Source organism: Oncorhynchus masou, chromosome 6 (genome assembly GCF_036934945.1).
Source record: "Oncorhynchus masou masou isolate Uvic2021 chromosome 6, UVic_Omas_1.1, whole genome shotgun sequence".
Classification (NCBI taxonomy): Eukaryota; Metazoa; Chordata; class Actinopteri; order Salmoniformes; family Salmonidae; genus Oncorhynchus; species Oncorhynchus masou.
This window is the reverse complement of record NC_088217.1, coordinates 57,730,949-57,875,127: the sequence shown is the minus strand read 5'-3', so window position 1 is coordinate 57,875,127 and position 144,179 is coordinate 57,730,949. Positions and strand designations below refer to the sequence as shown.

The window sequence follows — 144,179 nt, the reverse complement described above, 5'->3', positions numbered from 1 at the left end:
AATGAATGTTAAGATCCTTACAAAATCCCAAAATACTGGCTCTCGATGATGATAATGCTCATGTGCCTTAACGCTTTCGGACATTGCACCGAATGTTGATCTATTGTTCTGCTGCTGACATTTTCAAACGATTCTACATGTAAAATCGGTGCGCACTCAGTTCACAAATTACAGCCGGCACTCTATTCAGAGGTGCTAAGTATTCTCGGCCAGCAAACGCTATTGGTGTGTCTGAGCCTTTGTAATGGTTTGGCTATATGCAAGATTAGGATATCATGCCTGGTTTGGGTGGCAGGTAGATTAGCAGTTAAGAGCATTGGTCCAGTAACCAAAAGGTTGCTGGTTTGAATCCCCGAGCTGATTAGGGGTAAGTAGGAAATTACCCCAAATAAACAAAATACCAATGTAACCCTTTAAATATATGAATCTGGGACCGATGCCTATTGGTGAATCTTTACATCCCTAATAGCCACGTAGGCTAATGGATTAATCTATCAGTAAATGTAGGCTAATGTCCTACAACAGCCTACTTCGGTTGTAAAGTGATGCCATGAGCTCAATATTAAGAGGTGAAAAATCTATGATATAGAAAGTATTCAGACTTATTAATTTTTCCCACATTTTGTTATGCTACAGCCTTATTCTAAAATGGATTAAATACATGTTTTCCCTCATAAATACACACACACACACACACCACACACAACCCCATAACAACAAAGCAAAAACAGGGTTTTAGAAATGTTTGTAAATGTATTAAAAATATAAAAGAGAAATGTTTAATGGACATTGGAGTGCCAACAGAAGAAGATCTTCAAAGGGTAAGACATTAATTATATCGTTATTTCGGATTTTTGTGTAGCACCTGCCTGGTTGAAAACTGATTTTCATGTGTTGGTATGCTGGGCGCTGTCCTCAGATAATCTCATGGCCTGCGTTCGCCGTAAAGCCTTTTTGAAATCTGACACTGTGGCTGGATTAACAAGAAGTTAATATTTAAACCGATGTAGAACACTTCTATGTTTTATGAATTCTTATGAGGGTTTTTGGTTTTGAATTTGGCGCGCTGCAATTTCACTGGGTGTTGTCAAATCGCTCCCACGAAAGGGATTGGCACGCGAAGGGATCCATAAGAAGTTAAGGCCTCAGCAAGATTCAGTTCGGCTGGCGCCTAGCCGAACTCGGCTAGCTGAACGAGTGTGCTCTCATACTCCCTTAAAAGACGTTCACTTGAAAAAAAGCTGCAATTGTAGTGTTTGTCCATTTTGAGATGGCGTACCCAGAAGATACCTCGTTAAAATAGTTAGTTTATCTAAGCTCAAGAAATCTGTCATTAATTTTGCTAAACAGATCCTAGTCGCGCAAATTTACATTAAGAGATTTGGTGCAATATCTTTCAATTAACAAAATGTGTATTAAAACAAGCTGCCTCTCGTTGAATGACAACAAAGACTATTGAAGAATCACTGCTGTTGACCAATCACCGGCAAAGTGGCTTAAAGGCTCCGAACGTCAGCTTTCCTCCAGAAGAAATGTGTGGCCGAACAGCTGAAAAAACCCTCACCAAAGTCCAAAACTACACAAAATGTCATAATATATGCACAAACTCTACCGAACTGTTTCGGCTGGGAAGCAGGCAAAAACCTTTACACTTGTTTTGTCATGGGATGTTAATGCAATCCTTGGCCTATCCAGATAGATGGTCCATCCAAGATACTTTGGCCAACATGTTTTGTCATATTGAGATGGTAATGTAATTATTGGCCTGTCCAGACAGATCTATTTGAACAAAAGGACAGGTAGACTAATTTCCCCTCCAGGATAGTTTGGTTGACTTGGGGAAAGTGAGGGGTTTCTTTGGGGGATAGTGCTCCCTTTCATGTGTGCTCAGAGGCACCCTTTTCTAGTGTGGGGCCTGACTATATCCACTAAATCAGGGATGGGCAAAAGTGTGACACCATTCAGGACCCCGAGGACTACAGTTGCCCATCCCTGCACTACAATAATATTATCAACTGCATCCAACCTAAGTGCAATATAGCATACCAAGAACTGTCCCATATTACATTTTTATATACATGTCAACATCCTTTTGCTCTTCTTCTCTTTCTCAAAGACACGCCACGATTAAACATTGTCTACCCAAAACAATGAAAACAGTGGATTGCACGGCCAATATATCAGCCCACCACTGATATAGTGGTTCATTCAGGAATTACCTAATGGAGCACAGACTTCGCTCCATTTAAAGGGATATCAACCAGATACCTTTCCCTATGGCTTCCACATCGTGTGAACAGTCTTTAGACATAGTTTCAGGCTTTTATTCTGAAAAATGAGCGAGAACGATCACATCACGTCAGTGGATGGCTGGGTGCCAGCAGAGTTTTGCATGCGCAACAGCTTCGAGCAGACATTTTCTCTCTCTCCTATTGAAAAAAATCTACAGTCCGGTTTAAATATTAGCAATTATTTATTGTAAAAACAACCTGAGGATTGATTCTAAAAACGTCTGACATGTTTCTACGAATTTTATGGATACTATTTGGAATTTTTGTCTGCCCGTCATGACCTGCACGAGCCTGTGGATTTCTGAACAAAAACACGGCAACCAAATGGAGGTTTTTGGATATAAAAATAATCTTTACCGAACAAAAGTAACATTTATTGTGTAACTGGGAGTCTCGTGAGTGCAAACATCCGAAGATCATCAAAGGTAAGCGATTCATTTCATTGCTTTCCTGACTTTCGTGACCAATCTACTTTGCTGCTAGCAGTTTGTAATGTTTTGTCTGCTGAGAGAGATGTCTTAACATAAACACTTGGATAGCTTTTGCTGTAAAGCTTTCTTGAAATTGACACCAGGTGGATTAACAACAAGCTAAGCTGTGTTTTGCTATATTGCACTTGTGATTTCATGAAAATTAAATATTTTTAGTAATTTAATTTGAATTTGGCGCTCTGAAATTCAGTGGATGTTGACAAAAATTATCCCGCTAAAGGGTTGGGTGCGCCAAGAAATTAAACAGCTTGAAAAATTCCAGAAAATTATGTCATGGCTTTAGGAGCTTCTGAAAAGCTAATTGACATAATTTGAGTTAATTTGAGGTGTACCTGTGGACGCATTTCAAGGCCTACCTTCAAACTCAGTGCCTCTTTACTTGACATGATGGGAAAAACAAAAGAAATCAGCCAAGACCTCAGAAAAAAGTCTGGATCAATCCCTGAACAACTGCAAAGGACCTTGTGCAGATGTTGGAGGAAACAAAAGTATCTATATCCACAGTAAAACGAGTCCTATATTGACATAACCTGAAAGGCCGCTCAGCAAGGAAGAAGCCACTGCTCCAAAACTGCCATAAAAAAGTCAGACTACGGTTTGCAACTGCACATGAGGATCGTACTATTTGGAGAAATGTCCTCTGGTCTGATGAAACAAAAATAGAACTGTTGGCCATAATGACCATCGATATGTTTCGAGGGAAAAGGGGGATGCTGGCAAGCCGAAGAACATCATCCCAACCATGAAGCACGGGGGTGGCAGCATCATGTTGTGGAGGTGCTTTGCTGCAGGAGGGACTGGTGCACTTCATAAAATAGATGGCTCATGAGGAGTAAAATTAAGTAGATATATTGAAGCAACATTTCAAGACATCAGTCAGGAAGTTAAAGCTTGGTTGCAAATGGGTCTTCCAAATGGACAACGACCCTAAGCATACTTCCAAAGATGTGGCAAAATGGCTTAAGGACAGCAAAGTCAAGGTTTTGGAGTCGCCATCACAAAGCCCTAACCTCAATCCTATAGAACATTTGTGGGCAGAACTGAAAAAGTGTGTGCAAGCAAGGAGACCTACAAACCTGACCCAGTTACACTAGCTCTGTCAAGAGGAATGGGCCAGAATTCACCCAATTTATTGTGGGAAGAATGTGGAAGGCTACCCAAAACATTTGACCCAAGTTAAACAATTTAAAGGCAATGCTACCAAATACTAATTGAGTGCATGTAAACTTCTGACCCACTGGGAATGTGATGAAATACATAAAAGCTGAAATAAATCAATCACTCTCTACTATGATTCTGACATTTCACATTCTTTAAATAAGTGGTGATCATAACTGACCCAAGACAGGTACATTTTACTAGGATTAAATATCACACAAGTACCTGTCAAAACCTACTCATTTTGGGGATTTTCTTTATTTTCTACATTGTAAAATAATAGTGAAGACATCACAACTATGAAATAAAACATTTGGAATCATGCAGTAACCAAAAAAAGTATTGAACAAATGAAAATATATTTTATATTTGAGATTCTTCAAATAGCCACCCTTTGCCTTGATGACAGCTTTGCACATTCTTGGCATCCTCTCAACCAGCTTCACCTGGAATGCAGCTAAATGTTATCCCTCAGCTGTTCTAGCACACATTCATCCATTGGTGCAACTTAAGCTAACAGCATGGCCACTCTCTGTACCTGTTCTGCTTCCTAGTGAGTTAACCACAATAATTTCAAAAAGCAGACTGCCCACAGACTAAGTCTGTAGCGACATCATGGCCAGTGTTTCCCAACCATCTCCTCGAGGACTACCAGCCGTCAGATATTTGTTGTAGCCCTGATCTTCCACATCAAATTCAACTAGTTAATGGCTTGATGTCTTTGGTGGACTAGTTGAATGAAGTATATCAGGGCTGCAACAAACATTTTAAAAGGCCAGTGGTCTTGGAAGAGAAGGTTGATATAGGCCTACACATGTTACCTTGCCTGAACTTTTATTGCAAAAGCCCTCTCTTGAACCACATGGTCCCTTAAAAATAGTCTAGATATTCTGTCTCCCTCATATGCAATGTGGAAAACACCAAAGTCCACTGTGACGTCTTAACCGTCAGACATTAACGTATTGAAGCCACGCAAACAAAATCAAGGCAATACAGGAAAAAATAGTTTGTATGACAGGTCTATATTTAGATCCAGTGCAAATTAGTCTAGCTTCATCTAGCCTATAGTAAAGACCCCAGTCATCATGACACTTCAAAGAACGACCAAGCTGGACTGATCAAACCAAAATGCTGCATATCGCATCCTCCTCTCCAAGTCTAATTTGCAGCTACTGACCCAATTCTGTTGAGTTTTGAAACAAATGTGATGTTTGTATTGTCCAATTGAAGATATTGCCGCTGCTCGTGCTGCCAGTGTAAGTGACTTCTGGAGTCACTAGACAGTTGTCTGTCAGTCTGTTTTAACATAACAAAACGAGAACAAGAAATACGTCTAGCGTGACACGGCAAGAGAGCAAAACCACTGACTCAAGGATGCCACAACAGGTCTCATCTTTTCACTGCTGAGATGTTCCATACCCATCATCTGTGTGGCCAGCGCACTTAAACTAAACAGAATGTGTAGGCAAGGGATGGAGTTGTAAAAAATAAGATTTACCCTGCACTACATCCTTGGTGTAGGCTTAATCCAACTGTTGATGCTAAACATTGTACCTTATATTTTTGTTTTAAGTCATGGGATTCAATAAGTGAACTCATTGGGCAGCTTCCCAGAATGATTAAGCCTAGTACTGGAATAAAAAAGCATTTAAGGAAATTCTCAGCTGAGCATGTTTTCAGTCCAGGAATAGGCTTAATCTGTGTCTGAGAAACCAGCCAATAGGGTTTATCCTAATTCTAGCTCATCAGGGGATTTAGTTAATTGGAAGAAATGTCAACACTTAGTTGACCGTTAAGCACGCCATGACTTGCATGAATCCATCACGTTGTAGTTAATTTTGAGGTACTGAGCCGTACTGAGTAGGTTAAAACAATGACAGTTCTATAGGAAGTAGAAGAATGGCTTACTAGAGGCATCGGCATCATGTCACTTAACTTACCACCTCTAGGTCCCCCTCCGCAGGCAGTTTGCGGTTGTCAGCGTTGTGTCCTGGGTCTTCTCCACTGTCGTCGTGACAGTTGGCCTCCTTCTCTTTCTGCTCAAAGTACTCCAGGAAGGACGGCTTGGCGGGCTGCATGGTCTCATCTCTCCCTAGACATGCACCGAAACAATAAGGCCGTTGAAGAAGACCGTTCACGTTCATATTTCATACAGTTTCATAAGGGAGAATTCTATAGATATAACGGGCTGTTTTCATGAAACCAAACATAATATTTGCATTGAAATGGTTTGAATCCCCATGGGCCTGTATTGATGAAAGGGAAGATATTTGTGATCAAAGAGACATTTTGAAGAGAGGAAAGTATTGAGTAAGATGGTGTTACTCACTCCTATAGGAATCATTGTAGTGACCATTAAAACCCCCAGGACTACAATCACACGAACCAGCTTACAGAAGAAAAATACCTTTAACTAAATGCTATGCCTAGTGTTAAGAAATGGTCTTTATCTATATGGCCATATGATGCCTGTACCCCGCTTCCACTGGCGTATCATTAATTCAGTCATATCCCTGGTCTCTTACAATAGTAGATTTGGTCCATTTGTACAGGAAGAAGAGACAAGCTCCCCACCGTAGCGAAACGTTTTGCAACAAAAAGCTAAAACAAAGCATTTCTTATTGGACAGGTTTAAGCTGGCCAAAACAGGAAGGGACTGTTTTCTTCACCCTGCGTTTTCTGCCTTTTCTTGCCTACTGAACATAACACAGCACACTACATCCAGATCCCTCTCAAACCTCAGTAAAAGCTTTACGTACTCGTGTTCAGTAGGCACAAAACAGAATAACAAAAATAAAATAAAAATGGAGCGGAATTAGGCTACCTGGCCTAGAGCAATAAAAAAAATGCTCATACCCTAATCATGAATACCACCCTGATGCAGCTTACTCTGGTGCTCCCTTTCCTTAAAGTAACATGAAAGATGTGCCTTCCCCAACTGACACTTAAGCACATTTGAACTTTACGGAAATAACATGAAGGTCACACCCGACTTTGAACCATTTTAAGACAATATGCGTAAATTTGACCCAAATTCAAAGTCAGATGATTCCACAAAGCACTCTCGGCCAACCAAGTTGAGAGACCACCCCAGAATTGACTTAACTCAGAAGTGCTACCGGTTACAAGTTATAACACCTACTCATTCAAGGGTATTTAAAAAAAATATATAAATACTATTTTCTACATTGTAAAATAATAGTGAAGACATCACAACTATGATATTAAACATTTGGAACCATGCAGTAATCAAATCAAAATATACTTTATATTTGAGATTCTTCAAATAGCCACCCTTTGTCTTGATGACAGCTTTGCACATTCTTGGCATACTCTCAACCAGCTTCATGAGGTAGTCACCTGGAATGCATTTCAATTAACAGATGTGCCTTGTTAAAAGTCAATTTGTGGAATTTCTTTCCTTCTTAATGCATTTGAGCCAATCAGTTGTGTTGTGACAAGGTAGGGGTGGTATACAGAAGATAGTCCTATTTGGTAAAAGACCAAGTCCATATTATGGCAAGAACAGCTCAAATAAGCAAAGAGAAATGACAGTCCATCATTACCTGAAGACATAAAGGTCAGTCAAAATGGAAAATTTCAAGAATTTCAAAAATGCAGTCGCAAAAAACATCAAGAGCTATATTGAAACTGGCTCTCATGAGGACCGCCACAGGAATGGAAGACCCCGAGTTACCTCTGCTGCAGAGGGTAGGTTCATTAACTTCTTTGGGATAGGTGGCAGCATTTTCACTTTTGGATGAATAGCGTGCCCACTAGATGTCAACCGTCTTTAGAACATTGTTTCAGGATTCTACTGTGATGTGGGATTGGATGGGAGCTCTTTGAGTCAGTGGTTTGCCTACAGCCTCGTTCTCAGTCACGCGCTTTCACTTGAGAGGTAGCTGTCGTTCCATTGCTTTTCTACAGACAATGGAATTCTCTGCTTGAAACATTATTTTACTTTTATGATAAAAACAACCTAAAGATTCATTCTATACTTAGTTTGACAAGTTTCTTCGACCTGTAATATAACTTTTTGAACGTTTCGTCCGAATGGACCAGATCGCGCATTTGGATTTGTTTACCAAACGCCCTGACAAAAGAAGCTATTGGACATAAATGGACATAAATGGACATTATCGAACAAAACAAGCATTTATTGTGGAACTGCGATTCCTGGGAGTGCATTGTGATGAAGATCATCAAAGGTAAGTGAATATTTATAATGCTATTTATGACTAATGTTGACTACCCAACATGGCGGATATTTCTCTGGCTGGTTTGGGCTCTGAGCTCCTTTCTCAGATTGTTTTTATTTTTTTAAATCTGACACAGCGGTTGCATTAAGGAGAAGTATCTAAATTTCCATGCATAACACTTGAATTTTCATCAACATTTATAAATGAGTATTTCTGTGAATTCATGTGGCTCTCTGCAATATCACTGCATGTTTTGGAACTACTGAATGTTACACGCAAATGTAAAATAAGATCTTTGGATATAAATATGAACTTTACCCAACAAAACATACATGTATTGTGTAACATGAAGTCCTATGAGTGTCATCTGATGAAGATCATCCAAAGGTTAGTGATTGATTTATTTTATCTCTATTTGTGCTTTTTGTGACTCCTCTCTTTGGCTGGAAAAATGTCTGGGTTTTCTGTGAGTTGGTGGTGACCTAACAATCGTTTGTGGAGCTTTCGCTGTAAAATATTTTTGAAATCAGACACTGTGGCAGGATTAACGAGAATTTGTATCTTTAACCTGTTGAGTGTAGGGGACAGTATTTTGATGTTTGGATGAAAAACGTACCCAAATGACACTGCCCATTTCTCAGGCCCAGAATCGAAAATATGCATTTAAATTGTCAGATTAGGATAGAAAACACTCCAAAGTTTCCAAAACTGTCAAAATATTGTCTGAGCATAACAACTGATATTGCAGGCGAAAACCTGAGGAAAATCCAACCCGGAAGTGCTTTTTTTCCTGAAAGCGCTCTGTTCCATAGCCTGCCTTCCATTTAAAGAGATATCAACCAGATTCCTATGACTTCCACATGGTGTGAAGTCTTTAGACATAGTTTCAGGCTTTTATTTTGAAAAATGAGTGAGAAAGATCACATCGCGTCATTGGATGGCTGGGTGCCAGCAGTGTTGCATGTGCAACAGCTTGGAGCAGACATTTTCGCTCTCTCTCCTATTGAAGAAGCTACGGTCCCGGTTGAAATATTATCGATTATATATTGTAAAAACAACCTGAGGATTGATTATAAAAAACTTTTGACATGTTTCTACTAACTTTACGGACACTATTTGGAATTTTCGTCTGCCCAGTCTTGACCGCTCGAGCCTGTGGATTTCTGAACATAACGCGCCAACCAAATGGAGGTATTTTGGATAAAAAAATACCTGGGAGTCTCATGAGTGTAAACATCCTAAGATAAGCAATAAACTGAATCGCTCACCTTTGATTTTCTGACTTTCGTGACCAATCTACTTGGCTGCTAGCTGTTTGTAATATTTTGTCTACTGAGAGAGATGTCCTTACATAAACGCTTGGTATGCTTTCGCTGAAAAGCTTTTTTGAAAGCTGACACGCCAGGTGGATTAACAATAAGCTAAGCTGTTTTGCTATATTGCACTTGTAATTTCATGAAAATGTTATATTTTTAGTAATTTAATTTGAATTTGGCGCTCTGCAATTCAGCGGATGTTGACGAAAATGATTCCGGTAATTGGATGGTGCCTAATACTTGTATGTTTGAGAAATTTGATTTCTGTTGATTTGTATTTGGCGCCCTGCAATTTCAGTCCTAGACAGGTTAAAGTTACTAGTCTCAGAAATTGCAGCCCAAATAAATGCTTCAGAGTTTAAGTAAGAGACACATCTCAACATCAACTGTTCAGAGGAGACTGTGGAATCAGGCATTCATGGTCAAATTGCAGGAAAGAAACCACTACTAAAAGGTCACCAATAAGAAGATACCTGCTTGGGCCAAGAAACATGAGCAATGGACATTAGACCAGTGGAAATTTGTCCTTTGGTCTGGAGTCCAAATTTAAGATTTTTGGTTTTAACCGGCATGTCTTTGTGAGACGTGGTGTGGGTGAACGGATGTTCTCTGCATGTGTATTTCCCACTGTAAAGCATGGAAGAGGTGGTGTTATGGCGTGGGAGTGCTTTGCTGGTGACACTGTCAGTAATTTATTTAGAATTCAAGGCACACTTAACCAGCCTGGCTACCACAGCATTCTGCAGCGACACACCATAACATCTGATTTGGGCTTATTGGGACTATCATTTGTTTTTCAACAGGACAATGACCCAACACACCTCCAGGCTGTGTAAGGGCTATTTTACCAAGAAGGAAAATGATGGAGTGTTGCATCAGATGACCTGGCCTCCACAATCTCCCAACCTCAACAAAATTGAGATGGCTTGCAATGAGTTGGACTGCAGAGTGAAAGAAAAGCAGCCAACAAGTGATCAGAATATGTGGGAACTCCTTCAAGACTGTTGGAAAAGCATTACAGGTGAAGCTGGTTGAGAGAATGGCAAGAGTGTGCAAAGCTGTCATCAAGTCGGCAGGTAGGCTAATGGTTAGAGCGTTGGACTAGTAAATCGAAAGGTTGCAAGATCGAATTTCCAAGCTGACAAGGTAAAAATCTGACGTTCTGCCCCTGAACAAGGCAGTTAACCCATTATTCCTAGGCAGTCATTGAAAATAAGAATTTGTTCTTAACTGACTTGCCTAGTTAAATAAAGGTAAAATACATAAATAAATAAAGGCAAAGGGTGGATATTTGAAGAATCTCAAATATAAAATATATTGTTATTTGTTTAACACTTTTCTGGTTACTACAAATTCCATATGTGTTATTTCATAGTTTGTCTTCACTATTAATTCAACAATGTAGATAATAGTAAAAAGAAAAACACTTGAATAAGTAGGTGTTCTAAAACTTTTGACCGGAGTGTTGATATCAGGCACCACTTAAGTCCAGCAGTGGGACATCTTCACTGGGGATAATATAAATTATTTAACCCATCTTAAGATAAAACAGGGAGAACTCATCCCTGGGATTTGATTCCTGGCACACAGCATCAGAGGGTCTTCTGCTGAGCATCGTGGGGGAGAGAGGGAGAGCAGATGAGTGGTGAAAATGACAGACTGTTCAGATTCCAGCATCTAAGCCAACATTGCTTATTGTTCCCCATGCACAGAAATTATATCCTACATGCGCACACTTATCACTACTTGAGAAGAAACATACTGGAAGTGTCATTTTGGATTAATGTATTCATCAGTAATCATAGCCAATCTATTAAAAATGTGTGTCACTGAAGAACTTTTAAAAAAGTATTGGAAAGTTCTGAGATGAAGCAATACGAAATTAATTGATTTAACTCACCAAAATGTTTCAATGTAATTATTGAGTGGGAGAAAGTAGTTACTCAAACAATTACTCATATTTGACGAGTGATTTTGAATTTTGTTTGCGGCTTAATTTATAGCTTGCGAGTCCATCGCAGGACCATGACGGTGTAAAAGGAATAGCCTTCTCATTCCTACAGCCCCATTACGGAAAATCAATAGTCCTAACTTATTCTGGGCAGCTGACTCCAAGACCAAAGACTTACATGGGGTAAGAGATCTGGATTGGAGAGGGACTTCCATTTTGGTGGATAAAGGTCATTCTTACACGTTAATTTGTTAATGTCGCTTTAACAGCTCTGAGGAGAAATCTATACAAACTGGATTCCTTTCCATTAGGGAAGAGAAGGAGAATGTGAGCAGGCCCAGGATTAGTGGATTGATCGCTTAGCTGAAACCAGAGATGCCATCTGCACAGGGCATTAGGTCCTGATCTCTTTTTTTTTTTTTGGGGGGGGGGGGCAAAACTTACCGACATTCAGAACCAGTCCAAATTTTGAGGACCACCAGCAGTCAGATATTTGTTGTAGCCCTGATCTTCCACATTAGATTCAACTAGTTAATGGCTTGATTTCTTTGGTGGACTAGATGAATGAAGTATATCAGGGCTAGAGGTCGACCGATTATGATTTTTCAAAGCCGATACCGATTATTGGAGGACCAAAACAGCCGATACCGATTAAATCGGCCGATTTTTTTAAAAATATTTTTTATTTGTAATAATGACAATTACAACAATACTGAATGAACACTTATTTTAACTTAATATAATACATCAATAAAATCAATTTAGCCTCAAGTAAATAATGAAACATGTTTAAATAATGCAAAAACAAAGTGTTGGAGAAGAAAGTAAAACTGCAATATGTGCTATGTAAGAAAGCTAACGTTTCAGTTCCTTGCTCAAAACATGAGAACATATGAAAGCTGGTGGTTCCTTTTAACATGAGTCTTCAATATTCCCAGGTAAGAAGTTTTAGGTTGTAGTTATTATAGGAATTATAGGACTATTTCCCTCGATACCATTTGTATTTCATTAACCTTCGACTATTAGGTGTTCTTATAGGCACTTTAGTATTGCCAGTGTAACAGTATAGCTCCGTCCCTCTCCTCGCTCCTCCCTGGGCTCGAACCAGCAACACCACGACAACAGCCACCATCGAAGCAGCGTTACCCATGCAGAGCAAGGGGAACAACTACTAGGAGGCTCAGAGCGAGTGACGTTTGAAACACTATTAGCACGCGCTAACTAGCTAGCCATTTCACTTTGTTTGCACTAGCCTCATCTCGGGAGTTGATAGGCTTGAAGTCAAACAGCCCCATGCTTGACGCACAACGAAGAGCTGCTGGCAAAACGCACAAAAGTGCTGTGAATGAATGTTTACGCGCCTGCTTCTGCCTACCACCACTCAGTCAGATACTTGTATGCTCAGTCAGATTATATGCAAAACAGGACACGCTAGATAATATCTAGTAATATCATCAACCATTTTTTAATTTTTTTATTTTCACCTTTATTTAACCAGGTAGGCAAGTTGAGAACAAGTTCTCATTTACAATTGCGACCTGGCCAAGATAAAGCAAAGCAGTTCGACACATACAACGACACAGAGTTACACATGGAGCAAAACAAACATAGTCAATAATACAGTATAAACAAGTCTATATACGATGTGAGCAAATGAGGTGAGATAAGGGAGGTAAAGGCAAACAAAGGCCATGGTGGCAAAGTAAATACAATATAGCAAGTAAAACACTGGAATGGTAGATTTGCAATGGAAGAATGTGCAAAGTAGAAATAAAAATAATGGGGTGCAAAGGAGCAAAATTTTTATTTTATTTTTTTATTTCACCTTTATTTAACCAGGTAGGCTAGTTGAGAACAAGTTCTCATTTGCAACTGCGACCTGGCCAAGATAAAGCTTAGCAGTGTGAGCAGACAACACAGAGTTACACATGGAGTAAACAATTAACAAGTCAATAACACAGTACAAAAAAGGCGAGTCTATATACATTGTGTGCAAAAGGCATGAGGAGGTAGGCGAATAATTACAACCTTGCAGATTAGCACTGGAGTGATAAATGATCAGATGGTCATGTACAGGTAGAGATACTGGTGTGCAAAAGAGCAGAAAAGTAAATAAATAAAAACAGTGTGGGGATGAGGTAGGTGAAAATGGGTGGGTTATTTACCAATAGACTATATACAGCTGCAGCGATCGGTTAGCTGCTCAGATAGCACATGTTTGAAGTTGGTGAGGGAGATAAAAGTCTCCAACTTCAGGGATTTTTGCAATTCGTTCCAGTCACAGGCAGCAGAGTACTGGAACGAAAGGCGGCCAAATGAGGTGTTGGCTTTTAGGGATGATCAGTGAGATACACCTGCTGGAGCGCGTGCTACGGATGGGTGTTGCCATCGTGACCAGTGAACTGAGATAAGGCGGAGCTTTACCTAGCATGGACTTGTAGATGACCTGGAGCCAGTGGGTCTGGCGACGAATATGTAGCGAGGGCCAGCCAACTAGAGCATACAAGTCGCAGTGGTGTGTGGTATAAGGTGCTTTAGTGACAAAACTTATGGCACTGTGATAAACTGCATCCAGTTTGCTGAGTAGAGTGTTGGAGGCAATTTTGTAGATGACATCGCCGAAGTCGAGGATCGGTAGGATAGTCAGTTTTACTAGGGTAAGTTTGGCGGCGTGAGTGAAGGAGGCTTTGTTGCGGAATAGAAAGCCGACTCTTGATTTGATTTCGATTGGAGATGTTTGATATGAGTCTGGAAGGAGAGTTTACAGTCTAGCCAGACACCTAGGTACTTATAGGTGTCCACATATTCAAGGTCGGAACCATCCAGGGTGGTGATGCTCGTCGGGCATGCGGGTGCAGGCAGCGATCGGTGGCGGTTATGATATCGTTTAGTACCTTGAGTGTGGCTGAGGTGCACCCGTGACCGGCTCGGAAACCAGATTGCACAGCGGAGAAGGTACGGTGGGATTCGAGATGGTCAGTGACCTGTTTGTTGACTTGGCTTTCGAAGACCTTAGATAGGCAGGGCAGGATGGATATAGGTCTGTAACAGTTTGGGTCCAGGGTGTCTCCCCCTTTGAAGAGGGGGATGACTGCGGCAGCTTTCCAATCCTTGGGGATCTCAGACGATATGAAAGAGAGGTTGAACAGGCTGGTAATAGGGGTTGCGGCAATGGCGGCGGATAGTTTCAGAAATAGAGGGTCCAGATTGTCAAGCCCAGCTGATTTGTACCGGTCCAGGTTTTGCAGCTCTTTCAGAACATCTGCTATCTGGATTTGGGTAAAGGAGAACCTGGAAGGGCTTGGGCGAGAAGCTGCGGTGGGGGCGGAGCTGTTGGCCGATGTTGGAGTAGCCAGGCGGAAGGCATGGCCAGCCGTTGAGAAATGCTTGTTGAAGTTTCATAAATAAATTAAATACAGTAGGGAAAGAGGTAGTTGTTTGGGCTAAAATATAGGTGGGCTATGTACAGGTGCAGTAATCTGTGAGCTGCTCTGACAGTTGGTGCTTAAAGCTATTGAGGGAGATAAGTGTTTCCAGTTTCAGTGCTTTTTGTAGTTCGTTCCAGTCATTGGCAGCAGAGAACTGGAAGGAGAGGCGGCCAAAGAATGAATTGGTTTTGGGGGTGACTAGAGAGATATACCTGCTGGAGCGTGTGCTACAGGTGGGAGATGCTATGGTGACCAGTGAGCTGAGATAAGGCGGGGCTTTACCTAGCAGGGACTTGTAGATGACCTGGAGCCAGTGGGTTTGGCGAACGAGTATGAAGCGAGATCATACAGGTCGCAGTTACTTGAACTTTGTGAAGCATTTGTTTGAGTTGCAATCTAAGGTGCAGTCTAATTAAATAATCCTCTGCAGCAGAGGTAACTGGGTCTTCCTTCCCTGTGGTCATTCTCATGTGAGCCAGTTTCATCATAGCGCTTGATGGTTTTTGAGACTGCACTTGAAGAAACTTCCAAAGTTTTTGAAATTTTCCAGATTGACTGACATTAATGTGTTAAAGTAATTATGGACTGTCGTTTGTCTTTGATAATTTCAGCTGTTCTTGCCATAATATGGACTTGGTCTTTTACCAAATAGGGCCATCTTCTGTATACCACCCCTACCTTGTCACAACACAACTGATTGGCTCAAACGCATTAAGAAGGAAATAAATTAGACAAGTTAACTTTTTACAAGGCACACCTGTTAACTGAAATGCATTCCAGGTGACAACCTCATGAAGCTAGTTGAGAGAATGCCAAGACTATGCAAAGCTGTCATCAAAGCAAAGGGTGGCTACTTTGAAGAATCTCAAATATAAAATATATATTTTTTTTTATTTAACACCTTTTTGGTTACTACATGATTCCATATGTATTATTTCATAGTTTTGATGTCTTCACTATTATTATACTCTGTAGAAAATAGTAAAAATAAAGAAAAACCCTTAAATTAGTAGGTGTGTCCAAACTTTTGGCTGGCACTGCATCTGCCAATATACAGTTTTACAGCAGGGACAAAGTGTAATTTTTCCACACTGAAATCTCTTGCCATCCAAAACAGTAACTGTCCAATAACTTTGCTTCAAATGTTGAATTCATATACTTTGCCATCAGAATTTTTTACAAATTAATAAAAATACAAAGCTGCAATGTCTTCAGTCAATAAGTATTCAACCCCTTTGTTATGGCAAGGGTAAATAAATTAAGGAGTAAGCATTTGCTTAACAAGTCACATAATAAGTTGCATGGACTCACTGTGTGCAATAATTGTGTTTAACATGATTTTTGAATGACTACCTCATCTGTACCCCACGCATACAATTATTGGTATGGTCCCTGGTATGGAAACAGTTCGGGGATTTCACCATGAGGCAAATGGTGACATTAAAACTCCTACAGAGTTGAATGACTGTGATAGGAGAAAACTGAGGACGGATCAACAACATTGTTGCGACACTAACCTAAATGACAGAGTGAAAAGAATGAAGCCTGTATAGAATAGAAATATTCCAAAACATGCATCCTGTTTGCAATAAGGCACTATAGCAAAACATGTGGCTTTAAAAAAAAATACTTTACGTCCTGAATACAACGTGATACGTTTAGGGCAAATCCAACTCTTCAAAATGTCAAGCATGGTGGTGGCTGCATCATGGTGTGTTTTGTCGGATAAAAACACAAGGCCAAATATACAATGGGGTTTCTTACCAAGACGGCTTTGAATGTTCTTGAGTGGTCTAGTTGCTGTTCTGACTTAAAATCGGCATGAAAATCTTGAAAAATGCCCGCCACATGTGGCAGGGGCTACAGTACATTACGGATTACAAAGAAAGACCCAACCATGATCTGCCCAACGATGACACTACCAGACGAACTCAATCCATTTTATGCACACTTTGAGAACATTGTGACGGGTGTGAGGACCATCACCGACCCAGAGGATTGGGTGATCTCGCTCTCAGAATGGTAATTTTCAACATCTCATTGTCCCAGTCTGTAATCCCCACATGTTTTAAGATGACCACCATCATTCCTGTCCAAGAACTCTAAGGCTTCATGCCACAATGACTACCCCCTGTAGCACTCACTTCTGCAATCGTGAAGTGCTTTGAGAGGCTGGTTATGGCACACATTAACTCCACCATCCCAGACCCACTCCAATTTGCATACCCCCCCAACAGATCCATAGATGGCACTCTCTCACCCACCTAGACAAGATGAACACCTATGTGAGAATACTGTTCATTGACTACAGCTCAGCGTTCAACACCATTGTCCCCTCCAAGCTCGTCACTAAGCTTAGGACTCTGGGTCTGAACACCTCCCTCTGCAATTAGATCCTGACGGGCCGACAACATCACCTCCACCACACTGACCCTCAACACAGGGGCACCCACAGGGGTGTGTGCTTAGTTCCCTCCTGTACTTCCTGTTCACCCACGAATGCGTGGCCACGCACAACTCCAATACCAAGTATGCTGACGACACGACGGTGGTAGGCCTGATCACCGGTGACGATGAGTCAACCTACAGGGAGGTGGTCCCTCAACGTCAGTAAGACCAAGGAGCTGATCGTGGACTACATGAAACGGGGGGGGGGCGAGCATTTCAACATCTCCAAGTTCCTCAGTGTACAAATCATTAGACTTAAAGTGCAACAAACACACGCACACAGTCATGAAGGTGGTGCGACATGGTATGGTATGGCAATAGCACCGTCATTGATCTCATGGTGCAACTGAGGGTGTTGCGGACAGCCCAGTAAATCACTGGGGTCGACCTCCCTGCCATCCAGGACATCTCTATCAGGCGGTGTGGTTGGAACGCCCTGAAAATTGTTAAAGACGCCAACCAACTAAGCTATAGACAATTCCCTCTGATTCTGCACGTCAAGTGCATCAAGTCTGGCACAGACAGGCTCTTAAACAAATCTCCTATCACCAAGTAATAAGACTGACAAATAGCTTACAAAATAGCTACACAGCCTCTCTTTATTGACCTTTTATTTACCCCTATACATATCTATCTCCGTCACTCCAGTATCACTGCACATTGTAAATAGGTTATTGGAACTGACCCTGTATATCGTATGCTTACTTATTGTGATCTTCATATTCCTTGTGGATTTTTTTCTAGTATTACATTGTTATTGATTATTGAATTGTTAGATTTTGAGTTTGCAAGAAAGGCATTTCACTGTACCTATGCATGTGACATTAAAACTAGAAACTATAGAAAGTTACTGAGTACCACCATAATACATTGACATTTAGAAGACATAGACAAACAAATAGGCAACACCCAAAGGCAAATAGTCCCTTCCTCTCCAATACCTTTTTCTGCCTGAGCCCCATAGAAAAAGCCGGGGATTTTGGCCCCTGGTGACGGGAGCTGAGCCCCGTCTCTGCCACTTTCTTGTCTGTGCGCCTCTACTTGTGGCTACTTCCCTCTCCACCTTCCCACTGCTCTTTCAATAAAAATAAAATACTTTAGTTAGAATACAACTCTGATCTCTTACACCATTAATCTGAAACATAATATAATTAACTTAAAATGATCATGTTACATGTCTGTGCATAACTAACGTGTGTGGTAGAATGTAATGGCACAGTAGTGATTTAGTTATTTAAGTCCCCACACACTTCAACCAGTCTTTTTACCCAAGGGGAAAGCTGACAGGAAGGTTAAAAGATAGTCGTCTGTTAAACACATCCAAAGAGTCACGTACAATATGTATCTTTGATTGGCATCAGGAGTAGGATTGAAAAATAACATCACTCAGAGAACTCACCATTGTCCAATCACCAGACATCGATTTTGGACAAAAACATATTTTACATATTATAACCCATGAGATGTTTTCTTTGGGAACTCTACATTTCCATTCATTCACCCCCAACTCCACCCGCTTGGCATTCTCCAGATGAGGGTAATATGGGTCATATCTGGGTAATATGGTCATATCTCAAATTTTGTTCAATTTTTTCCTCTCTAAATAAGAGTTGTACAGTTAAAGGTCACAAGCATTTCGCTACACTCTCATTAACATCTGCTAACAAATCAAATTTGATTTGATTTAATGAACATTCCACAATAATTGTATTAATTCAGTGCTTACAAAATAATACGTAGGCTAAATAAGCCTTCCACAACCATAACAACCACAAAAAAATGACATTTGATGAAAATAGTTTAACCTATTTTGCAATAATCACTGATCTGACTTAAGTCTACGAAAATGCCCCCTTTGTTACAAATATAACAAGAACCATGCACAACTGCACACCCACTAATAATTACTTCTTGTAGCAGGTGAATGCATTATAGCAAAAAAGGCTAGCTAGCAGGTGAGGTAGAACAGTTAAACAGTTATGAACACATCCTCCTGTCTGTCTCCACCTGTTTTAAGAGCATGGAGCCTTATTTCTCAGAATGAGAACGAGTTGCCAATTCCTTATGAATTAGTAATTGTATTAAAAAAACAGACTAGCCACAGTTTGATATATGCTAGCTGTCTAAAATGCTGCTAACGGTACATGGTACGGCAATGCTATGTACTGAAACTGAGGATTTGCCCAGGATTAACATTCATTGATACTACCGTTTTAGTAAGGTCTGCTGTGAGGTCAATTTTAGGTGCTTTCGTAGAAAGATTAAATTCACCTCTGTTACAGTAAAATATTGTCTCACTGTGTTTTGGTGTCCACGTGACTGATTATGTTGGACCAAACTTAAAATACAAATAGCGAGTTGGTACTGCTTACTGTCAGAGAGGAAGAAGCGATTTCTAATCTTTGTCGTCGTGAGTGACGGGGAGGGCTCAGTGTGTGAGTGGGAAAGTGCTGCACAGCAGTCAGAAGGAGCGAGTGAGACGAGACAAAAAGGCAACATTAGAACAAGTAGACAAATGCTCATAAGAAAAGAAATACTGCGATACAGGCATTTTCAATTCCGCGCATTCTTTTTTTATTTGAATGAACTCGATATATCACCCAGCTCTACAGTAAACCCTCTTGATTCTCTGGAACGTCACACCTCTGGTATTAGTCTGAGCAGCCATCAGCACTATGCAGCAAGGGAAACAATCTACCCTTCAGCCCAGTGAAATACCCATGCCATCTAGTGGGCCTTGGAGAGAAATCAGCTAAAGCTGTCAGTCCTATATACCATGGGCAGCCACTCTAGGGTCACACGGTCCACTGGTTCAATGTGTGTCTCCAAGCCTAATGAAGTAACCACAATCTCACTGTATGCATTAGTGGTTTTAAAATGGAAGCATCTTTTTGTGTAATACTTTGACAACTCATTATCTTTTGACACCAAAAGTCTCCAGTGATCACGTAACGGCTAGAAATGACATTCACAGTAACTCCAACAGGGAATTATAAATCTACAATGACATTGTGGCGTCTGTCGCTTACGTTTCATGGTGCCGGCCTCCTCGTCATCGTCATCGTCTGAGTTGATCACCATGGTGCCCAGCTGAGACTTCATGGTGCCCATGTCGCTCTGCTCGATCATGGTCCTCGCCGTGCCCCCCAGCGAACCGGCCTCCCGGATGGTGCCCATGTCGCTAGTGCCCGCCCTCACCATCGTTCCCTGGTCTACCTCGTCCTCATCCTGATTGAACAAAACATCTCAAGTCAAGACTGTTCCTAGGCCGACATTGAAAATAAGAATTTGTTCTGCAACTGAACCACACAGTCACTCAAACAAAGTTACATGGAAATACATTTGACACAGTGATTTTGAAAAATCTTGTGACATCATCCAGTTGGTAAGGTTTTTTTGTAAAGAGGCAGTTCGATGTTTCAAGTGTATAATATCAGGGCAGAGCAATAGCAGTATGCCAACGAAGCACAAGCTACAACTTTCTGCCGGTCATTTCAATCACTAGCCATGTTTCCATTAACTTGTCCAGAGAATTTTGGCTGAAATTTAGAAAGTTTGCAAAGAAAATATATTTATATTTACTAAATAAACTAAAGTAAAAAAATTAAAAGTAACAATAACGAGCCAATATACAGGGTGTACCGGTACCAAGTCAATGTGCGGGGGTACAGGTTAGTCGAGGTAATTTGTACATGTAGGTAGGGGTAAAGTGACTATGCATAGATAATAAACAGCGAGTAGCAGCAGTGTAAAATCAAAGGGGGCGGGGGCCGTCAATGTAAATAGTCGGGGTGGCCATTTGATCAATTGTTCAGCAGTCTTACGGATTGGGGGTAGAAGCTGTTAAGGAGCCTTTTGGACCTAGACTTGCCGCTCCGGGAACCGCTTGCCGTGCGGTAGCAGAGAGAACCGTCTATGAATTGGGTGACAAATTTTTGGGCCTTCCTCTGACACCGCCTAGTATATAGGTCCTGGATGGCAGGAAGCTTGGCCCCAGTGATGTACTGGGCCGTACGCACTACCCTCTGCTAGTTGGAGACTTATCTCCCTCACCAACTTCAAACATCTGCTATCTGAGCAGCTAACCGATCGCTGCAGCTGTACATAGTCTATCGGTAAATAGCCCACCCAATTTTTCCAACCTCTTCCCCATACTGTTTATATTTATTTACTTTTCTGCTCTTTTGCACACCAATATCTCTACCTGTACATGACCATCTGATAATTTATCACTCCAGTGTTAATCTGCAAAATTGTAATTATTCGCCTAACTCCTCATGCCTTTTGCACACAATGTATATAGACTCTCTTTTTTTTCCTACTGTGTTATTGACTTATTAATTGTTTACACCATGTGTAACTCTGTTGTTGTCTGTTCACACTGCTATGCTTTATCTTGGCTAGGTCGCAGTTGCAAATGAGAACTTGTTCTCAACTAGCCTACCTGGTTAAATAAAGGTGAAATAAAAATAAATAAAGTAGCGTTACTTAGCAAAGTTTTAAATGGGCATCCTATTAGAGCTCACGTGAAACTCACCATCTAATAAAATAAATAAAGTCACATACTCTGTGATGCTAGCTCGATATTTCATGCACTGGCTAAACTCAGGACTGAATCACATTGTCATTTGGATCACATTGTGGACAGTCAAGAATTAATAATCAATCAACACCTCCAATCTGAACTGATAATAAAGCTAGAATGAATCATCTTAATAAACTCCTGTTCATGCCGAAACTATTATGTGTATGAAGTTACAAATTTAGTCAGTCACAGTCACTGAATAAAATGTAGTTCCAAGGGAACATCGCAGCAAAGCATTGGAGAGAAAATGAGTCACTTGCTTTTCAGCACATGCAACAAGTGATGGGATATGCCAATGAACGCAAAGAGCAAGTGGTGTGCATTGAAGATCCATGTCTGGCAGCAAGCCTTGATAGCATTTTAGACAAAACAGCAATGCTAAACTGACCCCCCCCCCCCCCACAACACCCCCTCAAGGAAGCTCTCACAGCCAAAAACCCTGACATTAAAGTGCAGGATGGACTGTATGTAGTGCACCCAAAGGAGCCCAGAGGTTACAAGTACAGATGGCCATGTATTGCCCGGGGCTGCATTCAGCCAAACTTGTTATTTGGGCAAAATCAGAGCACATTGAATTGGAGGTTCCATTTGACAAGGTCTTTTGCTAAATGACTTAAATGTAAATGTCTTTGTCAACACCCACATCAGGAGGCTCAGAAGCCTCTAAACTCAGCAAAAAAAGAAATGTCCCTTTTTCAGGACCTTGTCTATCAAGGATAAATGGTAAAAATCCAAATAACTACACTGTAAAGGGTTTAAACAGTTTCCCATGCATGTTCAATGAACCATAAACAATGAATGAACATGCACCTGTGGAAGGGTCGTTAAGACACTAACAGTTTACAGACGGTAGGCAATTAAGGTCATAGCTATGAAAACTTAGGACACAAGAGGCCTTTCTACTGACTCTGAAAAACACCAAAAGAAAGATGCCCAGGGTCCCTGCTCATCTGAGTGAATGTGCCTTAGGCATGCTGCAAGGAGGCATGAGGACTGCAGATGTGGTCAGGGCAATAAATTGCAATGTCCATACTGTGAGACACCTAAGACAGCGCTACAGGGAGACAGGAGGTTCAGGATGGCAAAAAACAACTGCCTGAGTTACACCAGGAACGCACAATCCCTCCATCAGTGCTCAGACTGTGCTCCAATATGCTCAGAGAGGCTGGACTGAAGGCTTGTAGGCCTGTTGTAAGGCAGGTCCTCAACAGACATCACCGGCAACAACGTCGCCTGTGGGCACAAACCCACCGTCGCTGGACCAGACGGGACTGGCAAAAAGTGCTCTTCACTGACGAGCAGCGGTTTTGTCTCACTTGGGGTGATGGTCAGATTCACGTTTATTGCCGAAGGAATGAGCGTTACACCAAGGGTCTGTACTCTGGAGCGGGATTGATTTGTAGGTGGAGGGTCCGTCATGGTCTGGGGTGGTGTGTCACAGAATCATCGGACTAAGCTTGTTGTCATTGCAGGCAATCTCAATGCTGTGCGTTACAGGGAAGACATCCTCCTCCCTCATGTGGTACCCTTCCTGCAGTCTCATCCTGACATGACCCTCCAGCATGACAATGCCACCAGCCATACTGTTCGTTCTGTGCGTGATTTCCTGCAAGACAGGAATGTCCGTGTTCTGCCATGGCCAGCGAAGAGACTGGATCTCAATCCCATTGAGCACATCTGGGACCTGTTGGATTGGCGGAAGGGTGAGGGCTAGGGCTAGGGCCAATCCTCCAAGACGTCCGGGAACTTGCAGGTGCCTTGGTGGAAGAGTGGGGTAACATCTCACAGCAAGAACTGGCAAATCTGGTCCAGTCCAAGAGGAGATGCACTGCAGTACTTAATGTAGCTGGTGGCCACACCAGAAACCGACTGTTACTTAAAAAATATATATATATATTTTACCCCCTTTTCTCCTCAATTTCGTAGTATCCAATTGTTAGTAGTTACTATATTGTCTCATCGCTACAACTCCCGTACGGGCTCGGGAGAGACGAAGGTCGAAAGCCATGCGTCCTCCAACCCAACCAAGCCACACTGCTTCTTAACACAGCGCGCACTGTGCACCTGGTGACTTGGTTAGCGTGCACTGCGCCCGGCCCGCCACAGGAGTCGCAGGTGCGCGATGAGACAAGGATATCCCTACCGGCCAAACCCTCCTTAACCCAGACGATGCTAGGCCAAATGGGCCTCCTGGTCACGGCCAGCTGTAACAGAGCCTGGGCTCGAATCAAGAGACTCTGGTGGCACAGCTAGCACTGTGATGCAGTGCCTTAGACCACAGCGCCACCCGGGAGGCCCCTGACTGTTACTTTTGACCACCCCTTTGTTCAGGGACACATTATTCCATTTCTGTCACATGCCTGTGGAACTTGTTCAGTTTATGTCTCAGTTGTTGATTAATATTTACATTCTCCCTCCCTCTCTCTCAGCATGGGCACATGAGCCCATGCTGTTGTAAGGTATGTCACAAGGGTAAAAAAAAAAAAACTGACATAGAGAAGACTGGCGTAGAATCTGGTGGCATCTTCATTGTTCAAAACATGTTCTGATTGCAATCTTTTTAGCTTCTTCTTGTACATTTCTTTTGAGCACCATCAGTGGTGTGGTGATGGCTCACCTAAAAACAGAATAATGAAAGAATAAACATCTTTGAATATGCCTAACTCCAAAAAGTTGTAGTCATCCCAAATTGCAGATGAATTCAAACCTCTCGTCTTTACTTTGTGGATCTGCCAGATTCCTCATTATCTAGGACGTAAAAATTGATAGTGCAAGTTCCTACATGCATTTCATATACATTGAATCTACAGATAGCTGCTGTACACTGTTATTTGCCAAATATTTTAATCTAAACAAACAATGAACACAAACATTACACATAGTAATGGCAGTTTTCATCCTAAACCATCTTTGGTAATGGGGTAAAATAGGTTAAGTGCTTCATATACGAAACCCTGCTTAGTTACTACAAGTTAGTTAATCTAGCTAACTAATGTTGGATGCTAAAAACGTTAGCTTGTCTAGCTAAGTTATCTAGCAAGCTAGCAAACTGTATTGAATAGATTTGTCGTATTTCAGACGTTGCTAATAATGCTCGTCTTTCAAGCTAGGTATATTATAAATTAATTGTGTACTAGTGAGCTTACCTGAAATGAAGTGAGTGCTGCAGACCTGCTATGATTTTTTGACTCCCAAGCCTCCATTCAGACTGCAGTGACCCAAGCTCATCGCGATCCTCGTTTTTGGGAAATCTGAACATTTGAATCTTTGATAAGGCATTTTAGCCTGACATCACATCACAACACAACTAACAGAACAGCAACTACCAAAGTTGGTCTGATCATTTTACTTGTTTGGTTGTGATGGATACTGAGTTATAAACTTGAAATATCCTTAAATCAAGTCACTAAGCAAGAGGGAAGAATGCAGAACATTTACATTCTGTCAGAACATGTTATTGTTAGACATCGGGTATCCTATGGAAAGGAGAAGGGCCACAGTCTGGTACAAGTCAACAAGTCAGAAGTGAGAAAGAACAGACATCACTAAAGTCCTGTCTAGCAACAGATGTATTGGCTGTTCAGATGTGTATGAATGAGATTCCACATAGGAGGAAGGTTTGAATACCAGTGCTTGTGTGAATATGTTTTTGTCTCTTCAGTTGTTTGACCCATTGGGCGAATAAACTTGTTTTATTACAATAAACCTAGTTGTCCATTTGTTTATTTAGAACCCGAGTAAAAACGAACAGTTGGAAGAGAGGCAGGCTAGTAATAGGAAGAACAACAAGTTTCCGGAGAGGAAGTCATCAGGGGTCCCACAATTATTTAGAACATAAGTGTGCATTTTTATTATAACAGTATATAGCTGCCGTTTCCATTACACGTCGCAATGTGTTTTTTTGCGACATTGCGTTTGTTGAATAAACCTGAGTGAGTGGAAACCTGCCTGATGATAATTAATTGCATTTGTTATTGAATATAAGTTATATGTGCCTTATGAGCTTAATCCCGTATCTAAGGCTGTGTTACTCCATTGTGTATATTTTTGTTGTAATTTGTAAACAAATGTAAGGCTCCAAAATATGATGTACAGTGGGGAGAACAAGTATTTGATACACTGCCGATTTTGAGTTTTCCTACATACAAAGCATGTAGAGATCTATAATTTTTTATCATAGGTACATTTCAACTGTGAGAGACAAGAGTCTAAAGATCCAGAAAATCACATTGTATGATTTTTAAGTAATTAATTTGCATTTTATTGCATGACATAAGTATTTGATCACCTACCAACTAGTAAGAATTCCAGCTCTCACAGACCTGTTAGTTTTTCTTTAAGAAGCCCTCCTGTTCTCCACTCATTACCTGTATTCACTGCAACTATTTGAACTCGTTACTTCTATAAAAAGACACCTGTCCACACACTCAATCAAACAGACTCCAACCTCTCCACAATGGCCAAGACCAGAGAGCTGTGTAAGGACATCAGGGATAAAATTGTAGACCTGCACAAGGCTGGGATGCGCTACAGGACAATAGGCAAGCAACTTGGTGAGAAGGCATCAACTGTTGGGGCAATTATTAGAAAATGGAAGAAGTTCAAGATGACGGTCAATCACCCTCGGTCTGGGGCGCCATGCAAGATCTCACCTCGTGGGGCATCAATGATCATGAGGAAGGTGAGGGATCAGCCCAGAACTACAGGGCAGGACCTGGTCAATGACCTGAAGAGAGCTGGGACCACAGTCTCAAAGAAAACCATTAGTAACACACTGCGCCGTCATGGATTAAAATCCTGCAGGTCCCCCTGCTCACTCCACTCGCCGTGCTTGGAGGAAGAAGAAGGATGAGTACAACCCCAAGAACACCATTCCAACCTTGAAGCATGGAGGTGGAAACATCATTCATTGGGGATGCTTTTCTGCAAAGGGGACAGGACGACTGCCCCGTATTGAGGGGAGGACGGATGGGGCCATGTATCGCGAGATCTTGGCCAACAACCTCCTTCCCTCAGTAAGAGCATTGAAGATGGGTCGTGACTGGGTCTTCCAGCATGACAACGACCCGAAAACACACAAGACAGGGCTACTAAGGAGTGGCTCCGTAAGAAGCATCTCAAGGTCCTGGAGTGGCCTAGCCAGTCTCCAGATCTGAACCCAATAGAAAATCTTTGGAAGGAGCTGAAAGTCCGTATTGCCCAGCAACAGCCCCGAAACCTGAAGGATCTGGAGAAGGTCTGTATGGAGGAGTGGGCCAAAATCCCTGCTGCAGTGTGTGCAAACCTGGTCAAGAACTACAGGAAACGTATGATCTCTGTAATTGCAAGCAAAGGTTTCTGTACCAAATATTAAGTTCTGCTTTTCTGATGTATCAAATACTTATGTCATGCAATAAAATGCAAATTAATTACTTAAAAATCATACAATGTGATTTTCTGTATTTTTGTTTTAGATTCCGTCTCTCACAGTTGAAGTGTACCTATGATAAAAATTACAGACCTCTACATGCTTCGTAAGTAGGAAAACCTGCAAAATCGGCAGTGTATCAAATACTTGTTCTCCCCACTGTATGTCGATCTCATTGATTTTCAGTCCTGCATCCATAGCCCCATCTATGAATAGATCTACAGTATTTGTGAGTGGTTACATTTCCCCAGCCCCATTATTCAGCTTACAAAATAAAGTGGTAGAGTAATGCTGTTCATAGTCTGCTGTCCGTTGTGACGTAGGCATGCGTGTTGATAAAAAAAATTCAATGAGGCTCATAAATAGCTGATAAATGGGCCAGTGGACTGTCATGGCCATGCAGCCTAAGCTTTAGTGGGGTTTGTGCGTGTGGGTCTGTGTGTGTTTACCGAGTTGTCTTCGTCCTCTTGGTCCTGTTCTCTCTGCTCGGCCTCCACTTTCTTCAGTTTAATTTCCATGGCATCTGTGATCAAAGCTCTGAGGATGCTGCTGGGCTTAGCAGCCTTAATGAATGGATGCTGCAGGAGGACAAACACACAATGTACAAACACACAATTGAGCCAACATCCAGTGTTTACCCCAAAAGTTTTGCATTGTCGGTAGTGAAGTGCGCAGCAACGAGTCTTTGAATTAATCTCGCCCTGAAATCAACTAGAAAAAATAAATAATAACAAATCGATACCATCCAGGTGATCTATCGTAACAAACACGTGTTTAGAAGAACAGGGGCAAGAATGTTGCTCTTGCAAAAAAAAACAGTTTGGGGGAGCAAACTAGCCATTACATTTTTCAAAACAGTGATTTGTTTCATTTTTTTTTTCCGATGTCCATGGAAAAGAGGCATTTATAATCTTTTTAACCCGAGTTTAAAGCAATGCAACCGCGAGTTGCAGTTTTACTCAGTAATGGCCTCAGATAATGTGCTATCCCATGTAAAATATTAATGGTTAGTTGCAAAATTTAATCCAGAGAGAAATTATGGTAGGACAAATAGGAAATTAACAGACAGAAAGCGAGAAAAAGAGGAAGAGAGAGAGAGAAGGGAGAGACTGACGTAGTAGGCTGAGTAAGGTAGTTTTGGTATGGGTGCCAGAGGGGACAGTGGCTTCGCCCCATATGGCATCCTATTCTCTACATTGTGCACTACTTTTGGCTGTCAAAAGTAGTGCACTATATAGGGAAAAGGGAGGCATTTGAGATGCAGACAGTGTCGGTGAAATGGGGTCTTCTACCTGTAGAAGCTGTGTGGCAGTGGCTCTGTTCTCTGGGTTCTTCACCAGACACTGGGAGACAAATTCTTGGAACAGCTCCGACCACAAGTCTGGGTTTCGGAACGTCGGTGGAGGATTGGTAGGAATCATAAATATGGCCTATAAACGAAGCAATGTAACAGACAGAACAGAAACAAAGTCACATACGGGGACAATTTAACAACACAAAATCACATTTCAAGTCGTCTCTGTTTTCACCACTATACTCAGATTGGTTTTAGAGGGGCTGAAGCCTGAGACTGAGAAGTCTTTGACAAGTTCAATCACTAACAAAATCAGATCTGTACACATTAACAAGAGACTCACCCTCATAGGGTGGATGTCTGCATAGGGAGGCTTTCCCTCTGCCATTTCTATGGCTGTGATGCCCAGGGACCAAATGTCTGCCACACAGTTATAACCAATCTCCTGGATCACCTCAGGGGCCATCCAGAATGGAGTGCCAATCACTGTGTTCCGCTTGGCCATGGTATCCTGAAAAACAGACAAGTAGTAGGCATGATTTACTAATTATATTTGCACATGATATACAGAGAACATTATGAAAAATATACACCTCATGGCATCCTGGTCAGTCCTGGATTGCTTGAGCACGATTTATCTATCCACAAACAATTTAGCTATATTAACTAAAATGCAGGATGTTAAAAAGGGACTACAGTATGGAAGACCAAAACTCCCATTTTAAAGGTAAATAAAAAAAGGGAAGTATCTTTTGGTTGGGCCCAGTCCAGATCAAAAAGACTTCAACTGATGAGACTACTAGACAAGACTTGCCAGCTTTCAGCACGTTCAAGCAAGAAAACTATTTCCATTGGTTGAGCAGATACGTCTTGTTTCTGAACCTCTTCCCAAGATTTTACATAGTGAATCTTGGGAGACAAAAACAGTCAATGTTGCAGATGTAATTTGATAGTTCAGATCAATCAAACCAAGGAATTAAATCAACATTCTTGATCAGTGGTATCAAACATAATTCCTGGAGAGCCCTAGGTCTGCTGGTTTTTTGATTTCCTTTTAATTAACCTACAATTAAGACCTAGACAACCAGGTGAAGGGAGTTCCTACCTAATTAATGAACTTAATTGATCAATCAAGTACAAGGGAGGAGCAAAATCCAGACACTCAGCCCTCCAGGAATTGAGTTTGACACCCCTGTCCTAGTTCAAACATTCATCTCATTAACGTATGACTCAATGGCTGCGTTTAGACATACTGGCACAAGTTCTGATATTTTTTTCACTAATTGGTGTTTTAACCAATCAGATCAGTTCTGAAAAAGATGTGATTGGTCAAAACACCACAGTGGAAAAAAGATCGGAATTGGGTTGCTTGTGTAAACGCAGCCCATGATCTGCACTATCTTCTGATGAATTCCTTACGGTCAGCTGTCCCGCCACCCCAAAGTCAGCCAGCTTGGCCTGGCCCTCTGCATTTAGCAGGATATTCCCTGCCTTGATGTCTCTGTGGATCTTCCTCATAAAGTGCAGGTACTCCAGTCCCTTCAGTGTGGACTGCACTATGGTGGCGATCTCATCCTCTGTTAGCTACAACAGACACGTGAGGAAAGAGACACTATAAGACATAATTCTACTTATATTAGGGCAACGATTTCTACTCCTGATTGCATATGCCCAGCACTCAAAATAAATATTTAAAAAATGTACAGCAAGCAGAAATTAAATCAAAAACAATTAATACATTTTTGTAATGTTAACTTAAAATCTGTATAAATAATGTTGACATTGTTAAAATAGTCAGGTCTAAAATAATTGGCACCATCAATAAAGACTACACCATTTTTTTTGCAAAAACAGAGATATATCGACCCTTAATATTCAGTCAGATTGGACATGATGGATGTAGCATACCGTTTTGTTGCGCAGGCGAATGATGTCGGAGACAGAGCCAGCTCCGCAGTACTCCATTACGATCCACAGGTCACTGTTCTTAAAGTAACTTCCGTAGTACCTCACAACATGGGGACTGAGGATGTAAAAGAGCCTAATGAGTTTACCTATTTCTGGTACCTTGTCTATATTACACTATTCATATAAACCATGTTCCACTCTTCTTCTGTTCACAAATAATGTTACCAACACAGCAACAGATTATTCGATCTGACGACACAGAGGCAAGTCAGGCAAGCAGAGGAGGTAGAGTGGAGGGTGCCTCACCTGTTACACTGCTGCATGATGGAAATCTCTTTGATGATCTCCTGCAGGTCAGACTCCACAGGGACCTGCTTGATGGCCACAATCTCCCCAGTCTCTTTATAGTTGGCCTTAAATACACTGCCATAGGACCTGCATATAAAACAGGTATGAAAACATTATTTAATATTTTTTATCTTGGCTACTACTGAATGAGTCAACTCGTGACATGCTCCTCAAATAGTATACCTTCAGCGAGAAGGCTGTGTGGTCATAGGGCCGACATGGTAAGTGGTTTGTTTGAGAGGTAAATAGATGAATGAATGTGGTCTTATTCTAGCACAGTGGGTTCATTTTATAAATTCTTGATATAGGCACATCAGTGTTGGGTTCTGAGAATATGAAATATACTTATTCATGTCACTGAGGGAGGTCTTAGGTATAGAGGGTCTACACCATAAGTTATCTGTAGGAGGAAGGTATATAGTGGGTGCAATTAAGCTTGGAATGTGCTGAGCGCAGGGACGCGATCAAATGCGGCAGGCATTGATAAGGGCAGAGAGCCATGGATTAGTGATGAAGGAGGTCGAGGCCTGGTCACGTTAAGGGAGAAAGAAAAGTTTATAGCCGTATTACTTATTTTCATGCCTAGCAGTAAAGATAATGTTTGTTCAGATGGGTAGGAGGAGACTCAGCCTAGGAGAAAGGGTTAAATATCAGTGCTTGTGTGAAAATGTTTGTCTAATGCAGCTGTATTGATCATCTTGGAAGAATAAACTTGGGTGAGCTTTCACAGTGTCCGTAGAGTTTTTATTCTGAAAATTAGAACCTAACAGTTGGCGCTACGAGCAGGGTTCACCACGAGTTGTTGTCAAACCAGAGAGTCCTGATCAGTGGAGCTGGCAACAAACAAGGTAGACAGTTCCTACACCTGTTTCCACTCATTTTGACATCTTGGGGAGATGAGAATCGTAGGCTGGACAATTATAGGATATGGACCTAGAAAGAGTTTATTCAGTAGGCCAATTGTGTAAAGACCGGTCGTAAATATCTGGTGCAGGGTAGGTTCCATAAGGCTAGGTCCCGAGTGGAGGTTTCCTCTGTAAGATCCCGGTAAAAATCAGGTGTAGGGTGTGTTCCTTTAAGGAGGAAAAATAAGATACTCGAACACTGTTTGAGTTACGTGTAGTAGCAATACGGAGAGAGGTTGGTTTATGCCCTATGGGGAGGGGGAACCACGAAAGATTGTGTGGATAATAGGAAGACAAGTGTGAATAATTTTGGTAATGTGGGTTAACAACAACAGTGATATTTGAAGTAATCCGTATTCTCCAGTAATACATTTGCAGACGCTATAGTATTGGTTATAATACAAGGTATTAAGTGCCGTGACCAATTAATAGGCACAAATACCATAACTACTCTCCGGGGATGTGGGTAGCGCTACCTTGAAAAATAGTTAATAGAAGGTGTTTTATAGACGGGAGTGAAGAAATCTAAAACACCCTGGACACAGTCAGGAGAGGTTAGGGAGTAATTACTATTGATATGGCGACAGACGGCCACAATTTGCCCTGTAAAGAGAGCTAGAGGATTTGAATAAAGCCATGGAGGCGCTGAAAGAAGCGCACAAGTATTCTACCAATTCTACCAACATGGGAAAAATTTAGCTAACTGGATAAGATTGGTCAGCATTTCCCGACTGACGGAAAATTTCAAGCTGATAGAAAATTCAGGGAGGCAATTACGACTTGGCATAATAACATAAAAACAGAATCAAAAGCTCAATATACCAGCGTTTTGACGTCAGCATTTTATCAACAAAAAACACAAACCAATAAACACGGAATAAGGAGAAGTACTCAGCCACAGAAAGACTGGGTATGTGAGTACGTTGATTGAAACCTGTGATCAAAACGGCTTTTGCGGGGGTTGTGGATGAAATAGAGCAAGATGCTTTGAGAGTGGAGTATAACTCCGCTCACTTCGCAGACGTGCGAGGGGTTAATACGGGCACAGGGAAAGTCACAAACTATAGTTTCAATGGCCAAGGTAAGACAAAGAAACGTAGCGGGATGTGGGAGACAGTTCTGTTTAAGGTGTACATACTCAGTTGGTCTTTGGAAAAGGGAGTGTAAAGTGGGAATGGAGCCTGCTGCATTTGGGGGAAATGCTGCCATGCAAGTGTTTGGATCTTTTTCAAAAGAGCAACAACGAATTCTCCAGAAAGTAGCAGTAAACTTTAGTGTATGTAGTGTACCATAGTGTATGGCTCGGTTCGATCGATAGTGGTTCATAGAGATTCCAGTTTCTATGTAAAGATGTCAGGGAACAAATATTGCAGATTCCTTAGGATGACAAATTGGCTAAATTTGTCACGGGAAAAATTATTTTGGTTTGAAGAATCTAGGCAAAATGCCAGGGGAATGGATTCTAAAGAGGTAACAAATGTATCATAAATGTAAGAGTTCTAAACTTCCTTAATAAGCAAGTCTTGAGTCAAAGCCAAATTGGATTTATACCAAAACATCGCACAACTGATCATATTCACACCCTACACAGCCTGATAGGTAAACATGTCTACCAAAATAATATCAAAATATACTCTTGCTTTATCGACCTCCAAAAAGCATTTGATTATATTTGGCATACAGGACTGTTCTACAAAGTTATTGAAAGTGGTGTATGGGGTATGTGAGTACATATGGCATAATTAAATCAAATGTATACTGGCAATACGTGCAGCATTAAAATTGGCAAGAACATAACTGAATTCTTTAAACAGGAGCGGGGCCTTCATCAGGGTTGCAATCTGAGCCATGCATTCTTCAATATTTACATCAACGAATTGGCCACTATTCTAGAAAAATCCTCAGCCCCTGGTGTTAGTCTCCACAATTCAGAAGTTAAATGCCTACAACTCAGAAGTTAAATTTGTAAGAGCGTCTGCTAAATGACTTAAATGTAAATGCCTACTCTTTGCAGATGACCTATGCCTGCTGTCACCCACAGCACATGACCAGCTAGAGCAGGACTGCCAGACCTGGACCCTGGCAGTAAACCCCCAAAAATACTAAAATAATGATTTTCCAGAGAAGATCCAGATCAGGGAATTAGACCAAAGTTCTCAATTGGTACAAAATATATAGAGTACTGCACACACTACAATTACTTAGGTTTAAAAATAAGCTCAACTGGACACCTTAATGATGCAGTGAATGAACAGAGAAAGCACACAGGGCATTCTATGCCATTAAAAAGCAAATTCAAATTGAAATACCTATTAAAATTTGGCTAAAACTAATTGAATGTCATTGAACCAAAACCACTTGCACTTTATGGCAGCGAGGTGTGGGTTCCACCTGCAAAACAAGATTTCATCAAATGGTACAAACACCCCATTGAAACCCTGCTGCATGCAGAGTTCTGTAAGATTCTCCGACATGTCCAGCGGAAAACTACAAACAATGCATGCACGGCAGAATTAGTCCAATATCCACTAATAATAAAAACTCAAGATAGAACAATTAAGTTTGGAAACATCTAAAATACAGTGACCCTCTCTCATATCATTACCAAGCCCTGCAATGCCAAGAGCTGAGCAAAGAAAAGAGTACCCTCATCCAGCTGGTCCTGGGGCTGAGTTCACAAAGCTGTTCTACTAACACACTGAAGCCTCAGGACCTGAACATCCAATCAATCAGAATAAACCAAATAACAACACAGTCAAAACAAAACTACATTGTTTATTGGGAAACACAAGCATGAAGCAAAATGCAGTGCTATCTGGCCCTAAATCTACAGTACACCGTGGCTAAATATTTGACCATGGGTACTGATCAAAACCTTAGAAAAACCTTGACAAAGTACAGGCTCAGTAAGCACAGCCTGCCATTAAGAAGGGTAGACACAGGGAAACCTGGCTCCCTGTAGTGGAAAGGCTGTGCAACCACTACACAACAGCAGAACCGGAGACGGAAAACGGAACAATCCTACAATGTGAAAATTACAGGCCTCTCTCATCTCTCTCTCAACAGCTGGTGCATGAAATCTAAGGAAGTCTCTAGATTTTGCTCACCTGAAGAAGAGTATCTTTATCTTATGATAAACTGCAGACCCCCCACCCCAAAAAAGTATTTAGTCAGCCACCAATTGTGCAAGTTCTCCCATTTAAAAAGATGAGGCCTATAATTTTCATCATAGGTACACTTCAACTATGACAGACAAAATGAGAAAAAAAATCCAGAAAATCACATTGTAGGATTTTTAATGAATTCATTTGCAAAATATGGTGGAAAATAAGTATTTGGTCAAAAACAAAAGTTTCTCAATACATTGTTATGTACCCTATGTTGGCAATGACAGAGGTCAAACGTTTTCTGTAAGTCTTCAGACACTGTTGCTGGTATTTTGGCCCATTCCTCCATGCAGATCTCCTCTAGAGCAGTGATGTTTTGGGGCTGTTGCTGGGCAACACGGACTTTCAACTCCCTCCAAAGATTTTCTATGGGGTTGAGATCTGGAGACTGGCTAGGCCACTCCAGGACCTTGAAATGCTTCTTACGAAGACACTCCTTCGTTGCCCGGGCGGTGTGTTTGGGATCATTGTCATGCTGAAAGACCCAGCCACGTTTCATCTTCAATGCCCTTGCTGATGGAAGGAGGTTTTCACTCAAAATCTCAGGATGCATGGCCCCATTCATTCTTTCCTTTACACGGATCAGTCGTCCTAGTCCCTTTGCAGAAAAACAGTCCCAAAGCATGATGTTTCCACCCCCATGCTTCACAGTAGGTATGGTGTTCTTTGGATGCAACTCAGCATTCTTTGTCTTCCAAACACGACGAGTTGAGTTTTTACCAAAAAGTTCTATTTTGGTTTCATCTGACCATATGACATTCTTCCAATCTTCTTCCGGATCATCCAAATGCTCTCTAGCAAACTTCAGACGGGCCTGGGCATGTACTGGCTTAAGCAGGGGGACACGTCTGGCACTGCAGGATTTGAGTCCCTGGCGGCGTAGTGTGTTACTGGCTTTGTTACTCCCACCGTTGATTTCTTCAAACCAAGCTGCTTACCTATTGCAGATTCAGTCTTCCCAGCCTGGTGCAGGTCTACAATTTTGTTTCTGGTGTCCTTTGACAGCTCTTTGGTCTTGGCCATAGTGGAGTTTGGAGTGTGACTGTTTGAGGTTGTGGACAGGTGTCTTTTATACTGATAACAAGTTCAAACAGGTGCCATTAATACAGGAAACGAGTGGAGGACAGAGGAGCCTCTTAAAGAAGAAGTTACAGGTCTGTGAGAGCCAGAAATCTTGCTTGTTTGTAGGTGACCAAATACGTATTTTCCACCATAATTTGAAAATAAATTCAATTAAAATCCTACAATGTGATTTTCTGGATTTTTTTCTCATTTTGTCTGTCATAGTTGAAGTGTACCTATGATGAAAATTACAGGCCTTTCTCATATTTTTAAGTGGGAGAACTTGCACAATTGATGGCTGACTAAATACTTTTTTGCCCCACTGTAAGTGGCTCGGGGAACAAAACATCAATATTTTGGGTCCATGGCCAGGAAACTCCCCAGACCTCAATCTTATTGAGAACTTGTGGTCAATCCTCAAGAGGCCAGTGGACAAACAAAAACCCACAAATTCTGACAAACTCCAAGTATTGATTATGCAAGAATGGACTGCCATCAGTCAGGATGCGGCCCAGAAGTTAATTGACCACATGCCAGGCCGGATTTCATAGGTTGAAAAAGAAGGGTCAACACTGCAAATATTGACTTTTTGCATCAACTTCTTGTAATTGTCAATGAAAGCATTTGACACTTATGAAATGCTTGTAATTATACTTCAGCATTCCATAGTAACATCTGACAAAAATATCTAAAGACACTGAAGCAGCAAACTTTGTGGAAATTAATATATGTCATTCTCAAAACTTTTGGTCACGACTGTACAACTGTTGTATTTGGCGCACGTGACAACTTTGATTTGATACCGAAAATGAACTTTAATTTTTTTTGTTAGTTCATGAACATTGTGGTGCAGTGTTTATGGAGAATAGTACATGCATAATAAAGGATACATAGACGATGGGGAGATTAAAACAAACGTTTGATGATTGTAGTAAGGAAAGTGGATTTACCGTTATCATGTTTGGTTTGTAATTAATACTTGTGGATTGCTAATTAAAATGTAGCATAGGGAATGTTAACGAAATGTACACTTTCTTTTCCAGGAGAGGGGGTTTCATTATCGCTCGTTGGAATATTCCCGGAGACTGTGGTCTAGGGGAGAGCAGTTAGTGATTTTTGGCAGTTTTAAGTATGAAAGTATCTGGATTAGACCATAAACGGAGTTCCCAGATTGGTAAAGCTTGTTCATGTGTTTTTGACCTTCGGTTTACCACACACACACACAAATACAACTTACCGGTTGTGAATATGCGTTAAGTGGTGTTGATAACGTGGGATATACACTGCTCAAAAAAAATAAAGGGAACACTTAAACAACACAATGTAACTCCAAGTCAATCGCACTTCTGTGAAATGAAAGCAACACTGATTGACAATACATTTCACAAGCTGTTGTGCAAATGGATTAGACAACAGGTGGAAATTATAGGTAATTAGCAAGACACCCCCAAAAAAGGAGTGGTTCTGCAGGTGGTAACCACAGACCACTTCTCAGTTCCTATGCTTCCTGGCTGATGTTTTGGTCACTTTTGAATGCTGGCGGTGCTTTCACTCTAGTGGTAGCATGAGACGGAGTCTACAACCCACACAAGTGGCTCAGGTAGTGCAGCTCATCCAGGATGGCACATCAATGCGAGCTGTGGCAAGAAGGTTTGGTGTGTCAGTCAGCGTAGTGTCCAGAGCATGGAGGCGCTACCAGGAGACAGGCCAGTACATCAGGAGACGTGGAGGAGGCCGTAGGAGGGCAACAACCCAGCAGCAGGACCGCTACCTCCGCCTTGCAAGGAGGAGCAGGAGGAGCACTGCCAGAGCCCTGCAAAATGTCCTCCAGCAGGCCACAAATGTGCATGTGTCTGCTCAAACGGTCAGAAACAGATGATGGTATGAGGGCCCGACGTCCACAGGTGGGGGTTGTTTACAGCCCAACACCGTGCAGGACGTTTGGCATTTGCCAGCGAACACCAAGATTGGCAAATTCGCCACTGGTGCCCTGTGCTCTTCACAGATGAAAGCAGGTTCACACTGAGCACGTGACAGAGTCTGGAGACGCCGTGGAGAACGTTCTGCTGCCTGCAACATCCTCCAGCATGACCGGTTTGGTGGTGGGTCAGTCATGATGTGGGGTGGCATTTCTTTGGTGGGCCGCACAGCCCTCCATGTGCTCGCCAGAGGTAGCCTGACTGCCATTAGGTACCGAGAGGAGATCCTCAGACCCCTTGTGAGACCATATGCTGGTGCGGTTGGCCATGGGTTCATCCTAATGCAAGACAATGTTAGACCTCATGTGGCTGGAGTGTGTCAGCAGTTCCTGTAAGAGGAAGGCATTGATGCTATGGACTGGCCCGCCCGTTCCCCATACCTGAATCCAATTGAGCACATCTGGGACATCATGTCTCGCTCCATGTCTCGCTCCATCCACCAACGCCACACCACAGACTGTCCAGGAGTTGGCGGATGCTTTAGTCCAGGTCTGGGAGGAGATCCCCCAGGAGACCATCCGCCACCTCATCAGGAGCATGCCCAGGTGTTTTAGGGAGGTCATACAGACACGTGGAGGCCACACACACTACTGAGCCTCATTTTGACTTGTTTTAAGGACATTACATCAAATTTGGATCAGCCTATAGTGTGGTTTTCCACTTTAATTTTGAGTGTCACTCCAAATCCAGACCTCCATGGGTTGATAAATTTGATTTCCATTGATAATTTATGTGTGATTTTGTTGTCAGCACATTCAACTATGTAAAGAAAAAAAGTATTTAATAAGAATATTTCATTTATTCAGATCTAGGGTGTGTTATTTTAGTGTTCCCTTTATTTTTTTGAGCAGTGTATTTAGTGGGGTCTTTTCAATTTGGTTTTAAAATTGGGTATGCAGAAGGATGGAAATGTTTGAAATGTTTAAAGGGTTTCTGAAGGACAGGGAAAGAAAAGGGAGAGGAAATATTTAATGGTGTCAAATGCTTTCTGGTGAGGCCTGATCAATCTCAATTGAAATTATTGAAACAGGTGGGATATAATTATAAAATGAATGAGAAACACCAGTCTCTATTCTACCATTACTTAATGAGACAACTCCATAAGGAAATATTAGTTTATTTTTGATTCATGATGTGAATCATGGGTTCAAAGGGGAAATTACCAGTTACCAGGGCCCTGGTAAATATACAAATATAATTTGTTCCGTCTGCATATAGAAGGAAAAATATATGTTAATAAGGGATGACAGTTACTCCAAATGGATTGTGATATGTGTATTGCTGATTTCATTTTTGTCTTTTTTCGATACAAACTTCACCAGATTGGGTCTACTGGAGTGTGTGACTCCCCGATGGGTTAGGGTGCTAACTTCCTGATCTGGTAACTCTTCCGAGAGGTCGCCAGTAAAATACGGGAGTATGACCTAATTTTGAAAGTGGTTTCAAACAGTAACAGTATGTTATGCTCTTTGATGTTTGTCGCAGAGATAATGTTATTAAGAAATTGGGAATGTAATAATTTGTCATATAGTCAATGCTTGTCTGGATTTCCTGAAACAGAAATTAATTTAACTTAAGTGTTGTTTTCATCATGGAAGGTGACGTCAGATGGTGTCAATGCATGTAGGAATAATTTGGCCACAAACAGTGTGTGTTTGTGGCCAACGTGTGACAAAGGCGTTCAATGCGACAGTGATTTTTAACACTGAGTCCGAGCCATTAACCTGGGTACCGGCAGCAGGAGTGCAGCAGAGTCCTGAGACCACGCATGTTGAGTAAGCGTGGAGGGAAATATCATACACATTTCTCTATTGTTCCTGGGTGCTGGTGGGAGAAATGGACCAGAGAGGATGGTGATAGCGGCTCAGATGAGAGACTCGTGTACGTGGGAAAAACGGATGTATCTATTTGGATATTGAAATCGGGACAGTATCAAAGGCCATCAAATGTGACAGGCAAGAGTTACATGTGCCGTTGGGAAGATGAACTGTGACGCTATCTGAAGAAAACTGGCTAGAATGATAAGTGAGGGAGAAGGGGGGGTCTACACACTGCAAACAATTTAGACTAAGTATGCACTGAGATACCGATCTTTCATTAACAGTGTTGGATTCGGGGTAAACTTTGAACATTGAGATATTAAAGACATGATAGATCAGACGCATAGTATATAAAGGAGTGAGAAGTTAATGGTTCTCTGTAGTAAGACAGAGTGGCTGTAGAATGTGCTGGGTGGACGGGAGGAAGTCATGGGAATGCGATAGGTGATTCGAGAGGCCATCTGTGGATTCGGCGAAGGAGGGGTTGAGGTAAGGAGGTCAGGTCAGATCCCCTGAAGGGGGATTTATTATCCCGTTACCCTCTTCCTGTTGAACCATAAGATACAAGGTTTGGAGAGGAGGGGTGTTGAAAGTGGAGTATATATACACTTGTGATGATGGGAACATGTCTTAGTCTGAATTACAGCAGTAACGACCCTTTGGGAAGAATTAAACTTGGTTAAGCTTCTCTAGTGTCCTTGAGTTATTTACTCTGAAACATTAGAACCTAACTCCAGGCCACTTGCGACAGGAAAACAGGGGAGCTGTAATGAGAAGAGTTCTTACTGGGCAAAAAAAGGTACTGTTTATAAATGTACATTCCAACAGAGATGATGTGTGCTAAGTTGAGGAGCTTGAAAATCGAGTCATAAAGTCAAAGTAAGCACTAAGGACTGTCATTCAGAATTTGGGTTGGATAATTTATAAAATATTTTTGTTATAATTTGGATACATCAAGAGAGTTGCTTTCAAATGGTGAGGGGTGGGGGCATTGCTCAAATTTATTAGGCCTAGGGAGGATCTAGAAACCATATCTTTAAGTATCCTCTGGCAGGGAGGTTATTAGAGAATTTACTGGATGATAGCTTGGGTCAACCATGAAGGTTTTTTCATTTTCTTTTGTTTTCCCATGTCATCATAATTTTAATGTTAAATAACATCAATACATATAGATTGCTGGATGATATGGTTCATGGCTCATAGTCTGTTTGCGATAACACCCAAGGATGAAAATGAAGGAGAGGGTATGGAGACCAGCATCACATGGGCATAGAACGTAACGGATGGACGGTTCTTTCCCTAGTTTTAGTAACATCAAGAGAGGGGGGAGTTATTAAACATACTTTTTCCCCCCTCTTTCCTTTTTAATGTTTTTAGGTTTCGTGGAACATAAGAGTGATCATTGTTCTAGAGGAGGGACTGATGTATATTGACTAATTATTTGAGAATGTTTTAGTATGTTTATAACTTTATAAGTACATTAGGAGTAGTGACCATTGTGTTACGGGTTAGGTAGAATAGTATCTGAGGTAGAAGGCGAGGTACACATGAGGCCTGTGGTTGAGACAAAATGTTTACATAGGGCAGTTAAGATGGGATGGAATGTGTTTGTGGTGATCTGTTGGGGCTCATAAATTAAGGTTGTGGTGATAGAGGGGTATCATTCCCAGAGACTATGTATATTGTTACAGGAAATAGCTCATAGGAGGGAGGACAGCTAACTGTGCAATATTGGGACTATGAAGTTAAATTGAAAGTTACACATACCCAGATCATGGTGAGAGTAGAAGAGATAGTGTTGGCATTTCAGACACCATAGTAAACTTTCAAGAAACCTGTGACTCAAGAGTTTTGTTAGATTGCATATACTTCCAACTCATTAAAATCGCTTTCCCAATTTCGAACAGCCGGCAAACACTTGACAGATTACATGCATCAGGTATTCTCACGGCAGTCACTGTAGGGACAGTAATTGAAAGAGGCTATAGTCATGGGCCATGTTAGTAGTAGTAGGGGTTACTTTTGTTGGGTTCTGAGAATATGAAATACACTTTTGTCAGAGGGAGTGCTGAAGTTTAGGGGGTCTTCACCAGAAGTTAAGGGTTATAGGAGGAAGGTATATAGTGGGTGCAACTAAGCTTGGAATGTGTTGAGTGCAAGGAAGTGATTACACGTGGCAGGCATTGAGAAGGGGAGAGAGCCGGGGATTGAGGTCAGTTCGCCTTAAGGGAGAAATAAAAACATTTATGGTCTGTATCACTTAGTGTTCTACCTAGCAGTAAAGAACAATGTACAGATGTGTAGGAGGATACTCAGCCTATGAGAAATGGTTAAATATCAGCGCTTGTGTGAAAATGTCTTTGTCTGATGCAGCCGTATTGAATAAACTTGGTTAAGCTTTCATAGTGTCCGTAGAAGAACACTTTAGTAGCATTGTTGGGATATCAGTTTATGAGGACTCATGCCACATGGAATTGGTAGCTGGTAATTGGGAGACCGATGAGTAATTTGGCCATAAGGGGGGAGTCTATGTATGTTGTCAGGACGTAACCCATGCATCGCAGTGTGTATATCCTCAGGTGAAAGCAGCACATGAGGAACAGGAGATAACCGAGGGCACGGACTGAATTCTGGAGATTGATTGTACATCAAGATACACCAGGTGGGGGTGTTGGGACAGCGTTGGTCTGGTCCACACACAGTACTCCTTATAGCACCTGCAGCGGTGAAGATCGTCATGTCTCTCCTCAGTGGATGCATAGTTCTCACGAGATGTAAGGTTCAGCTGAATAATGGGTGAGCTTGAAAACGCCATGACAGAGGAAGCGGAGCTAAAGAGAGAGAGACTAGAGACTAGCTACTTTAAACATCGTAGTTGGGTTAGCTGCTGTATTGGTTAATGCATCACATGAAAAGCATAGATGTTGGGGTAATCGTATTCTAAACAACATTTTGAAGGCATAGATGTGAAAGTCGGCAGGGTAGCCTAGTGGTTAGCGCATTGGACTAGTAACCGAAAGGTTGCAAGTTCGAATCCCAGAGCTGACAAGGTACAAATCTGTTGTTCTGCCCCTGAACAGGCAGTTAACCCACTGTTCCTAGGCAGTTATTGAAAATAAGAATTTGTTCTTAACTGACCTGCCTAATTAAATAAAGGTAAAATAAAAAAAAGTCTATACAGTGCTGAGTTACCTGAAGTGGATGTAGCGTTGATTAGAGTTAAGCACTTGTCTCAGGTAATGTGCCTATCAGGTGTCAAAGGAGAGGTGGGGAGCAAAGTGAGAATAACTTGGCTTGGGAACACCTCTTGGATCCAGTGGTCTAACGGGGAAGACTGGGCCAAAGCATAAGGTGGCTTTTTAGGGCTTTCATTTTTGTCGAACTCAGCAGAAAAGTATTCTGAAGGCATAGTCAGGTGAATAGAGAATGAGAATTGTCATGTTATTAAACTTTGGGTTTGCATGCATATATAATTATGCATAGCTTACCACATTGTTAATACCGTTATGTTTTGTGTTTCTCGTTGCGTTGCAAGTCTTGTGCTATAACTCTCTTAGGAACCAGAAGGAGAATGTTGAACTGGGAGAAGTCAACGGATCCAGTGGACACGTTATTATCAGTGTTCTATGAGAGATGGAAATAAGATTGTGTGATCATAGAACAGAGGCCATAAGTCTCTGAGAATGTAAACCTCACTGTGAATGCTATGTTAATTTTGTGTTCATGTTTTATTATCATTGTTTGTCCATTTACAAGTAATTTACAAGTTTATTTGCAGTTTTAGTCAGAAGTTTACATACACCTTAGCCAAATACATTTAAACTATTTGGCTAAGTTTAAATGTAAGTCTTTCACAATTCCTGACATTTAAAATATCAGAATAATAGTAGAGAGAATTATTTATTTCAGCTTTTATTTATTTCACCACATTCCCTGTGGGTCAGAAGTTTACATACACTCAATTAGTATTTGGTAGCATTGCCTTTAAACTGTTTAACTTGGGTCAAACGTTTTGGGTAGCCTTCCACAAGCTTCCCACAATAAGTTGGGTGAATTTTGGCCCATTCCTCCTGACAGAGCTGGTGAAACTGAGTCAGGTTTGTAGGCCTTCTTGCTCGCACAAGCTTTTTCAGTTCTGCGCACAAATGTTCTATAGGATTGAGGTCTGGGCTTTGTGATGGCCACTCCAATACCTTGACTTTGTTGTCCTTAAGCTATTTTGCCAAAAATTTGAAAGTATGCTTGGGGTCATTGTCCATTTGGAAGACCCATTCGCAACCAAGTTTTAACTTCCTGACTGTTGTCTTGAGATGTTGCTTATATATCCACAATTTTACTCCCTCATGACGCCATCTATTTTGTGAAGTGCACCAGTCCCTCCTGCAGCAATGCACCCCCACACCATGACGCTACCACTCCCGTACTTCGGTTGGGATGGTGTTCTTTGGCTTGCAAGCCTCCCCCTTTTTCCTTCCAAACATAACAATGGCCAAACAGTTCCATTTTAGTTTCATCACACCCGAGGACATTTCTCAAAAAAGTATGATCTTTGTCCCCATGTGCAGTTGCAAACCGTAGTCTGGCTTGTTTTGGAGCAGTGGCTTCTTCCTTGCTGAGCAGCCTTTCAGGTTACATCAATATAGGACTCGTTTTACTGTGGATATAGATACTATTGTACCCGTTTCCTCCAGCATCTTCACAAGGTTCTTTTCTGTTGTTCTGGGATTGATGATTTGTACTATTTGCAACAAAGAACACATCTCCTTCCTGAGCGGTATGACGGCTGTGTGGTCCCATGGTGTTTATATTTGCGTACTATTGTTTGTACAGATGAACATACCTTCATCTGGTACCTTCAGGCATTTGGAAATTGCTCCCAAGGAAGAACCAGACTTGTGGAAGTCTACAATGTTTTTTCTGAGGTCTTGGCTGATTTCTTTTAATTTTCCAATGATGTCAAGCAAAGAGGCACTGAGTTTCAAGGTAGGCCTTGAAATACATCCACAGGTACACCTCCAATTGACTCACAATCATGTCAATTAGCCTTTTAGAAGCTTCTAAAGCCATGACATCATTTTATGGAATTTTCCAACCTGTTTAAAGGCACAGTCAACTTAGTGTATGTAAACTTCTGACCCACTGGAATTGTGATACAGTGAATTATAAGTGAAATAATCTGTCTGTAAACAATTGTTGGAAAAATTACTTGTGTCATGCACAAAGTAGATGTACTAACAGACTTGCCAAAACTATAGTTTGTTAACAAGAAGTTTGTGGAGTGGTTGAAAAACGAATTTTAATAACTCTAACCTAAGTGTATGTAAACTTCCGACTTCAACTGTAAATTGAACAGTAGGAAGGTATTGTTCAGGAGGGACTGTTGGGTTCTGAGAATATGAAATATACGTATTCATGTCACTGAGGGAGAGCTTAGGTTTAGAGGGTCGACACCAGAAGTTAATGGTTATCTGTAGGAGGAAGGTATATAGTGTGTGAAATTAAACTTGGAATGTGCAGGGAAGCGATCACGTGGCAGGCATTAATAAGGGCAGAGAGCCATGGATTAGTGATGAAGGGGATCGAGGCCAGGTCACGTTAAGGGAGAAAGAAAAGTTTATGTCCGTATTACTTAGTTTCATGCCTAGCAGTAAAGATACCATGTTTGTTCAGATGGGCAGGAGGAGACTCAGCCTAGGAGAAAGGGTTAAAAAATATCAATTTTGTGTGAAAATGTTTGTCTAATGCAGGTGTTTTGATCCTATTGGAAGAATAAACTTGGTTGTGCTTTGACAGTGTCCGTAGAGTTTTTACTCTGAAAACTAGAACCTAACATCAGTAAGGAGCAGTACAGTGACTCGTGCAGCACAACTTACTCATACACCGATCAGCTGTCATTTATGACGCAACACAAGAGGGCATGTTAATCACAAACACTAACAAAGTTGAGTAACAGGAAACAAGGAAGCAGCTTGATGCTTGAGTGACACGTATGACGTGGTGTTATGTTGCTCTTCTTCCTTGAGTCTAATGTAAGTCAGAGAGATATAGCGGTGCTTCTCAGAACTGAAACATGGCATTTCAGCCCCAACTGTCCATAACAAAACACGTCCAGGACTCACCCTTCACCAAGTTTCTCTAGCACATCAAAGACTTCCTCTGGCTGCTTGGTTAAACTGTCTTCACTGAGCTTCTTTAGCTGCCTGTAGGGTGGAGAAAGTTTCAAATTGTTATTAGTCATATGTACAGGATACACATGGTGTTCAATTGAAATGCTTACTTGCAGGTTCCTCCTCGACAAAGCAACAACAAGAAATAAAAGATACAAAGTAAATGGCTCAGTATAAATAGATTAAACATTTTATCATAAGTATAATACCGGAAGGAACAAATAATTTACATGTGTTTTTGGCAAGGGGGGATTGGAGGGAAAGTGTTAATTTTGCAATCATAATAAGAGTCCGGTAGCAGCAGCTGTGATGGGTGTATTGCCTGAATGTATGTGTGTGTGTGTGTAAACTCAGCAAAAAAAAAGAAACATCCCTTTTTAGGACCCTGTCTTTCAAAGACAATTAGTAAAAATCCAAATAACTTCACAGCTCTTCATTGTAAAGGGTTTAAACACTGTTTCCCATGTTTCCTCAATGAACCATAAAACATGTATGAACATGCACCTGTGGAACAGAAGTTAAGACTAACAGCTTACCAACAGGTAGGTAATTAAGGTCACAGTTATGAAAACTTAGGACACTAAAGAAGCCTTTCTATTGACTCACCAAAAGAAAGATGCCCAGGGTCCCTGCTCCTCTGCGTGAACGTGCCTTAGGCATGCTGCAAGGAGGCATGAGGACTGCAGATGTGGACAGGGCAATACATTGCAATGTCCATACTGTGAGATGCCTAAGACAGCACTACAAGGAGGCAAGACGGACAGCTGATCATCCTCGCAGTGGCAGACCACGCCTAACACCTGCACAGGATAGGTACATCCAAACATCACACCTGTGGGACAGGTACATGATGGCAATAATAACTGCCTGAGTTACACAAAAAACGCACAATCCCTCCATGAGTGCTCAGACTGTCCGCAACAGGCCTGTTGTAAGACAGGTCCTCACCATACATCACCGGCAACAACGTCGCCTATGGGCACAATCCCACCGTCGCTGGACCAGACAGGACTGGCAAAAAGTGCTCTTCAATGACAAGTCGCGGTTTAGTCTCACCAGGGGTGATGGTCGGACCCGTGTTTATCGTCGAAGGAATGAGCGTTACACCGAGGCCTGTACTCTAGAGCGGGATCGATTTGGAGCTGGTGGGTCCGTCAAGGTCTGGGGTGGCGTGTCACACGCTGTGCGTTACAGTGAAGACATCCTCCTCCCTCATGTGGTACCCTTCCTGCAGGCTCATCCTGACATGACCCTCCAGCATTACAATGCCACCAGCCATACTGCTCGTTCTGTGCGTGATTTCCTGCAAAACAGGAGTGTTAGTGTTCTGCCATGGCCAGCGAAGAGCCCGGATCTCAATCCCATTTAGCACATCTGGGACCGTTTGGATCGGAGGGAGGACACACCACTGGGGGGCCCCTATGTTAAGAGTCAGTGGAGAGGAGGTGTTGTTGCCAATCCTCACAGCCTGTGGTCTGCCCGTCAGGAAATTCAGGATCGTTATAGAGGGCGGTGTCCAGACCAAGGGTTCTGAGCTTGGAGGGAACAACAGTGTTGAATACTGAACAGTAGTAAATGAACAGCATTCTCACATAGGTGTTCCTCATGTCCGGATGTGTTATGGCAGTGTGAACAGCGATAAAAATGGCATCTTCCATGGATCTGTTGGAGCGACAGGCAAATTATAGCAAGTCCAGTTTGCCCGGCATGCTGGACTTGATGTGGGAAATGACCAGCCTCTCAAAGCACTTCATTATGACTGGGGTGAGTGAGAAGGGGCAATGGTCATTTGGGCATGTCATCTTGTTTTTCATTGGTGGTTTCCTTGAAGCAGGTTTGGACTACAGCCTGGGACAGGGAAAGTTTGAAGATGTCCAAGAAGACGTCAGCCAGCTGGTCAGCACACACACTGAGGACGCGTCAGGGATGCCATCTGGGCCAGCGGCTTTGTGAGTATTCAATTAAAAGTTTTCCGGAGCATGCCCAGGCGTTGTAGGGAGTTCATACAGGCACGTGGAGGCCACGCACACTACTGAGCCTCCTTTTGACTTGTTTTAAGGACATTACATCAAAGTTGGATCAGCCTGTAGTGTGGTTTTCCACTTTAATTTTGAGCGTGACTCCAAATCCAGACCTCCATGGGTTGATAAATTTGATTTCCATTGATCATTTTTGTGTGATTTTGTTGTCAGCACATTCAACTATGTAAAGAAAAAAGTATTTAATAAGAATATTTAATTCTTTCAGGTCTAGGATATGTTATTTTAGTGTTCCCTTTATTTGTTTGAGCTGTGTATTTTACCTCTTGGTGATGTAATTCAGAATGTTAACTTTCACTGCTATGCGGATGACACACAGCTGTACATTTAAATGAAACACAAAATTGCCCTCGCTGGAAGCCTGTTTCAGACATAAGGAAGTGGATGGCTGCAAATGTTCTACTTTTAAACTTGGACAAAACAGAGATGCTAGTTGTAGGTCCAAAGAAACAAATAGATCTTCTGTTGAATCTGACAATTAATCTTGATTGTTGTACAGTTGTCTCAAATAAAACTGAAGGACCTCGGCGATCTCTCTTTTGACGAACATATCAAGACTGTTTCAAGAACAGCTTTTTCCATCTACATAACATTTCAAAAATCTGAAACTTTCTGTCCAAAAATGATGCAGAAAAATTCATCCATGCTTTTGTCACTTCTAGGTTAGACTACTGCAATGCTCTGCTTTCCGGCTACCTGGATAAAGCACTAAATAAACTTCAGTTAAACTTCAGTTAAACTTCACGGCTGCTAGAATCTTGACTAGAACCAAAAATGATGATCATATTACTCCAGTGCTAGCCTCTCTACACTGACTTTCTGTTGAGGCAAGGCCTGATTTCAAGGTTTTACTGCTAACCTACAAAGCATTGCATGGGCTTGCTCCTACCGATCATTCCAATTTGGTCCTGCCGTACATACCTACACGTACGCTACAGTCACAAGACGCAGGCCTCCAAATTGTTGCTAGAATTTCTAAGCAAACAGCTGGAGGCAGGGCTTTCTCCTATAGAGCTCCATTTTTATGGAATGGTCTGCCTACCCATGTGATAGACGCAGACGCAGACTCGGTCTCAACCTTAAAATCTTTATTGAAGACTCATCTCTTCAGTAGGTCCTATGATTGAGTGTAGTCTGGCCCAGGAGTGTGACGGTGAATGAAAAGGCACTGGAGCAACGAACCGCCCTTGCTCTCTCTGCCTGGCTGGTTCCACTGTCTTCACTGGGATTCTCTGCCTGTAACCCTATTACAGGGGCTGAGTCACTGGCTTACTGGTGCTCTTCCATGCTGTCCCTAGGAGGGATGCGTCACTTGATTGGGTTGAGTCACTGATGTGATCTTCCTGTCTAGGTTGGCCCCCCCTTGGGTTGTTCCGTGGCGGAGATCTTTGTGGGCTGTACTCTGCCTAGTCTCAGGATGGTAAGGTGGTGGTTGAAGGTATCCCTTTAGTGGTGTGGAGGCTGTGCTTTGGCAAAGTGGGTGGGATTATATCCGGCCTGTTTGGCCCTGTCTGGGGGTATCGTCGGATGGGGCCAGAGTGTCTCCCGACCCCTCCTGTCTCAGTCTCCAGTATTTATGCTGCAGTAGTTTGTGTAGGGGGCTAGGGTCAGTCTGTTATATTTGGAGAATTTCTCCTGTCTTATCCGGTGTCCTGTGTGAATTTAAGTATGCTCTCGCTAATTCTCTTTCTTTCTTTCTTTCTTTCTTTCTCTTGGAGGACCATGCCTCAGGACTATCTGGCCTGATGACTTCTTTCTGTCCCCTGTCCATGCTGCTGCTCCAGTTTAAACTGTTCTGTCTGCGGCTATGGAACCCTGACCTGTTCACCGGACGTGCTGCCTGTCCCAGACCTGCTGTTTTCAACTCTCTCGAGACCGCAAGAGCGGTAGAGATACTCTGAATGATCAGCTATGAAAAGCCAACTTACATTTACTCCTGAGGTGCTGACCTGTTGCACCCTCAACAACCACTGTGATTATTATTATTTGACCCTGCTGGTCATCTATGAACATTTGAACATCTTGGCCATATTCTGTTATAATCTCCACCTGGCACAGCCAGAAGAGGACTGCCCACCCTTCATAGCCTGGTTCATCTCTAGGTTTCTTCTTAGGTTCTGGCCTTTCTAGGGGAGTTTTTCCTAGCCACTGTGCTTCTACACCTGCAATGCTTGCTGTTTGGGGTTTTAGGCTGGGTTTCTGTACAGCACTTTGAGATATCAGCTGATGTCAGAAGGGCATTATAAAAAAAAAAATCTGTCTCGAATCGAGCATAGAATGTGTTGAGCTTGTCTGGGAGGGAGGCGTCGGTAGGCACCAGGCAGCTGGATTTGCATTTGCCCATGATAATCTGTAGTCCTTGCCACATGCCGAGTCAGTTGTCGAACATCAACTCAAGTTTGAGTCGGAGGTCTTTTTGCATCCCTAATGGGTTTGCAGAGCTCGTTCCTGCTTGCCTTGTACACATCGTGCACTACTGAGTCAGAGTTCTTTCTGATGACATTGAATGCTACAGTACGGGCTCTCAGCATGGTACGGATATCTCCGCTCATCCCATAGACATTAAAACTAGTAGATAGTGATAGGAATACGTGGATGACGTGAGCGCTGTCTTCAACTCCAGATGGTGCATGAAGCCGTAAGTATTTGAATTTGAAGCACGCCATATTACTGAGTGGGGCTGAATGGCACCAACAATGTTTTTGCTAAGGATCATGGTGAAAGTGGCCGTAACTAGCAAAGGATCACGGTCGATGCAGTCGTTTTCATTCTGCCTGAGAAAGTCAACCTTGTTTTAATGTCTATGAACCAGATGCTAGCCAACTGTTAAGCTTTTGCAGCAGAAGGTTAATTTCAAAGCTCAGCCTTACCAGGTCAACATTGTAATACAACACGGACTGTAAATATTAAGCATGACAATCAGAATTACAACTGACTACCAGAAAAAAATAAAGATTAGACTCCCTATCTATCTAGTCTAGACATCATATGACCATGATCCTTCCACCTGAAAATAAAAAGTTAATGGGCTACCATCACAACAACTGATCACAACTCAGTTTGGCTAGATTGAATTACCTCAGAATAAAGTGGACTAGCATATATATAAATAACAATTATTTCATCTCAATTCTGTATTTTTTTAATGATTTTAGTATATCATTTGTGAAACTGCAACGTCATCATAAATAAATTGAATTCTAAATGGATTAAATTTTAATCGCATACTAAATAGATATTTCAAAAACAGTGAGAGCCCATTACATCGCCATTCTCCGCACTGTCATCCTCCGTCAGCCCATAGACATTAAAACCATGTCAGCCCCATAGACATTGGTTCAGCCCATAAATCTCCACTTGACAGGCTCGTTGACAGGCTCGTTGACAGCACACCACACCCCCTTAGGTGCACTTGCAAAGAGCGTGCACAAGGGCGAGCCTCCTTGTACCTGCCGGCCCGTGATCGGTCTGTGTGACGATAATTGTACTAGTTCAAATGGATCACTATAATTACACGTCTCGATTTGTAGCAAACTTAAAAATAATAACTCACCGTGGGGATTGAACTTGATTATAAACACATTTTTGAGCACATTATTTTTTTTATGGTGGGAGGGGTTGGCTATCGTAAGTTGCATAAGCATTCTAGTACAGACCAGGGCTTTTGACAACACTAAGTTGCTAACACAGTAGCCGACAAGCATAGCTCATGGCTTCGAGCTGGCTTCAAGCTCCAGACCGGACACTGGAGGCCTGGTTCATCCAGGGATTTTGGTTGGGGTATGTCCAGATTGTTGTGCCCACAATAACATCAACACATTTCCTAATAAAGCCTGTGACTGAAGATGTTGATGAATGAGTCCTGAGTGGATGAATCTTTGAACATATTCCAATCAGTATTTTCAAAACAATCCCACAGCACCAAGTCTGCCTCCTCTATCCAGCACCTCGCTATTCTCTGTGTTGGTTGCTCCCTCTTGAGTTGCTGCTTGTAGGGCGGGAGTAGGAACACAGACGTGATCTGATTGGCCAAAGTGGGGGATGCTTTTTACGCATCACAGATGTTTGTATATACTGTACGTGATCCAGCATGACGGTACCTCTTGTGGGCCAGGATACATGTTGGTAATATTTTGGGAAAAATGTGCTTTAAACGTGCTTGGTTAAAGTCATCCACGACAATAGACTGCTTCCGGGGGAGAGGATTCTTGCTGGCTAACGATCTTGTTCAGTTTGTTGAGTGCCGCCTCGGTGTTTGCTTTTGCAGGTAAGTACACAGCTGTGATAATAACACACGTGAATGAACTCGGCATACAGTATAGTCGGGTCGGCATTTTTGCATCAGAAACTCCAGGTTGGGAGGACAAGAGCTTGAGATATTTTCAACTTTGGTACAGCAGGAATTGTTGATGAGGAAACATACTTCGACCTCCCAGTCTTACCAGAAGCCACCATTTGATCCGTACATCAAATGAAAAAGCAGTCTGGTAGAATAGCAGTGTTGAGCGTTTTGTCCGTAAGATCGGTCTCTGTAAAAACAAAGACATAGCATTCCCTGATGTCCTTCATCGATTGAAGACTTTCTCAGAGTTCAAAGTCTATTTTCCTGGGATTGAACATTAGACATCAGGATACTAGGAAGAGGAGCCAATCCTTACAGCCTAGCTTGGAGTCCCCCTTCCCTTCCTCTTCTTTGTCACCTACGTTGCCTTCTGTCTTCTTGTTCAGCAGCAACAGGTACGCCTGCTGTGCGGGGAACAAAGGAGTGAATGGGGCATTCCTGATCTGGGAGGCTGAGAAATACAGTTGAAGTCGGAAGTTTACATACACTTAAGTTGGATTCATTAAAACTCGTTTTTCAACGACAAATTTCTCATTCACAAACTATAGTTTTGGCAAGTCGGTTAGGACATCTACTTTGTGCATGACACAAGTAATTTTTCAAACAATTGTTTACAGACAGATTATTTCACTTATAATTAACTGTATCACAATTCCAGTGGGTCAGAAGTTTACATACACTGAGTTGACTGTGCCTTTAAACAGGTTGGGAAATTCCATAAAATTATGTCATGGTTTTAGAAGCATCTGATAGGCAAACTAACATAATTTTAGTCAATTGGAGGTGTACCTGTGGATGTATTGACATAATGGGAAAAACAAAAGAAATCAGCCAAGACCTCCACAAGTCTGGTTCATCCTTGGGAGCAATTTTCAAATGCCAAGGTACCACGTTCATCTGTACAAACAATAGTACGCAAGTACAAACACCATGGGACCACACAGCCGTCATACCGCTCAGGAAGGAGACACGTTCTGGCTCCTAGAGATGAACGTACTTTGTTGCGAAAAGTGCAAATCAATCCCTGAACAACAGCAAAGGACCTTGTGAAGATGCTGGAGGAAATGGGTACAAAAGTATCTATATCCACGAGTCCTACAGTGGGGCAAGAAAGTATTTAGTCAGCCACCAAATTGTGCAAGTTCTCCCACTTAAAAATAGGAGAAAGGCCTGTAATTTTCATCATAGGTACACTTCAACTATGACAGACAAAATTAGATTTTTTTTTATTTTAAATCACATTGTAGGAATTTTTATGAATTTATTTGCAAATTATGGTGGAAAATAAGTATTTGGTCACCTACAAACAAGCAAGATTTCTGGCACTCACAGACCTGTAACTTCTTTAAGAGGCTCCTCTGTCCTCCACTCGTTACCTGTATTAATGGCACCTGTTTGAACTTGTTATCAGTATAAAAGACACCTGTCCACAACCTCAAACAGTCACACTCCAAACTCCACTATGGCCAAGACCAAAGAGCTGTCAAAGGACACCAGAAACAACATTGTAGACCTGCACCAGGCTGGGAAGACAATCTGCAATAGGTAAGCAGCTTGGTTTGAAGAAATCAACTGTGGGAGCAATTATTAGGAAATGGCCACTGATAATCTCCCTCGATCTGTGGCTCCACGAAAGGTCTCACCCCGTGGGGTCAAAATGATCACAAGAACGGTGAGCAAAAATCCCAGAACCACACAGGGGACCTAGTGAATGACCTGCAGAGAGCTGGGACCAAAGTAACAAAGCCTACCATCAGTAACACACTACGCCGCCAGGGACTCAAATCCTGCAGTGCCAGACGTGTCCCCCTGCTTAAGCCAATACATGTCCAGGCCCATCTGAAGTTTGCTAGAGAACGTTTGGATGATCCAGAAGAAGATTCGGAGAATGTCATATGGTCAGATTAAAACAAAATAGAACTTTTTGGTAAAAACTCAACTCGTCGTGTTTGGAGGACAAAGAATGCTCAGTTGCATCCAAAGAACACCATATCTACTGTGAAGCATGGGGGTGGAAACATCATGCTTTTGGGGCTGTTTTTCTGCAAAGGGACCACAACGACTGATCCGTGTAAAGGAAAGAATGAATGGGGCCATGTATCGTGAGATTTTGAGTTAAAACCTCCTTCCATCAGCAAGGGCATTGAAGATGAAAAGTGGCTGGGTCTTTCAGCATGCCAATGATCCCAAACGCACCGCCCGGGCAACGAAGGAGTGTCTTCATAAGAAGCATTTCAAGGTCCTGGAGTGGCCTAGCCAGTCTCCAGATCTCAACCCCATAGAAAATCTTTGGAGGGAGTTGAAAGTCCGTGTTGCCTAGCAACAGCCCCAAAACATCACTGCTCTAGAGGAGATCTGCATGGAGGGATGGGCCAAAATACCAGCCACAGTGTCTGAAAACCTTGTGAAGACTTACAGAAAACATTTGACCTCTGTCATTGCCAACAAAGGGTATATAGCAAAGTATTGAGATAACAAAAGTTTATTGACCAAATACTTATTTTCCACCATAATTTGCAAATAAATGCATTAAAAATCCTACAACAAAATCATCTTTTTAAGTGGGAGAACTTGCACAATTGGTGGCTGACCAAATACTTTTTTGCCCACTGTATATATAAAGTCTGATTTGATAGAGCCGTCTGACTGAGCAGCAGCAGGCCCGTAATCATCCATTCAAAGAGCACTTTAGTGCATTTTGCCAGCAGCTCTTCGCAAGCACAGCGCTGTTTATGACTTCAAGCCTATCAGCCTAATGGCTGGTGTAACCAATGTGAAATGGCTAGCTCGTTAGCTGGGTGTGCGCTAATACCTTTTCAAATGTCACTCGCGTTTAGATTTGGAGTAGTTATTCCCATTGCGCTGCAAGGGCCGTGGATTTTGTGGAGCGATGGGTACAGAAGCTATACTGTTACACTGGCAATACTATAGTGCCTACAAGAACATCCAATAGTCAAAGGTATATGAAATACAAATGGTAGAGAGAAATAGTCCTATAAATACACTGCTCAAAAAAATAAAAGGGACACTAAAATAACACATCCTAGATCTGAATGAATGAAATATTCTTATAAAATACTTTTTTCTTTACATAGTTGAATGTGCTGACAACAAAATCACACAAATTATCAATGGAAATCAAATGTATCAACCCATGGAGGTCTGGATTTGGAGTGACACTCAAAATTCAAGTGGAAAACTACACTATAGGCTGATCCAACTTTGATGTAATGTCCTTAAAACAAGTCAAAATTAGGCTCAGTAGTGTGTGTGGCCTCCACGTGCCTGTATGACCTCACTAACAACACCTGTGCATGCTCCTGATGAGGTGGCGGATGGTCTCCTGAGGGATCTCCTCCCAGACCTGGACTAAAGCATCCGCCAACGTGGCGTTGGTGGATGGAGCGAGACATGATGTCCCAGATGTGATCAATTGGATTCAGGTCTGGGGAACGGGCGGGCCAGTCCATAGCATCAATGCCTTCCTCTTACAGGAACTGCTGACACACTTCAGCCACATGAGGTCTAGCATTGTCTTGCATTAGGAAGAACCCAGGGCCAACCGCACCAGCATATGGTCTCACAAGGGGTCTGAGGATCTCATCTCGGTACCTAATGGCAGTCAGGCCACCTCTGGCGAGCACATGGAGGGCTGTGCGGCCCCCCAAAGAAATGCCACCCCACACCATGACTGACCCACCACCAAACCGGTCATGCTGGAGGATGTTGCAGGCAGCAGAACGTTCTCCACGGCGTCTCCAGACTCTGTCACGTGCTCAGTGTGAACCTGCTTTCATTTGTGAAGAGCACAGGGCGCCAGTGGCGAATTTGCCAATCTTGGTGTTCTCTGGCAAATGCCAAACGTCCTGCACGGTGTTGGGCTGTAAGCACAACCCCCACCTGTAGACATCGGGCCCTCATACCACCCTCATGGAGTCTGTTTCTGACCGTTTGAGCAGACACATGCACATTTGTGGCCTGCTGGAGGTCATTTTGCAGGGCTCTGGCAGTGCTCCTCCTGCTCCTCCTTGCACAAAGGCTGAGGTAGCGGTCCTGCTGCTGGGTTGTTGCCCTCCTACGGCCTCCTCCACGTCTCCTGATGTACTGGCCTGTCTCCTGGTAGCGCCTCCATGCTCTGGACACTACGCTGACAGACACAACAAACCTTCTTGCCACAGCTCGCATTGATGTGCCATCCTGGATGAGCTGCACTACCTGAGCCACTTGTGTGGGTTGTAGACTCCGTCTCATGCTACCACTAGAGTGAAAGCACTGCCAGCATTCAAAAGTGACCAAAACATCAGCCAGGAAGCATAGGAACTGTGAAGTTACTGGCGAGGGGACGGTCTAAAGTTATACTGTTACACTGGCCTTCTATGCAGCATTGCAAAGAAAAAGCCATATCTGAGACTGGCTAATAAAAATAAAAGATTAAGATGGGCAAAAGAGCAGACACTGGACAGAGAAACTCTGCCGGAGTCGCTTCTTTACTGTTGACATTGAGATTGGTGTTTTGCGGGTACTATTTAATGAAGCTGGCAGTTGAGGACTTGTGAGGTGTCTGTTTCTCAAACCAGATACTCAACTTGTCTTAAAAAGGTCAGTTCTATTGGTTCTTTATTCAGGACAACAGTTTTCAGCTGTGCTAACAATTGCAAAAGGGTTTTCTAATGATCAATTAGCCTTTTAAAATTATAAACTTGGATTAGCTAACACAACATGCCATTGGAACACAGGAGTGATCGTTGCTGATAAAGTGCCTCTGTACGCCTATGTAGATATTCCATCAAAAATAAAAATCTGCCTTTTCCAGCTACAATGGTCATTTACAACATTTACAATGTCTACACTGTATTTCTGATCAATTTGATGTTATTTTAGCGGACAAAACATGTGCTTTTAAGATATAAGATATTAAAGTGACTAGAGTCAGTATATAGGCAGCAGCCTCTCTGTGTCAGTAACGGCCTTGAAATAGACGCTGTTTTTCAGTCTCTCGGTCCCATCTTTTGATGCACCTGTACTGACCTCGCATTCTGGATGGTAGCGGGGTGAACAGGCAGTGGCTCGGATGGTTGTCCTTGATGATCTTTTTGGCCTTCTTGTGACATCGGATGCTGTAGGTGTCCTGGAGGACAGGTAGTTTGCCCCCGGTGATTCGTTGTGCAGACTGCACCACCCTCTGGAGAGCCTTGCAGTTGCCGTACCAGGCGGTGGTACAGCCCGACAGGATGCTCTCAATTGTGATTCTAACATCTACTGACACAGGGGCGTGAATACTTCTATATATTTTTTTAATTTAACTAGGCAAGTCAGTTAGAACACAGTTTTAATTACAATGACGGCCTACCCCGGACAATTGTGTGTAGCCCCATCCCAATCATGACCGTATGTAATAGGGCCTGGATTCGAACCAGGGACTCTAGTGACACCTCTTGCACTGAGATACAGTGCCTTGGACTGCTGCGCCACTCAGGAGCCCCATATATAAATTACATTTCTGTATTTAATTTTCAGTAAATTTGATAACATCTGTTTTTACTTTGTCATTATTGGGTATAGTGTGTATATGGGTGAGAGAATTTTTTTTGATTTAATCCATTTTGAATTCAGGCTGTAACGCAAATTTATTTTGGAATAAGTCAAGGGGTATGAATACTTTCTTAAGGCACTGTATATCGTCAGTTATGTGTCCAATAATGTTGGCCTATGTGGTTGTGTCCCTTGTCACTCCTGCTACATTACAGCAGTGATCCACTAAATGAATAGGCAAGCTAATTTCGCCCTCATGTCGGTACTAGCAAGCACCCTATGTAGTGTTAGGTATCAACAGTCAATCTAGTAGGTGCTGGAAACTATAGTGAGCTTCCATTGGTCAATAGCAACGCGATGTCGCGAGAACAACTTTGGTCCACTCTTTCGCCCATGCTTGCATCGCCCAATGGTTTCCGCCCACGTCCCTTCTTTTAATTGAAAATTAATCGGGCTCCGTTGCTTCATAGCCCCCAGCGTGCCAAATCAAATGCATTTTTGCTGTTAGGTTAGTTGCTTGTCAACATTGTATAGCTATTAGCTTATGTACAGTAGGTAGTTAACACCATTTTCAGTTGACAGTAGGCATCAGGGAAGAGCAACTGTTGACCCAGTGTTCCCCAGCCCTGTCTTACCATCTCCAACCATAGGTGCGGAATGATAGAAGTTGGCAAAGACGACACAATCAGATCTGGAGCCAGGCAATGGTGTGCCATTTCAAACTATCTTCCTACAAATATATCTATGTGGTGCAATAACAGGTATGTTACACTAGCAGTAACAGCTAACTACCAAGCATGTAGACAGTTCGTTGATAACGTTGGAGCTTGGTAGTCTCTCCGCTGTAAGATGCTAGCTAGCTATGTTTCCCTTAGCTAGCTTATATTAACCCAACACGATCAGGCTAATATTCAAACTGGAGAAACAAACTTCTGCAGCCAATTTAACTAGGTTGTACGGATTCATTACCTGCGTGGGTGTGTCCTCATTTGTACTGTGTCCTTGTTCTCCATTGTTTTCTTCAAGATAGTTCACTTCTGTAAAGCTAGCCAGCGGCTCTTGCTGCGATGATACGCGTTTCTGAATGTTTTACAGTTGTCTCTCAACTTCTCATTCGTGTTTCATTGTGTAAAGCCAAGTTTCCAAAATCTGAAATTTTCCTTAAACTACTGGAATCTCATTCGTTGCCCCATCCTCCTCTGACCAGGCTGCTTTTGACTTTTTTGACAATTTGTAGCCAAGTGTCTTGACATTCAGTTAAAACCAGGAAGAACGTTTTGAGACTGGGCGCGGAATGAGGGGGGCCAAAGAGAATAGCCTACCACAGCATAAATCATAATACCCATAAAACCTAACGTTCAAACACGGAAATGGTTATAATCGTTTTTCCACCATTAATTTTATCCCGGCATTGTAGATTTTAGAAACACTTCAAATAAGTGTTTCGCGTATGTTTACGTTTTAATAACCATGTCTATCGTTAAAGGTGACGTTTATCAATATATTCGCCTGTATTTAGCCCCCCAAAAATGAAACGCTAACGCTCTCAAGCGTCATGTCAGTCATCAGGGTCATGATAATCTGGTTGTGTCTGCCGAATATAGGCAAAAAGTAAGAATCTCTGGATTAACTATCTAATGTTAGCTAAAGTGGCTAAAGTTATTTAAATGGACAATTATGTGAATTATATTTCTTATATAACTAGCTAACATTAGCGTTCTATTTGTCTAGTCATTTAAATGAATAAGAAATTCATAAAAACAAGTTACGTTTTATTTGGCTTTTATAAACCACCAGTCTTACTTGCTATGTAACTAGGGCTACGTGTTCTTTGATGGCTAGGTTTATTTTAGTCTGTTTTTTTAGATTTCAGGGATTGATTTTTAATGATTTTATTTAATATTTTATTTAACTAGGCAAGTCAGTTAAGGACACATTCATATTTACGATGACGGTCTAACCGAGACAACGCTGGGCCAAAAGTGCGCTGCCCTTATGGGATTCCAAATTACGGCCGGTTGTGATACAGCCTGAAATCAAACCAGTGTCAGTAGTGACGCCTCTAGCACTGAGATGCAGCGCCAGACAGCTGCACCACTCGGGAAAATTGATACGTTCGCTGTTACCCTCTGGACAGCAGATCATTAGCCTTCCCTTGTAACTATACTATGTAACCTGATTTAGTCCTACGTGGTATGGTGGGTTGTAAATTGGTATTCACACTTGTTTTTGAGGTAGAATTACTGTCATGTTATTGATGCCTAATTGCAAACCTTATTTGAACATTCTCTATTCCAGAACCAATGGGTGTGCCTGAGTCTTATCACCTTTCAACTAGGAACACTATTCTCCTGCTTTGGTCAGTTGTCATTGCAGGAAGTCCTGAAGAGCATGGGTGTGTGTTAAACGTTTTGCCCAGCTCTAACACCTGACTTAAACAATCAACCTGCCGAATTACGACAATAGGCTATGATTTTTATTAAGTACAAGCTTATACACACTCATCCCAAGGGTCCCAGTATATATACACACTCAAGTCTCCAATGGTCCCAGTACTGGTTGATGTGAAGGCCTAGGTGACCACACACAAACGGATCTACAGCTGTGATAAGGTTCTTCTATCATTCACACACTGTAGACAGTGTAAAACACAATTTCAACAATGCTTAAGTTGTATTGTCTATGGCTCAATTTGTGGAAATGCTGTCATAACTCATCGTCCTCGATTTGAAAACCGCAACTGAGATGGACTGATGTTGACGGACACACGCTGAGACCACGAGTATGACTGGACATGGGATGGATATTTGTGAAGACCTAAAAGGGGTGCAAAAGCACACCAACTTATTTTTTATTCCATGGCCAACCATCTCGGGCTGAAAGCCTCAACCTAATGGGTTACAACTGACAATTTCTCATTAGATATTGCGTCTTACACAGATCACAGGTTAGGGTATATATTCCATGTCAGACTTTTCAATGCCACCCTGAAGGTTGCCAGGGCAAGCTGTTGTACATACATTCAATTGTAAAATGCACAAACATTTTAGTAAAATGAGTGTTCTTGAGTGAATAACATAAAATCCCACTTTTGTATGTCCAATAGGTTATGAAAAGCATCAACAATTGAACATGACCTTATGTTGAGTGACATTTAATGAAGTGAGATGACTGGATTATTATTTACATTCAAGTTCTCTCTGTACACATACAATTGCTTGAAAAATCAACCCCAATATGAATGAAGAAAAGATCCATGGAAGGGTGATCCAAAGGGGGTTGGTTGTATCTACACAGTAAAAAAAAACATATTTGGCTTTCTATTCATGCATATCTATTCCGTGCTCTTAAACTGAGCTCATATCTCCCATGGTCTTAACTTGAATAGATAAAGTTTTGACCAGTTCAAATCCAGGCTGAAACTCCCCATAAAAGAGTCTTTATCAACAGGATCATATTGCCCTATCAGGTTAGAATGTTGTTTAAACAAGAGTAAAACTGGGTTAAATGAGACCTATTCTTAGTTTGAGGAACAGCACTTCATGTAAGTCCATCTCTCGTGAAGTATTAGCTGCATTATCTGCTGTATGGAAACTATTCCACAATGGGTGGTACCACATACACTGAACAAAAATATAAAGACCCCTCAGCTGGAGGCAAACAGATAGGGATCAAGTCTCTTTACTAAAACTTTACTAGTTTTAGTGAATGAGAACTATCACAGTATTAGTAAGTGACACTTGTTTTGTTATTCTACTACAATAACAGCCGGTGTCTTCTACATGGGCCAGACAGGGTGGTCTGGCTGAGAGGCTCGTGACTGGTCCCCAGCTGGAGAAGCTTCGTGACGGACCACCGCTGTGGCATAAATACTTGGTGTAGGACCACATTACCATCAGAGATTTACACGTTTATAAATTATTCATTAACCATTACTAATTATAAACCCCTTGTAAATAGACCCTTATTGTAACATGCCATTTTGCACAAACAGCTATCAAAATATTACAGTTATAATAGTTGATAGCAGGAGAGTGCAGAAAGAGAAGTAGCGGTGCATGGGTAAAATCACAGGGGAAGCCAAGTCAGGGAAAAAAATCCATATTACAACCTGTGTGTTGTGTTAATAGTGTTGTTTGCTCTATAACTTGTTAGGCCTTTATATCACGGTTGCAAGGCATATTAACTAAGGCCGAGACAAGAAAGACTGGCAGAATAAACTCAACCACACCTTTGTTTCATCACAAAAGTCCACAAAGCATATTGTATGTAACAAACAGTTACATGACATTTTCGGACTAATAAACAACTACTGATGTAGAACCACAGAGAGTTTCCGCAAGTTGCAAAGACAGTACCATTTCAACTTTAACATTTCAATATTACCAAATCACCTATGCTTAGTCTAATACAGTGACAACTAAAAGATACCAAAAACAATTTAGTCCAATCAACATAAGATAAATATGATGTGGCTGTTCATGGTTCTGATTTCTCTCTGTGTGTGTGGCCGTGCAAGTAGAAAAAACATGTTGACTCACCTTACTTGCCATCTTCCTCTATTTCATGTCGATGAAACGATCTATGACTATCATACAGTACACACATTTTTTGTTGTCCTAGGCTACCTGGCTAAAATGCTTGCCCGCTTGCCTAACTTCCTTTCATGGGCAACGTTAGCTAGTTAACAGCCTTCTACATCTAGCTACATATTGAACTTCCATCCTCTCAGGCCAGGGGCACAATGTATGAATTTATGGTTGGATCAGAATCGTCGTCTTAATCATTGGCCAGTACGGAGAATTAAGTAAAACCACGTCATAATCTTTTTTACCATACGGTATCAGATAGATGGCCTACACATCCTGAGACAGAAGTCTGGCTTCCCTTGGCATCCATGAATACACGCCACTAAGGAAGAGTAACCCACCTTCCATTAGCTCTTGGTAAAGTTCTTCTTGATCTGGGCACTGACAGACTCATGGATGTTCTTATCATGGGCTGTGTCTCCAGGGCACTGTAAATCCCAGTCAGGATGGGAAGGAAGAAGATATGACCATCTTGTGTTAGTTAGATGTGCATTCTGCCACCTACTTTGCGGGAGGATAACAAGGATCCCAAAAAGGAAAATATTTTGGTAAAAATAAATAAAATATTAAATAAACAAAATCAACCTGCTTTTCTGTAAAAACCTCATTCGAATCAGGTCTCAACACAGGCTCAGAAACCTCCTGTGAGGACGGGACATTTCCTAGCAACAACAGTCCTTGTTGTGCTTCCGCTGGTTGCAGATATAATGATATCCAGCTTCTTGGACTTCTTAGACACTTGTGCTGTGCAATTAGTCACTGTGGCTATAAATGCCACAAAATCCACCTTCTTCACAATGAGTGTATCCAGATCACCCGATTGACTTGAAACACTAGCAACTGGTTGCAATGCATCCACCGCCATATCTTCAACAATGTTGCCTCTTGCCCCTTTGACTCTCTTCACCGGCCTCCACATAGGAGATCCGCTGTGCAACCCTGACCCTTGACACCTCAACCTCCTTCGCCCTAATAGGGCACTCAAGGAAGTCCGGAGTATGATCCCCACCACAAATGCAACATTTTCCATTCACAGATTCTTCAATATCATACTTCTCCTGTCTGCAAACATTTGATACGTGACCATATCCTTTACAATTTCCACATTGTAATGGTTTGGACACAAATGCTCTGACCGCATACCTCACATATCCAGTCTCCTCAAAGAACAATAATATCAACAAGATTTTCTCCTTCCTTCCATTTACCATATGGGTCAAGTGAAGTGCACTGACCACTCCTGAGATTTTCTGACTAAGGTACTCACCATCTGTATCCAACGAGACTCCAGCTATAACTCCTTTGGTCGGCGCCCTGCTCCGAAGATCAAAACATGTTACCTCTGGCATGGACAATTTTGCCAGATCCAGTGCACAATTCTACTGTTCTTCATCAACAGAATTAACTAAAACAAGGCCACTTCTAGTCACCTTGATTGAATCCACTTTTCCCACTAGTTCCTTCACAGTCCTCAATATTACAAATGGATTTCCCAATTGAATCTCCTTGTCCAATAAGAAATACATTATTGGTCCAGTCCTTGTTTTCCACTACAATCTTTGCTCGTTTTGTTCCATTCTTTCATTACACTATTTTCCACTCATTATCACACGTCACTTTCTGCATTTTCAGATTCAAGCACAGTCAACATTTCCTTCTCAACTTCCTCATGCAAAAAAAAAAACAATCTTCTTCTGTGGATTTATATGGTGGTTGGCAACCAACCTTAAGGTGTATTACCGCCAGCAACTGGACTGGAGTGTGGACCAGAGACAGTGAAGGTCTAAATACTACCTAATATTCGTATCTCCTTAATTAACAAAATACATAATTAAATACTACATCCATAAACAAATCTCTAGGAGAATATAGCTACTGAGATTGGACGTCACACACACACATCCATATATGGCAAGTGTGGTGTTTTGAGAAATGTATTATGTGTTATTGAGTTTAGGTTTAGATGTAAAATGGTTGCAGATAGTCAATGGGATTTTAGAAAATGGAGGAGATAGGAAACCCATTAGGCAGTGAATGGAGGAGCGGTCAGTACCAGTCAAAAATTTCGACACACTCATTCAAGTGTTTTTCTTTATTTTTACTATTTTCTACATTGTAAAAAAAAAATAGAGAATAAATCAAAACTATGAAATAACACATATGGAATCATGTAGTAACCAAAAAATTGCTAAACAAATCAAAACATATTTTAGATTCTTCAAAGTAGCCACCCTTTGCTTTGATGACAGCTTTGCACGTCCCTGGAACCGGGACCACGTTAAAGGCGGCTAAAAGCTCCACTCCATTGATCTATGTGGGTGGAGTCTGGTTTTTTGGGGTGTGGACTCTGTTGGTTGCATTCCACCCAGAGAGGAAGTCAGTCTTGTATAGTGTATATCCACTAGAGGGCTTGGGGAGACTAGCATACCAAGCAGGAGGGGCCAAAGCACACTTTTTGACTCTAGCTAGTGACAACGTTTGAACTTCCGCATCCGGTGTCGTATGCCTGTCAGGCTAGTCTGGTCTTCTATGCTTTACGAATCTACTTTTTAGTCGCAGAAGCAAACATCTCTTTTTGAATTGCAATTGCTAGAGCTTTAACAGCAAGAGCGTGAACTGCTCTTTGTCATGTTCTGACCTTTATTTCCTTTGTTTTGTATTTATTTAGTATGGTCAGGGCGTGAGTTGGGGTGGGCAGTCTATGTTTGTTTTTCTATGATTTGGGGATTTGTATGTATTGCTTTACAATAATTGCTGCGGGAAGGCTGTCTGTGACCATTTGGTTTTTGGCGAGTGGTAGCACACAGCAAAGGATTGCTGCGAGTTATAAGTGAGGAATCTCAACAGTTTGTGCTATCATCCCAGAAGTATGCTGGCATATCCTAAAGGGGGATTTTGGTTGCTTATCCCTCTGTGGAAAAATGGGCTTCACCGTGATCAACGTGGGTACATAGTTGGGAGCAAGTTTGGCTCCCAACTCATTGCAGGCCAGCTGCCACTACCAAGTCCAGAGCGCTTGCCGAGGGACCCAAGCACTGAGCACATACGTCTTCGTGGGAGATTAGGCATTCCCTCTGATGCGACCATATCCACGTAAGATACGCAAAATAAATGTCATGTGAAAATTATACCAATATTGACATTATAATTATATGCCTCACACAAGTCTTCTGGCATCCCAGTAAGAGGATAAGGGCATATGTCCAAAGCATAGGCTACACAGTTGTTACAGTACACATTTGATAGCCTTAATGTTCCTGTTCAATAACAATGGAAACACTTATTTTATTCAAAAGGTTGTCGTGACGTGACTATCATTAATCTGATGACTTATTTATTTTATCAACTAACTATGTTTAATTCTTACTCGATTAAATTAATCGCGTAAGAATGAACTCATTAAGAATTTGGGACACAAAGTTGTTTAATGAGTTACTATCTCCCGACTTAAACTCTAAAGACATATAGATATCCTTTACATCAATAACAGTCACTTATTAATCATCATTACCTCGTATCAGTCTCAGAAGAACCCTAACCTTATTGATGAATCAGCAAAACACAAATTGGCTTAATTATGTATTTACTTACTAAGTAAATAATAACACAGAATACCTAAACACAGGTTATTGATTACTAACGTAATACAATGAAAACAGGTTCCTAGTGGACGAAAGTGTTTGGTTATAAAAGATGGAGGGATGGAAAGAGAGGAAAAGGGTGAGACAATGAGAGTCAACTAACGTTGTTACATTTGGAAGCTACGGAAATACGAATACTTAGCACCCTAACCACCGCTCATTCGGATTAGAAAGGCAAAAAATATATTTACACAAAGCTGTCTTTCTCTGTTGAACTCGATGGGTCCTTTGGGGAAGTTGTCGAGGGATGTAAGACTCTGGTTTGTCCACCAGAGTTCACAATGTCCTTTGTAGAGCTTCTCTGTTAGTGGATTGGTTGTTAGAACATATACTTCAGATGTTCCAATGGTTGTCTGAGACGAATCTGTTCTTCCCCCTCGTGTTTTTGGTCAAATGTCAACTTTACATGCCAGCTGCAGACTGGTAAATGCTATGGTCTAGTGAGTTTCTTCTTCTTGTGTAGAGATTGAGGGTTTCAGAGTTTCACCATTTCAAACGTATGGACTACCGTCTCATGTTTTCTGGTCTGTAAAGTTTAAACCATTTCTCACGTTCAGCTCGCGCTGTACGTTGGCTGGTCTCGTAGTGGTCTCAAGGTTGATTATTCAGGTTCAGGCTTCCGACCACTTTACACGCCAGCAGGATGTCACGTCCTGACCTCAGTTCCTTTTTTTATGTCTCCATTTTAGGTTGGTCAGGGCATGAGTTGGGGTGGGCATGCTGTGTTTTGTTCTGTTTGTATTTCTATGTGTTTGGCCTGGTATGGTTCTCAATCAGAGGCAGCTGTCAATCGTTGTCTCTGATTGAGAACCATACTTAAGCAGCCTGGTTTTGCCCTTGAGTTGTGGGTAGTTGTTTTCTGTCTATGTGTCTGCACCAGACAGAACTGTTTCGTGTTTTTTGTTATTTTGGTCTTAGTGTTCTGAGTTACATGGACACTTACCACGCTGCATATTGGTCCGATCCTTCCTACTCCTCCTCAGACGATGAGGACAGCCGTTACACAGCAACCTGGTATGTTTTGGTCTGTAGAGGTTCAACCATTTTGTAATGTTCAGGTCACGCTGTCTGTCATGCTGGTCTAATGTACATTTCTTTACCAAGGCTTTTATCCTCAGGTAAAAAGGGGTGTTTCAACACAATGTCTGTGCGCACTTGGGCATGGTTACTGACTGGGCAAAAGTTTATATGAAAAACAATTCTTATTTAGAAGGCTAAAATCACATTGCTATCTTCACAAAATTATTCTCATATTTAGTCATATATTTTACACAATATTTAATGTAAAAATTGATACATACACTTTTAGAGTTACAGTTACTTTGTTATACCATCCTTAATGACATCACAAAAAAATAAACAATGTGACAGGATTATACTTTAGATCCCCCCCGGACCATTCCTAACATTCCTATCCTATGTATATTATTCCATTCTCCTTATTCTGGAATGCCACAGTGATTGTGACGAGTTGGCTGCAATTATGTTTCTATTTCCGGTGACATTCGCATGTGCAAAAGTGGTACTTTTAGGTGAGAGCTTGATAGTTTTACACTGACAGAACCGCAAAGAATCCTAAAATCTATCAACCTGACAAGCAGTACGAGGCTATCACAATAGTTGGATGAAGAGACAGTTTTTACCACAGCAATATTTTGAACACCAACCTCTACATCGATCTGAATGTACCTGTGGAGCCCCATACGACCTGCATCCACTTCCTAAAGATGCGAGTCTTTGCGGCTATGGATCAAAGCATTGAATCTAAAGAAACCACCAAAATGTCCCTTTGTGCTCCTGACACTTTTTCACCTTTATTTAACTAGGCAAGTCAGTTAAGAACAAATTCTTATTTTCAATCACGGCCTAGGAACAGTGGGTTAACTGCCTTGTTCAGGAGCAGAACAACATATTTTTACCTTGTAAGCACAGGGATTCGATCTTGCGGTTACTAGCCCAACGCTCAAACCACTAGGCTACCTGCCGCCCAAAGCTGAAATGCAAATGGATTCTTTCACAAGAAGCCTACTGTGGCGCATCCTTGGCTACGATGCTCCACTCGTGAAGAAGCGTATGTTGTCAGCCAGTCATCAGTGACAGGTAAGCCAAACACTTGAGCAGTTTGCCTGCTCTCATGTTGTCTCCCTCTTGCTCTTGTATCGAAGCGCATGTTATTTCCTCTAGAACTTAATTTTAAAAATCCCATTTTATATATACTTTATTATTATTAAATATTATTAGATGCGTCCATGCAGCATGATGTTTTGTTGTATGGTTTTGTTATTAATTGTACATTGACTTGTATAACACTGATTTCTTAACAGATGACAAGTGTTCATCAAATCAAAAAAAGGGATTGGCCAACACAGAAGGAATGGATATGCCTTCAGAGAAGGATGCCCAAACCCAATGGGAAGACCCATCTCTAGGTGATTATAACTACAGCTCAGGTGATGTAAAGCCTACTACCTGTGAGGCAGGGACACAGTGCCCCGCAGCACCTCTCTACAAAACCCTGCTGAGGAAGGAAGCACTCTGTCGACAACATACACGCTTGTCTCCTGCTGCCTTTTCTACCTTGGCAGAACATCTTCTACCCCTCTACAAAGTCAGCTTTCAGTTAGACCTGACAGACCAACTCCTGATGACACTGATGATGCTGAAGCTCAACTTGCTGCATCAGTACCTAGCAGAAAGTTTTGGTGTTTCCCACAGTATTGTCAGTCAAATTATTAGTTATTGGATTGGCATGATGGAAGAGAATCTGAGGGAGTGCATTCTATGGCTGCCAAGGGAGACCATAAGTGCTACAATGCCACAATGTTTTAAGGACCACTACCCAAAAACAATCTGCATTATTGATTGCTCATAAACTGCTTTACAGAAGTACAAGAATCTGGATTCAAGGGAGGAGTCATTCAGCCATTAGTTCGCACAGAACACTATCAAGTACGTGGTGGCCATTGCACCTTGTTGTCTAGTGATGTTCATCTCAAATCAAAGTTTATTTGCACGTGCGCCACATACAACACCTTGTAGTGAAATGCTTACCTACAGGTTGTCACGCCCTGACCTGAGAAGCTTTTTACGTCTCTACTTTGGTTTGGTCAGAGTGTGATTTGGATGGGCATTCTATGTTTTGTTTTCTATGTTTCTTTATTTCTATGTTTAGGCCGGGTATGGTTCTCAATCAGGGACAGTTGTCTATCGTTGTCTCTGATTGGGAATCATACTTAGGTAGCCCTTTTTTCCCTCCTTCGGTGTGGGTAGTTAACATTGTTAGTGGCATTATCGCCCAGTTAAGTGTCATAGTCTTTGTTTTGTTGGCGACATTCATTCAAATAAAAGGATTATGTACGCTCACGACGCTGAACTTTGGTCCACTTTTTAAGACGCCTATGACACAGGCCCTAACCAACAGTGCAATTTTTAAGTAAAAAATAGGTATTAGGTGAACAATAGTTAAGAAATAAAAAACAACAGTGAAAAATAACAGCGAGGCTATATACAGTAGCGTGGCTATATACAGACACCGTTTAGTCAGGCTAATTGTGGTAGTATGTAGGTATGGTTAAAGTGACTATGCATCTATGATAAACAGAGAGTAGCAGCAGCATAAAAGAGGGGTTGGTGAGTGGCAGGGCACAATGCAGATAGTCCGGGTAGCCAATGTGCGGGGTCACCGGTTAGTCGGGCTAATTGAGGTAGTATGTATATGAATATATAGTTAAAGTGACTATGCATATACGATAAACAGAGAGTAGTAGCGTAAAAGAGGGGTTGGGGTTGCGAGAGAGGGGGATCCACACAATGCAAATAGTCTGGGTAGCCATTTGATTACCTGTTCAGGAGTCTTATGACTAGGGGGTAAAAGCTGTTGAGAAGCCTTTTGGTCTAGACTTGTCACTCCAGTACCACTTGCCATGCGGTAGTAGAGAGAACAGTCTGTGGCTGGGGTCTGTCATGACGTGGCCCTTTCTGGGTATAGAGCGTGGCATCCCCCTCTCTCTCCCTCCTACACCCAGGTTCTGTTATTTCAGGTCGTAAATTCCTGGAGGAGACTCTCTCCTCCTGGCCATGCAGTATAGGGAGTTTCACCGTAGAACAAAGGAACTTCTTCTACATCACAGAACTTGAGAACTGAACAATATCCATGTTTTGGAGAATGTGTAAACAGTCAGTTGGAGAAGCCAGCTATGACCCAGCACATTTTGTTTCATGTTTGTGACCTCATGAAAGACAATACAGCCACATTACCATAACTCTGTTTACACAGGTCCACCAAGCCGTCATATCGGCTTAGCCCACAAGGGAACCTCCTATCATTTCCTTGTAACCATATCTACTGTTTTGTTTGTTTATGCATTTCTGTGATTATTTAGTTAGTTAATCATTTATTTACATTTATTTATTTACAATTGATGTTCCAAGATGGCGTAGCAGTAAGTCGTCCTGTCGTATCGTCTCTCTGTAAATATCGTCTCTTTTTCATTTTAGATATTTTTCTTCGCATATCTTTAAAAACAATTTTGCTCGCTTCCAAATACTCTCCTGCAACCCGCCTCACCCAATGTAGCTACTTTTCCTAAAGTATTTATATTTACTTCGGAACCGGAACCCCTCAACTGAAGCTAGCCAGCTAACCACCTGCTATGCTAGCGGTCTTCAGCTAACCGGTCATCAGCTAACCCTTAGCTCGGAAAGCTAACCAGAGCATAACGGACCTATTTATTTATTTTTACCCCGGATTCCCACCGCAAACGGAACATCTTTCAGCTGGATCTTCACAACTAGCTATCAAGATAAACCGCAACCCTGGTTGATTACTCCTGGCCAGCGTTTCCACCCACGTAGCTTGAAGCTAGCCCGGCCAGAGCACCTGTGCTCATAGCATACACCTGGGCTACAATACCCGGACCCACGGCCGGTCTATCAATGTCACTGCATGAAGAGGAATAAACAGACTCACCCCATCGCGACGCCCTCCAAAGGCGAACTCTCTAGCCCTCGCTATCTCCTTGCTTGCTAATTCGGCATACTAACTGCTAGCTTGTTTACCCCAGGTCCGCTAACTACTACCTTGTTTACCCCGGCCTGCTAATCTGCTAGCACAGGCCTGCTAATCTGTTAGCTTGTTAGCACAGGCCTGCTAACCGTCTGCATTGCCGCGTCCCAAACACGCAGTGGCCCATATGTACTTTCTATCTCTTCCCGATTTTAATTTTTTTTTTATACCTTCCGGAAACCTGCCTCAACCAATGTGATACGGAATCGCTATTATTTTTAATTTTTAGAACACACTTAAGAACCTCCAGAAGCTAACCAGCTAACTAGCTACAAGCTATTTAGTCATTGTTAGTTTTTTAACCTGGATAACACTCGCCAGTCCAGCCCCCCTGCCCCATGGACTCTGATCACTTGGCTACATAGCTGATGCACGCTGGACTGTCCATTAATCACGGTACTCCATTCTGCTTGTTTGTTTTATCTGTCGGCCTCGTTGCCTAGTCAATGCCATTTTACCTGCTGTTGTTATGCTAGCTGATTAGCTGTTGTTTCACCCACTGTTTTAGCTAGCTTTCCCAGTTCAACACCTGTGATTACTGTATGCCTCGCTGTATGTCTCTCTCAAATGTCAATATGCCTTGTATACTGTTGCTCAGGTTAGTTATCATTGTTTTAGTTCACAATGGAGCCCCTTGTCCCACTCCTCATACCCCTGATACCTCCTTTGTCCCACCTCCCACATATGCGGTGACCTCACCCATTACAACCAGCATGTCTAGAGATAAAACCTCTCTCATCATCACCCAGTGCCTGGGCTTACCACCGCCGTACCCGCACCCCACCATACCCCTGTCTGCGCATTATGCCCTGAACATATTCTACCATGCCCAGATACCTGCTCCTCTTATTCTCTGTCCCCAACGCTCTAGGCGACCAGTTTTGATAGCCTTTAGCCGCACCCTCATACTACTCCTTCTCTGTTCCGCGGGTGATGTGGAGGTAAACCCAGGCCCTGCATGTCCCCAGGCACCCTCATTTGTTGACTTCTGTGATCGAAAAAGCCTTGGTTTCATGCATGTCAACATCAGAAGCCTTCTCCCTAAGTTTGTTTTACTCACTGCTTTAGCACACTCTGCTAACCCTGATGTCCTTGCCGTGTCTGAATCCTGGCTCAGGAAGGCCACCAAAAATTCAGAGATTTCCATACCCAACTATAACATCTTCCATCAAGATAGAACTGCCAAAGGGGAGGAGTTGCAGTCTACTGCAGAGATAGCCTGCAAAGTAATGTCATACTTTCCAGGTCCATACCCAAACAGTTCGAACTACTAATTCTGAAAATTACTCTCTCCAGAAATAAGTCGCTCACTGTTGCCGCCTGCTACCGACCCCCTCAGCTCCCAGCTGTGCCCTGGACACCATTTGTGAATTGATTGCCCCCATCTAGCTTCAGAGTTTGTTCTGTTAGGTGACCTAAACTGGGATATGCTTAACACCCCGGCAGTCCTACAATCTAAGCTAGATGCCCTCAATCTCACACAAATCATCAAGGAACCCACCAGGTACAACCCTAACTCTGTAAGCAAGGGCACCCTCATAGACGTCATCCTGACCAACTGGCCCTCCAAATACACCTCCGCTGTCTTCAATCAGGATCTCAGCGACCACTGCCTCATTGCCTGTATCCGCTACGGTGCCGCAGTCAAACGACCACCCTTCATCACTGTCAAACGCTCCCTAAAACACTTCTGTGAGCAGGCCTTTCTAATCGACCTGGCCCGGGTACCCTGGAAGGACATTGACCTCATCTCGTCAGTTGAGGATGCCTGGTCATTCTTTAAGAGTAACTTCCTCACCATTTTAGATAAGCATGCTCCGTTCAAAAAATGCAGAACTAAGAACAGATACAGCCCTTGGTTCACTCCAGACCTGACTGCCCTCGACCAGCACAAAAACATCCTGTGGCGGACTGCAATAGCATCGAACAGTCCCCGCGATATGCAACTGTTCAGGGAAGTCAGGAACCAATACACGCAGTCAGTCAGGAAAGCTAAGGCCAGCTTCTTCAGGCAGAAGTTTGCATCCTGTAGCTCCAACTCCAAAACGTTCTGGGACACTGTGAAGTCCATGGAGAACAAGAGCACCTCCTCCCAGCTGCCCACTGCACTGAGGCTAGGGAACACGGTCACCACCGACAAATCCATGATTATTGAAAACTTCAACAAGCATTTCTCAACGGCTGGCCATGCCTTCCGCCTGGCTACTCCAAACCTCGACCAACAGCTCCGGCCCCCCCGCAGCTCCTCGCCCAAGCCTCTCCAGGTTCTCCTTTACCCAAATCCAGATAGCAGATGTTCTGAAAGAGCTGCAAAACCTGGACCCGTATAAATCAGCTGGGCTTGACAATCTGGACCCTCTATTTCTGAAACTATCCGCCACCATTGTCTCAACCCCTATTACCAGCCTGTTCAACCTCTCTTTCATATCGTCTGAGATCCCCAAGGATTGGAAAGCTGCCGCAGTCATCCCCCTCTTCAAAGGGGGAGACACCCTGGACCCAAACTGTTACAGACCTATATCCATTCTGCCTTGCCTATCTAAGGTCTTCGAAAGCCAAGTCAACAAACAGGTCACTGACCATCTCGAATCCCACCGTACCTTCTCCGCTATGCAATCTGGTTTCCTAGCCGGTCACGGGTGCACCTCAGCCACACTCAAGGTACTAAACGACATCATAACCGCCATCGATAAAAGACAGTACTGTGCAGCCGTCTTCATCGACCTTGCCAAGGCTTTCGACTCTGTCAATCACCATATTCTTATCGGCAGACTCAGTAGCCTCGGTTTTTCGGATGACTGCCTTGCCTGGTTCACCAATTACTTTGCAGACAGAGTTCAGTGTGTCAAATAGGAGGGCATGCTGTCCGGTCCTCTGGCAGTCTCTATGGGGGTGCCACAGGGTTCAATTCTCGGGCCGACTCTTTTCTCTGTATATATCAATGATGTTGCTCTTGCTGCGGGCGATTCCCTGATCCACCTCTACGCAGACGACACCATTCTATATACTTTCGGCCCGTCATTGGACACTGTGCTATCTAACCTCCAAACGAGCTTCAATGCCATACAACACTCCTTCCGTGGCCTCCAACTGCTCTTAAACGCTAGTAAAACCAAATGCATGCTTTTCAACCGATCGCTGCCTGCACCCGCATGCCCGACTAGCATCACCACACTGGATGGTTCCGACCTTGAATATGTGGACACCTATAAGTACCTAGGTGTCTGGCTAGACTGCAAACTCTCCTTCCAGACCCATATCAAACATCTCCAATCGAAAATCAAATCAAGAGTCGGCTTTCTATTCCGTAACAAAGCCTCCTTCACTCACGCTGCCAAGCTTACCCTAGTAAAACTGACTATCCTACCGATCATCGACTTCGGCGATGTCATCTACAAAATTGCTTCCAACACTCTTCTCAGCAAACTGGATGCAGTTTATCACAGTGCCATCCGTTTTGTCACTAAAGCACCTTATACTACCCACCACTGCGACTTGTATGCTCTAGTCGGCTGGCCCTCGCTACATATTCGTCGCAAGACCCACTGGCTCCAGGTCGTCTACAAGGCCATGCTAGGTAAAGCTCCGCCTTATCTCAGTTCACTGGTCACGATGGCAACACCCATCCGTAGCACGCGCTCCAGCAGGTGTATCTCACTGATCATCCCTAAAGCCAACACCTCATTCGGCCGCCTTTCGTTCCAGTACTCTGCTGCCTGTGACTGGAACGAATTGCAAAAATCGCTGAAGTTGGAGACCTTTATCTCCCTCACCAACTTCAAACATCAGCTATCTGAGCAGCTAACCGATCGCTGCAGCTGTACATAATCTATTGGTAAATAGCCCACCCATTTTCACCTACCTCATCCCCACAGTTTTTATTTATTTACTTTTCTGCTCTTTTGCACACCAATATCTCTACCTGTACATGATCATTTATCAATCCAGTGTTAATCTGTAATATTGTAATTATTCGCCTACCTCCTCATGCCTTTTGCACACATTGTATATAGACTCCCCTTTTTTTCTACTGTGTTATTGACTTGTTAATTGTTTACTCCATGTGAAACTCTGTGTTGTCTGTTCACACTGCTATGCTTTATCTTGGCCAGGTCGCAGTTGTAAATGAGAACTTGTTCTCAACTAGCCTACCTGGTTAAATAAAGGTGAAATAAATAAAAAAAAAGATTTTTTTTTTTTTAAATGTATGGATGATTTGTAGTAAAGGCTGGGTTCATGCAGATAACCAACAATTTACGACGTTTGGAATGAGACTAACGTGAGGTAAACAATAATTAATTAATTAGAAGACAAATTGATCAGATATTAAAATATCTAAAGAGTTAAATTAAGAAAATTATAACTTTGTAATGTGAAGATTTTTCTTGGTGCCCCAACTTCCTAGTTACTTACATTCACATGATTAGTTTAATCACATATTAATAATTACAGAGAATTTATTTGATAAAATAACAGTCTTCAATTTAATGATGCCAAAGACACGACAGGTCTTTTAACATTTTTAGGGCCTTCCTCTGACACCGCCTGGTCCTGGATGGCAGGCAGCTTAGCCCAAGTGATGTACTGGGCCGTACGCACTACCCTCTGTAGTGCCTTGCGGTCGGAGGCTGAGCAGTTGCCGTACCAGGCAGTGATGCAACCAGTCAATATGCTCTCGATGTTGCAGCTGATTTAGACTAAAGCCAAATCTTTTTAGATTTCCTGAGGGGGAATAGGATTTGTCGTTCTCTCTTCACGACTGTCTTGGTGTGTTTGGACCATTCTAGGTTGTTGGTGATGTGGAAACCAAAGAACTTGAAGCTCTCAACTTGCTCCACTACAGCCCCGTCGATGAGAATGGGGGTCCTCCTTTTCCTGTAGCCCACAATCATCTCCTTAGTCTTGGTTACTTTGAGAGAGAGGTTGTTATTATGACACCACCCAGTCAGGTCTCTGACCTCCTCCCTATTGGCTGTCTCGTCATTTTCAGTGATCAGGCCTACCACTGTTGTGTTATCTGCAAACTTAATGATGGTGTTGGAGTCGTGTCTGAACGGTGAGTACAGGAGGGGACTGAGCACGCACCCCTGAGGGATTCCAGTGTTGAGGTTCAGCATGGCAGATGTGTTGCTCACCACCTGAGGGCGGCCCGTCAGGAACTCCACGGTCCAGTTGCAGAGGGAGGTGTTTAGTCCCAGGATCCTTAGCTTAGTGATGAACTTAGAGGGTACTATGGTGTTGAATGCTGAGCTGTAGTCAATGAATAGCATTCTCACATAGGTGTTCCTTTTGTCCAGATGGCAAAGGGCAGTGTGGAGTGGAATAGATATTGCATCATCTATGGATCTGTTTGGGCAGTATGCACATTGGAGTGGGTCTAGGGTTTCTGGGATAATGGTGTTGATGTGAGCCATTACCAGCCTTTCAAAGCACTTCATGGCTACGGACGTAGCCATTTAGGAAGGTTGCCTTACTGTTCTTGGGCACAGGGACTACGGTGGTCTGCATGAAACATGTTGGTATTAAAGACTCAATCAGGGACATGTTGAAAATGTCAGTGAAGACACCTGCCAGTTTGTCAGCACATGCCTTGAGCGCACGTCCTGGTACTCCATCTGGCCTTGTGAATGTTGACCTGTTTAAAGATCTTACTCACGTCGGCTATCGATAGCGCGATCACACAGTCATCCAGGACAGCAAATGCTCTCATGCATGCCTCAGTGTTGCTTGCCTCAAAGCGAGCATAGAAGTGATTTAGCTTGTCTGGTAGGCTCGTGTCACTGGGCAGCTCGATGCTTTGCTTCCCTTTGTAGTCTGTATTAGTTTGCAAGCCCTGCCACATAAGACGAGCGTCGGAGCCGGTGGAGTACGATTCAATCTTAGCTCTGAATTGGCGCTTTGCCTCTTTGATGGTTCGTCAGAGGGCATAACAGGATTTCTTATAAGCTTCCGGGTTAGAGTCCCGCAGCTCTACCCTTTCGCTCAGTGCGAATGTTGCCTGTAATCCATGGCTTCTGGTTGGGGAATGTACGTACAGTCACTGTGGGGACATCGTCCTCGATGCACTTATTGATAAAGCCAGTGACTGATTTGGTGTACTCCTCAATGCAAACGGAAGAATCCCAGAACATGTTCAAGTCTGTGATTGTCAAACTGTCCTGTAGTTTAGCATCTAGTCACTGGTGCTTCCTACTTGAATTTTTGCTTGTGGCTGCTTTGCGTGATGTATTGTTGTCTCCACCTTCTTGCCCTTTGCTGTTATCTTTGCCCAATAATGTCTGTACCATGTTTTGTGCTGTTGTGCTGCTGCCTTGCTATGTTGTTGTCTTAGGTCTCTCTTTATGTAGTGTTGTCTCTCTTGTCGTGATGTGTTTTGCCCTATATTTATATATATATATATATAATTTATTTTTTTTAATCCCAGCCTCCGACCCCACAGGAGGCCTTTTGGTAGGCTGTCATTGTAAATAATAATTTGTTATTAACTTCTTCGATATAGGGGGCGCTCTTTTAATTTTGGGATAAAAAAAACGTTCCCGTTTTAAACAAGATATTTTGTCACGAAAAGATGCTCGACTATGCATATAATTGGCAGCTTTGGAAAGAAAACACTCAGACAATATCTTTGCAGTTTTGGAAACGTCAGTGAGTGCCACAGAACTAATGCTACAGGCGAAACCAAGATGACATTTCATACAGGAAATGCCCCAGATTTTGAATGCGCTGTGTTCCAATGTCTCCTTATATGGCTGTGAATGCGCCAGGAATGAGCCTACACTTTCTGTCGTTTCCCCAAGGTGTCTGCAGCATTGTGACATATTTGTAGGCATATCATTGGAAGATTGACCATAAGAGACTACATTTACCAGGTGTCCGCTTGGTGTCCTCCGTTAAAATTATTGCGCAATCTCCAGCTGCGTCCACTTTTCCATTGGGTTCAGAGGAGAAAGGCAACTGCCACGAATGATTTATCATCGAATAGATATGTGAAAAACACCTTGAGGATTGATTCTAAACAACGTTTGCCTTGTTTCTGTCGATATTATGGAGTTAATTTTGAAAAAAGTTTGGCGTTGTAATGACTGAATTTTCTGGGTTTTTTCTTAGCCAAACGTGATGAACAAAACAGAGCGATTTCTCCTACACAAATAATATTTTTGGAAAAACTGAACATTTGTTATCTAACTGAGAGTCTCCTCATTGAAAACATCCGAAGTTCTTCAAAGGTAAATTATTTTATTTGAATGCTTTTCTTGTTTTTGTGAAAATGTTGCCTGCTGAATGCTAGGCTTAATACTATGCTAGCTATCAATACTAGCTATCAAATGCTTGTGTAGCTATGGTTGAAAAGCATATTTTGAAAATCTGAGATGACAGTGTTGTTAACAAAAGGCTAAGCTTGTGAGCCAATATATGTATTTCATTTCATTTGCGATTTTCATGAATAGTTAACATTGCGTTATGCTCATGAGCTTGAGGCTATGATTATGTTCCCGGATACGGGATTGCTTGACGCTAGAGGTTAACTGACTTGCCTAGTTAAATAAAAACATTTTAAAAATGAAATTCCACTTCCCACCATTTTCCTCTGATCACAGCTACGCTAGACAGGGTCATCTAGACTGGCCACCAGCTGCTCTTGATTAGAGGTCGACCAACTAATCGGAATGGCCGATTAATTAGGGCCGATTTCAAGTTTTCATAACAATCGGAAATCGGTATTTTTGGACACCGATTTGGCCTTCTTTTTTTTTACACCTTTATTTATCCTTTATTTAACTAGGCAAGTCAGTTAAGAACGCATTCTTATTTTCAATGACGGCCTAGGAACAGTGTGTTAACTGCCTTTTTACCTTGATTTTTTACCTTGTCAGCTCGGGAATTCAATCTTGCAACCTTACAGTTAACTAGTCCAACGCTCTAACCACCTGATTACATCGCACTCCACGAGGAGACTGCCTGTTACGCGAATGCAGTAAGAAGCCAAGGTAAGTTGCTAGCTAGCATTAAACTTATCTTATGAAAAAACAATCAATCAATCATAATCACTAGTTAACTACACATGGTTGATGATATTACTAGTTTATCAAGCGTGTCCTGCGTTGCATATAATCGATGCGGTGCGTATTTACGAAAAAGGACTGTCTTGCTCCAATGTGTACCTAACCATACACATCAATGCCTTTCTTAAAATCAATACACAAGGATATATTTTTAAACCTGCATATTTAGTTAATATTGCCTGCTAACCTGGCTCGTTGCGAACTCTGTGAAGACTATTTCTTCCTAACAAAGAAAGCCAACTTCGCCAAACGGGGGATGATTTAACAAAAGCGCATTTGCGAAAAAAGCACAATCGTTGCACGACTGTACCTAACCATAAAAATCAATGCCTTTCGTAAAATCAATGCACAGAAGTATATATTTTTAAACCTGCATATTTTGTGTCACTTCTCTTGCGTTCATTGCACGCAGTCAGTGTATATGCAACCGTTAGAGCCGCCTAATTTGCCAGAATTTTACGTAATTATGACTTAACATTGAAGTTTGTGCAATGTAACAGGAATATTTAGACTTATGGATGCCACCCGTTAGATAAAATACGGAACGGTTCCGTATTTCACTGAATGAATAAACATCTTGATTTCGAGATGATAGTTTCCGGATTCGACCATATTAATGACCTAAGGCTCATATTTCTGTGTGTTATTATGTTATAATTAAGTATATGATTTGATATTTGATAGAGCAGTCTAACTGAGCGGTGGTAGAGTTTCAATCGGTGACGTCACTCGCTGAGACCTTGAAGTAGTTGTTCCCCTTTCCCTGCAAAGGACGCTGCTTTTGTGGAGCGGTGGGTAACAATGCTTTGAGGGTAGCGGTTGTCGATGTGTTCCTGGTTCGAGCCCAGGTAGGGGCGAGGAGAGGGACGGAAACTATACTGTTACACTGGCAATACTAACGTGCCTATAAGAACATCCAATATTCAAAGGTATAGGAAATAGAAATGGTATAGAGAGAAATAGTCCTATAATAACTACAACCTAAAACTTGTTACCTGGGAATATTGAAGACTCCTGTTAAAAGGAACCACCAGCTTTCATATGTTCTCATATTCTAAGTAAGGAACTTAAACGTTAGCTTTTTTACATGGCACATAATGCACTTTTACTTTCTTCTCCAACACTTTGTTTTTGCATTATTTAAACCAAATTGAACATGTTTCATTTTATTTGAGGATAAATGTATTTTATTTATGTATTATATTAAGTTAAAATAAGTGTTCAGTCAGTATTGTTGTAATTGTCATTATTACAAATACTTTATATTCTTTTTAAATCGGTCGATTAATCGGTATCGGCATGGAAAAATCATAATCGGTCGACCTCTACCCTTGATAGCTCCATTCTGGCCGAGACCACCATGCTTTAGCCTTCTGTTGTCCCATTCCCCTGACTGTTTATTGATGAATTGGTAACTGAAAAAGTAGCAAAGAGGCTGTTTCAGTGTAATTTAGCTAATAAAGAATAAGCTTGCACATGTACTCATTAGTTAGCTATGTTACTGACTGAGTAGGCATATTGTTATTCCTGTTTTTGTTGTTATCATAGCATTTCAAGTGGAGAGGGAATAAGATCACTAGAAAGGAGCATGCTGACAGACCAGGAAGAAAGCAGAGGTTTTACAGTCAATGCTTATGAATTTAATTTTGAGTGTGAATTTCCCATTTATATAATTTGCACTAACAAAAGGGTTGGATTGTTCAGCAACATGAGCAGTAAATGCTAACATGGCTTTGGTGATGAAAGGTATGTCACAGAGGTGACGATGTATCTATTAGAAGCTGCCCCCAGAACCTAATTCACCTGGTACGGGTTTCAATCCCACAAATAAGGTGTACACATATTTTGCCCTGGTAACTCTTCTCCCTGTTAATCAGAGTAATTAATTGACGCATCACTGACTGAGACCTGAGAGGGGCTTGCACCCGTTCTTTATTTAAGGTGAATGCCAGAAGCAGCAAGCCATCGATGTGAGCTGGGAGCAGCGAGGCTGAGGCCGAGGCTCCTGAAAACACGTCAAATGGAGAGTTGAAACGGAGATACAGTGCCTTGCGAATTTCGGCCCCCTTGAACTTTGCGACCTTTTGCCACATTTCAGGCTTCTAACATAAAGATAAACTGTATTTTTTTGTGAAGAATCAACAACAAGTGGGACACAATCATGATGTGGAACAACATTTATTGGATATTTCAAACTTTTTTAACAAATCAAAAACTGAAAAATTGGGCGTGCAAAATTATTCAGCCCCTTTACTTTCAGTGCAGCAAACTCTCTCCAGAAGTTCAGTGAGGATCTCTGAATGATCCAATGTTGACCTAAATGACTAATGATGATAAATACAATCCACCTGTGTGTAATCAAGTCTCCGTATAAATGCACCTGCACTGTGATAGTCTCAGAGGTCCATTAAAAGCGCAGAGAGCATCATGAAGAACAAGGAACACACCACGCCAGGCAAAAAGGCAAACTCAGCTACATCATTCATTGAACCAGATGGCTGATTCATCACAAAACCCGCTTATATTGCCAACTACTTTAATTATTTTTCCATTTGCAAGATCACCAAACTTAGGCATGACATACCAGCAACAAATGCTGACACTACACACCCAAATATAACTGATCAAATTATGAAAGAGAAACTTTGTAATTTTGAATTCTGTGAAAAGAGTGTGGAAGAAGTGAAAAATGTTTGTCTATCGTCAATGACAAGCACCCGGGGTCTGACAACTTGGATGGAAAATTACTGAGGATAATAGTGGACAATATTGCCACTCCTATTTGCCTTAACTACAATCTAAGCCTACTAGAAAGTGTGCGCCCTCAGGCCTTGAGGGGAACTAAAGTAATTCTGCTACCCAAGAGTAGTAAAGCCCCCTTTGCTGGCTCAAATAGCAAACCAATCAGCCTGTTACCAACACTTAGTAAAATTTTGGAAGAAATGTGTTTGACCAGATACAATGCTATTTTACAGTAAACAAATTGAGAACAGACTTCCAGCACACTTATAGGGAAGGACATTCAACAAGCACAGCACTCACACAAAAGACTGATGATTGGCTGAGAGAAAGATGATAAAAATATTCAGAGAGCTGTTTTGTTGGACTTCAATGTGGCTTTTGATATTTTCAACCATAACCTGCTGATGGAAAAACATATGAAATGGATTTAGACCCCGTGCTAAATCGTGGATAAAGAGTTACCTGTCTAACAGAACAAAAGGGCTTACTTACAAGCCCTTAACCAACAATGCAGTTCAAGAAAGAGTTAAGAAAATATTTACCAAATAAACTAAAGTAAAAAAAAATTAATAAGTAACACAGTAAAATAACAATAATGAGGCTATAATACAGGGGGTACTGTTACCAAGTCAATGTGCGGGGGTACAGGTTTGAGCAGTTGGTTAGGAGCCTGTAAAATGGCAGCCAGCCCCTTCGGCGCCAGTTAGTTTCAGAATGGGTGGCAAGGAATATGTTAGTCCTAAATATAGTTAGTCCCGTCTCCCTGTAGCGCTGTCTTAGGCATCTCACAGTACGGACATTACAACTTAATTCCCTGGCCACATCTGCAGTCCTCATACCTCCTTGCAGCATGCCTAAGGCACATTCACGCAGATGAGCAGGGTCCCTGGGCATCTTTCTTTTGGTGTTTTTCAGTCAGCAGAAAGGCCGCTTCAGTGTCTTAAGTTTTCATAACGTGACCTTAATTGCCTACCGTCCGTTTACTTTAATTTCACCCGTCTGATAGAACATGATTCCACCATCTTTACCGTACCATACTTCCACCCAGTTCCAGCAATAAGCTGATGTAGTAGCAATTTAATTTACACCTAAACTAGCAATGAAACCCTCCCAAGAAAGCAACAGAATTGTTAACGGGATATGTAATGCTCCATACCAGTTACTCTTTCGCTAATGGAAAAGTTTGCAAGGAATATTTTTTTACTAACAAGTTCGTAAAACTTTCTTTCTCGATTCAGTCAAAAGAGAATCTTATAAAACATGTCCAATTGCAGGTGGTTCTCCAAAAACCAGAGACTTTTTATCAAGATATTAAATCCACGTTTTGTATTGAGAAATGCCTCAAGTGAGCAGATCTTGGTTTTGGTCGACTGCGATGCGCTGTCATCTACTTCCACACTTCGCAGTGTTGCATAGAAATGACTAAGTCCTGCAAAGATGTTGGGAAATGCAAGATATCTGGCAGCTAAAATGGTGAAGGAACTCATCACTTGGTGCAAAATGTGGGTTTAGCTTTCTGAATATTTGCTAGAGAACCATCTGCAACTGGACACAGACATTTATAAAAATATACTTTTTGCTGAATCCAGAACAAAAGAAAGCAACGTCAAGAACAGGTTATTTGAAAAAAATCCTTGCAAGGCTTTCCATCAGCCAAGCTGCATCGGTTATGGAGCATCACATCCCATTAACAATTCTGTAGCTATGGAAGCACTGACTTTACGTGTACATATTACCTCAATTAACCGGTGTCCACCCCACACTGTACTGGTATCTCCTGTATATAGCCAAGCTATTGTTATTTTACTGCTGGATATTTTTCTTAATCGCATTGTTGGTTCAGGACTTGTAAGTATTTCACTGTAAGGCCTACACCAGTTGTATAACATTTTATTTGACTTCAACTGGTAATCTGAGAATGATAGCTATGTTGCTTTCTTGAGCAAAACTGTTTCTTTCACAATTTGTGTGATAATTCAAAACGATGAGACAGAGCAACCCATAGAGAGAAGTTTATTTATGAGAACATAACAGCAATGTTCGATCAGTTAATCACAGAGCAGGAACATCAGACCAGGAATGCAACCTGTAATACAAAGGGAGACAGCATAAGATGTTGCACAGTACTGCAGTTATAACAATGAAAATTTGACAATTGATTACAAAGATATCCACCAAGAGGACCGCAGTATGCCTTTGTTCTCCTAACCCAGCACCAACGAATCATCTGAAGACCTTGTTTAGATGATTCAAAAGGTGTGTTCAATAGGCAACAACATTTTGAAATACTTGCACACTTACACATTGAAACACCTAATGACTGGTGCCTACAGAACACAACCCAGGTGCGCTGCTGGCTGGGACAAAAGCCTGCACACACCCAAGACCTACCGGACAAGAAGTGAAAAACACTAGCCTAATAAATAGATAAATTATGCCTAATTGGTCGCAAAATACTCACAGGGATTTATTCACCAGTTGGCCTGACACTTTCAAAAATACCAGCTTCCCTCATGTTGTTGAACTCCTTTGTGGCATCATAATGTTTGTAGAAATCGGCATAGGCCTGTTTCCTTGGTTCTGTTACGCCGTACTGAGAAGACAAAGTATTTACATCATGCCTGTTCCTGAAGACATCCATTCAATGTGGTAACATCAATTCCATGATGGACTTTAACTCTTTCGTTTTACACTTCTCTACCCAGAGCCTCAAGATTATTATTATTATTTTTTTAAATTGGCAAATTATTAGCATCCATCAGCTGACCTTGAAAGCTGCTGCAGCCACCACTGATAGAGCGAAGGCGATGGGCAGGTGGAACCTCAGACGCTTCCCGAGGAGTCCTCGCATTGCAGGCTTAGCCAGAGACATTGTGGAGTACCTGGAAAGTTGAGAAGAAAAATGAGCAACAGCGGCCCCTCACGAGTTCAGATTTTTTGTGGCCCCCACCCTCAAATTTGCCCATTCCTGCTATAGATAATGTCGGGCAGAAAGCACGCAGCTCTCAAACAGCTGGCTGTTGGAGCAAAGACCAACAGCATTAGAGGTTGGAAAGATGTTCCAAGTTATGATAGCTCTACCAGTAACTGCTAAGGCATGACTGGGTATACAAACCAGGTATTTTAACTTTTAAACACTTGGTTGAATATATGCGGGCAAAGTTCAGTCATCACAGCTTAACTTGAAAATCTGACATTTCCCCTCGGCTCCTTGGTCCTTGAAAAGTCATTGAAGTTATGGTAGCCGATTTAGGAGTTCTACTGCGCAAAACAAAATGTTTTCAATACAAAGCGTTCCATTACAAAGGGAACCTGGTTTTTGGTCACTTTCTCGTTTTAAAACATGATACAGTAACCCCTCAACAACTCTTCAATATATCAAACGGCAAGACTGACAAGACATGGACAGACTTTATTCGTGTGTTTGTGTCAGGAACATTTTGTCTATTTAGTCAAGCAATGTGGACATATTTGATTACTTTAAAATAATGTGAATGTCAATGAATAATGTAATTCGGTAGGCCTATAAAAAAAACATTTAAAAAAGGCATTATTCTTAGTGGAAATGCATACTTTTTTTGCATATATATATATATATATTTGGGAGATTTTTTCCCCTGTAGACTGTTACAATAATTAAATATAAAACGTAAATTAGGTCCTTAAATTATTACAATTAATTGCTTGAAAAAACATATTTGACTTGCCAATGTCTGTATAAAACACTGTATAGGCTACTTGCTCACCCCACACATGAAAGAGAATCACGTTCATTTCAGGAACATGTATCATTCGCTTTCCTGTCAGATCTTGACGTGACCCAGTTATTATTATTTTTTTCCTCATTCGGTCAGTAGGTTTGAGCCACTGGCAAATGTACCTGAATGTAGAGCCCTGCTGTGTGCGATGATGAAGGGCTACTATGTCTAACACTTCGTGTAGCAGTTAGCGATGCTAATGACAGCCTAATATTTTGCGGATAGATGGAAGGCAATTAATATAACTACAAAGTAGCCTATGCCTACCTGATTATTTGCATCAACACAATGGCAATTTAACAGTATTTCAATATTCGGGGGGAAAAAATAAAAAAATAAAACGTTTGCGGCAATTTGGTTGCTAGCTATAGTTTTACCGGAAGAATAAATAAATATCTACAACACCAACCACTGAAAAGTGCATTGAAAATAGAACGTTGACAGTCCGAGGCTAAAGTAGCTAGCTAGCAAACGATGCAACAAACTAGAGGGCAATGTCGACAATTATAATATTACTATGCAATGGACAGAATCATAACATTTCAACACCTTGAATTACATATTTTCTGTACAGATTAAATGGAAAGTATTCGATTTAGCGTTCACATTTACTAAATACTTACAAGAAGAACTCACGACCTTCACCAAAATATGTTAGCGCGACACTGAGGCGTTGATCTTCCGGAAGGAATACCACTGGTCTCGCGAAGGGACAATCAGAGTAAATAAAGTGGCCAATCCAAGACACGCGAAACGTCCATCTACGGAAATGTCATGGGCACAAAAATGATCAGAGATAGCCAAATTCAAGTGCAGGGTTCCCGACCGATTCGTGTATGGTTCTTTCAAGCAATATCCGAATTTAACTAAGACGGATAATCCTTTCGAATGCGTTAATTCATATTTCGTCCACAAGATTGAATTAATGAACAGAGACGGTGTTGGCGTAGAGAGGAGGGGCTCGAACTGGAAGCGTGTGTGCTAGCTGTCTTCAAAGTAAAAGCTGTGTGACTATCTGACCCCAGTCAACACGGTGGGTTCGGGCCTATTCAGTTTGAGACTCAGGGGAACTCAGCATCGACTCCGGTAGAATCAAACTACTCTGGGTTCCGGCTAATGTTACTCGGGCGAGTTCCACTAAAGCATCTGTCCCGATTAACTTTTTCAGAAGTAGGGAAATATGAGGTTTTTATTTGGCACGTGATGGAAGAGCTAAAAACTAATAAATATAATAATTTCACCTCTAATTAGCTAGGTCATTTGCATGCTAAAATTCGTCCCATTAGGCTATTAGATGGAGAAGGACCATAGAGAATTTATGCTATAAATGAATTTTTTTTTTTTTTACCCAACTCACACTAATTCTAAAAATGTAAGTCCATCGGCCAAACCTGGCTGGTATAATGGCTGGTGGCTACGTTAATTATAAGATGACTTGGGATACATGATCCACGACAGACAGCACATCTCAGTGTCATAGTCTATAGCCTATTTTTCTATAGTAGGTCTATTCGCTGATACATCCTGACAAAATACACCATATGAGTGGCCTAATGTAATTTTACATCATTGCAATTTACAGCCTAGCGTAGCCTAGTGTTGTGTTCCAACAATAATAAATTCCTCATTGTTACAGCATAGGTCTAGGAGGTATAATGTTTTTTTTTCTTCTAAAAATTTAGGCCTATCAATAATGGAGGAAGGAATGAATTATGGGACGTTTCAGGCCCCGAAGTGAACATGATTGTACACGCAAACTCAATCAGAAACGAGGGCTGAGGGCCTTACATTGCAAACTTCCCTTGTTTTAGGCTATTCGTTTGAACCGACGGCCAAGATGGTGACAGGGATTCCCCCAAGGGCATAAGGGTAAGTGGCGGAGGGTGTGTCTTTAATGATTTTGAAGCGCAACCCGAAATATACAAGCAGTGGACCCTATTTCCATGCCTTTAGGGCCCATACTGCAATTCAACAGAAAATGGGCATGGCTTTGCAATGTTTTCAGATTTAACCTTTTTGGGATAGGGAGCAGCATTTTCACTTTTGGATGAATAGCGTGCCCAGAGTGAACTGCCTCCTACTTTGTCTCAGATGCTAATATATGCATAGTATTATTAGTATTGGATAGAAAACACTCTGACGTTTCTAAAACTGTTTGAATGATGTCTGGGGGTATAACAGAACTCATATGGCAGGCAAAAACCTGAGAAATAAAATGCCAGCCATCTGAGGTTTGTACTTTTTCAACTCAGCCCCCATTGAAGATACAGGGTGATATTAGTTATGTTTCACTTCCCATGGCTTCCACTAGATGTCAACAGTATTTTGAACCTGTTTTGAGGATTCTACTCTAAAGGAGGGGCTCATAAGGGCTCTTTGAGTGAGTGGTCTGGCAGAGTGCCACAGCCTCGGTCTGGAGCGTTCACGTGAAAGGTAGCTACGTTCCACTTCATTTGTATAGACAAAGGAATTGTCCGGTTGGAATATTAATGAAGTTTTATGTTAAAAACATCCTAAAGATTGATTCCATACTTAGTTTGGCATGTTTCTACGAGCTGTAACAGAACCTTTTGAACTTTTGGTCCGACATTCGGCGCGACCTGAACGTGCTTTTGATAAAAGAAGATATTTGAACATAACTGATGGACATTATCGAACAAATTAAACATTTATGGTGGAACTGGGATTCCTGGGAGTGCATTCTGATGAAGATCATCAAAGTTAAGTGAATATTTAAAATGCTATTTCTGAGTAATGTTGACTTACCCAATATGGCGGGTATCTTTTTGGTTGCTTTGTTGTCTTAAGGCTGTACTCAGATTATTGCATGGTTGGCTTTCTTTTTTTGAAATCTGACACAGTGGTTGCATTAAGGAGAAGTTTATCTAAAGTTTCATGTATAATAGTCGTATCTTTATCAATTTTTATTATGAGTATTTTTGTAAATTGATGTGGCTCTCTGCACAATCACCACATGTTTTAGAACTACTGAACGTAACGCACCAATGTAAACTCTGATTTTTTTTTTATAAATATAAACTTTATCAAACAAAATATATATGTATTGTGTAACATGAAGTCCTATTAGTGTCATCTGATGAAGATCATCAAAGCTTAGGGATTAATTGTATCTCTATTTCTGGTTTTTGTGACTCCCCTCTTTGGTAGGAAAAATCGCTGTATTTTTCTGTGGCTTGGTGGTGACCTAACATAATCGTTTATGGTGCTTTCGCTGTAAATCCTTTTTGAAATCAGACACTGTGGCTGGATTAGCGAGAATTGTATCTTTAAAATGGTGTAAAATACTTGTATGCTTGAGGAATTTTAATTATGAGATTTTTGTTGTTTTGAATTTGGCGCCCTGCACTTTCACTCGCTGCTGCGGTGGGTTCCGCTAGCGGTCCTAGACAGGTTAAAGAAAATGGCAAAGGTCGAGAGCCATGCAAAATACAACCCAACCAAGCCACACTGCTTCTTGACACAATCCCCACCTAACCCGGAAGTCAGCCACACCAATGTGTCGGAGGATACACAGTACACCTGGCAACCGTGTCATCATCCATGCGCCTGGCCCACCACAGGAGTCACTAGAGCGCATTAGGACAAGGACATCCCTGCCGACCAAACCCTCCCCTAACCCGGTCAACGCTGGGTCTCCCAGTCGTGGCCGGCTGCGACAGAGCCTGGACTCAAACCAGGATCTCTAGTGGCACAGCTAGCAACTGTGATGCAGTGCCTTAGATCACTGCGCCACTCGGGAGGCCACTGAACAGGTGATGTTGAGATGTGTCTGCTACTTAAGCATCAGCTGTCAGAGCAGTTTACCTATCGCTTCTGCTGTACACAGCCCCTCTGTAAATAGTCCATCCAACCAACCAACTACCTACCTCATCCCCATATTTGTTTTTGTTTTTCTGCTGTTTTGCACACCAGTATTTGCACATCCTCATCTGCACATATCACTCCAGTGTAAATTGCTAAATTGTAATTACTTCGCCACTATTGGCCTATTTATTGCCTTACCTCCTTACTTGATTTGCGCACACTGTATACAGATGTTTCTGTTGTGTTATTGACTGTATGATTGCTTATACCATGTGTAACTCTGTTGTTTTTGTCACACTGCTTTGCTTTGTTTTGGCCAGGTCGCAGTTGTTAATGAGATCTTGTTCTCAACTGGCCTACCTGGTTAAATAAAGGTGAAATATTTGTTTTATTTTTTGGACTTGAACTCTGTAAAGCATTTATTTGGGCTGCAATCTGAGGTTGGTAACTCTAATGAACTTATCCTCTGCAAAATAAGTAACTGGTTCTTCCTTTCCTGTGGTGGTCCTCATGAGAGCCAGTTTCATCATAGAGCTTGATGATTTTGGTGACTGCACTTGAAGAAACTTTCAAAGTTCTTAAAATGTTCCTCATTGACTGACCTTCATGTCTTAAAGTAATGATGGACTGTCATTTCTCTTTGCTTATTTGAGCTGTTCTTGCCATAATATGGACTTGGTCTTTTACCAAATAGGGCTATCTTCCACCCCTACCTTGTCACAACAACTGATTGGCTCAAACGCATTAAGAAGGAAAGAAATTACACAAATTAACTTTTAATTGAAATGCATTCCAGGTGCCTACCTCATGAAGCTGGTTGAGAGAATGCAGAATGTGCAAAGCTGTCATCAAGGAAAAGGGTGGCTACTTTGAATCATCTTTATTGGTTACTACATGATTCCATATGTGTTATTTCATAGTTTTGATGTCTTCACTATTATTCTACAATGTAGAAAATAGAAAAGAAAACCCTGGAATGAGTAGATGTGTCCAAACGTTTTACTGGTACTGTATATATATACAGTGGGGCAAAAAAGTATTTAGTCAGCCACCAATTGTGCAAGTTCTCCCACTTAAAAAGATGAGAGAGGCCTGTAATTTTAGTCATATGTACACTTCAACTATGACAGACAAAATTAGAAAAAAAATCCAGAAAATCACATTGTAGGATTTTTAATGAATTTATTTGCAAATTATGGTGGAAAATAAGTATTTGGTCACCTACAAACAAGCAAGATTTCTGGCTCTCTCAGACCTGTAACTTCTTCTTTAAGAGGCTCCTCTGTCCTCCACTCGTTACCTGTATTAATGGCACCTGTTTGAACTTGTTACCAGTATAAAAAACACCTGTCCACAACCTCAAACAGTCATACTCCAAACTCCACTATGGCCAAGACCAAAGAGCTGTCAAAGGACACCAGAAACAAAATTGTAGACCTGCACCAGGCTGGGAAGACTGAATCTGCAATAGGTAAGCAGCTTGGTTTGAAGAAATCAACTGTGGGAGCAATTATTAGGAAATGGAAGACATACAAGACCACTGATAATCTCCCTCGATCTGGGGCTCTACGCAAGATCTCACCCCGTGGGGTCAAAATGATCACAAGAACGGTGAGCAAAAATCCCAGAACCACACGGGGGGGGATCAAGTGAATGACCTGCAGAGAGCTGGGACCAAAGTAACAAAGCCTACCATCAGTAACACACTATGCCGCCAGGTACTCAAATCCTGCAGTGCCAGACGTGTCCTCCTGCTTAAGCCAGTACATGTCCAGGCCCGTCTGAAGCTTGCTAGAGAGCATTTGGATGATCCAGAAGAAGATTGGGAGAATGTCAGATGAAACCAAAATATAACTTTTTGGTAAAAACTCAACTCGTCGTGTTTGGAGGACAAAGAATGCTGAGTTGCATCCAAAGAACACCATACCTACTGTGAAGCATGGGGGTGGAAACATCATGCTTTGGGGCTGTTTTTCTGCAAAGGGACAAGGACGACTGATCCGTGTAAAGGAAAGAATGAATGGGGCCATGTATCATGAGATTTTGAGTGAAAACCTCCTTCCATCTGCAAGGGCATTGAAGATGAAACGTGGCTGGGTCTTTCAGCATGACAATGATCCCAAACACACCGCCCGGGCAACGAAGGAGTGTCTTCGTAAGAAGCATTTGAAGGTCCTGGAGTGGCCTAGCCAGTCTCCAGATCTCAACCCCATAGAAAATCTTTGGAGGGAGTTGAAAGTCCGTGTTGCCCAGCAACAGCCCCAAAACATCACTGCTCTAGAGGAGATCTGCATGGAGGAATGGGCCAAAATACCAGCAACAGTGTGTGAAAACCTTTTGAAGACTTACAGAAAACGTTTGACCTCTGTCATTGCCAACAAAGGGTATATAACAAAGTATTGATAAACTTTTGTTATTGACCAAATACTTATTTTCCACCATAATTTGCAAATAAATAAATTAAAAATCCTACAATGTGATTTTATGGATTTTTTTTCTTCTCATTTTATCTGTCATAGTTGAAGTGTACCTTTTGATGAAAATTACAGGCCTCTCTAATCTTTTTAAGTGGGAGAAGTTGCACAATTGGTGGCTGACTAAATACTTTTTTGCCCCACTGTATATGGTCCCGCTGGTTCTGTGTAACGTTCACAAACTGAATTATTTGGACCTAGCTAGTGGTTGACAACAAAACTATAAATCGTTTTGCAAAACTATTCATGGTTGACCCTGTACAGTCAATGGGTCAATCAGCTGCTGTCTTCTTTCATTGAAAAGCAAATCTATAAAAAATAAACTAAGTATAATGTTCAACAGAGGTTGAATGATTAGTGTTTGATCCCATCTTTCACTTGAACCCCATGTAAAGCAATGTGCTCAAATGTACTGTATGTCTTCTTGTTTGTATACCTTCCAGCAGGTTCTCTCTCCACCCTCTGATGGACAGTCTCCACCTTCCACCACCATTTGCCAAATACTCCGACTGTTCACAGCCTGAAACATATGTATGACAACAGTTTTCACTCATAATAACATATTATTTGTTGAACAACAATTGCAGTCCATCCATTCTGGTTTACCATTTTTTTTAAATGCAATACTGTACCTTCCACCACTGTGTGCCAAATACTTAAAATGTGAATCTGAAGGCAGTCGCCCTGAGCCTGATCTGGGCACTGTATACCCATTGATTCTTGAAGAAAATAATATATAAATGCTTGTTGAGCTTAGTGTAACTGTTCTTCCCATCAGAACCAATCATAGGCCTTTTTAACTGAAAAAAGACTGTATAGCCTCAAAACATGGTTAAAACTATAATTTGTATATAATGGATGGCCAGTCCTTGCATCAATTGCTCCTAAATGTTTATGGGCAATGCTAACTGGAATCCTTGGGACATCCCTACCCTAAACCATAACAAAGTCCTTTACCTAACCATTTTAAAATGTCAACATCAATGTAGTCCAAATGATCTTAAAATTGCACGGAACATATGTTTATCATCTGAGAGCTGTATCCATGAATACTGGGCAGGGGACACACGATAAGCGAGACTGGTGTGAGAGACCTTAGATTGACCATTGAATTAGGAATTAGAATGCTATTATTAGCCTGAAAATAGAACATTTTTATTTTCAGAGGGAAATTGAGCCAAGGCCTTTGTGGCCCGCCAGTTGCCCATAACTGACCTCCAGAAAATCACATTGTATGATTAAGTAATTCATTTGCATTTTATTGCATGACATAAGTACTTGATACATCAGAAAAGCAGAACTTAATATTTGGTACAGAAACCTTTGCTTGCAATTACAGAGATCATACGTTTCCTGTCGTTCTTGACCAGGTTTGCACACACTGCAGCAGGGATTTTGGCCCACTCCTCCATACAGACCTTCTCCAGATCCTTCAGGTTTCGGGGCTGTCGCTGGGCAATACGGACTTTCAGCTCCCTCCAAAGATTTTCTTTTGGGTTCAGGTCTGGAGACTGGCTAGGTCACTCCAGGACCTTGAGATGCTTCTTACGGAGCCACTCCTTAGTTTCCCTGGCTGTGCGTTTCAGACCGTTGTCATGCTGGAAGACCCAGCCACGACCCATCTTCAATGCTCTTACTGAGGGAAGGAGGTTGTTGGCCAAGATCTCGCGATACATGGCCCCATCCATCCTCCCCTCAATACGGTACAGTCGTCCTGTCCCCTTTGCAGAAAAGCATCCCCAAAGACTGATGTTTCCACCTCCATGCTTCACAGTTGGGATGGTGTTCTTGGGGTTGTACTCATCCTTCTTCTTCCTCCAAACACGGCGAGTTGAGTTTGGACCAAAAAGCTCTATTTTTGTCTCATCAGACCACATGACCTTCTCCCATTCCTCCTCTGGATCATCCAGATGGTCATTGGCAAACTTCAGACGGACCTGGACATGCGCTGGCTTGAGCAAGGGGGACCTTACGTGCGCTGCAGGATTTTAATCCATGACGACGTGGTGTGTTACTAATGGTTTTCTTTGAGACTGTGGTCCCAGCTCCCTTCAGGTCATTGACCAGGTTCTGCCGTGTAGTTCTGGGCTGATCCCTCACCTTCCTCATGATCATTGATTCCCCATGAGGTGAGATCTTGCATGGAGCCCCAGACCGAGGGTGATTGACCGTCATCTTGAACTTCTTATATTTTCTAATAATTGCGCCAACAGTTGTTGCCTTCTCACCAAGCTGCTTGCCTATTGTCCTGTAGCCCATCCCAGCCTTGTGCAGGTCTAAAATTTTATCCCTGATGTCCTTACACAGCTCTCTGGTTTTGGCCATTGTGGAGAGGTTGGAGTCTGTTTGAGTGTGTGGACAGGTATCTTTTATACAGGTAACGAGTTCAAACAGGTGCAGGTAATACAGGTAATGAATGGAGAACAGGAGGGATTCTTAAAGAAAAACTAACAGGTCTGTGAGAGATGGAATTGTAACTGGTTGGTAGGTGATCAAATACTTATGTCATGCAATAAATTGCAAATTAATTACTTAGAAATCATACAATGTGATTTTCTGGATTTTTTTTTAAGATTCCGTCTCTCACAGTTGAAGTGTACCTATGATAAAAATTACAGACCTCTGCATGCTTTGTAAGTAGGAAAACCTACAAAATCGGCAGTGTATCAAATACTTGTTCTCCCCACTGTATATATGGCATATATATATATATATATATATATATATATATATATATATATATATATATGGCATCTATGGACCAATGTCTTTCAACACAATATTTTCCAGACTAGTATGTCAAACAACTGACCTATAAACATTCTTGAGATAGTGAGATGGAGAAGTTTGTCATTAAGGTTGCTGCAGCTTGCACCAGACAGAGACGAAGGCAGAAAGGTTAAGACCGAACACAGGAAAGGGAGGATAGATCCAGAGAGACGTAGATACATTTACATACAAAACATACAGTGCATTTGGAAAGTATTCAGACCCCTTGATGTTTACCACATTTTGTTACATTACAGCCTTATTCTAAAATTAATTAAATATTTATTTTCCCTTCCCAATCTCCACACAAAACCCCATAATGCCATAGCGAAAACCGTGTTTTATACATTTTTGCAAATGTTTAAAACATTTCAAACAGAATTACCTTATTTACTTAAGCATTCAGACACTTTGCTATGAGTCTCGAAGTTGAGCTCAGGGTCATCCTATTTCCATTGATCATCCTTGAGATGTTTCTACAACTTGATTGGAGTCCACCAGTGGTAAATTCAATTGATTGGAAATTATGTGGAAAGTCACACACCTGTCTATATAAGGTCCCACAGTTGACAGTGCATATCAGAACAAAACCCAAGCCATGAGGTCGAAGGAATTGTCCGTATTGTGTTGAGGCACAGATCTGGGGAACGGTATTAAAACATTTCTGCAGCATTGAATGTCACCAAGAACACAGTGGCCTGCATCATTCTTAAATGGAAGAAGTTTGGAACCACCAAGACTCTTCCTAAGGCTGGCCTCCCGGCGAAACTGAGCAATCGGGGGAGAAGGGCCTTGGTCAAGGAGGTGACCAAGAACTTGATAGCCACTTTGACACAGCTCCGGTGTTCCTCTGTGGAGATTGGAGAACCTTCCAGGAGGACACCCATCTCTGCAGCATTCCACCGATCTGGCCTTTATGGTAGAGTGGCCAGATGTTAATCCAAAAAATGTAATGTGAAAAAGTAGATTTTCAGCCTTTGCCTGATATTTCTGGTTTGAGCAACATTGTAACCTGTATGAGACCAATGCGTGGCCTTGGTTGTGTGAAAAATGTGCCTGTCTCTCTCAGAACTAGAATGAGATTCACTCCCACTCTCTGCTCTGACAGACATCTCCCTAGGATTGCACTTCATAATTTAGTTCCTTATAGAATCATAGCCGCGCAAAGGTTTCTGGAGGAGCTGCAGCACCCCTGATAAATTGAAATACATTTGGAGAAAATGTTAGTTATTGCTGTCTGTTTAGAAATACATTTAATAACTCAGAATAGCCTACTACACCATGAGAAAGCCTGTATTTTTGCCCCAGAGGATCAAATAGCCTAGCTGTGGAGTGTAGCCCAAAAACAAGGCATAGCTTGCAGTTGGGAACGCGCAGAAAATCTGTCATTGAACAAACAGCATGCAGACAAAACAGGCCATTTTTCAATATTTCAAATACAGTCACAGGTAAACACAGGTTGGAAAGGAAATTTCTCTTGCTGAAAATAGAGAAAGAGGCTTTTGGCATGAGTGCATCGGCCATCACCAGCGAGTAAGCTGCGCATTATTGGGTGAGTCAGTGAAACTGGATATCATTTTTAGGACTATAATTTCCTCATATTGTAGCCTGCAATATGTGTCTCCACACATAGGCTTAACTACCTAATTCAAGACAAGGTCGTTTTTATTTAGGACGTAGAATTGCATGAAAAAAGTTTGTTTAATAAAAGGCAAAGATTTTCACATACCTAGGCCACTAAAACTTTCCCCATGTGTGCAAATTCTGTAATGCCTCTACTCTACTGCTCTATGCCACTATATCAATGTGATGATATGCATGCAATGTTTTGTTATTATAACGTTTTTTAAGTTTTTCTCGTGCAGTCTGGTACCTCAGAGCACCCCAGGTCTCCCCCCTCTTGCGCTCACTTTTTGTTCCAGCACCTCCCAGTTTTCAAATTAAGCACCGCCTAGGACCATAAAATACCGCCATAAATGAACATGGACTATGAATGGAGACAAGTTTTTTTCTAAGGCATCCTCAAACTGCCGACACATTTACCTCATGTTAATGTAATGTGACACGTACACATCGTGTAATGAACTGTGGCATATGAACACCACTGGGGGCACAGGTAGAGCGGGCAGCTTGGCACCGGGGCCTCCCAGTCTGAGTTGCTATCACTGTGAAAGAAAATATTTAAAAAAAATTGTATTGTATGAGCCTTTTATCATGACATAAGATAAACATATGTATTGATTGTATAGAGCAGAGGGCACAGTCACTAAGGTGTTCCATTCAACTCCGGCCATTGTTGTGTATGTGTATATATATTTATATATATATACCCAAACAAACCAACACACAAAAACAAATTACACATTTCATTGCAAAAAAAAAATATATATATGTATATATATATTTTTTTTTAAATATATATAATATATATATATTTTTATATTTCATAAAACGGCATTAGCACTTAGCCGTCCAGAAGTACGTCCTGTCCTTGCAGAAACAGCTCCTCAGTTCGTTTGAATGATAACACTCCAAGATTCCTCAAACAAAAAATCTGTCTCACTTTCACTTTTACTTTAGAGTTTGACTTCGCTTTACATGAAGTATTCGCCAGGATATCTTCAATTAAATCGTTGAAACTACAACTTTCCGAAATACAGCTGCACGTAAAAAGACTTTACAGCAACCCCTCTGATCGTCAAGGCGAAAACCCCAAACCATTACATACTGGCGTTTACCTCAGCTCATTGGCTATCTACCCAGCTAGATTTCAAGAAGATCAGTGGTCATTGGGCAGAACTATAGTCAATCAATGAAGCTTCACTAAAATTATTGGTGCGTCAGGTAGTCATTTATCCTTGTCTTCAAATCAGCTCACTTAGGTCAATTCTCCCCGCAAAAAAAACAACGATGTTTGACTGTGTTTCAAACATCCATAGGAATGCACTGACACCCACCATGACTATGTAAACGATTGTTTACAGGGGCGAATCACGCCGAATGCTCCGTAAAAAAATTATAGAGATGCAATTCACGGCACAAATAGTTTACAAAATGTTTAGATTTAGGCTATAAAAATGGATTTTATCAAAGAAAACGGAACTTCGTTTGATCAATGGGATACTCAGGAAGAGAAATAAGAGCAAGATATCAGAATGTAAGTCATAATTTTACCTTCAGATGTAAATGTGTAAAACCTGTCATGGCAGAAAATGTTTCTGTTCTTGATTGCTCTTCTCAAACAAAAGCATGGGATTTGTTCTCTGTAATAGCTATTTTAAATTGGAAAACGTAGTTTGATTACCAAGATTCTAATCTTTTGAAGGGTGTAAGACACTTGCATTTTCAAGAATGTTTAATGTTACGAAATTGTATTTTTAGTTGTGACTGAAATTTCCCCTGATGTTGATCCCTGTACAGGGACAGCAGCCATAACAGGCTAAGGCATCCTCAAACTGCCGACACATTTACCTCATGTTAATGTAATGTGACACGTACACGTCGTGTAGACAGACATAGTGTTCACCTCGTGTACAGGTGAAACTGACACGTCACGTCATGTGTCAGTTTGTATGGGGGGTGATAAGGGCCGTAATTAAGCCGTGTGAAGCTACTCTCATGAAGTCACTTAACGTCTTCCTAGCGCCATAAAATACCGCCATGAATTAACATGGACTGTCAATGGAGACAAGTTTTTTTCTATGGCGTCAAACTGCCGACGTGTTCACTTCACGTGACACGTCATGTAGATGTAGTGTTTACGTTGTGTAACGTGTCACTGACCCGTCATCTGTCAGTTTGCTTGTAAGTTTATTATGAACAATCTTACATCTACGTGTTACCGCGCAGTGGTGGGCCGTCAGGGCCAGCAAGGCCTTCTCTGCTGGCCTAAACATCATCAGAATATATATTTTTTTAAATATATTTTCCCACAAATATGTATTAAATTATTCCCCAGAGTAAGAGTTATACTCTTCATTTCATAACTTTCCTCTTGGTTGCACTGCTTTCAGCACCAGGTTGAGATTTGGAGGGCTGGTCTTTATGTTAGATCTTTCATCCAATCATATTCAGTCATCATGTGTTGCCAGGGGTCTAAGATCTGCCCTCAGGCCTTCAGAATCAACAGTGCGGGCGCTTGTAGCTTAAAGTGAATGGAAATGAAAATTTAGTGTCAACCAATCAGCTTTAGAGTTGGCTATTGTACGCCTGCTGGCTGGCTCCAGTGTTACACAGGAGCCAGCTAGCAGGCGTAGTGCGTGCACGTCTTTTGATTGGATTACCAATATTGAGAAGCAGGTCCTATGGGCATGTCTATGCAGAACCTCAGAACTAGGAAACTGAATTTGATAAACTAATTAATTTGCGTACTACTAAGCTGTTTTCAACCCACAATGGCGGACGGATGAGAAGAAATCGATTTGGTCGAGGATATAATTATAATGCCATTCTCAAGATGAACTTTTCAAGAAAAGTTAGACATTGCAAGGAGAGGTCGCCCGACGCCGACGCTACAAAGCCTGTCACAGGCGGGAAAGGGGTTCGTTGGCCAGTTTCAAAGTTCCAACTACGAGCACTATCAATGGCTCACAGGCTCCGAGAAGCACTGCAAACTGTACTGCTGGGAATTCCTATTATTTGCAAGTGATCGATTTGGTGTTTGGAGCCACACTGGCTTTGCAAACTTGAGTTGTCTAACCAAGGCAGCAACGAGACACCAAAGTATGGCTGGGCACTTACTAGCAATGGTGCTTTTGAAAACTTTTGGGGACACCCGAGTGGATCTACAGCTCAATGAACAAGTGCGCAGGGCAACGGAGCTGCACAATGAAAAGGTGAAGAAAAATAGGGAAATATTGAAAAGACTCATTGATTGTGTCATGTTTTTGGGTAAACAGTAACTTTCATTTAGGGACACAAATTTTTTTTTGCATTTTATTTGGTTAATATTAAATAGCCGATATATTAACAAAATAAAAATGTCAAATAGCCTATGTTGCAAATGATTTGTTTTCTATCTTTTATTTTCAGTGAATAGTTGTGTCTTTATCATCACGGTGAAACTGCTTTGGGTGCGACAATGCGCTGTTTAGTGAACACATTGTATTTTTGGGGGGGGGGTCTTAATGCTCAAAGTTTGGACCAGAAATGGACAGAAGAAGAATATTAATATAACTCTGTTGCACTCGACTATGTTCTTGCCTATTAGTTGAACTGTACTGTATTGTACTCTTCCCCTGCAATTATCTGAATAAAAATGTCAATTTCAAGGTGATGCAACGCCTGGTTATACTGCGTTTCTGTCTAAATTTATAGTGTCTAGAGCCATGGCATCATAATGATGGTAATAAGAGGTGGATTAATTCAGGTGGGACTGTGTAGGACCTCACTGAAGGCCCAGGCCCCAGGCCCATGGTACGCCACTGGTTACGCGTCACGTGTTAATTTGTCTGTTTAGTTTATTATTAAAGATCTCACCATGAACGCCTTACAAATCATGTACATGATTTTGTAAAAAATATTTTTCATTGCCAGAGTAATCTAATCAATTTAATTTGTCGATTTAGCTAAAATAGGCATATCACCTCAATACAAAAATTATTAGGCTAGTTGATATCGCAGCCAGCCACTATTACTGTGTAGATATGCCAATTTATCATCAATACAGACACAAGGGCGTCTTTGTAGGAGGTAGCCCTATTCAGAAATAAGAGGTAGCCTGGTGCATTCAAACCAACTTGGAAGTCGGCAATCTCTGACGTCCGACATCAGTGCGTTCAAGACAACTGGGAACTCTGAAAACAACGAGCTCAGCCTGGGATTTTTTTGTACGGTCAATTCGGAATTCATATTCAGAAACTCTGGCATCTTTCTCTAACCTGAAAATCACTGATGTCATGATTTGACCTATTTCCCCCCCCCCTCCACTTCCCAGTTTACCAGATTAACTTCTTATGGCTGCAGGGGCAGTATTGAGTAGCTTGGATGAAAGGTGCCCATATCAAATGGCCTGCTCCTCAGTCATAGTTGCTAATATTTGCATATTATTATTATTAGTATTGGATAGAAAACACTATGAAGTTACTAAAACTATTTGAATTATGTCTGTGAGTATAACAGAACTCATATAGCAGGCAAAAACCTGATAAATTCCACTTCCTGTTTATTTTTCTGGAGGTGGCATATTTTCAACCAAGATATCATTGAAATTACAGCGAGATATGGATGAGTTTTCACTTCCTACGCCTTTCACTTCCTACGATGTCAGCAGTCAATAGAACTTTGTCTGATGACTCTAATGTGAAGGGGTGTCGAATGAGACAGGAAATAGTTACCAGTGCCACGAGTTGACCATGCTTTCACCAGGCGCATTCACAAGGGAAGGACTTGCGTTCCACCGCTCATCTGAAGTAATTCTAATTCTCCGGTTGGAACATTATTCAAGATATACGTTGACAACATTCTAAAGATTGATTCAGTACATTGTTTGACATGTTTCTACTGATTGTTACGCGCTTTGTGACTTTGGCATTGTTTACTAAATGCGCTAACCAAAGTAGCTTATTGGACATAAATAACAGACATTTTCGAACAAATCAAGCATTTATTGCGGACCTGTGATTTCTAGGACTGCATTCTGATGAAGTTCATCAAAGGTAAGAAAACATTTATCATGTATTTTCTGGTTTCTGTTGACTCCAACATGGAGGCTAATTTGGCTACTGTTCTGAGTGCCGTCTCAGATTATTGCATGGGTTGCTTTTTCCGTAAACATTTGTGGAAATCTGACACAGCGGTTGCATTAAGAAGAGGTATATCTATAATTCCATGTGTATAACTTGTATTATCATCTACATTTATGATGAGTATTTCTGTTGAAACAATATGGCTATGCAAAACCACTTGATGTTTTTGGAACTCGTGAATCTAACGCACCAATGTAAACTCAGATATTTTGATATAAATATGAACTTTATCAAACAAAACATGCTTTTTACACATGTATTGTGTAACATGACATTTTATGAGTGTCATCTGATGAAGATAATTCAAGGTTAGTGATTCATTTTATCTTTATTTATGCTTTTTGTGAATGCTATATTTTGCTGGAAAATGGCTGTGTTTATTGTGGTTTGGTGGAGACCTAACATAATCGTTTGTACTGCTTTCGCTGAAGAGCCTATTTGAAATCGGACACTTTGGTGGGATTAACAACGAGAATAGCTTTAAAATGATATAAGACATGTATGTTTTAGGAATTGTAATTATGAGATTTCTGTGGTTTGAATTTGGCGCCCTCTATTTTCACTGGTAGTTGTCATATCGATCCCGATATCGGGATTACAGCCATAACAAGTTAACAGACACAATCACTGTCACCATGCAATCCTTAGTCTATACATTTCTTTGGAGACGTCTTATGGTTAAAAGCAGGGTTCGAATTGAGGGGGTATGTGAGGATATAGGCCAAACCCTTGTTATAGAGATGGGCAAAAAGCATATTCTACCCCTTGTTTGCTGTGCTTTAGGAAAAACAACGGCCCAGATTATATAAAGCGATCTAGGATTATATCCTCATAGTCTACTAGCCTATCGAAGGTCTTGCTCAGCCTCAACATCACAGGAAAATGTGGTTGGTTTATTAAATGCTCTGCAATGTAGAGCTATGCCTACCGCAAAATACCAAACAGTTAGAATCGGTATGGGTCTATACATAGACCAAACAGTTTAACAGATAAAAACATGTATTATTCAGGAGAATCCCATTTGAATCAGGCTATTAATATCTGTGTGTTCTTTAGCACAACCTTTACCGTAAACGGAACCGAATACACCCCAGCCTGATTTGATCACAGATAATGATGAAGCCTAAACATTTCAGCAGTTTGAATTTGATTTAGCCCACAATCACCTACAGAGTTGATACACATGAAGACCTATATTTAATCTGGATTTGTCAAACAAAAGCCTGACTAGCATCTTGACTTTCTCCCACGTCATATTTGTTACCAATTAGGCTAAATGTATTCCTATTAATAAGCTTTTGTTTTCCTATGAATTTGCATAGGCTAACTATTGTGATTAATGTTATTTACCATCTTCTGCTTTTTCTGAATAAACAGGCATTGGGGTAAAAAATATGATTTCGATGCCGCCCCACACATTAATGTTACTTATCTTACTGTCATGACTTTCCCTCCAGGGTGAGGATCAAAGAGAGCCCCACTCTCCCACCAGGGAGGAAAGGGGAAAGTGGGCCAGTCTTATGACTTTAATGACCGGTCGTAATAATATAATAATGATAATAATGATAATGAAACAATATTCCTAACATAAAAAATGTGGGAAATAATTGGTGGGGATCGAAACAATAATCATGTCGTATCATTTAGCATTTTGTGATGTCATTACGGCTAGTATAACAAGATAACTATATCTTCAAGAGCTTTCACAGTGTAGATATCAGATTTACATCTAAATGTTGTAAAACTTGTATGATTAAATATGAAACTAGTTGTGAAAAGATAACAATGTGAATTTACCCTTCTAAATGAGATAATTGTTGTCATATAACATTTTACCCAGTCAGTAACCATGGCCACATGAGCACATGGAACACCCCTTTTTCCAGAATGCATAAAAGAACTGCTAACAATATTTACATTATACCAGAAAGTGTGGCTACACATTGAAATGGTTTAAAACTACCATACCAGAAAATGGTGAGACTCAAACTTGAGTGAAGAAGATAAAGACTACATCAGAACATTCAGTCTGCTGCTGTTTAAGTACTTTAGTCTAATGAACTCGACCAAAGACCACCGCGTGTGTACTTCTGATGTACCCAGTCTAACAAACACTCAGAGACAAAGAAGCCTGCTACAACTGAGGACATTGTGACCTCTGGTGGACAACCAGAGAAGTACACAACCAGAGACTTTCTGTCTAACTATTCGTCACAGACAGATCGAGTAGTTTCAGAGAGACGACAGACAAAGGCATCTAAGCGTAAATATATGTTGCATTTCTAAATCCGAATGAGCGGTTGTTAGGGTGCTAAATATCCATATTTACAGTGAGCGTATTATTCAACTGTATGTACAATAGCTGAATTCCTTTGTCTCTCCTTCTCCCCCTCTTTCTTTCCCTACCCCTTTCATTGTATGTCATAACCACTGAAGTCTTACACCTTAACAGTACCTACCTAGAAGCGGCTGTTACTTAACGTGACCCAGTGGTTAGCCTTGAGTTGTACTATGTGGAGAAACCCCTGGGCCAGTGTTGGTACTGCTGACAGCATGGCGATGCCGCCCACCACAAGGAGGTAAATGCAAATAGTTATAATCTGAGATGTTTATATTCACCTTAATAGATGGTGACACCAGCTAGGAGCAAAACATCACCAAGGTTTCCCAGGTCTCACCTTTCTTTCGTCCTTCTTCCAAGCCAAGTCATTCACCCGGATGTCAGAGCACTTAGTCTCCTTGATTCTCCTCCGGTGGCTCTCCTTCTGTTTCTCCTGTGCCTTGTCCATGTTCAGTCTCAACTTGATTGATAATGGAAATAATAAATGGTGGTGGGGAGTTAAGATAATCATAAATACTATGAAACATCCCAACTTTTAGCACACATTTGCAAGCAGGCAAAGTAACATGTGTGCGCTGAGGCATGTGTGATCACTCAACATTGACAGGACTGACAAAATGACATGCTCACATGCAAACAAAATATAATATGTCTAACTTGCACCTATGCAATTATTAGGAGACTAGAAACAAATAGCTAATCCTGGCTACCAATGTTGTAGCATTAATTTATTGAGGCAAGCAGATCAGAGATGTCAAGGTGGTACCCAAGCATATGCCATGTGTACATGTGACACACATAATGAAGTGGTGGTTAAAGAGCTCAGCCATGTGCTTCTTGTTAGTAACAACCACATCATCACCATTAAGGGACATGGGCAGCTGTGAGAAGGAGGGTTTATTCTGTAGGTCTTTTACTGTTTTCCAGAATTCTTGGGGTTAGACCCACAGAAAGAGAACTGCTCCTTAAAGTAACTAACTTTGGCCTTCCAGATAGCCTGAGTGCACTAATTCCTTATTTGCCTGAACGAGAGCCAGTCGGCCTGAGTATGCGAGTGCTGAGTCTTTCGCCAAATGCATTTATTGATTTGGAGTAACTCTGCAAGATCATGGTCGAACCAGGGGCTGAACCTGTTTTTAATTCTCATTTCTTTATGGGTGCATGTTTGTTAACAATACAACTGAAAATATCAAAAAAAGAAGGTCCAAGTGTCTTTAACAGAGGGGATCAAGCTGATTCTATACCAATTTACAGATACCAGGTCATGAAGGAAGGGTTGCTCATGAAAGTTTTTTTTAGCAAGCTCTATGACAAATCAGGACAGGTCGTTTCACTGAGCAGCCATTACGAACACAGGCTGTAAAATAGTGATCAATAAGGTCATTACAAAAAACCCTGATACCTATCAGGATTTATTTGTAAGGATAACATTGAGGAGAGTAGCCTTTTCTGGGTGGTTGTGGGATTGGTAATTGGTGTGTCTCTCCCTCTAGTACTAATTATGGCAAATAATATATAGCAAATATAAATCAGAAATCAGAAATAGATGGGAGGGTAGAGGAAGGACAGGACTAAAAACAAACGAAATAATACCCTTGTAAAATAGATTGTCGTAAAATGTATATAGTGTGTATAGGCTGGAAGTTTGATTTATTTTACCTTTATTTAACTAGGCAAGTCAGTTGAGCACAAATTCTTATTTTCAATGACGGCCTAGGAACAGTGGGTTAACTGCCTGTTCAGGGGCAGAATGACAGATTTGTACCTTGTCAGCTCGGGGGTTTGAACTTGCAACCTTCCGGTTACTAGTCCAACGCTCTAACCACTTCTTGTTCATGAGTTTACTCTAATTAGGGGAGGGGTGGTAGGGTTAGAGGAAAATTTAAGGAAAATATATTTTTTAAAGATGTATGCATGCATGTATGTATGTATGCATGTATGTATGCATGTATGTATGCATGTATGTATGCATGTATGCATGTATGCATAATATCAACAGAAACATGGCAAACGTTGTTTAGGATCCATCCTCAAGGTGTTTTTAACGAATATATTCGATAATATATCCGTCGAGGCAGTTGGTATCTCATAAGAAGCGATTGGAAAAATGGCTACCTCAGTATTTTACGCAAGATTTTCTCCGGGAGACACCATGTGACCACATGCTATATATGGTCCCTTACAGCCATTCTTCAATGGAAATGCCTAAAAAGACGTCACAATGCTGTAGACACCTTGGGGAATGCGTGGAAAACATAAGCTCATTCGTAGCTCATTCACAGCCATATAAGGAGTCATTGGCATGAGGCGGTTTCAAAAAATGCGGCACTTCCTGATTGGCGTTTTATCTGGGTTTCGTCTGTAACATCAGTTCTGTTGCACTCACAGACAATATCTTTGCAGTTTTGGAAACGTCAGTGTTTTCTTTCCAAAGCTGTCAATTATATGCATAGTCGAGCATCTTTTCGTGACAAAATATCTTGTTTAAAACGGGAACGTTTTTCATCCAAAAATTTTAATTGCGCCACCTAGTCGCAAGAAGTTAAGGAGAAGCCTATCTTTAATTCTGTGAATAGCACTTGTATCTTTTATCAATGTTTATTATGAGTATTTCTGCAAAATCACCGAATGTTTTGGAATCAAAATGTACTGCAAGTAACGCGCCAATGTAAACTGACATTTTTTAATATAAATATGCACATTATCGAACAAAACATACATGTATTGTATAACATGATGTCCTATGAGTGTCATCTGATGAAGATCATCAAAGGTTAGTGATTCATTTTATCTATATTTCTGCTTTTTGTGACTCCTATCTTTGGCTGGAAAAATGCCTGTTTTTTTTACTTGGCTCTGACCTAACATAATCATGTTGTCCTTTCGCTGTAAAGCATTTTTGAAATCGAACACGATGGGTAGATAAAAATCTTGTTAATCTTTAATTTGCTGTATTGGACTCGTTAATGTGTGAGAGATGCATATTTAAAAATAATAATAATGAATTTTGCATGCTGCCTTTTCACCGGAATGTTGTCGAGGAGTTCTGCTAGCGGAACGCCTGCCCTAGAAAGGATTTAAGCATATCCCAGTTTAGGACACAATGCAGTACAAACTCTGAAGATAGATGGGGGGGTAATCAATTCACATATTATGTCCAGGGCACAGCTGGGAGCTGAGGGAGGTCTATAACAGGTGGCAACAGTGAGAGACTTATTTCTGGAGAACTGTTTTTGGCATAGACCTGGAAAGTATGACAGAACTCTTCAAGCCATCTCTGCAGTAGATTGCATCTCCTCCCCCTTTGGCAGTTCTATCTTGACGGAAAATGTTGTAGTTGGGTATGGAAATCTCAGAATTTTTGGCGGCGTTCCTAAGCCAGGATTCAGACACGGCAAGGACATCGGGGTTGGCGGAGTGTGCTAAAGCAGTGAGTAAAACAAACTTAGGAAGGAGGCTTCTGATGTTAACATGCATGAAACCAAGGCCTTCGATTACAGAAGCCAACAAATGAGAGTGCCTGGGGACACGCAGGGCTTGGGTTAGCCTCCACATCACCCGAGGAACAGAGGAGGAGTGGAATGAGGGTACGGCTAAAGGCTAGCAAAACTGGTTGTCTAGTGCATTAGGGACAGATTTCTCGGCATGGTAGAATAGATTCAGGGCATAATGTGCAGACAGGTTGCGGGTACAGTGGAGGTAAGCCCAGGAACTGAGTGATGATAAGAGAGGTTAGCCTAGTGGTTAGAGCGTAGCCTAGTGGTTAGAGCGTTGGACTAGTAACTGGAAGGTTGTGAGTTCAAACCCCTGAGCTCACAAGGTACAAATCTGTCGTTCTGCCCCTGAACAGGCAGTTAACCCACTGTTCCCAGGCCGTCATTGATAATAAGAATGTTTCTTAACTGACTTGCCTGGTTAAATAAAGGTAAAATAAAAATCTCTGGACATGCTGGTTATACTGGGTAAGGTCACCTCATGTGCGGGAGGTGGGACAAAGGAGGTATCTAAGGCATGTACAGTGGGACTAGGGGCTCCGCAGTAAAGTAAAACGATGATAATTATCCTAAACAACAGTATAGATGGCATAATGACATTTGAGAGAGACATAAAGTGAGGCATAAAGCAATCACAGGTGTTGATTGGGAGAGCTAGCTCAGTCAACAACGGGTAAGACAACAACAGCTAATCAGCTAAGTCAACAACAACAGGTAAAATGGCGATGAATGGGCAGGGAGGGTCAGTAAACTACACACAGGGCCTGAGTTTGGGGCTAGGGTGACAGATAAACAAAGTGGAGTACCGTGATAAATGAACAGTCCAGCAGGCATAAGCTATGTAGCCAAGTGATCATAGGGTCCAGTGTACAGCAATAGATGAAACAGGGAAACCTCTAGGTAGTCGTTACTACGCTAGCACGCGGGAGACACTGCGTTTAAAGTTAGCAGTCCGGGGTAAGTAGAAGCGTCTGCTCCATCATCCGGCAAAGGCCGGTTGAAGGCACAGCTGATGGAATTACGTCTGCCGAGGTATTGTAGTTGTGGGAATTTAGTTTGCTAGCCGGGAGATGCTCCTGGCTCAGGGCTAACTTCGGGGCTGGGTCACTCAGTTGAAGATAGCTAGCTGTGATGATTAATGGTCCAAGGGTTTACGGCAGGAATCTGGTGTGGTAGTTGGGAAAAACAACACACTGACTCAACTCCAGCCACTTTAATAATGGGAATTGATGGGAATTGATGTAAAATATATCACTAGCCACTTTAAACAATGCTACTTAATATAATGTTTACATACCCTACATTATTCATCTCATATGTATACGTATATACTGTACTCTATATCATCTACTGCATCTTTATGTAATACATGTATCACTAGCCACTTTAAACTATGCCACTTTGTTTACATACCCTACATTACTCATCTCATATGTATATACTGTACTCGATACCATCTACTACATCTTGCCTATGCCGCTCTGTACCATCACTCATTCATATACATATTCTTTATCCCTTTACACTTGTGTGTATAAGGTAGTAGTTTTGGAATTGTTAGTTAGATTACCCGTTGGTTATTACTGCATTGTCGGAACTAGAAGCACAAGCATTTCGCTACACTCGCATTAACATCTGCTAACCATGTGTATGTGACAAATACATTTGATTTGATTTGAAACAGTCAAAGGCTGGCAGGTATTATCCGGGCTAAAAAAACGGCCGGTGCCTGAGCAGAGGGTAAAGGCCGCTAGTAGTGGCTAACAATGACTAAATGGCTAGTAACTTAGCTAATTAGCTGGCTACCTTCTGATGAAAGTTTGGCTATAGGGTCTAAAAGAAATGTTGAATCCGTGTCACATTGAGTGAGGCGGGTTACCGGAAGGTATATTTAGTTTAAAAATGGAAAAAAAGAATGAAAAATAAATTGGAATATATACAAAGAAGACGAAAAATACAAAAAGTAAAAAAGCCCTGTGGCAGCTCCACGCACCAGGCTGCCCATACGTCTCCTCACTCCTGTGATGATCCATGGCACGAATCCTCCAGTGATGATCCATAGCACGAAGTCTCCAGTGATGATCTATGGCACAAAACCTCCAGTTATGATCCATGGCAAGAAGCCTCCAGTGATGATCCATGGCAAGAAGCCTCCAGTGATGATCCATGGCAAGAATCCTCCAGTGATGATCCATGGCAAGAATCCTCCAGTGATGATCCATGGCACGAAGCCTCCAGTGATGATCCATGGCACGAAACCTCCAGTGATGATCCATCGCACAAAGCCTCCAGTGATGATCCATGGCACGAAGCCTCCAACGACGGCCTCCAGTCCGGAGCCTCCAGCGACGGTCCCCAGTCCGGGGCCCGCAGCGAGGGTTCCCAGTCCGGGGCCCGCAGAGAGGGTCCCCACACCAGAGGCGCCACTAAAGCGGGGTGAGCCAGCGGTGGAGCGGGGTCTACGTCCTGCACCAGAGCCGGATAGATGCCCACCCGGAACCTCCCCTATAGGTTCAGGTTTTGTGGCCGGAGTCCGCACCTTTGAGGGGGGGTACTGTCACGCCCTGACCTTAGAGCTGTTTTATTTCTCTATTTGGTTAGGTCAGGGTGTGATGTGGGGTGGGCTTTCTATGTTTTGTTTTCCATGTTTCTTTATTTCTATGTTTTAGCCGGGTATGGTTCTCAATCAGGGACAGCTGTCTATCGTTGTCTCTGATTGGGAATCATACTTAGGTAGCCATTTTTCCCTCCTTTCAGTGTGGGTAGTTATCTTTTTTAGTGGCACTTGGCCCTGTAAGCTTCACGGTTGTTTCTTTCGTTTGTTGTTTTTTGGCGACATTTTAAAATAAAACAAATGCTCACAATGCTGCACTTTGGTCCACTTCTTTTGACGGCCGTGACAGGATTTGCAATAATCTGTATTCGTTCCCAGATCGAGTAGTGACTGGGTCATGAATGTATATTTGTGTGTGTGTATAGACAAAACAAAAAAGGCCTTCAAATGTCTCAGTGTCTTTGGCCAAATAACAAAAGTCCCACAAAAATCTATCCAGTTCAATCAATAATCCCAAATAAAAAACAATCTCAAATGCACACTCCGTTGAACACCACTGTCAATAAGTCCTGAAAGCAATAGCAATAGTCCAGCCGCACTGAACATACCAGTGCGTGCAGCGCAGAAAAAAGAAAGTTGAGCGAGAGGGGGCTATGGTTGTAGCTGTTAACTTTAGTCTTGCAGTTGCACTCGTCCATCCGTCCAATAGGGGAAAGGGGGTACAACTGAAATGTGTTTTCCGCATTTAACCCAACCCTCAGAGAGGTGCGGGGGGCTGCCTTAATCGACATCCACGTCATTGGCGCCCGGGGAACAGTGGTAAAACTGCCTTGTTCAGAGGCAGAACAATAGATTTTTACCTTGTCAGCTCGAGGATTTGATACAGTAACCTTCTTGCTACTGGCTCAACGCTCCTACCCCCGTTGGATCTACACAACAATGTTACCAGTGGTTAAGGGCGCTGCACTGCAGCACCAGCTGTGCCACCAGAGACTGGGTTCGCGCCCAGGCTCTGTCGTAAACCGGCCGCGACCGGGAGGTCCGTGGGGCGACGCACAATTGGCCTAGCGTCATCCGGGTTAGGGAGGGTTTGGCCGGTAGGGAAATCCTTGTCTCATCGCGCACCAGCGACTCCTGTGGCGGGCCGGGCGCAGTGCGCGCTAACCAAGGTTGCCAGGTGCACGGTGTTTCCTCCGACACATTGGTGCGGCTGGCTTCTGGGTTGGATGGCGCTGTGTTAAGAAGCAGTGCGCCTTGGTTGGGTTGTGTATCGGAGGACGCATGACTTTCAACCTTCATCTCTCCAGAGCCCTTACAGGAGTTGTAGTGATGAGACAAGAAAGTAGCTACTAAAACAATTGGATACCATGAAATTGGGGAGAAAAAGAGGTCAAATTCCAAAAAAAAAAAAAATGTTACCAGTAATCCAGGAAATCAAGGAAATGCCTGACAGTTTGAAAGACGTTTTGGACACTACAGTGAAAATGGTTAACTTTGTTAAAGCAAGGCCCCTGAACTGTTGTGTATTTTCTGCATTATGCAATGATATGGGCAGCGACCATGTAACACTTTTTGGTTATCAAGCGGCAAACTATTGACACGTTTTTAAATTGAGAGACGAGCTTAAAGTGTTCTTTACTGACCATAATTTCCACTTGTCTACCGCTTGCATGATAACGTGTTTCTCACATGACTGGCCTATCTGGGAGATGTTTTTTCTCGCATGAATGATCTGAATCTAGGATTACAGGGACTCGCCGCGACTATATTCAATGTGCGGAACAAAATTGAGGCTATGATTAAGAAGTTCTCTTCTCTGTCTGCATTAACAAGGACAACACATAGGTCTTTCCTTCATTGTATGATTTTTGGTGTGAAAATGAACTCAAGCTTACAGATAATGTCATCGAATTGCAACAGGCGGTTCTGTGAAAATTTTATTTAATTAGAAGCCTCTGACAGATTTCTGGATAGGGCTGCGCTCAGAGTATCCTGCCTTGGCAAATCGTGCTGCTAAAACACTTTTATTTTTTTTATTTGACCTTTATTTAACAAGGCAAGTCAGTTAAGAACAAATTCTTATTTACAATGACGGCCTACTTCGGCCAAACACCGATGCCCTTTGCAACAACGTAACTATGTGAGAGTGGATTCTTGGCCCTCACTAGCATGAAAACTAAATACAGGCACAGACCGTGTGTGAAAAATGATTTAAGACAGACTCTCTTTAATACAACCCAAGATTGCAGTTATGTGCAATCTTGCATTTCAAGCACACCTTCTCATTAACCTGTGTTAAGCTGTCCACAATTTTTGATGAACAAATAAGGTTTATATGTAAGATGGCTAAATAAAGAGCAAAATTATTGATTATTATTATATTATTATTTGTGCCCTGACTCTTTGTCACTTCCCACGAGCTGGGTTGTGACAAAAACTCACACTCATTCTTATGTTTAAAAAATGTACCGTATAGTGTGTGTGTGTGGCAGCATTTGAGAGTGCACTGACCCTGGTGCTAGAGGGGGTACGCAGCTGGAGGTTGAATGTATGAAGGGGTACGGGAGTATGAAAAGTTTGGGAACAACTGCCTTAACGGTTTTGATTAAGCCGTGTTAATTTCTTACCATGCAACTACTTACATTGAGCTACCATACCTCGAGAGTTTGGACTTCTGTTTTTAAGCAAAGAATGAGTCTGAATCGTATTTCACTGTTAGTGTCATGTCTTGTTATGTCTGTTCCTGTCCTTTCTCTTCACTCTCTCTCTCTGCTGGTCTTTTTAGGTTACCTTCTCTGTCTCTCATTCCTCAGCTGTTCTACATCTGCCCTAACTAGCTCTTTCACTCTTCCCCACCTGTTCTCTCTTCCCCCTCTGATTAGGTCTCTATTTCTTTCTCTGTTCCTGCTACTTTCAGTGTCTGATTCTTGTTTGTGTTTTTTGATGCCAGAAGCAAGCTGTCGTCTCGTTTGCTTCCACCTTGTCCTGTCCTGTCGGAGTCTGCCTGGCAGGAGCATCCTGCACTATACTAACGTTCTTTTTGTTCCGCTGACAACGTTGGAAGAGGATTTATGCCATTCCTGTATTTTCATTAAAGAACTCTGTTTTCTGTTAAAACCGCTTTTGGGTCTTCACTCAAGTTCATAACAGAAGAATCAGACCAAGAATGGACCCAGCGGCTCCGGACCCTTTTCACTCCGCCGTCGAGATCCAGGGAGCGATGCTAGGCAGACAAGAGGAGGAATTGTCTGCTGCTCAACATGCCGTTGAGACCCTGGCCGTCCAAGTCTCCGACCTCACAAGACAGGTTCACCAACTCCACCTCGATCCACCGCCCACTTCCAGGGTTTCCGAGTCTCCGGAGCCCAGGATCAACAACCCGCCGTGTTACTCTGGGGAGCCCACTGAGTGCCGCTCATTCCTCACTCAGTGTGATGTGGTGTTCTCTCTCCAGCCCAACACTTACTCCAGGAGCGCAGCCCGCATCGCCTACGTCATTTCTCTCCTTACCGGACGGGCGCGTGAGTGGGGCACGGCAGTCTGGGAGGCGAGGGCTGAGTGTATTAACCAGTATCAGGACTTTAAGGAGGAGATGATACGGGTTTTTGACCGTTCTGTTTTTGGCGAGGAGGCTTCCAGGGCCCTGTCTTCCCTATGTCAGGGGAATAGATCCATAACGGATTATTCTATTGAGTTTCGCACTCTCGCTGCCTCTAGTGACTGGAACGAGCCGGCTTTGCTCGCTCGTTTTCTGGAGGGTCTCCACGTCGAGGTTAAGGATGAGATCCTCTCCCGGGAGGTTCCTTCCAGTCTGGACTCCTTAATAGCTCTCGCTATTCGCATAGAGCGACGGTTTGATCTTCGTCGCCGAGCTCGTGGAAAGGAGCTCACGTTCTCCGTTGCTCCCCTCTCCACATCACTGCCACCTGCCGCATCACTGCCACCCTCCTCCGCCGGCTCGGATGCTGAGCCTATGCAGCTGGGGGGGTATTCGCATCTCGGCCAAGGAGAGGGAAAGGAGAATCACCAATCGCCTCTGTCTCTACTGCGGCTCCGCTGGTCATTTTGTCACCTCATGTCCAGTAAAAGCCAGAGCTCATCAGTAAGAGGAGGGCTACTGGTGAGCGCAACTACTCAGGCCTCTCCTTCTGGATCACGCACTACCTTTCCGGTCCATCTCCGCTGGCCCGGTTCATCTGCTTCCTGCAGTGCCTTGATAGACTCTGGGGCGGAGGGCTGTTTTATGGACGAGACCTGGGCTCGGGAACATGACATTCCTCTCAGACAGTTAGGGAGCCCAGGGCCTTGTTCGCTTTAGATGGTAGTTCTCTCCCCAAGATTCAGCGTGAGACGCTGCCTTTAACCCTCACTGTCTCTGGTAATCTGAAACCATTTCTTTTTTAATTTTTCGTTCACCTTTTACACCTGTTGTTTTGGGTCATCCCTGGCTAGTGCGCCATAACCCTTCTATTAATTGGTCTAGTAATACTATCCTATCCTGGAATGTTTCTTGTCATGTAACCTGTTTAATGTCTGCTATCCCTCCTGTTTCCTCTGTCTCTTCTTCACAGGAGGAGCCTGGCGATTTGACAGGGGTGCCGGAGGAGTATCACGATCTGCGCACGGTGTTCAGTCGTTCCAAGGCCACTTCTCTCCCTCCACACCGGTCGTATGACTGTAGTATTGATCTCCTTCCGGGAACTACTCCCCCGGGGTAGATTATACTCTCTGTCGGCTCCCGAACGTAAGGCTCTCGAGGATTATTTGTCGGTTTCGCTCGACGCCGGTACCATAGTCTCCTCCTCCTCCCCCGCCGGAGCGGGGTTTTTTTTTGTTCAGAAGAAGGACGGGTCCCTGCGCCCATGCGTGGATTATCGAGGGCTGAATGACATAACAGTTAAGAATCGTTATCCGCTTCCTCTTATGTCTTCAGCCTTCGAGATCCTGCAGGGAGCCAGGTTTTTACCACCAAATTGGACCTTCGTAACGCCTACCATCTCGTGCGCATCAGGGAGGGGGACGAGTGGAAGACGGCGTTTAACACTCCCGTTAGGGCACTTTGAATACCGGGTTCTTCCTTTCGGCCTCGTTAACGCTCCAGCTGTCTTTCAGGCACTAGTTAACGACGTCCTGAGAGACATGCTGAACATTTTTGTTTTCGTTTACATGGACGATATCCTGATTTTTTCACCGTCTCTCTCGATTCATGTTCAGCACGTGCGACGCGTCCTCCAGCGCCTTTTGGAGAACTGTCTTTATGTGAAGGCTGAGAAGTGCACTTTTCATGCCGCCTCTGTCCCTTTCTCGGTTCCGTTATTTCCGCTGAGGGCATTAAGATGGATCCCGCTAAGGTCCAGGCTGTCATTGATTGGCCCGTTCCTAAGTCACGCGTTGAGCTGCAGCGCTTTCTGGGCTTCGCTAATTTCTACCGTCGTTTCATCCGTAATTTCGGTCAGGTGGCAGCTCCTCTCACAGCCCTTACTTCTGTTAAGACGTGCTTTAAGTGGTCCGTTTCCGCCCAGGGAGCTTTTGATCTTCTTAAGAATCGTTTTACATCCGCACCTATTCTTGTTACACCTGACATCTCTAGACAGTTTGTTGTTGAGGTTGACGCGTCAGAGGTGGGCGTGGGAGCCATTCTTTCTCAGCGCTCTCTCTCTGACGGCAAGGTCCATCCTTGCGCGTTTTTCTCTCATCGCTTATCGCCGTCAGAACGTAACTATGATGTTGGTAATCGCGAACTGCTCGCCATCCGCTTAGCCCTAGGCGAATGGCGACAGTGGTTGGAGGGGCGACCGTTCCTTTTGTCGTTTGGACTGACCATAGGAACCTTGAGTACATCCGTTCAGCCAAACGACTTAATGCGCGTCAGGCTCGTTGGGCTCTGTTTTTCGCTCGTTTCGAGTTTGTTATTTCTTATCGTCCGGGCTCAAAAAACACCAAACCTGATGCTTTATCTCGTCTCTTCAGTTCTTCTGAGGTCTCCGCCGACCCCGATGGGATTCTCCCTGAGGGGCGTGTTGTCGGGTTGACTGTCTGGGGAATTGAGAGGCAGGTAAAGCAAGCACTCGCTCACACTCCGTCGCCGCGAGCTTGTCCTAGGAACCTTCTGTTCGTTCCCGTTCCTTCTCGTCCGGCCGTTCTTCAGTGGGCCCACTCTGCCAAGTTAGCCGGCCACCCCGGCGTTCGGGGTACGTCTTCCATTCGCCAGCGTTTCTGGTGGCCCACTCGGGAACGTGACGCGCGTCGATTTGTCGCCGCTTGTTCGGTCTGCGCGCAGACTAAATCTGGGAACTCTCCTCCTGCCGGCCGTCTCAGACCGCTTCCCATTCCCTCTCGACCGTGGTCTCACATCGCTTTAGATTTTATCACCGGACTGCCTTCATCAGCGGGGAAGACAGTTATTCTTACGGTTGTCGATAGATTCTCTAAGGCGGCTCATTTCATTCCTCTCGATAAGCTCCCTTCTGCTAAGGAGACGGCTCAGATCATTATCGAGAATGTTTTCCGAATTCATGGCCTTCCGTCTGACGTCGTTTCCGACAGAGGCCCGCAGTTCACGTCTCAATTTTGGAGGGAGTTTTGCCGTTTGATTGGGGCTTCCGTCAGTCTCTCGTCCGGCTTTCATCCCCAGTCTAACGGTCAAGCCGAACGGGCCAATCAGACTGTTGGTCGCATTTACGCAGTCTTTCTTTTCGTAACCCTGCGTCTTGGTCAGAACAGCTCCCCTGGGCAGAGTACGCCCACAACTCGCTTCCCTCGTCTGCTACCGGTCTATCCCCTTTTCAGTGTAGCCTCGGGTACCAGCCTCCGCTGTTCTCATCTCAGCTCGCCGAGTCCTGCGTCCCCTCCGCTCAGGCTTTTGTCCAGCGTTGCAGCGCACCTGGAAGGGGGTCAGGTCGGCACTTTGCCGTAATAGGGCGCAGACTGTGAGGGCCGCTAATAAGCGTAGGACCAAGAGTCCTAGATATTGTTGCGGTCAGAGAGTATGGCTCTCCACTCAGAACCTTCCCCTTAGGACAGCTTCTCGTAAGTTGGCCCCGCGGTTCATTGGTCCGTTCCGTATTTCCCAGGTCATTAATCCTGTCGCAGTGCGACTTCTTCTCCCGCGCTATCTTCGTCGCGTTCACCCGGTCTTCCATGTCTCCTGTGTTAAGCCCGTTCTTCGCTCCCCCGCTCGTCCCTCCCCCCATCCTTGTCGAGGGCGCACCCATCTACAGGGTTCGTAAGATTTTGGACATGCGCCCTCGGGGCCGTGGTCATCAGTACCTAGTGGATTGGGAGGGGTACGGTCCTGAGGAGAGGAGTTGGGTTCCCTCTCGGGACGTGCTGGACCGTTCGCTGATCGATGATTTCCTCCGTTGCCGCCAGGTTTCCTCCTCGAGTGCGCCAGGAGGCGCTCGGTGAGTGGGGGGTACTGTCATGTCTTGTTATGTCTGTTCCTGTCCTTTCTCTTCACTCTCTCTCTGCTGGTCTTTTTAGGTTACCTTCTCTGTCTCTCATTCCTCAGCTGTTCTACATCTGCCCTAACTAGCTCTTTCACTCTTCCCCACCTGTTCTCTCTTCCCCCTCTGATTAGGTCTCTATTTCTTTCTCTGTTCCTGCTACTTTCAGTGTCTGATTCTTGTTTGTGTTTTTTGATGCCAGAAGCAAGCTGTCGTCTCGTTTGCTTCCACCTTGTCCTGTCCTGTCGGAGTCTGCCTGGCAGGAGCATCCTGCACTATACTAACGTTCTTTTTGTTCCGCTGACAACGTTGGAAGAGGATTTATGCCATTCCTGTATTTTCATTAAAGAACTCTGTTTTCTGTTAAAACCGCTTTTGGGTCTTCACTCAAGTTCATAACAGTTAGTTTTACACAAATAATTATTTATTTTCAGTTATAAAACGTATGATTGTTTATTGTAATGACCTGACTAGATCATAAATGAACAATTGTCCAGACAGAGGCTTGAGTTTGCGAATTGACGGTTTATTAAACCAACTTTACACAGGCTACTGTTTGGGCCGTAGCACACGCCAAAAAGATAACAGATAACCCACAAGCCAATCGTGACCTTCTCTTGGGAAGCCCAGACGTAAGAGAGAGAGAACAAAAAGCTGAACCTGGTCTTAACTTCCAATGCTCCACCCCCCCTCCACGCCACTCCGCCAACCACCAGGATGCCCGGCATCAGAACATTCCAGGCATTCCCGTGATTGGCAGATAGCAGGTTGATTGACATGTCGGACCCCGCGAACACCGGGTACTGGTCAGTACAACACAACCACCTCCTAGCCTAACACATAACACACAGCTGTCTGTGCGGGTCGCTACACAGCCCCCCCACCACAAAGTCCCTCGTCCCCGAGGGAACAAACAAAGTCTCTGAAGCGACCCGGAGGTCTCCTTTGCCTGCGTGTCCGTGATGGTCGCAGAGTGCCCCTCTGGGAATCAGGGGATGAAGGCAGGGCTATGGGGGACAAGGAAGCGGGAACGGGTAATACAGTCCGTGGCTCTGGGGAACCACGCGGTGACACAGGGGGGGAGACTGGGGGAGTGGGCTGTCTGGAGCCTTGTCTGCGGCACCTGAGGGTGGGTGCCTGGAGAATGTCATTGCCAGAGAGGGGAATTGTGGGGGTTCCTGGGGTTTGGGGAAAAGAGGCCCCTCTGTATGGGGCTAACCTGTCCCGGTGCAGTGCCACCTTTCTCCCCCTGGGAGGAAGCTGCACCCGGTACACAACCACCCCTACCCTCTCCAGGACACTGCAGGGTCCCACCCAGTGACTGTCCAACTTGGGGCATCTGCCTTTTTTCCTTAGGGGGCTGTAGACCCAGACCAGCTCCCCAGCCACAAAGTGCCTTCCCCGGGTGTGCACGTCATAGTTCCTTTTCTGCCTCACACCTGCATTCACCAGCTGCTCCCTGGCGAAGGTGTGGGCTGTCTCCAGGCGGTCCTGGAGTCTCCGGGCATACTCCGGCCCTGGAGGAACATGAGGGCTATCCAGGGGCCGACCAACGCCATCTCCGCAGGGGTGCGGATCTCTCCCCAGCATGAGGAGGGCAGGCGTGCAGGAGGTGGAGTCTTGGACAGCGGAGCGGCATGCCATGAGGACCATAGGCAGGTGCTTGTCCCAGTCCCGCTGGTGTTTGGAAGAGACGATGGCCAGCTGCTGTCCAAGCGTTTTGTTGAAGCGCTCCACAAGGCCATCACTTTGAGGATGGAGAGGAGTAGTGCGGGTCTTGTGCATACCCAACCTCTCACACATGGTGGCGAACACACGGGACTCAAAGTTTCTGCCTTGGTCGCTGTGGATGGACTCTGCAGCTCCAAACCTGCTGAACATCCCCGCTGTCAGGGCGTCGACGATGGTCTCTGCCTCCTGGTCAGGCAGAGCATAGGCCTCGGGCCATTTTGTGAAATAGTCCATGGCCGTGAGCACCCAGCGGTTTCCACTGTCTGTGGTGGGGAACGGCCCAACTACATCCACTCCCACCCTCTCCATGGGAGCCCCCACTGGGAACTGTTGGAGCTGAGCATGAGAGCGGCCTGGGGGCCCTTTCTCGCTGTGCAGTTGTCACAGCGGCGACAAAAGTCCTCCACATCCCTCTTGTGCTGCCCCCAGTAGAAGCCCTGACGGAGATGGCGCAGTGTTTTTGTGACCCCAAAGTGTCCAGTCCCCACCCCCATGAGTACTCTGGAGCACAGCCTCCCGCAATGCTTTTGGGACCACCACCTGCCACCTCTCCTCTCCCGTAGCTGACTCCTTCCATGCCCGCTGTAGCACGCCATCAGCCAGCCGTAGTCTCTCAAACTTCGACCACAACCCTTTGGTCGCGAGTGAGAGCGCTGTCACCTCTTCCCATGGTGGCCTCACCTGCGCCTCTACCCACTGTAGCACTGGCTGTAGGTCTGTGTCCCGTCCCTGCTGCTGCCGCCATTCAGCCACGTCGACAGTCTGCAGCTCGCAGCAGACCGGCCCGCTCGCCCGACACACTGTGGCACAGACACCCTCCTCTGCCCGCAGCTCTCTCTCCCGTCCCTCTCTCCGTTCACAGTGGCGGCAGCCGTCTGCAGTACAGGGCCGACGGGACATGGCGTCGGCGTTGGAGTGGCGTGCCCCTGCCCTGTGCACCACCGTGAAGTCATACGGCTGAAGCTCCTCCAACCAGCGTGCCACCTGCCCCTCTGGCTCTCTGAAAGACATGAGCCACTGGAGAGCAGAGTGGTCAGTCCTTACAGTAAAGGGCAGACCACCCAGGTAGTACTTGAAGTGTTTGACGGAAGCCACAACAGCCAAGAGCTCCCGCCGGGTGACACAGTAGCGGCGCTCATGTTTGTCAAATGTTTTGCTGAAGTACGCCACCACTCTCTCCCCCTCTGGCCCCACCTGGGCCAGCACCCCACCCATGCCCACATTGCTCGCGTCTGTGTCCAGGATAAAGGGCAAGGTGAGGTCAGGGGGGGCGAGCACGGGGGCCTCGATCAGTGCCCGTTTGAGGGTGTTGAACGCCTCCTCGCACTCCACTGTCCAAGTGAAAGCCTTGTCCTTTGGCAGCAGGCGGTTCAGTGGAGCAGCAACGCTTGAGAAGCCCCGTACAAACCTCCTGTAGTACGAGGCCAGGCCCAGGAAGCTCTTCAGCTGACGCTGGTCGGTGGGGGTGGGCCAGTCTCTGACAGCCCCTACCTTGTCCTCCATGGTGCTGATCCCCTCCTTCCCCACTCGGTGGCCCAAGAAGGACACCTCTCTCCTCATGAAGTGGCACTTCTCGGGGTGGAGCTTCAGACCTGTGGCAGCCACCCTCTCCAGCACACGCCGTAGCGCCCCCAGGGCTGACTGGAAGGAGCTGCCATGGGCCAGGATGTCATCGAGGTATACCAGACACTGCTGTCGGGGGATGCCATCCAGCACCCTGTCCATCAAACGCTCAAAAGTAGCTGGAGCGTTGCACAGGCCAAAGCACAGGACCTTGAACTGCCAGTGTCCTCTGTATTAGTGGAGAACGCAGTTTTGGCTCTGGCCTCTGGGGAGAGGGGCACCTGCCAGTAGCCACTGCGGAGGTCTAGTGAGGAGAACCAGGAGGACCCCTAACCAGGTCCAGCGACTCATCGATACGTGGTATGGGGTATGAGTCCTTCCTGGTTACCTCATTCAGCCGCCTGTAGTCCGCACAGAACCTCAGCTTGCCCCCCTTCTTCGGAACCATGACGACTGGCGCCGCCCAGGGGCTGTCTGAGGGCTCAATGAAGTCTGCCCTCTGCATCTCCAACACAGCCTTGTCTGCCGCCTCCTGGCGTGCCAGCGGGATACGGCGGGGACGCATCTTGATGGGTCGAGCATCACCTGTTTCGATCTCATGCTGCACCAGATGAGTCTGACCCACCTCTTCCTCACTCAACGCAAAGCTGTCTCTGAATTCAAACAGCAACTGCCACAACCGTTCCTGCTGCTCGGGGTCAAGACCAACACAGTTCCTCCCCCATATCTCCCTCACTGCAGACAGTGTCCTCTCCTCTCCCATCTGGGGTAGCTGGGCTGGGGGGTTGCGGCCCGGGCTCACAGAGGGCTGTGTCATGGAGGTAGCTGGGGGAATGTAACACACTGCCGTAGGTGACAGGGGGACTGGGGAAAAGTCACACACAGCTGTGGGGGAGGGGGCGCAGCCATGAGTCTCTGCTGCTTTAACTGTTGGAGTAAAGGGTTTGTGGGGTTGAGTGAATGTGACATTAGGGGGAGCCATGGTGACTTCCGTCCCTCCCTGGAAGCTCAGTGTGCCCCTATTTAGGTCTAACTGGCAGCCTGTGCTCCTAAGAAAGTCCAACCCCAGGATACAAGGGTCCTGCACAGCCGCCACCCACACAGGATGACGCACTGTCCTGCCCCCTACTGTCAGAGTCATTATTCCCTTCCCTTTCATGGGTGCCAGCTCACCTGTGACTGTGCGGAGCTGCACAGTTGTAGGCTCACACTGAGTCCAACCTGGCACAATATCTGGCCTCACCAGGGTTACTGTGGACCCAGTGTCCACCAGGGCGGAGCAGGGCACCCCCTCCACAGTGACAGGGACATGACAAAAGTCCCCAACACAGGTCCGGCCCACCACAACAACAGGCTCCATCCGCTTGCCCTCGTCTGCTTCTGGGGGAAGTGGAGCCTTGCTTCCCCGTCTGTGCCGGTGGGCTCCTCCTGAAGATGATGGTGGTTGGGATAGAAAACCAGGGGTCCGCACTACCCGGTCTATGCGGACCCCGAGCCGTTTCCCTGAGCTCTGGGGGACATGGGGCAATCTCGGCGCAGATGGCCTGGCTGGCCACAACCCCAGCAGACCCTGGGACCAGGGCTTGTGTTTCGTGCCGCCTGTAGCGACACAGCCTGAATGAGTTTTGTCATTTCGGCCACCCAAGCAGGCTTTTCCGGCTCCGGGCTGCTCTGCCCCCCAGCTCGCACAGAGGGTGTGTCTCCCTGCACCCCCACCAAAGCCCCAGCTGAAGCCCCAGCCCACACCAGCTCCCTCTCCAAAGCCATCTCCAAGACTGTCTGCAATGACTCAGGATGAGCCAGCTGGGTCTGTATGCGCAGCTCCGTAGGAGAGAGCGCCTGTATGAACTGGTCCCGTGCTAGCTCGCTCTGCACGGAGGGGGGCATGTGAGCATATGCCCGCCGAGAGAGGCTCTCAATGTCATTAGCTAGCACCCGTAGAGGCTCTCCAGGCTGTCTGCGTCTATTACTCAGTTCGGAGCGCAGTAGCCCGGGCTGTACACACTGTCCATAGCGCCTCCTCAGTGCTCCCACTAAAGCACCATAAGCATGCCTGTCCTCGGGGCTAATCAATATCAAACAGGCCAGAGCTTCATCCGTGAGGCATAAAGCCAACTGCAGTGCCCTTTCTTCATCCGACCACCCCTAAAATGAGCTAACAGTTCAAACTGAGCATGAAAAGCTTCCCAATCCGCCTTACCGGAATACTTCGGGGGTCTTAACAGATACGGACGCTCCGGGTCCGCCCACCAGAATCCGCGAAATACAGACGCCGGGAACTGGGCGCCGCCATGTTTGTTTACATCCTGAGCCCCAGATTCCTCGTCACGCCGCGTCGACGTCGCCACTTCGGGTCCGCCCACCAGAATCCGCGCGAAATACAGACGACGAAGCACTCATGCCCGCTTCAGCCGCCATCGCTCTAACGTCCTCCCTCAAGCGGCCTCTGCGCTCCGACGCCCTGGCGATCTCCTCAGACAGAACCCCCGACGTCCATTCACACGCACCTCCTTGGCCATAATCGTCCCCTACCTCCACCTTCACTTTCGGATTCCTCGACGCATTTTCAATCCCCGTTCTCACCTACGGTAGCTAGCCACATAAGTCAGCTAGCTAGCTGGCTAACTTGTATTAACGTTTTACTTCTGACACCAATGTAATGACCTGACTAGATCATAAATGAACAATTGTCCAGACAGAGGCTTGAGTTTGCGAATTGACGGTTTATTAAACCAACTTTACACAGGCTACTGTTTGGGCCGTAGCACACGCCAAAAAGATAACAGATAACCCACAAGCCAATCGTGACCTTCTCTTGGGAAGCCCAGACGTAAGAGAGAGAGAACAAAAAGCTGAACCTGGTCTTAACTTCCAATGCTCCACCCCCCCTCCACGCCACTCCGCCAACCACCAGGATGCCCGGCATCAGAACATTCCAGGCATTCCCGTGATTGGCAGATAGCAGGTTGATTGACATGTCGGACCCCGCGAACACCGGGTACTGGTCAGTACAACACAACCACCTCCTAGCCTAACACATAACACACAGCTGTCTGTGCGGGTCGCTACATTATTTTTTCATTAAATGTATAGATGATGGGTGTACTGTTGCTTCTAGTGTTGTATGAATGTGCTTTCTGTGACTGTCACCCTGATTTTGGCTACTATGTAGCAACTTCCTATGCCAGTTGCCTGACAGTAGTGCCACAGAGAGAACAATGAGACAGATATTTCACCGGATGTATAAATATAAAGCATCCGCTTGACGTTTCCACTCACTACCAAATATGGTTGTGAGAGGAAGCCCAGTAGCCTGCAAAGGGAGAAGATGAAACTGAAATTCTGTAAAAAAAAATAAAGGTGAAATCTAGGTGGATATTAGCTGATTCGCTTTCCATACACACCCATTACTTTCGACACACCCACTCGCCCATTCTCCGGTCGTCATATTGGGCTGGAGCTACCCATACTTTCCCTGTCTAAAGAAAGGAAGAACCGAAAATGAAATCTAACACCAAGATAGCGTGTCCGTCCTTGCCAAGATCTCCATTCCGCCAGCAAGAATAAGCAAGAACTTGCAAGAATAAAGCCATGACCTCGGCGATTTTCCTTCAAAATAAAAGTCCCATAATGAAGATGAAAAAATAATACAAATGGTCGAAATTCGTAAAATTTTATGAGGAAATGTTAGCAGACTTTGTTTAACAATATGAAAAATAATAATAAATGTAATAGCCTTTATAGCACAAATAATATTATATAGCATTGACATTATTGTTAACAGCATTAAAAGTAATAATTACTAGATAGTTATCATGTTAACAACAGTAATATACAATACATTATTTAAGAAGCAATTATTACTACAATAATAGAAATAACAATATTAATAGGATTACTATATTATTATAGTTTCCAAATCAAGAGAGTTTACACCCAGAGGAGCGTCACTGCTCATTTGGTGGCCCTTATAGAGTGGCCCGTCAACTTAAATCCAATTGTTTTTTTCATATTGGACATATAATTATTTGTTGTACTTTTCCAAGATGGATTTGAAAGCACAATCATCTGTTGAATGCTATATGTTGCATGATTATCAGAAATTGTATTTTGTCTTTCAGGAACTGAAGGCCTGGGACCGTTGAGACAATGTTCCTCACCAAGGATATTTGCTGAAATCACAAAGAGAACCAAGTGGAAGTTGTGTTGATCTTCTTGTAAATATATTGTTTAAATTCAAAAGCATTACTTATGACATTTATATTAGCCAAAAATTCGAAAGCATAGATTTTAGGCCAGTTATCAATCAACTAATTTTCAGTTTAATTTTGTTAATTTTTTTGTGTGCTTTTGTCTAATGACTCATCCTTTTATGGGTGTTTCCCGGCAGTTTGTGATTTGCTAATATTTTGTATCGGGGATGGTGGCTTCATGTTCAATCTCCGTTCTACCACACCTAATCCTACTAATCAGCTTATTAGTAGAAACATGTATGGTAGAACTGGGCTTGAGCAAAGCCTTGCACAACCTGTGGGTCCTTAAGAGCAGACACCAGCCCTGATTATTAAGTACTATTTCCAAAGTCTGATTATTGTAGGTTCGGCTATTAAATAATTGTTTTTGTTGTAATAAGTCACTATTTTGACATGTTTTGAAAGTATGTAAATAGTTTAGTTATTGTTAATGATTTGTGTATTTCCATGAGCTTGCTCGATTGTCTTAAAAGCGACCAGGGAAGTTATTTTTCAGTTTCTCCAACATTGGCTTAAGTAGGTATCTGTTTTTTCACTTCCCTCTTGAAAATAGGTATTTCAAAGTAGCAACAAATAAAAACTAGCATTGACATTATTTTTGTTTCCATTTGTCATTATTTTGCATTCGTATTCATCAGCAACTCACTTAAGGAGCATAACCAACTCTATGCCTTGAATATCAGTTTTCAGTAACTTTTCCACAGATTAAGGGCCACTATAATAGTATAAATTGCGTACAGTGCAATATGTATGTTCCAGAGGAGGCTGGTCAGAGAAGGTATAGGAGGACAGGCTCATTGTTATTGCTGGAATGGAATCAATGGAATGATACCCAGCCTCAGGAGGCTGAAGAAATTCGGCTTGGCCCCTAAGACCCTCACAAACCTTTACAGATGCACAATTGAGAGCATCCTGTTGGGCTGTATCACCGCCTGGTAAGGAAACTACACTGCCCACCACCGCAGGACTCTCCAGAGAGGGTGGTGCGGTCTGCCCAATGCATCAACTGGGGCACACTGCCTTCCCTCCAGGATACCTACAGCACTCTATGCCACTGGAGGGCCAAACAGATCATCAAGGATATCAACCAGGCGAGCCACGGCCTGTTCACCCCGCTTACCATCCAGAAGGCAAGGTCAGTACAGGTGCATCAAAGCTGGGACCAAGAGACTGAAAAACAGCTTCTATCTCAAGGCCATCAGACTGTTAAATAGCCATCACTAGCTGGCTACCACCTGGTTACGCAACCCTGCACCTTAGAGGCTGGTTCCCTACATGGCACACTAGTCACTTTATTAATAATGTTTACATATTGCTTAACTTAATTAATATGTATATACTGTATTCTATTCTACTGTATTTTAGTCAATGCCACACCAACATTGCTTGTCCTAATAATGATATATTTCTTAATTACTTTCTTTTACTTTAGATTTGTGTGTATTTTTGTGAATTGTTAGATCGTACTGTACTGTTGGAGCTAGGAACACAAGCATTTCGCTCTACCCGCAATAACATCTGCTAAATATGTGTGTGAATGTGACCAATTAAATTTTATTTGACTTGAAACACACCAAACATATGGAAACAAAGTGTATAACCCCGTTCGATTGATTACATCCCAGCCATTAAAATGAGCTCCTGACACCAGCCTCCTTTGATATGTTCAATATAACACTGAATGCTACAAAAAAAAGGATATTTTCCGTCATTAGTCAGAATTTTAAAAGGACACTAGATGGGGTAGTTGTTCAAAGTGAAATGTTTTAATAAATATTTTTCTCTTTTATTAATCATGTTAATTTTCTCAAATCTTGTAAACTCTGTTTACTTGGAAGCTACAGGTGCTCCTGAGTAAAATGGACCCCCTTTTGCTGCAACACAATGTACAGAAATGGTGCAAAATGTATGTCCAACATGAAATATGGCCTCAAAATGAGCTGCGAAACGACTGGGGGTGTAAACTCTGTGGATTTGGAAATTAAAAGTGCTCTTGAGTAGAATGGACCCCCCCTTTTACAGTGGCTCAAGGTATAGATCATTTTGTACAGTGCAATAGGCATGTCCAATATGAATATTTTTATTTATTTAAGTTGATGGGCCACTCTATAAGGGCCGCTAAAATGAGCAGCGACACTCCTCTGGGTGTAAACTCTATGGATTTGAAAACCTCAATTGCTCCTGAGTAGTATGGACCCCCTTTTACTGTGACACAACGTACAGATAATTTTGTAGTGCAATACGAAAATAACATTGGATTTAAGTTGATGGCCAACTCTATAAGGGCTGCCAAATGAGCAGAGATGCTCCTCTGGGTGTAAACTCTGTGGATTTGGACACTAGAAGTGCTCTGAGTAGTATGGACCGCCATTTTACTGCAACACAACATACAGATAATTTTGTATGATGCAATAAGTGATAGAAGTACACACACACAAACATTGTCGACCATATAGGCTTGGAAAAAATATACATAAAAAATTAAATTACATAACATAATATGGAAATACTCGTATTTATTATTTGTATGATAATTAGTATACATTAGTATATATATTTGTCCATAGTTGTGCACATTTTCATTATTAATTTACAAAGTACACAGGACGGAACTTTTACTCTGAATGATTCCACAAATCCGTATCCCGGAAGTACTTATTTGTTCTTGCCTTTTTCAATCACAGCGGTTTTGCCAATAACGGGAGTTATAAAGTGATTCTGAAAACCCACTGATCGATGCTCGTGATTAGCTAGTAAACGAGACACGTATTACACCTCTATAGCTAACTTGTTTAAGATCTTGAGTTTACTAGCTAACATTATTAGTTAGACGATTTGCGGACGAGTACAGTAGATTATAGCTAGTTACACAACCGGCTTGCCCAGATATCAATATTCATTCAGTCACTGGTAAATTGAGACCTAGCTGGATACACTAATACTATGCTAGTTAGCTACTGTATTTTTAAGGAATTAGCTCAAATTATGCTGGCCAGATTATTAAAGGGAAGTATGTAGAAGCTAACGTCAGTTGGCTGGCTCAATTTAGTAGCTATTAACAATAACTTTTTTGTTTACTGTAAAAGTTAGCTTGCTTGCTGCCAAACGTAAAGCTAACGTTAGCCAACTAACGTTATCTTGCAACTGTTTCTGTCATGTGTTACAGAAAAACAAACATGTCACAGACGCGTCGTTTCCAGTCTTGGACAGAGTTGAAACAAGCAGGCAACGAATTCTTTAAAAATGGACAGTATGGGGAGGCTGCTTCTATTTACAGCCAGGCTATCAAAGAAGTGGAGAAGTCAGGTAGGCAGCTAGCTAACAAGCCAGTCACAACAATGGCTTAATGTTCTAGTAGTGTTTTCTGTGACCAGGCTACATGGTAGGGGGTTACATTAAACGTTGGTTCTGGTGTTATACTTTGTATTGCATGTTATAGAGAAGCTTCTCAGGAACACACAGCACTATTGCATGAGGATAGGATTTACCATTGCTAAAATCTTATTTTATGGGAAGATTGTTCCATTTAATTAGATCTGCTTTCATATTGTTGAGTAATGGGATAAAGTTATCTTTATACACTGTGTACAAAACCTTGGAAACACCTTACTAATATTGCCCTCGGAACAGCCTCAATTCGTCAGGGCATGTGCTCTGCAAGGTGTCAAAAGCGTTACATAGGGATGCTGGCCCATGTTCACTCCCAATGCTTCCCACAGTTGTGTCAAGTTGGCTGGATGTCCTTTGCATGGTGGGTGATTCTTGATACACTTGGGAAACGGTTGAGCGTAAAAAATCCAACAGCGTTGCAGTTCTTGATACGCTCAAACCGGTGTGCCTGGAACCAACTAATATACCCTGTCAAAAGTACTTAAATCTTTTGTCTTGCCCGTTCATCTTCAGAATGGCACACACACAATCCATGTCTCAAGGTAAAAAAATAAGTTTAAACTGTCTCCTCTCCTGGTCAGTCTGTCATGGAAAGAGCACTTGTTTAATGTGTTTTACACTCAGCGTATATTTGTTGTTTGTGGTCACTAATAAGCATCCTAAGTATTTGATATTGTTTGTGGTCAACTTAATAGATTGCTGTAGATCATTAATCTTCCTAATGATATTATTTTGTTTTTCCCCCAGGTGATTTGTATTAGTATTTTGAAAATAATTTTAGCAAGGGGGTCATTGTTTTCAATATTGGTTAGGTATAGCAGGACATAATCTGCAAATGCATTTAGTTTATATTAATGTTTGCCAAGACTGATACTTGTTACGCTTGGGTCCTGTCTAATTCTTTCTGCAAGAGATTCCCTTGCCAGTGCAAACAGGGGGGAGAGAGAGAAGACATGCCTTTTTTTTTCCCCCTTTCTTAAGCAATTTAATCAGATAATGTATTATTTGTGTATATTTTTGCATCAGCACATTTATTATTTCAGCTGGAAAGTTGAAAGCATTCAAAGTTTTGAATAGAAAAGGACATTCAAGATGGTCTAATAGACTTTTCGGCTTCAATAGCCATTTTTGATGAATCTATATACAGTGCATTCGGAAGACTCCCAGACATTTTGTTAAGTTAAAATTGATTAAATAGTTTTCCCCGCTCATCTATCTACACACAAGACCCCATAATGACAGAACAAAAACAGGTTTTTAGAAATGTTTGCAAATGTATTAAAAATAAACTGATTTCACATTTACCTAAGTATTCAGACCCTATACTCAGTACTTTGTTGAAGCACGTTTGTCAGCGATTACAGCCTTGAGTCTTCTTAGGTATGATGCTACACCTGTATTTGGGGATTTTCTCCCATTCTTCTTTGCAGATCCTCTCAAGCTCTGTGAGGTTGGATGGAGAGCGTCGCTGCACAACTATTTTTAGGTCTCGCTGGAGATGTTCGATCAGGTTCAAGTCCTGGCTCTGGCTGTACCACTCAAGGACATTCAGAGATTTGTCCCGAAGCCACTCCTGCATTGTCTTGGCTGTGTGTTTAGGGCCCTTGTCCTGTTGTAAGGTGAACCTTCACCCCAGTCTGAGGTCCTGAGCTCTCCGGAGCAGGTTTTCATCAAGGATCTCTCTGTACTTTAATCTGTTCATCTTTCCCTCGATCCTGACTAGTCTCCTAGTCCCTGCTGTTGAAAAACATCCCGACAGCATGATGCTACCACCACCATGAATCAAAGTAGAAGTGCAGTGAATCTTGTTTCTCATGGTCGGAGAGTCCTTTAGGTGCTTTTTGGTGAACCAAGTGGGCTGTCGTGCCTTCTACTGAAGAGTGGCTTCTGTCTGGCCACTCGACCATAAAGGCATGATTGGTGGAGTGCTGCAGAGATGGTTGTCCTTCTGGAAGATCCTCCCATCTCTACAGAGGAACTCTGGAGCTCTGTCAGAGTGACCATTGGGTTCTTGGTCACCTTCCTGAACAAGGCCCTTCTCCCCTTTTTTGCTCAGTGTGGTAGGGCGGCCAGCTCTAGGAAGAGTCTTGGTGGTTACCCTTCTCCAGATCTGTGCCTCCTCACAATCCTGACTCAGAGCTCTACTGACAATTCCTTTGACCTCAAGGCTTGGTTTTTGCTCTGGCATGCGCTGTGGGACCTTATACAGACGTGTGTGCCTTTCCAAATCATGTCCAATCAATTGAGTGTACCAGAGTGGCACCTGAGCTCAATTTTGAGCAAAGGCTCTTAATGCTTATGTAAATAAGGTATTTCTGGTTTTTATTTGTAATAAATTTGCTAACATTTCCAAAAACCTGTTTTTCGCTTTGTCATTATGGGGTATTGTGTGTAGATTGAGGAAAATGTTTTAGTCTTATTCTAAAATGGATTAACTAACGTAACAAAATGTGGGAAAAGTCAGTCTGAATACTTTCCCAATGTTCTGTATACAAAGTATACCCCTGGACACCCCTTCAAATGAGTGGATTTAGCTAGTTCAGCCACACCCCTTGCTGGCGGGTGTATAAAATCGAGCACACCGCCATGCAAACTCACAGAACGGGATTGCGTTTTTTTTGTGTAGCGTTTTTTTTTAAGCCTGTCCTCGGGAAGCAACGTCAGGACAAGAACTGTTCGTCGGGAGCTTCATGAAATGAGTTTCCATGGCTGATCAGCCGCACACAAGCCTAAGATCGCAATGCCAAGCTCGCCGCCATTGGACTCTGGAGAAGTGGAAACGCATTTTTCTCTTCACGGATCTGGGTTTGGCAGATGCCAGGAGAACGCTACCTGCCCCGAATGCATCGTGCCAACTGTGTTGGAAGAGGAATAATGGTCTGGGGCTGTTTTTCATGGTTTGAGCTAGGCCCCTTAGTTTCAGTGAAGGGGAATCTTAAACATTCTATATGATTCTGTGCTTCCAACTTTGTGGCAACAGTTTGAACAATGCCCTCGTGCACAAAGCAAGGTCCAGACAGAAATGGTTTGTTGAGATCGGTGTGGAAGAACTTAACTGGCCTGCAGAGCCCTGACCTCAACCCTATTGAACACCTTTGGCATTGGAACGCGAGCCAGGCCTAATCGGCCAACATCAGTGCCCGGCCTCACTAATGCTCTTGTGGGTGAATGGAAGCAAGTCCACGCAGCAATGTTCTAACATCTAATGGAAACTGGGGACCAACTGCATATTAATGCCCATGATTTTGGAATGCGATGTTCGATGAGCAGTTGATTCGGCTATTGTGGTTTGTGGAATCCCAATCCACAATCCCAGTGTGAAGTTGCTGGATATTAGCGGGAACTGGAACACGCTGTCAATCCAAAGCATCCCAAACATGCTCAATGACATGTCTGATGAGTATGCAGGCCATGGAAGAACTGGGACATTTTCAGCTTCCGGGAATTGTGTACCGATCCTTGCGACATGGGGGCATGCATTATCATGCTGAAACAGGATGTGATGGCAGCGGATGAATGGCACGACAATGGACATCATGATCTCGTCACGGTGTCTCAGCATTCAAATTGCCATCGAAAAAATGCTACGGTGTTCGTTGTCCGTAGCTTATGACTCCCAATACCATAACCCCACCGCCACCATGGAGCACTCTGTTCCGTTGACATGAGCGAACCGCTCACTCACACAACGCCATCCATGCTGTCTGCCACGCTGCATTTTGGTCCACTCCTCCTTCAACAGAAGAAAGCCGTTACACCCAATAATTGAAGGTAGCCTAGTCATATTATTATCAAGACTTTATGCAAAGCTGAGAGTTTAACAATTTATGAAATTAGAATACAACTTTATATACTGTCTTATGTTTAATTACCTGCTATTTAGCAATGTTTTTTTTAATCGATTGTAGGGCTGTAGCCACTGATTTCTGGTGGGTTTTACTTGAAATAATAAAATCATCAATCACAAAATTCGCAGCGGCAAAATAAAGTCAATGCCTCGCAGTGCTGCCGCTCGCCCAGCTCGTTACCTCAGCAAACAGGCACTCCCACTACCACGAACTGCGTCAGACACTCGCACTCCCACAAAACACGTTCCATATTCCACAGCTAACAAGCTAGCGCTCATCATTGAAATGGCCACACGTGAATTCGTACCAACCCCCGACGACCTATACATGAACATACAGTGGGGCAAAAAAGTATTTAGTCAGCCACCAATTGTGCAAGTTCTCCCACTTAAAAAGATGAGAGAGGTCTGTAATTTTAATCATAGGTACACTTCAACTATGACAGACAAAATTAGAAAAAAAATCCAGAAAATCACATTGTAGGATTTTTAATGAATTTATTTGCAACTTATGGTGGAAAATAAGTATTTGGTCAATAACAAAAGTTTATCTCAATACTTTGTCATTGCCAACAAAGGGTGTATAACAGAGGTCAAACGTTTTCTGTAAGTCTTCACAAGGTTTTCACACACTATTGCTGGTATTTTGGCCCATTCCTCCATGCAGATCTCCTCTAGAGCAGTGATGTTTTGGGGCTGTTGCTGGGCAACACGGACTTTCAACTCCCTCCAAAGATTTTCTATGGGGTTGAGATCTGGAGACTGGCTAGGCCACTCCAGGACCTTGAAATGCTTCTTACGAAGCCACTCCTTCGTTGCCCGGGCGGTGTGTTTGGGATCATTGTCATGCTGAAAGACCCAGCCACGTTTCATCTTCAATGCCCTTGCTGATGGAAGGAGGTTTTCACTCAAAATCTCATGATACATGGCCCCATTCATTCTTTCCTTTGCACGGATCAGTCGTCCTGGTCCCTTTGCAGAAAAACAGCCCCAAAGCATGATGTTTCCACCCCCATGCTTCACAGTAGGTATAGTGTTCTTTGGATGCAACTCAGCATTCTTTGTCCTCCAAACACGACAAGTTTTTTTACCAAAAAGTTATATTTTGGTTTCATATGACATTCTCCCAATCTTCTTCTGGATCATCCAAATGCTCTCTAGCAAACTTCAGACGGGCCTGGACGTGTACTGGCTTAAGCAGGGGGACACGTCTGGCACTGTAGGATTTGAGTCCCTGGCGGCGTAGTGTGTTACTGATGGTAGGCTTTGTTACTTTGGTCCCAGCTCTCTGCAGGTCATTCACTAGGTCCCCCCATGTGGTTCTGGGATTTTTGCTCACCGTTCTGGTGATAATTTTGACCCCACGGGTTGAGATCTTGCATGGAGCCCCAGATCGGGGGAGATTATCAGTGGTCTTGTATGTCTTCCATTTCCTAATAATTACTCCCACAGTTGATTTCTTCAAACCTAGCTGCTTACCTATTGCAGATTCAGTCTTCCCAGCCTGGTGCAGGTCTACAATTTTTTTTCTGGTGTCCTTTGACAGCTCTTTGGTCTGGGCCATAGTGGAGTTTGGAGTGTGACTGTTTGAGGTTGTGGACAGGTGTCTTTTATACTGATAACAAATTCAAACAGGTGCCATTAACACAGGTAACGAGAGGAGGACAGAGGAGCCTCTTAAAGAAGCAGTTACAGTTCTGTGAGAGCCAGAAATCTTGCTTGTTTGTCGTTGACCAAATACTTATTTTCCACCATAATTTGCAAATAAATTCATTAAAAATCCTACAATGTGATTTTCTGGATTTTTTTCTCATTTTGTCTGTCATAGTTGAAGTGTACCTATGATTAAAATGACAGACCTCTCTCATCTTTTTAAGTGGGAGAACTTGCACAATTGGTGGCTGACTAAATACATTTTTGCCCCACTGTAGCTACGAAACTCTACATTGTAAAATGCTGTTTTTTGTAAAATATTTCACCATCTATTTCAGACAAAAGATGTCTGATGACAGTGAAACACCCCCTACTTTCCACTATTGATCTTGCTCTGATGTGTTGAGGAATACTCATCGCAAATATAAATACACAGAATTCGTGGGTTTCACAAAAAGGTTCTTAGCACGGGACTTTACATTTTGGCTCATATCGTGTAAATATGATAACGCACAGTATTGGGATTTTTAGACATGGGTAACAACTGTCACATGGACATTTTCCAAGTTATTTATTTTGTATTTTGACAACCACATTATTGAACAGATGTGTTTATTGCTTTTCTTTTGGTACAATTTTCGCATAGCGTCCATTGTTTGCCGCGTCACCTAACATCATATACATGTGTTTCATATTGTGCGTCATTGAAGTCTTCTAAAACCAGAACAAGCTTTCCATGTTCTGATACATTGTTACCACTGTAAATTAATTTACAGGAAAGAAGAATCCAGAGGATCTTAGTATCCTGTATTCTAACCGTGCAGCCAGTTATCTGAAGGATGGAAATTGTTGGGAGTGTGTGAAGGACTGTACAGTGTAAGTAGCCTACATTGTGGACATTATGTTTTGTGTTAGGCCATGAAGGCCTTTTTCTTCGGCTCTACAGTCGGTTCATACTGATGCAGTAACACTCCTACCTCAAACATATTGGAATGAAACTGGCCGCGCTTATAAACCCAGGGTCGTTACAATATCAACATTATCTTTTCCCAATATACTGTAGCTCATTACTTTGTCCGGTGTTGCTTAGATTGTCTTTCTTTGTCCATACTACTGCAGTAACACTCCTACCCTAAAACTTATCAACATAACATTTTCCCAATTTACTGTAACTCATTACTTTGAAACTCATTACTTTGTCCAGTGTTGCCTAGGTTCTGTTCTGTCTTTCCTTGTCCATACTACTGCAGAAACACTTATACCTAAAACATATCACGATAATCTTTTTCCAATATACTCAAGTAGAACATTACTTCGTCTGTTGTATAGGTTCTCCAGCTTTCTTTGTCCATACTACTGCAACAACACTGCTACCTAAAAAAATGTTTTTTTATAGATCTCTTGACCTAGTTCCGTTTGGCATCAAGCCTCTCCTTCGCCGGGCTGCAGCGTATGAAGCATTGGAGAGATACCGATTAGCCTATGTGGACTACAAGACAGCCTTACAGATCGACTGTAACATACCTGCAGCCCATGATGGTACCAGCAGGTATTACATGTTGCACAAATCCATTTCACTTACAAAAAGCCTTTCAAGTCCTTTAACTTCTAAGAACTTCTGTCATATATAGGGGACATAATCAAGATAGTGGAATGTACAACTTGTTAACCCTCTTTCTTTCTAGAATGACGAAGTGTCTGACAGAGGTGGATGGACTCTCATGGCGAGAGAAGCTCCCACTTATTCCCACTGTTCCGATGGCCGTCAAAGAAAAATTATCTCTGGCAACAAGCCAACAAACAAAGCAACACAATGGCACCAGAGAAAATGAGAAATCTGGTTGGTCTTTCATAGGATTCAGTCTCTCAAATATGAGTAGAAACACAAAATGATGTTAATAATTTGGCTATTACTATTGGATTCTCACCTTTGTACAACCTGTAACAGATGTACTGTAAATAATAAGATGTATCATTTTTTATTTCAGTCCCAGGAGAGGATTCCATTAAAAAATCCCATACCCTGAAAGAGGAAGGCAATGCGCAGGTGAAAAAAGGAGAGTACAAGAAAGCCATAGAGAAATACACTCAGAGCCTCAAACACAATTCCTCAGAAATAACAACCTACACAAATAGGTGAGACTAATAATGTCTATCTGGTGTGTAGACAAATGCCAACAAACCCTTGGGAGTGGTATTCACAACTCTGCATTGTTATATAGTTATGTGAAATGTTATTGCCCAGCTCCTGTTGTACAAGGGATGTGCATAATTCCTATATGGGACTAATTTGTGCCTTTTGTACTAAATAGGGCACTTTGCTACCTCTCTGTGAAGATGTACAAGGAGGCAGTGCAAGATTGTGGAGAGGCCCTGCGACTCGACTCCGCTAATATCAAGGCACTGTACAGACGAGCACAGGCACACAAGGAGCTGAAAGTGAGAGTCTTTCTGATGAACAAAAAATTGTTAGTACATTGTATGGAGTTTTTACATTTTGTTTGATGTGTTAATTTTGCCGTTCAGGACTACAAAGCTTGCATTGAAGATCTAAACAGCTTGCTGAAAGTTGAGCCAAAGAACACAGCCGGACAGAATTTACTGCTGGAAGTGCAAAAGAAGAAATGAGCTTGTGATTCGGATGGTTGCCTGTGGATGTGAACGACCCTACGCTGACCTGGTGTACATGCCTGAAGTGCCTGTATTCACTCACAGAAGCAGGTTTTCCAATCTATTTCCTGGCCTGTTTAACTTAAATCCACTCGAGATGGAGTAATGCTTTGACTACTGCAGGGGAAGCACAGTGAATGCAGTGCATATTTAGCCTTTATATACATTATGCAATCACTGCATGAAACTGAAAATATAGCATTCAACCATTGTTTTACAAGGACTATGCATTTGTATGTATTTCCACTAGCATAAGAGATTTTCACGATCAACTACTGTTGTAGTTGAAGATATAGTTCACCCAAATTACAAAATTACATTGGTTTACTTACAGACTTACTCTATGCATTCTATGAACGAGGTAGGACAGCAATCCATGCATTGTGTTTGTTTACCTGGTCACTGTTTCAAATGCTAACTTTTTAGCATTTATGGCACAAATCCAATGCAAGTATATCGTACCTATATTAGCATTCCCGCACTTAATGTCCAAATCATTTTAAGTGATTGGGAGTCCCATAGGGCGGCGCACAATTGGCCCAGCGTCGTCCGGGTTTGGCCGGTGTTGGCCGTCATTGTAATTAAGAATTTGTTCTTAACTGACTTGCCTAGTTTAAATAAAGGTTAAATAAATTTTAAAAATGAACATTTTATGGGTATTTTCATTGAGTCGAGGAAAGTAACACTATACCAGAGAAACAGATGGTTACCGTATTATTAGTGAATTTAAGAGCATATTGAAACATTACCACCTGTATCACCTAACATGTTGACAATTCTATCAGTAATGCATAATCTTTAATGTCATTTTTTTTCACTAATTAGGATTCAGGAAACAAACGGGACAAATCAAACTTTCATCCTCCCTGATGGGGGCTGAATTGGATGATACCAGCTGTAAAACTAGTTGCTTTCCATTGTCCTGTTGTTGCTTCAATTACGGAATGTTTGAACATCTTTTTTGTTAAATTTATCTTTGGAATATCAATGCTTTTGCAGTGGTGACACAAGTTAGTGTGGGTGTTTTACATTTCAGCAATGTCATCTGGGTATATTGGTGATGGCAGCACTTTTTTTCAATTCTGTGAAATGTTGGAACACTTACCTCATGGTGCAAAATAATAAAGATATGACTTTATACATAGTGTAATCATGGCATTTCAATATGTCAATTAAGGCTCAGCAATATTTCCCAAATGCACGTATCCTACATGGTCAAAGGTATGTGGACACCTGCTCTTCTAACATCTCTTTCCAAAATCATAGGCATTAATATGAATTTAGTCCCCCTTTGCTTCTATAACAGCCATTAATCTTCAGGGAAGGCTTTCCACTAGATGTTGGAACATTGCTGCAGGGACTTGCTTCCATTCCTCCACAAGAGCATTAGTGAGGTCGGGCAATGATGTTGGGCAATTAGGCCTGGCTAACTGTTGGTGTTGCAATCCATTCCAAAGGTGATCGATGGGGTTGACATCAGTGCTCTGTGTAGGCCAGTCAAGTTCTTCCACACTGATCTTGACAAACCATTTCTGTGTGGACATCGCATTGTACTCAGGGGCATTGTCATACTGAAACAGGAAAGAGCCTTCCCCAAACTGTTGTCACAAAGTTGGAAGCACAGATTTGTCTTGAATGTCATTGTATTCTGTAGCGTTAAGATTTCCCTTCACTGGAATTAAGGTGGCTAGCCCGAACCCTGAAAAACAGCCCCAGACCATTATTCCTCCTCCACCAAACTTTACAGTTGGCACTATTGCATTCGGGCAGGTAGTGTATGCATCCACCAAACCCAGATTCTTTCATCCGACTACCAGATGGTAAAGCGAGATTAATCATTCCATAGAAAGCGTTTCCACTTCTCCAGAGTCCAATGGTGGCGAGCTTTACACCACTCCAGCTGACGCTTGATATTGCGCATGGTGATCATAGGCTTGTGTGCGGCTGCTCGGCCATGGAAACCCATTTCATGAAGCTCCCGGTGAACAGTTCTTGTTCTTCTTGATTTTGCTTCCAGAGGCAGTTTGGAACTCTGTAGTGAGTGTTGCAACCGAGAACATATGATTTTTACGTGCTTTAGCATTCGGCTGTCCTGTTCTGTGAGCTTGTGAGGCCTACCACTTCGCGGCTGTGCCGTCGTTGAACCTAAATGTTTCCACTTTACAATAACAGCACTTACAGTTGACCAGGGCAGCTCTAGCAGGGTAGACATTTGAGGAACTGACTTGTTTGACAGTTGGCATCCGATGGCAGTGCCACGTTGGTCACAGAGTTCTTCAATACATGCCATTCTACTACCAATGTGTATTTTTATACACTGCTCAAAAAATAAAGGGAACACTTAAACAACACAATGTAACTCCAAGTCAATCACACTTCTGTGAAATCAAACTGTCCACTTAGGAAGCAACACTGATTGACAATAAATTTCACATGCTGTTGTGCAAATGGAATAGAACACAGGTGGAAATTATAGGCAATTAGCAAGACACCCCCAATAAAAGAGTGGTTCTGTAGGTGGTGACCACAGACCACTTCTCAGTTCCTATGCTTCCTGGCTGATGTTTTGGTCACTTTTGAATGCTGGCGGTGCTTTCACTCTAGTGGTAGCATGAGACGGAGTCTACAACCCACACAAGTGGCTCAGGTAGTGCAGCTCATGAAGGATGGTACATCAATGCGAGCTGTGGCAAGAATGTTTGCTGTGTCTGTCAGCGTAGTGTCCAGAGCATGGAGGCGCTACCAGGAGACAGGTCAGTACATCGGGAGACGTGGAGGAGGCCGTAGGAGGGCAACAACCCAGCAGCAGGACCGCTACCTCCGCCTTTGTGCAAGGAGGAGCAGGAGGAGCACTGCCAGAGCCCTGCAAAATGAACTCCAGCAGTCCACAAATGTGCATGTGTCTGCTCAAACAGTCAGAAACAGACTCCATGGGGGTGGTATGAGGGCCCGACGTCCACAGGTGGGGGTTGTGCTTACAGCCAGAGAACACCACGATTGGCAAATTCGCCACTGGCGCCCTGTGCTCTTCACAGATGAAAGCAGGTTCACACTGAGCACGTGACAGACGTGGCAGAGTCTGGAGACGCCGTGGACAACGTTCTGCTGCCTGCAACATCCTCCAGCATGACCAGTTTGGCGGTGGGTCAGTCATGGTGTGGGGTGGCATTTCTTTGGGGGGCCGCACCGCCCTCCATGTGCTCGCCAGAGGTAGCCTGACTGCCATTAAGTACCGAGATGAGATCCTCAGACCCCTTGTGAGACCATATGCTGGTGCGGTTGGCCCTGGGTTCCTCCTAATGCAAGACAATGCTAGACCTCATGTGGCTGGAGTGTGTCAGCAGTTCCTGCAAGAGGAAGGCATTGATGCTATGGACTGGCCCGCCTGTTCCCCAGACCTGAATCCAATTGAGCACATCTGGGACATCATGTCTCGCTCCATCCACCAACGCCACGTTGCACCACAGACTGTCAAGGAGTTGGCGGGTGCTTTAGTCCAGGTCTGGGAGGAGATCCCTCAGGAGACCATCCGCCACCTCATCAGGAGCATGCCCAGGCGTTGTAGGGAGGTCATACAGGCACGCGGAGGCCACACACACTACTGAGCCTAATTTTGACTTGTTTTAAGGACATTACATCAAAGTTGGATCAGCCTGTAGTGTGGTTTTCCACTTTAATTTTGTGTGACTCCAAATCCAGACCTCCATGGGTTGATAAATTTGATTTCCATTGATCATTTTTGTGTGATTTTGTTGTCAGCACATTCAACTATGTAAAGAAAAAAGTATTTAATAAGAATGTTTCATTCATTCAGATCTAGGATGTGTTATTTCAGTGTTCCCTTTATTTTTTTGAGCAGTGTATTTTTTATTTCACCTTTATTTAACCAGGTAGGCCAACTGCGAACTGGCCAAGATAAAGCAAAGCAGTGCGACACAAACAACACAGAGTAACACGTGGAATAAACAAACGTATATTCAATAACACAATAGAAAAGTCTATATACAGTGTGTGCAAATGAAGTAAGATTAGGGAGGTAAGGCAATAAATAGGCCATAGTGGTGAAATAATTACAATTTAGCAATTAAACACTGGAGTGATAGATGAGCAGAAGATGAATGTGCAAGTATAGATACTGGGGTGCAAAGGAGCAACAACAACAACAAAAAATATGGGGATGAGGTAGTTGGGTGGGCTATTTACAGATGCAATGATCTGTAAGCTGCTCTGACAGCTGATGCTTAAAGTTAGTGAGGGAGATATGAGTGCAGCTTCAGCGATTTTTGCAATTTTTTCCTGTCATTGGCAGCAGAGAATTGGAAGGAAATGCTTTGGGGGTGTCCAGTGAAATATACCTACTGGAGCGCGTGCTACAGGTGGGTGCTGCTATGGTGACCAGTGGGCTGAGATAAGACGGGGCTTTACCTAGCAATATGAGTCTCCAGCTTCAGTGATTTTTGCAAATCGTTCCAGTCATTGGCAGCAGAGAATTGGAAGGAAAGGCTTTGGGGGTGATCAATGAGATATACCTGCTGGAGCGCGTGCTCCTGGTGTGTGTTGCTATGGTGACCAGTGAGCTGAGATAAGACAGGGCTTTACCTAGCAAAAACTTATAGATGACCTGGAGCCAGTGGGTTTGGCGACGAATATGAAGCGAGGGCCAGCCAACGGGAGCATACAGGTCGCAGTGGTGGGTAGTATATGGGGCTTTGGTTACAAAATGGATGGCACTTTGATAGACTGCATCCAATTTGCTGAGTAGAGTGTTGGAGGCTATTTTGTAAACGACATCACCAAAGTCAAGGATCGGTAGGATAGTCAGTTTTACGAGGGTATGTTTGGCAACATGAGTGAAGGATTATTTGTTGCAAAATTGGAAGCCGATTCTAGATTTAATTTTGGATTGGAGATGCTTGATGTGAGTCTGGAAGGAGAGTTTGCAGTCTAACCAGACACCTAGGTATTTGTAGTTATCCACATATTCTAAGTCAGAAACGTCCAGAGTGTAGTGATGCTAGTCGGGTGGGAGGATGTGGGAAGCAGTGGGTTGAAAAGCATGCACTTAGTTTTACTTGCATTTAAGAGCAGTTGGAGGCCACGGAAGTAGAGGTGTACGGTATTGAAGCATGTCTGGAGGTTTGTTAACACAGTGTTCAAAGAAGAATACAGAAGTATACAGAATGGCGTCGTCTGCGTAGAGGTGGATCAGAGAATCACCAGCAGCAAGAGCGACATCATTGATGTATACAGAGAAACATTTGGGCCTGAGAATTTAGCCCTGTGGCACCCCCATAGAGACTGCCAGAGGTCCGGACAACACGCCCTCCGATTTGACACACTGAACTCAGTCTGAACCAGGCGAGGCAGTCATTTAAGAAACCGAGTCTGCCGATAAGAATGCGGTGATTGACAGAGTCGAAAGCCTTGGCCAGGTCGATGAAGACGGCTGCACAGTATTGTCTTTTATCGATGGTGGTTATGATATTGATTTGGACCTTGAGCTTGGCTGAGGTGCACCCATTTCCCGACCAGCTCGGAAACGAGATTGCATAGCGGAGAAGGTATGGTGGGATGCGGAATTGTCGGTGATCTGTTTGTTAACTTGGCTTTCAAAGACTTTAGAAAGGCAGGGTAGGATAGATAGTCTGTAACAGTTTGGGTCTAGGGTGTCTCCCCCTTTGAAGAGGGGGATTACCGCGGCAGCTTTCCAATATTTAGGGATCTTAGACGATACGAAAGAGAGGTTGAAGAGGTTAGTAATAGGGGTTTTAACAATTGCGGCGGATAATTTTAGAAAGAGAGCGTCCAGATTGTCTAGCCCAGCTGATTTGTAGGGGTCCAGATTTTGCAGCTCTTTCAGAACATCAGCTATCTGGATTTGGGTGAAGGAGAAATGGGGGAGGCTTGGGCAAGTTGCTGTGGGGGGTGCAGAGCTGTTGACCGGGGTAGGAGTAGCCAGGTGAAAAGAATGGCCAGCCCGTAGAAATATTCTCGATTATTGTAGATTATTCTGTGGTGACAGTGTTTCCTAGCCTCAAGTGCAATGGGCAGCTGGGAGGAGGTGCTCTTATTCTCAATGGACTTTTCAGTGTCCCAGAATTTATTGTAATTTATGCTACAGGATGCAAATTTCTGTTTGAAAAGCTAGCCTTTGCTTTCCTAACTGCCTGTGTATATTTGTTCATAACTTCCCTGAAAAGTTGCATATCGCGGAGGCTATTTGATGCTAATGCAGTACGCCACAGGATGTTTTTGTGCTGGTCAAGGGCAGTCAGGTCTGGAGTGAACCAAGGGCTATACCTTTTTTTTAATGGGGCATGCTTATTTAAGATGGTGAGGAAAGCACTTTTAAAGAATAACCAGGCATTCTCTACTGACGGAATGAAGTCAATATCCTTCCAGGATACCCGGGCCAGGTCGATTAGAAAGGTCTGCTCGCTGAAGTGTTTTAGGGAGCGTTTGACAGTGATGACGGGTGGTCGTTTGACCGCGGACCCATTATGGACGCAGGGAGTGATCGCTGAGATCCTGGTTGAAGACAGCAGAGGTGTATTTAGAGGGCAGGTTGGTCAGGATGATATCGATGAGGGTGCCCATGTTTACGGATTTAGGGTTGTACCTGGTAGATTCCATGATAATTTGTGTGAGATTGAGGGCATCTAGTTTAGATTGTAGGACGTCCGGGGTGTTAAGCATATCCCAGTTTAGGTCACCTAACAGTACAGACTCTGAAGATAAATGAGGGGCGATTAATTCACATATGGTGTGCAGGGTGCAGCTGGGGGTTGAGGGGGGTCTATAACAAGTGGCAACAGTGAGAGACTTATTTTGGGAAAGGTGGATTTTTACATTTTGGGCACAGACCTCTGCGGGCTCTGCAGTAGATTGCAACTCCACCCCCTTTGGCAGTTCTATCTTGGTGGAAAATGTTGTAGTTGGGGATGGAAATTTAAGAATTGTTAATGGCCTTCCTAAGCCAGGATTCAGACACAGCTAGGACATCAGGGTTGGCGGAGTTTGCTAAAGCAGTGAATAAAACAAACTTAGGGATGAGGCTTCTGATGTTAACATGCATGAAACCAAGGCTTTTACAGTTACCAAAGTCAACAAATGATAGCGCCTGGGGAGGAGGTGTAGTACTGGGGGCTACAGGGCCTGGGTTAACATCTACATCACCAGAAGAACAGAGGAATCGGATAAGGGTACGGCTAAAGGCTATAAGAACTGGTTGTCTAGTGCTTTCGGAACATAGATTTAAAGGAGCAGATTTCTGGGCATGGTAGAATAGATTCAAGGCATAATGTACTGTACGGACAAGGGTATGGTAGGATGTGAGTACAGTGGAGGTAAACCTATGCGTTGGGTGACGATGAGAGAGGTTGTCTCTGGAGGCGTCAGTTATCCTAGGTGAGGTTTCCGCATGAGTGTGGGGTGGGACAAAAGAGCCATCTAAGACATTTTGAGCAGGACTGAGGGCTCTACAGTGAATTAAAACAATGAAGATTGCATGGCTGTCTATGGAGATTGCATGGCTGTGTGCTCGATTTTATACACATGTCAGCAACGAAGGTGGCTGAAATAGCTGAATTCACTAATTTGAAGGGGTGTCCACATACTGTTGTATATAGGGTGTATGTAGATGCTGGAGATAACTAATATAAGGTTGAAAAGTTGTGGAGTTGCACTTTAAGGTTTAATCATAGGATGGCTATTTCACCCAAGTCCA

General features: G+C 42.9%; 3 protein-coding genes and 1 long non-coding RNA gene across 8 annotated transcripts in view; 2 read left to right on the top strand and 2 right to left on the bottom strand.

Annotated features, from left to right (window-relative positions):
- Positions 1-59,136, bottom strand: part of LOC135542343 (serine/threonine-protein kinase 4-like) — a 67,775-nt gene extending 8,639 nt beyond the window's left edge. For 2 of the 4 annotated variants that reach the window (XM_064969242.1, XM_064969240.1), the window contains exons 1-11: positions 58,810-59,136; positions 57,337-57,564; positions 45,880-45,960; positions 30,786-30,914; positions 30,480-30,594; positions 29,991-30,155; positions 28,915-29,082; positions 28,570-28,707; positions 27,727-27,855; positions 20,315-20,513; positions 5,881-6,032 (exon numbers count right to left, since the gene is read on the bottom strand). In XM_064969242.1, the coding sequence (XP_064825314.1) occupies positions 5,881-6,032; positions 20,315-20,513; positions 27,727-27,855; positions 28,570-28,707; positions 28,915-29,082; positions 29,991-30,155; positions 30,480-30,594; positions 30,786-30,914; positions 45,880-45,960; positions 57,337-57,419 (1,359 nt within the window). In that variant the 5' untranslated portion in view covers positions 57,420-57,564; positions 58,810-59,136. Of the gene's footprint in view, positions 1-5,880; positions 6,033-20,314; positions 20,514-27,726; positions 27,856-28,569; positions 28,708-28,914; positions 29,083-29,990; positions 30,156-30,479; positions 30,595-30,785; positions 30,915-43,248; positions 43,385-45,879; positions 45,964-57,336; positions 57,565-58,809 lie in introns of those variants that run through there. The other 2 variants (XM_064969241.1, XM_064969243.1) reach the window with 2 other exon arrangements.
- Positions 59,137-61,590: 2,454 nt separating this feature from the next.
- On the top strand, positions 61,591-125,292 carry LOC135541166 (uncharacterized). The gene is made up of 3 exons (XR_010455929.1): positions 61,591-61,718; positions 92,441-92,528; positions 124,762-125,292. It is a non-coding gene; the product is annotated as an uncharacterized LOC135541166 (long non-coding RNA).
- On the bottom strand, positions 83,937-86,560 carry LOC135542342 (cytochrome c oxidase subunit 6C-1-like). The gene is made up of 4 exons (XM_064969239.1): positions 86,322-86,560; positions 84,708-84,822; positions 84,402-84,533; positions 83,937-84,026 (listed from the first exon to the last, which is right to left on the bottom strand). The coding sequence occupies exons 2-3, from the start codon at positions 84,810-84,812 to the stop codon at positions 84,408-84,410; spliced, it is 231 nt and encodes a 76-aa protein (XP_064825311.1). The 5' UTR covers positions 84,813-84,822; positions 86,322-86,560; the 3' UTR covers positions 83,937-84,026; positions 84,402-84,407.
- Positions 125,293-127,575: 2,283 nt separating the features above from the next.
- LOC135542341 (mitochondrial import receptor subunit TOM34-like) lies at positions 127,576-137,591 on the top strand. 2 transcript variants are annotated; one of them, XM_064969237.1, is made up of 8 exons: positions 127,576-127,803; positions 128,060-128,199; positions 134,560-134,659; positions 135,180-135,332; positions 135,469-135,623; positions 135,772-135,919; positions 136,096-136,222; positions 136,310-137,591. In XM_064969237.1, the coding sequence occupies exons 2-8, from the start codon at positions 128,070-128,072 to the stop codon at positions 136,409-136,411; spliced, it is 915 nt and encodes a 304-aa protein (XP_064825309.1). In that variant the 5' UTR covers positions 127,576-127,803; positions 128,060-128,069; the 3' UTR covers positions 136,412-137,591. The 2 variants fall into 2 exon arrangements, with proteins under 2 accessions (XP_064825309.1, XP_064825310.1); XM_064969238.1 differs by having other exon boundaries at positions 127,596-127,646.
- Positions 137,592-144,179: the final 6,588 nt, after the last annotated feature.

Bases quoted from the DNA above. Each gene is read 5' to 3' on its own strand.
- LOC135542342 (XM_064969239.1), bottom strand. From the start codon at position 84,812: ATGTCTCTGGCTAAGCCTGCAATGCGAGGACTCCTCGGGAAGCGTCTG. The intron at 84,534-84,707 runs GTCAGCTGATGG...TTGTCTTCTCAG, and splicing joins TGGCTGCAGCAGCTTTCAAG to TACGGCGTAACAGAACCAAG.
- LOC135542341 (XM_064969237.1), top strand. From the start codon at position 128,070: ATGTCACAGACGCGTCGTTTCCAGTCTTGGACAGAGTTGAAACAAGCA. The intron at 135,920-136,095 runs GTGAGACTAATA...TGTACTAAATAG, and splicing joins ATAACAACCTACACAAATAG to GGCACTTTGCTACCTCTCTG. The intron at 136,223-136,309 runs GTGAGAGTCTTT...TTTGCCGTTCAG, and splicing joins AGGCACACAAGGAGCTGAAA to GACTACAAAGCTTGCATTGA.